The sequence below is a fragment of the Artemia sp. Qi Xiang Cuo genome, chromosome 6 (genome assembly GCF_049724085.1).
Source record: "Artemia sp. Qi Xiang Cuo chromosome 6, ASM4972408v1, whole genome shotgun sequence".
In the NCBI taxonomy this organism is placed as follows: Eukaryota; Metazoa; Arthropoda; class Branchiopoda; order Anostraca; family Artemiidae; genus Artemia; species Artemia sp. Qi Xiang Cuo.
The window spans coordinates 81,887,464-82,000,875 of record NC_142799.1 but is presented as its reverse complement, the minus strand read 5'-3'; the positions used below and the strand labels follow the sequence as shown (position 1 = coordinate 82,000,875).

The 113,412-nt window shown below is 36.4% G+C and overlaps 1 protein-coding gene across 1 annotated transcript; it reads left to right on the top strand.

Annotated features, from left to right (window-relative positions):
- Positions 1-22,163: 22,163 nt before the first annotated feature.
- On the top strand, positions 22,164-81,402 carry LOC148951664 (pancreas transcription factor 1 subunit alpha-like). Its single transcript, XM_089090414.1, has 4 exons — positions 22,164-22,316; positions 32,566-32,816; positions 35,911-36,043; positions 77,504-81,402. Exons 1-4 carry the CDS (start codon positions 22,187-22,189, stop codon positions 77,635-77,637), a joined length of 648 nt encoding a protein of 215 aa, XP_088946540.1. The 5' UTR covers positions 22,164-22,186; the 3' UTR covers positions 77,638-81,402.
- The last annotated feature ends 32,010 nt before the right edge of the window (positions 81,403-113,412 follow it).

The following is a 113,412-nucleotide window of genomic DNA, read 5'->3' as shown; positions in this document are numbered from 1 at the left end:
TACTCACCCACAGTCCAAAGAGACACAAATAGCCGAAAGAGACATACACAGTCCAAAAAGACGCAAACAGCCCAAAGAGACACACATAGCCCAAAGAGACACATACAGACCAAAAAGACTCAAACGCCCCAAAAAGTCACACAGTCCAATGAGACATCCACAGCCTAAATATACATACACATCACAAAGAGACATACAGAGCCCCAAGATACACATACAGCTTAAAGAGACGAACAAGGACAAAAGAAACGCGAACAGCCCAAATAGACACACAAAGCCAAACAAGACACAAACATCCAAAGATACACACACAGACCAAAAAGAGTCCAACTGCACAAAGAGACACACAGCCTAAAGAGGCACACACAGCCCAAAGAGACACACACAGGCAAAAGAGACACACACAGCCCGAAGAGAAACACAAAGCCCAAAGAGACACACACAACCCAAACAGAAACAAAACGCCCATACAGACACATACAGACCAAAAAGATTCAAACAGCCCAAAGAGACACACATTGCCCAAAGAGACACACACGGCCCTAAGAGACACAAAAAGCCAAAAGAAACACACACAGCCCAAAGTGACTCAAACAGCCCAAAGAGACAAAAACACCAAAAAGACTAAAACAGCCCAAAGAGACACACATAGCCCAAAGAGACAAACACAGACCAAAAAGACTCAAACAGCCAAAAGATACACAAACAGACCAAACAGAATAAACCAGCCAAAAGAGACACACAAAGCCCAAAGAAAAAAAAACAGCCCAAAGACACAAAAACAGCACAAAGATACACACCTAGACCAAAAAGACTCAAACAGCCAAAAGATACACAAACAGAAAACAAAGACTCAAACAGCCCAAAGAGACACACAGCCCAAACAGAGACACACAGCCCTAAGAGACACAAACTGCCTAAAGAGACGCACACAACCCAAAGAGACACATAACCAAAAGAGACAAACACACACCAAAAAGACTCAAACAGCCTAAAGAGACACACACATCCCCAAGGAGACTCAAACACCCTAAAGAGACACACACAGCCCGAAGAGAAACACAACCCACAGAGACAAACACAGACCAAAAAAATCTCAAACAGTCTAAAGAGACTAAATTTTTTTAGTCCAACTCATCCACACAGGGTTTTCACTAGCAGCTCGTTCCACAGTACAGCCCTATAAGTACTTTAAGAGATCCTTCTGCCATTTTTATCTCAAGTCAATCACACGGGTTTTTCGCTAGCAGGTCAGCCCATAGTACAGCACTATAAGTACTCTAAGAGATCCTTCTGCCATCACCCCACCACTTATGTATTATACGGAAAACATCAAAGAAGTAAAGCTAGGTCAAGTCATATTTTTTCCGGCATTCCATCATCAGATATGCTGGTTCAATTACACGTGCACTGAACCATCCAATGGTAACTTAGATTGCTATGTTCCATGGCAAGGGTGTATCTTAACTGATAACCCTCAATTCGGAAATCCCTTACCCCTGTTTTGAAAATTTCACTCAAACAATTCCGATTGTAGCGCCCAATTTTTTAATAACCAACTAATGACGAGTTAGACTCCATTCTGCAAATCTCTTACCCCTTTTTTGCAAATGTCAATCAAACAATTCTGATTGTAGCGTCCAATTTTTTAATAGCAAACTACTCTTGAGTTACACTCCAATCCGCAAATCCCTTACCCCTTTTTTGCAAATGTCAATCAAACAATTCTGATTGCAACATTCAATTTTTTAATAACAAACTACTCTCGAGTTAAGGCAATCTTTCAAATAACATACGTGCCCGCTCTATAGCTAAAGATCGTTTTTTAAAATGTCTACTCTTGTGCAATTCTTATCAATAACAAAAAACCAGTTTCTTGTATGGTTCATATCTATTACACTTTTGATAGTGTCAAAGGCGTGGGTTTTCCTGTACGGTTCTCGTATAATTCCATGTGCAATTGATATCAATAGCAATAACCAGTCTGGTAATCTGCCTTGGAAAGATGCCAAGGAACGTAACCTAGGCAAATAGCACAGGAAGGAATATGGCGTCGTAGAAATATAACTTAGATCTCTACTATAGTTATCATATTTTTGACCATGCTGAACAAAATGGCTATCTCAAAATTTTGATTGGGTGACTTTGGAGAAAAAATGAGCATGGGAGAGGGCGTAGTTGCCTCCATTTTTTTGGTCACTTAAAAAGGGCACTAGAACTTTTAATTTCCGTTACAATGAGCCCTCCCACGATATTCTAGGACCACTGGGTCGATACGATCACCCCTGAAAAAAAAAATAAATAAACACGCATCCTTGATCTTTCTTCTGTCAAAAAATACAAAATTCCACATTTTTGTAGATGGGAGCTAGAAACCTCTACAGTATGGTTCTCTGATACGCTGAATATGATGGTGGTTTCATTAAGGTTCTATAACTTTTAGGGGGTCTTTCCCCCCTTTTTTCGAAAATCAGCCAAATTTTCTCAGGCGCGTAACTTTAAATGGATAGGACTAAACTTGATGAAACTTATATATTTGAAATCAGCATTAAAATCTGATTCTTTTGATATATCTATTGGTATCAAAATCCTGTTTTCTAGAGTTTCGGTCACCATTGAGCCGAGTCACTCCCTACTTACAGTTCGTTACCACGAACTGTTTGAAAATAAATTTTTGATAGAAAGATTCCTAATACTCTACTGCAAAGTAATGAAAACTTCGAAGACTGCCCCTTTTCAGGATTTCTCCTGATTTTAAGACAGTTCAGCATCTCTTGGGGGAGTTGAATTTCTAATATGAATTCACAGAATCGTGTCATAGGCTCTCTCTAATAGGCAGGGTATAGACGTTATTTGAATGATCTATCGATATACGCTTGATTTTTACATCTATAGTTTTTAGATAAAATTGACAAGCTATCTCATCGTCAATTTATACCCCTGATTTAATGGTACTGAAATTAAGAAAAAAATGCCTTTTTTGCGGGGGGGGGGACAATATTAATTGAAAATACATTTTGTTATTTTCATTTAAAAACTGAAAGAACGCCCCTTCCCTCAGATTTTGAGAAATCCAACTAGTCCCACCCAATAAATTTTCTCTTTTCTTCTTTCTTCAGCTCAAATCTTAAAAGAATTTTGAAAGTTTGGCGTCGCAATTTTCATAATATTTAAATCGGTGGAATTTTCAAGGACTTAAGAAAAGCAATGTGCCTGACCAGTGCAAGTCATAGGCTAATAATTCCTTGTCAACCCCACACAAAGTGCTTAAGCCGGCTTAAAACCAAACATCAGGATCTCATGGGACCTCAATGGGACTTCAAATAAAATAAGATAGTATTTGGAGGTTTTGTGCAAGTCTGCGTCCATCTTAGTGGTCTTCCAGATGTGGCGATGCTCATCTATGAACAACAGTTCAAAGATGAGAACAGTTCATAGATTCTGTTGAAGCAATTTCAAGCCTGTTCCCTCTGATTCATTATATGTTCATGCTTAATATGGGGAGATGTTTCATAATAAATGAAAATAGGCAGGAAGAGTCTATTCAGCCCAAGAAATGCCACAAGATCTAAAAGAAATGATAAGAAGGTTTAATCGCTGATAAATATGCATTGCCAGTCTGTGTTGTTTAGTTTCACTGTGTTGTTCAACTCCTTTTAATGAAGCTTTACAATCGTTGTTTATATTCAATATTTGTTTTACATTGCCTATGTGCATCTTTAAGGGCTAAAAGACCCCTGTAGGGCACTAGTGCTTCTCAACCTATGAAACCCAAAAATTTTTTTTCATTATTTTTCTAAGTTTCTTGGCTATAGGTGTAGGTGTTTCTCTCTCTCTCTCTCTCTCTCTCTCTCTCTCTCTCTCTCTCTCTCTCTATCTGTCTATCTATATATATCTCTCTATCTCTCTGTCTCTATCCCTCTCTTTCTCTCTCTCTATTTCCCTCTTTTTCTCTATCTCTTTTTCTCTCTCTCTCTATTTCTCTCTCTCTCTCTCTCTCTCTCTCTCTCTCTCTCTCTCTCTCTCTCTCTCTCTCTCTCTCTCTCTCTCTCTCTCTCTCTCTCTCTCTCTCTCTCTCTCTCTCTCTCTTTCCATGCTGTATGTCTGAGTGGGTGTTTGTTTGTCCCCATATCTGTCTTTTTGTGTCTGAATCTGTGTGTTCGTAAGTGTTTTTGTCCCTCTCATTTTCTGTAACTGTGTGTCTGAGCGGGTGTTAGCTTTTTTCCATGTTTGTCTCTGTGTGTTTGTGTTTCTAAATATGTGTGTTTGTAGGTGTTTTTGTCTCTCTCACTTTCTGTGCCTCTGTGTCTGAGCCAGTGTTTGCTTTTTCCTCTGTCTGTCTTTGTGTGTCTGACTCTGTGTGTTTGTAGGTGTTTTTGTCTCTGTCTCTCTGTGCCTGACAGTCTGCAAGGCTGTATGCTTGTACTTCTCTCTCTGTGCCTATGTGTCCGAGAGGGTGTTTGCCTGTCACCATGTCTGTTCTTGTGTGTTTGTATGTCTGAATTTGTGTGTTTGTAGGTATTTTTGTCTCTCTCTCTCTCTTCTTTCTCTCTCTCTCTCTCTCTCTCTCTCTCTCTCTCTCTCTCTCTCTCTCTCTCTCTCTCTCTCTCTCTCTCTCTCTCTCTCTCTCTCTCCCTCTCTGTGCCTGTGTGTCAGAGCGGATGTTTGCCTGTTCCTGTGTCTTTCTTTGTGTGTTTGTGTGTCTAAGCGGTTGTTTGTATGTTTCTCTCTGTCTCCACTTAAAGGTACTTCTGACGAGAAAACCTTCTGATGTACGCCTGGTGGATGCGTTGTTTTTTGTAAGGACAAATGAACTAATGGAAATATGACATAAAATCACTGAAAGCAGATCAGTCTCATTAAGTACAAAACAAAAAAATTATTAATGTTAATAATAATATCATCCAAGTCAGTCCTTGAAATTGATCTGCAAGTCAATAGAATCAGTTACCCTTCCCCCAAACATTTTGGCTAGTGACGCCTCGGATTGGTACCAGACCAAGTCAATGGGAAGCAATTTCTTGTAATTTTTAGTCCCAGCCTGTTATCTCTGTGCAATTCTAGGATAAGGCGACTCTTCTACAGTTGCCACTAATTTCATATCTTAAATTTGTTTTCTTTAGTCTTTATCTTGCCCTGCTATGATAACTCAACTCCCAAAAACACGAAAAAACAATTAAGATAAATAAATGAAAAATCATACTATAGAATAATCACACTATACATTGCGCATGTATCTAGGAATTTACCAGGAGAGGGGGTACTTTTTGGTGTGGGGGGGGCTTAAGTAGGAATCACAACTGTGTTGTAGTACAGCCTCTTTTACTGCTAAAAAGTTAAACTAGATCCGTCAAATCTTGGTTAAACAAGCCCTCCAACGATATTCTAATACTATTGGCACGACGCGATCGCTCCTCTAAAGAATTAAATAAAAAACAAGTTTTTTAATGAAAGTAAGAAGCGACATTAAAATTTTAACAAACAGAAGTTATTCCATATATGAAAGGGCTGTGTCCTCCTCAACGCCCCGCTCTTTACGATACAGTTTTTTGTTACTTTAAAAAGTAGAGTATTGTCAAAGAGTCAAACTTAGCGCAATGAGCGAAGCTCTGAGGAGGGGACAGGCGCTATCATATACGGAATAATTTCTGTTCGCTTTAAGCTTTAATATTACTCCATACCTTCAGTTAAAAAATTGTATTTCTTAATTTAATTTCTGAACGTTGACTCTTGATTTAATTTCTGAACTAATGCGGGTTCAAATTTGGCTCAACGTACATGAAAAATTAAAACGAAATTTGCATATTAATTTTGGCAAAGTCTCCCCCAATAATTATGGCAAAGTTTTGGCAACATTTTGTCTGGAAAGTTCACTGATTCTAGGCTGTATGATATCAGTTACGGGTACAAAAAAATCCTCACTGGCAATACAAACAAAACTAAAAAAAAATAATATTTCTATGAGCTGAAATCATAAATACATGTAATTGTTTTTCTTTTCTGTAAAACTGTAATAATTTTTTCTTAGCCCACTTTCGAATGAAAAGGACTTTTATTTCTGATCCAAAAAATTTACCCCTCCGTATAAAATTCTTCCCACAAATATCCCCCCCACTCCCTAGTAGAAAGACGGTCCTGCAGAAAATTCCCTTTGGAGAATTTATCTTGTGGAAAAACCCCCATGGAGAATTTCTCCCGTGGAAAATCCCCCCCCACCTACGCAAAGATAATCTAGACAATTTCAACCCGGGTAAATATTTCCCCCGGACAATTCCCCTTAATATCTCCATATATAAGACTAAGTCCGTAAACAGAAAGTAAAAACAATTTTGTATAGGAATCCTGGCAAATTCCATCAGTACAAAATTTCCCTTGCTAAAGTTCAATCACCGGCAACTTCCCTCCCCACGGAAAATTATCCCCGTAGAAAATCCCCCTTGCATAAAATTCTCCCCTTCCCCAACAAATGCCTGTATGCTTCCCAATAAGAAATGTTATACGTAAGCAATAGACGAATTTCTACTACTACTACTAACAAGTCACCGCAGCACCAAGCCGCCTGAGGCCGACAAAGCTACGCATGGTCCTCTTCCATCCGAATCTATTCAAAGCCTCCATTTTTACTCCCTCCCAGGAAGTTCCCATTGCCATTGAATATTTCTATATGACATCCTCCCATTCTAGCCCGGACGACCTGCTTTCCCTTAAGCCCTAGACGGTTGGTCGAAAAGGACAGTCTTCGGCAATCTGTCATCTTTCATTTACAGAACGTGCCCTAACCATCTCAACCTTTCTCTCATTATAGCCTTAGAAAGCAGGATTGAACCACACTTTTTGTATACCCTATTATTCGAAATCCGGTCAGTCAGTCCGGTACCTAGAACAATCAGTAGGCAATTTCTCTGGAAAACCTCTAGCAAATCTTCGTCTGCTTTTCGGAGCGTCCGTGCTTCAGAGCCATATTTGACCTTTGTCATCACTGTAACTTCTAATATTCTAATTTTGGTTTGCAGATATATCTTCCTGTTCTTCCAAACTTTTTTTTAACTGCGAAAAAAAACACCCTGAACCTTGGCTATTCTACTTTTAACATCTTCACTGCTCCCACCGTTTTTATTAATATCACTTAATATTACTACCAAAGTAAGTGAATCTGTCCACCTGATCAATTTTTTTGTTTTACAACGTCACCTTTTCATCTTCAATTATTCCTAGCCTTAGTGACTTAGGCTTCTTAACGTTAATTTTCAAACCTATTCTAGTACCCTTAACTCGCAAAACCTCTAAAAGTTTATTCATTTTGCTCACATTTTCATCTAGGATATTTAAATCATCAGCATAATCTAGGTCCAGGAGAGTTTTTTCTCTCCATTTGATTCCGCGGTCTCCCATTTCCTTTCCTGTACTTCTTAACACAAAATTCATCAAATGACCCATATTAAGGGGGATAGGACGCAACCCTGCTTAACTCCTGATTTAATAGGAAACCAGCTGCTAACCTCATTTCCTGCCTTAACCGCAGCAGTGTTATTCTTATATATAGCATTAATCACATTAATGTATTTGTCTGGTAACAGAGGCAACGCGATAGCGTTGCCTATAGTAAAGGCCATACGGCCAAAATGTTTTATTATTTAAAATTTATTATTATTTTTTCCCCGGAGACACTTCATACGGAAGGGGTCGCCGTATTAACTTCAAAGGGGGTTCGATTGGAAATCGAGAGTTGTAGTGCCCTTTTTAAAGAATCAAAAGTGACCAGAGGAAAACTAGCCCCCCACGCCCTTTTTTTCCCGAATGCATCCGATAAAATATTTTGATATAGCCATTTTGTTAAAAGTAGTTCAAAGATAAAAAAGCTCTGGTGTCAAAACAAACCCTCCAGGGCCCGGGGACGCGCGTTGTAAGTTATGCCCAGGGGGCATATATGGTTCTTATGGAAGGGATGCTCGTATAACTTCAATGAGGTTTCTTTTGATTTGAAATTGAAAGTTTTAGTTCAATTTTTAAGAGTCAAAAGCGATCGGAGGGCGTCCCCCCTCCACGCCCTTTTTCCTCAAACCCAGCCGATAAAAACTTTGAGATAGCTATTTTTTTTAAAAAAATAGTTCAAAGACCATGTAACAAAAACTCCAGAGTCGACACAGCCCCCCACGGCCCGAGGGCAGGCGTTGTAAGTTATGCCCTGTGGGAATATATAGTTCTTACGGAAGGGATGCTCGTAAAAACTTCAGAGAGGGTTCATTTGATAGGAAATTAAAAGTTTTAGTTCAGTTTTTAGAGTCAAAAGATATTGGAGGGTAACAAAACCCCTCCCCCCTACGCCCCTTTTCCTCAAATGCATCCGATAAACATTTTGAGACAGAAATTTTGTTAAAAATTGTTCAAAAGTCAGATAACAAAAGCTCAGGTGTCGACACAACCCCCGAGGGCCCGGTGGCAGGCGTTGTAAGTTATGCCCTGGGGATGCTCGTATGAACTTCAGAGAGGACTCATTTGATTGGAAATTGAAAGTTTGGGCTCACTTTTTAGGAGTCAAAAGAGATCCGAAGGCAACTAGCCTCTCCCCCCCCCCCCAACGCCTTCTTTTTCCAAACCCTTCTGATGAAAATTTTTAGATAGACATTTTGTTAAAAGTAGTACAAAGGTCAGATAAGAAAAACCCCGGTTTCAATACAACCCCCGAGGGCCCGGGGGAAGGCGTTCTAAGTTATGCCCTGAAGGCAAGTATGGTTCTTATAAAAGATATACTCGTGTAAACTTCATAGAGGGCTCATTTGATTGGAAATTGAAAGTTCTAGTTCACTTTTAAAGAGTCAAGAGATTGAAAGGCAACTAGCCTCCCCCCCCCACAACCCTTTTTACCCCAAACCCATCCGCTACAAATTTTGAGATAGACATTTTTTTTTTAATGTTAAAAAATTAGACAACAAAAACTCCGGTGTCGACACAACCACCTAGGGCCCGGGGGTAGGCGTTGTAAGTGTTGTCCCGGGGGTGTATATGGTTCTTATGAAAGGGATGCTCGTATTAACTTCAGAAAGGGCTCATTTGATTGAAAATTGAAATTTCTAGTTCTAAACTTCAAAGGGGGCTCATTCGATTGGAAATCGAGAGTTCTAGTGCTCGTTTTAAGAGTCAAAAGTGATTGGAGGGCAACTAGGCCCCCCACGTCCTTTTTCCCAAATGCATCCAATAAAAATTTTGAGATAGCCATTTTGTTAAAAATAATTCAATGATCACATAACAAAAACTCCAATGTCGACACAACCCCCAAGAGCCCGGGGGCAGGCGTTGTAAGTTATGCTCTGGGGGCATATGTGGCTCTTATAGAAGGTATGTTCGTAAAAACTTCAAAGATGGCTCATTTGCTTGTAAATTGAATGTTCTAGTTCACTTTATAAGACTCCAAGGAGATCGTAGGGCACCAACCCCCCACCCTCCTCGCCCTTTTTTCCTCAAACCCATCCGATAAGAACTTTGAGATAGCGATTTTGTTTAAATAGTTCAAAGACCATATAACGAAAACTCTGAGGTCAACACAGCCCCCCAGGGCCCGGGGGCAGGCGTTGTAAGTTATGCCGTGGGGGAATGTGTGGCTCTTATGGAAGGGATGCTCGTAAAAACTTCAAAGATGGCTCATTTGATTGGAACTTGAATGTTCTAGTTCAGTTTTTGAAAATCAAAAGATATTGAAGCGCAACTAGCCCCCCCCCCCTTCACACCCTTTTCCCCCGAACCGATCCACTACATATTTTGAGATAGACATTTTTTACAAAAATGTTCAAAAATTAGATAAAAAAAACACCGGTGTCGACACAACCCCTCAAGCAACCACCTACCCCGAGGGGTAAGTGTTTTAAATGTTGTCCCAGGGGCGTATATGATTCTTATGAAAGAGATGCTTGTATATAATTCAGAGAGGGCTCATTTGATTGGAAACTGAAAGTTCTAGTTCTAAACTTCAAAGGGGGCTCATTGGATTGTAAATCGATAGTTTCAGTGCCCTTTTTAAGATCCAAAAGTGATCTGAGGGCAGATAGTCCACCCACGCCCTTTTTTCCCAAATGCACCTGATGAAAATTTTGAAATAGCCATTTTGTTTAAAATAGTTCAATGATCACATAACAAAAACGAATGAAAACGAATCAAACTGCCCATCATTCAAACCGTCAGAATGTCTTTTACACGCTATTAATAAAAACAAAGTGAACAAGAAAATCCCCACCCCAAAAAAAGAACATTTTCTAAAAATTGGCGTTTTACTCGAAATATTTTCGACACAACCTATAATTTTTATCTCACCAAACGATATATCACTCTTTTTTGAATCAAATCTTGTATTTACATTTTATACATCTAATATTTTTAACCAGAAAAAAACAACAGATGTCTCGTTCTGCGATCGCATATGCGCATTTGGTTTTCATAGCAATAAAAAACCTGAACATCTTACATAAGGGGTTTTAGTTGCATAAAGTAGCGAAAGTTACAACATAAAAGGAAAGGATTTAGGATATTTATCTGACCTAGCTAAAGATAAGGATTCCGGCAACAACGAATTTACGGGGGTGTCAGTTGTCTTGCTTGAGGTACACCATGTTTTCTAGCCGAGTAATCTTGTTTCATTGTTGTATTTTCGTTGTCGGGTTCTCATTCTTGTGTTACAATTGTTTTTCTTCTGACATTCAGTTTGTTCCGTTTCCCGTTTCCCTCCGACCGAGGGTGCCAGGACTTGGCGCTGATGTACATTCCATTTCCAAATTAATCCAGAGTTAATCTCGGATTTTTACTTTTATTGCAATTTTTTGTGATGAATTCAGATTTTTAACGATGATTTATTTTCTACAGGTTGCTCTTCAACGTCTCCTGTAGACTTCGGAAGAACTGTTTGTGTGACTGGTGTATCGAGCGGAAGTTTCAGGAGGATTCCCCGGAAAAGAACCTGACTGATGGTAACTGACAACCCTCTTGGCACTCAATCTAGTGAGCATACCTGGAAGGATAAAATCCCCAGGAAAACACGAACTTGTGACTCTGCTTCCTTACTTTCTTTGTTTGAAAATAGTTATGAGACTCCGATGCCATTCTCGGTGCCGAACCGCTTTGTAGGCTGTGTCCTACGAAACTCCTTGAAGTGGAATTTGAAGAACCAACTCCCAGTTGGAAAGCCTTCAACGCAAGAATCGTTCTTTTCTGGTGTAGAAAAACCACCGTAGGTTACTTACTCTTGCTTCTCTATTCACCAACATCCTATGAAGTCGTAGCCTCTACCTTTAGCATCTGTCAAAAACAGCAGCGAAGCTTGGAAACAAGTACACAGTCATCAGTCAGGATCTAATTGTTTATGAAATAACCTATGGCCTTCGAAAGTCCCAGCTCGAAAAAGTTGTGAAGTGGTTGCCAAAAAAAGGAAAAAAGAAAATCAATCATCTATCATCAAGTCGTAGGGAGCCTCAGCTACGTACTGGTACAAAATCAACAGCCTTAAACTACATTTTGCAACAGTCTGGCTTGTAGTCATGGCCAAAAATTGTTCCACGTACGGTTTTTGAAGATGTCATGAGTGTCATAAGGTGTTATCGACCAGAACAAAATGAGAAGCTAGCCGATTTTGGAATAATAGTTTACGATGGGATTCTTAGGAGCATATCCGAAGCTTGTCAGTTATCCATTTGTTTGATGACAGGTATGACGGTCTATGACAGGTATGACAGGTAGGAGATCCTAGAGGAAATATTTCCAGCCCGTTCACTTTCTCCAGCAAAGTTACAACACTCTGGGATGGGATTCTTAGTAGTCGCTCAGCCAAAGTTCGGCTCTTGAAAGTTCTTTTCGAGGTCTGGGAGTAAAAAATTTCGACCCGTCTGATGGTTCATCTTGCTGAAGGTTTCGAGAGTCGACATAGGGCTGCTACCGTTACACCCCGTGGAAGCTATCTTGATGATGATCTCTTGTCTTGTCATGAGGAAGTAGACACTCGGGTGTTATACCACACAGCAGTTACCGCAAGACGAAGAAGCACACTTGTGATAATACAAGCCAACGATACCGATATCGTCTTACTAGCTGCATACTACTTCCAGTATCTTGCTGGTCTCGGCCTCAAGCAGCTCTGGGTTGAGTGTCCGTCCTACTACATACCTATTCACACGGCAACACAAAAACTAGGAGTAACATTTTACAACGTCTTGCCGCTTGTCCACAGTTAGAGTTGATGTGACATCACAAGCTTTCTGTATGGAATTGGAAAGGTCCACTTTTTTCGAGCTGCGAAGTCTTCAGAAACTTTGTTGGGGCCTTTAGATGATGAAGTTCTAGCCCATGCAGAGAAGTCATCATCTGTGCAAAGTGATTGTTTAGTCAACGTCTGTAAGCAGCTTGTGGTTACAGTGTATGGCAGAAGTGCGACTAACTTCAATAGTCTGAATGACCTTCGAGCACATTTGTACCCAAGATTGGAGGATTTGCGGTGTTTACCACCAATTGATATATCGTTTCTGCTTCATTTGATGAGGTGCATGTTCCAGTCACTGATTTGGATCCAAAGCCACAAGCACGGTATTAATTTACCTCAGGCTACCAATATGGGCTGGAAATTGAAGATCATGAACTGAAGCCAGACCTAGTTTCTGCGATGCCGCATGGGCTAGCATCGCTTTCTTTTTGCAACTGTGACAAGACGAGGTGTGGCTCGCAATGTAAATGCTCCAAAACAGGTTTCTGTGACAGCGCATGCAAGTGTGGAGCTGAACCCCAAAAATGCCTACTTTCCTATGTGAATTAGAACGAGTCCGAAGACGAATATGAAGAAGAAAAAGGGATTTTAGCCACTGTTTCATGTTCAGTTATAAATATTTGATATTTTATTTGTTTTGATATTAAACTGCTAATGCAGTCGTCTAAACCTTAATTTTAGCTGATCATGACAGTTAACGTCTACTACATCAGTGGCCATGAACTCAATCTAACTGATTGGATCATTGACCCCTGCTATGCTGGGATTTAAAGAAAATAGTATCTTAAATCAGCCTTAGTCACCTCTGCACCACACATTCACACGGCTCCGCCACCTTGAGACTCGTGTATGAGCCTACGTAAGCCAGATTGTATCTACGTAAGCCAGATTGTATATGTACTACTACAGAAAAAATAAATAGTTGTTCAAGAATTAAGAATTTTTGGAAAAGAGGCACGTGGTTTGACTCGTAATGACGAGCAGAATTCCAATAAAGCATAAAAAATATACCAAATTCGCGCATGCGATCGCAGAACGAGGCATCTGTTTTTTTTTGTTTTTTTTTTCATGGTTAAAAATATTAGTTGCACACAATGTAAATACATGATTTGATTCAAAAAAGAGCTATCTATCGTTTGGTGAGATAAAAACTATAGGTTTTCTTGAAAATATTTCGAATAAAACGCCACTATTCACAAAGCTTTTTTTTGGGGGGGGGGGGGAGAATTTTCTTGTTCAAACGCTTATATATTCTTGCAGATTCAAGTCTCGACTTTGTTTTTATTAACAACGTGTAAAGGATATTCTGGCGGTTCTAATGATGTGCAGTTTGATTCGTTTTCATTTTTTTTTAACAGCTAAAAAATAAAATAAAAAAAAACCTAGTCATTGTAGGCTAATTTCTGAAAGCTATGACGTTATTTAGAAAAAATAAATATTTGCTCCCGAATTAAGATTTTTCTTAAAAAAGAGGTACATGGTTTGACTTGTAATAACGAGAAATATTCAAATAAAGCATAAAAAGATATACTTATGCAGGCAAAGATTTCAGAAAAACCGAAAAAAAATAAAAGAAAAAGTATATTTAAAAACCTTGTTTTCGAAATTAAATAAGAGTTAACAAAAAAAATAAAGGTTGGGGGAAAACTAAAAATACCAGGGGAAAGTACTCATTCTTAGGATTCAGAATTTGTCAAGTTTATAAAGTTTTCCGTTTATTTTACTGTGTAAAAAAAATGAAGAGTGGTTTGACATCGTTATAGGCCAAATTTGACTTTATAGGCTAAAGTTACCATGTTATACACGTGTGCAAACCTGTGCACCCCAATGTTCATTGTCAGCGCCCCCGATTATCCTATAATCCACCCTCAAACCAACTGCTGCGAATGTGAGCCACCCCTTGAAAGATAACGGTCCCTGGATCACTGACTACAGTAGATTTTAGACTTTTACAGTGAGAGAAAGAGGCGATACCCAATCTCTTGTTTTGCAGTGATTTTTGTTTTTTTCAAGCCTGATTTGCATATTCAATTGAAGTTTCACTCGTTTTAATATTTATTTATTCATTTACATTAGTATCTATTGTATGTTTGTTTGCATAGATTCTTTATTTAATATCTGTTCGCTTTGGGTTTCATTTATACATCAATAACGAAAAAATTTTTTCGTTTTAAGCTTGATTTGCATATCCAATTTAAGCATTACTCGCTTTCTGTTCGTCTTGGGTTTCATTTATTCTTTAATAGTGATTTCTGGTCTTTTTGTGATTGAATTTTAACAGGTATTTCTATCTACTGATTTGTTTTAAAAAATCAAGTTGTGAGACAGAGTCAAACTTTTGCGTAAAGAGCGAGGCGTTGAGGAGGGGACAGCTCCTTTCATATACGGAATAATTTCTGTTCTTTAAAAAAAAAAAAAAATTTATTTCTGAACGTTTTTGAACTAACGCAGCTTTGAATTTGGCTCACTGTACATGAATAATTAAAATGAATTTTGTATGTTAGTTTTACTTTTTTGGCTAAATGGCTATCTCAAAATTTTGTTCTGACGTAACTTACAAATTAAATTACGTAACGAACTTCTATATTCGTGTATTTTTATTACGTATATTAGGGAGTTCGCCCCCTTGTCAATACCTCGCTCTTTATGATAAAGTTCAAATTTTGTTCCAATTCCTTAAGAATGATCCCTTAATCACAAAGGCCGTTAATTAGAATAAAAAGCTCTGAAGAAATTACAAAAAAACATTTAGCGTAAAGAGCGAGGTAATGACTAGAATGCGATTCCAATAACATATATAATAATTTCTGTTCGTTTTAAATTTTAATGTTGCTCCTTACTTTCAGTTGAAAAAATTTTTTCTTTTATTATTTAACTTCTGATTGTTTTTTAAATAATGCTGGGAAATCCGACGCCCCCTTCATAGCAATATCCCTTCCCCAATAAAAACTTCCTCCATGGAAAGATCCTCCCACGTAACCCCTGACCCCCCAACTACCAGACAAACCCCCCCCCCTGAAAACTTCTGTATACTTCCCAATACCAATACTATTTGTAAACATTTGGCAAACTTCATAACTTGCACACCTTCCCCCGGGGGACTGAGGGGGATTAATTCATCCTCAAAAACATAGTTGTTGTATTTTTCGACAACGCTGAACAAAATGGCTATCTCAAAATTTTGATCAGGTGACTTCAGGAGAAAAATGAGCGTTGGAGGGGGCTAAGTTGCCCTCCATTTTTGGGTTGAATTAAAATGGGCACTAGAACTTTTAATTTTCGTTCGAATGAGTCCTCCCGCGTTATTCTAGGACCACTGGTTTGATACCGATCACCCTGGAAAAAAAACAAAAACAAATAAACACGAATTCGTGATCTTTCTTCTGGCAAAAAAATACAGAATTCCATATTTTTTACAGATAGGAGATTGAAACTTCTACAGTAGAGTTTTTCTGATACGCTGAATCTGATGGTGCAATTTTCATTAAAGTTCTATGACTTATAGGGGGTGTTTCCCCCTTTCTTGAAAATAATGCAAGTATTCTCAGGCGCGTAACTTTTCATGGGTAAGACTAAACTTGATGAAACTTATATATTTGAAATCAGCATATGTATCTATTGATATCAAAATTCCGTTTTTTTACAGTTTCGGTTACTATTGAGCCGGGTCGCTCCTTACATAAAGTTCTTTACCACGAACTGTTTGAAACAGTTTTGAAAATCGCTTTAGCTTCCTCTTTATCGTTGCAAGGTACATTCCAAACCACTATATTTTTGTCATTCATTCTATACTCGCAGTGCAGTAACCGATTCTTCAACTGATTATTTTCTTCACGGAGAAACGTTGACTCAGATGTAACAACACTAATCTGTGATTTTACATTTATTATTTTACTCTCAGTAGCCGCAACCCGCAACATGGGTCTGGATTGCCGAAAAGTGTTGCGATTGGCCAGATAGAGCTTCCTCTAGCGGTTTGACCCGGATTTCCAGAGATTTGAACTGGTCCGTGATATCGTCAAGCTTTTTTTCATTGTCTTTCACTATAATTAGGATTTCAGAAAAGCTTCGAGCCAGCGTGGAAATTGACAAAGTCTCTCCGTCCTTAGGTGAAGATGACGAATAATCATTTTAATCCTCTTCAAATGAGACTTCTTTACGGTTTCTTTTATTTCGTCCCATGAATAAGCAGTAAGAAAAAATGGACAGATAAATAAGTCTTACTTCAGCAGGCAACGATTTTTTATCCACGATGTTGCTAACGTGCAGTGCTTTTAGCCGTTTGGCACGGCAAACACCTTTTCCAACGACGGTAGTCCATAGTCTCTGCTTGTAATGACTAAAATCCTTTATCCCAGATTACAAAGACTTCGTCGTCTTCAATGTCGTAATCCTCAATTACTCCAAGTAATTCTCCAGTCCAAAGCAATAATCACATAATAAAAATTTCTCTTTCATTAATTCAAAACTTTAATCACACAAGCTATTTCACTTTTCAGCTATAATTATTTCAGCTTTTCGGCACGGAGCGCCTAAGGTGTTACTCGTTCGGGGAATGAATCATGACTTGATATATATATATATGTTTCTATGTTTCCATATTTCTATATATGTTTCTATGTTTTATATGTTTGTATTATATGAGTGCGACAAGCTTGATAAAGCTTACCGTATTTTGGTATTATTAGATAAATAAATGTTTGACACACGTCTGTATCCCTCGAGTCGAATTTATGGCTGTTGTGATTTTTACTCAAACTGTTTGATCTTCTTAATAGATTTATGCCCAATATCACAACTCGTGTCAATATCTCTCATCCTTTTACAGAAATTTTCTACAGTTTCTGCTTATTAAACCAATTATATGAAAAATATATGAATATAGAAGTTCATTACGTAAGGTAATTCGTAAGTTACGTATATTTATTACTAATAAAAACGTTCGTAAATAAAATCAGACAACTTTCGAGAAAGGCATTTAACCAAAAAAAAGTAAAATCAATATAAAAATTTCATTTTAATTATTCATGTACGGTGAGCCAAAATCAAAACCTGAATTAATTCAAAAACGTTAAAAAATCTAATAAAAAAACAAGTTTTTATAACTGAAAGAAGGAGCGACATTAAAACTTAAACGAACAGAAATTATTCCGTATATGAAAGGGGCTGTCCCCTCCTCAACGCCTCGCTTTTTACAATGTCAAGGAAGTAAGAGGTGCATTGAAACAAAAGTATTCAAGTCCGAAGTCCACTAGTCTTCTCCCAAAATTTTGTATTTTTATTCGCTTATTCTATAAGAATTTCAAGAAGTCGAATTAAACATTATGATCAACTACCTTCGACTTCTTTAATAACATTATAAAACTGACATTTCACGTATGTTCTAGAATTAGAAAAAAATTAATTCATACAAAAAAGGTTATAGGAGTTTTATGTCTAGGTCTACTAATATGTTAGTACCTAGGTGTTCGGACACATGTTTGAATATCTTCTCGGATTCGATGGACCAGATGATTTCTTATTGGGGGGAGCATGTGGGTTCACACCTGGTTTTCCAAGGATTTCCAAGATCCGAGAGATTACGTAATCTCGTAATCTCTCGTAATTTTATACATATTTCATACTATTTGCTTTTTAGGTCAAATTTTTTAAAAAATCTTAAATCTGGTGATACTGCGTTCCATCTCCTAACTGACGGCCATACTCTCCCTGACTACGGGCTTGCCTTAAAACATATACCATGACACCCGATATTTCCCCATATCACTTTCCGTGGCCGCTTGGAGCTTAAGTGCTATTTTGGAATGCAAACATTCCTAGCGAAGCTGTCATAGCACACGCTAATTTGGATTGGAAGTAGTTTAATTGTCCCTCTTCAGCGTATTTGGACAGGTGACCCCTCTAAGCTCAAAACGAACTGAATAGAATAAAAGAAGGAGGGGGGTTAATCCGATCAAAACACACTAGATTTGAGGACACTTGTGGCATTTTTAATGAATGGTGTTTTAGTTGACAATAGAATATCTTATTTTGGAAACAACATGCCTTGTATATATGCGGATATATATGTTCATTTTACATGTAACATGTCTTAGCAGAAATTATGTCACAAATGTTAAATCTTCGCTTACTGTTTTACCTTGAGATATAAAGTAAACTATGCTAAAGTTTAAACAAGGTCTATTTAATAGTAGAGGCACAGAGAAACAGTGAATGCACTTTTAAAAAAAGCTGTGGCTTAAAAATCTGTTTTGTTTTTACAGGCACATAATTTCATACAAAACGACCAATTAGCTATTGCATTCTTGTTACTGGATCAAAACTTGACATGGCAACAGCGGATAACCATAACAAAGGTCAATACGGTGGGGTAATTTGGCTTCACTTTCTAACACGCACTTTAAGAGTTACGTGGTTGACTTAATAAAATGAGCCATAAAAATAAAGCAATTGAATGAGAGTGCACTTTTTAGCACATAAGTATAGGACAGTCAGTGGCGGATCCAGGGGGGCGAGGGGGATCGTGCCCCCGCCCCCCTAACGTAGTCTAAAGTAGTGTAATTTACTTAATTAGCTCAAGTTTGAGGTAATTAAACTTACTCATAAGGCAAGTTTATCGGATCAACCTATTTTGCCCCCCTCCTAAAAACTTTTTGTTCGGATCAACCTATTTTGCCCCCCCCCCTAAAAAAATTCGTGGATCCGCCCCTGAGGACAGTAGCCCTTCTTCTTCGCTTGAGGTTGGACTACCAAGGTGTTTCGATCAGCCTTCATGCTCGAGGCTAAACCAAAACTCAATTGCCCATATACTTAAAACTTGCCTCTCTTCTAAACTAAAAGAGCTCGTAACAACCATATAAAATAAAGTCTGTAGAGTCTGTGATAGAAAACGGCAAAAAAAATAAATTTTAACATTATACAGGTAAAAGATGAATTTTGGTCTTCATTAATCAAATTCTTTTTCTAATAATTTGTCTGATATTGGGCTTCAAGGAGAGAGTTGAAAACTAGAATACTTTACTGGGAAACTACTCAATAAACTTTTTCTCTGGTTTAAGAGCAGATTTAAGTAGTCTATGTATCTGTTTGATACCTATGACGAGTCATTTTTGATGTCCTTCCTGTTTACCACCTGATCACGACTTCCCAGGCGAACTCAAACTCAGAAGCGATTCCTAACTTTGAAAAACTGTTTGACTGTGACATAAGCTTTTAACCTAGACAACTTCCACCTGCTTTACTTCGGAAGAAGTGTAACTTTGTCGAGGGTGACTTCTTTTACCTCTACTGAAGATTCTTCACAGTGTTCAGCTGCCTTAGACTGAAACACTGGCCACTTCTGCTTTGGCCACTTCCTGTAAATTCACTATAGACTTTAAGTTGTTTCTTTTCATTCCCACCGTCTCTTCTAATCTTGGCCAATCAGTATTTTTTACAATCTTACGAGATGTTTAATAATAATACCCTTCTGAGTCTGCTCTTTTTCTATCTGCGGGGCACCGGACAGTCCCAAATCAAAATGACAGCGAAAAATGACAGCGAAAAAATGGCGAATATAAGGTTTTAGTAAGAATAAATCAAAAAGATGATAAACCTCTTTTTTGTGTGTATGAATTTTTGTTTGTAACAGGGTTTAGGTGGTTAATTTATTTTTCTGTTCTTGAGTATTAGATTGGGGAAGTTTATTTAGTGTATTTATTCTGTAGTTTAGAGATTCAAGCCATGAGGATCATAGGCAAATTTCTATTTTGTATTTTTCTTCTCTTTGTCAATAAATATTCGCTCTCTCTCTGTCTCTCTCTTTAAAAAAATATTAATATTGCAGATGTCAATATTCGATAAACTTGGCCCAAATTTGATCAAATGCGAACCGGTTATTTGCCAGTTTAGATTTTGATTTTGGAGAGCAAATAATGATTCAGACAGTGTGTAAGGCTCATTATCACTCCTCATAGAAGAATCGTTAAAAGTTAGAGCAAAGTTTGAAGAAATTTTTTACTTAGTGCCATTCTTTACCAAAAATATATAGCCAATTACCAGAGCATCTATCATCAGTTGCGAAATGGGGAGGGAACGGACACGAAATTTTTACCACTCTCCCTTTTCCTGGATAACCAAACATCTCCTGAATTTAGCCGAAGCTTACTTAGAATCGAAGAAATTGATGCTAAATGTATCCAAGACAGAGATTGTCATCTTTCTTAGTAGGAAGCCCGACTGACACCATGATTCCTCATTTGCTTATGAAGGGGAGTCAATAGTAAAAGTAGCCATCATATATAAGTACTTGGGAATCGTGCATATGGCAAATGCAGCCGGACCGCACACATTAAATTGATGATTTCTAGTGGAAAGGCAGCCGCATGTGTTCTACCCCGACAAAAACGCATAATGGGAATTAAGAATATGAAGATGCATAAGTAACTTTTCATGATGCATAAGTCCTACCTGTTGTCCATTATGGTTGCTAGCTATGGGGGACCGCTATGGTGAGAAAATTGGAGTTTCTTTAGTTTATGTATTTTATTAAATAAAAAACAAGTTTTTTTCAACTAAAAGTAAGGAGCAATTTTAAAACTTGAAACAAACTGAAATTATTACGTATATGAGAGGGTTGCTCCTCCTCAATATTTATATAAATATATATATATATATATATATATATATATATATATATATATATATATATATATATATATATATATATATATATATATATATATATATATATATATATATATATATATATATATATATATATATATATATATATATATATATATATATATATATATATATATATATATATATATATATATATATATATATATATATATATATATATATATATATATATATATATATACATATATATATATTTAAAATATTTGCACAATCGAAACCAAAATCGTTTTTTAGGCCAGAATATACCAGGATGCCAATTTTTGCCATTTTTTACTAACAAAGTTTAGCCATTTTACCATAGTTTGTATAATGAGGAGTCCTTACATTAGGAGCCGACGTATTCGAAATTCTTACATATTCCCCTTCACCTGAATGACTAAAAACAGGGGGGAAAACAGGATATTTTGAAATATTATAACTGAAATTAATGAAAAATCCGAAATAGTTTTGCATTCTTTTTCTTAAAAAGTTCTACATGTGCTCTTGGTTTTTGTTTAGTTTAATAGGATCATAAATAAAAGTTCAAATAGGGATAAATACTTTTAATAGACAGTGATAAATTTCACTAAGAAATACTCGATATTTCGGTCACATATGCAATGACCATCATCAGAGTATTACTGCTGATGGCGATTATTGCGTATGTGACCGAAATATCTAGTATTTTTTGTGAAATCTATCATTGTCTATTAAAAGGATTTATCCCCATTTGAGTTTTTATTTATCATCATGGGAAGGTAGTGTGGTCTTCAAAATTATCTATATTTAGTAGGATCAAAGTCGAGGCACAAAATGCTTTCTATTTATGCATCATGACGCATGCCACTCGGCATGCCAGATGCCAAAAAGAATCTACCACAAGGTATGTGCATTGTCTGTTAAGCTTGTAGGTAAATATTTTTATTCAAATAAAAATATGGTATTATTTTATTCTGTTAGTTTAGTCAAAGCTGTATCTTTAACGTTTAGTTAGATCCTACGGGAGAAACGTTACAAACCTTTTTCCAGCATCAACTTCTAATGTTAGTTTCAACCTTTAATAGCTCCAAAATCGTCTTTCCTTTATTTGATAAGCTGCTTACAGCTAGAATCAATCAAGCCTTTTCCCATGGTTTAAGTTCGGCCAATCCCATCGCTTCCTGCTTCTATTGGTGGTTCTAAGGGCAAGCGTACTAGTAAAAAGAATGATTTTCTAGCACTAATTAAAGCCACGCGGCAGAACGTCGGCCAAAGGTTTGGATACAAGTTTGAACACGTGCTGATATGGAAAGTTTTGACGTTAACGGTGTTAATAGGACTTATTTACATAGCTTCCAATATTCAGCTGATTCAACTTGCAATTATGAACCGACGCAGAGAAATAGATACCACAGTTCACAAGAAACTGATTCAGGTTAGAAATCTCAATTCTTAAAATAAGTTTGCCCGTAGGATTGTCAAGGGGGGGGGTGCAATTTTCCAAAATAGTTTCTAGATGTGGAAGGGTTTGAAAAAAGATTTTTTGTGGAAAAACGTTAATAATTTCCCGATCATTACGCAAATTCTATATTTTTTTTATGATCCGAAATTCTTGAGGGGGGCTGGATACTTAGTTTAAAACCCCCTTGCCCTCTTAAAGACCCGTTATAACAAATATATATATATATATATATATATATATATATATATATATATATATATATATATATATATATATATATATATATATATATATATATATATATATATATATATACTACTAACAACTCACCGCAGCACCAAGCCGCCTGAGGCCAATGCACCTAAGCATGCTCCTCCTCCATCCTAATCTATTCACAGCCTCCCTCTTTACACCCTCCCAGGAAGTCTAGATTTCTTTAAATCTTCCTTTTCGGCATTCTCCCACCTCAGCTGCGTGCGAAATGGGAAACGGAATGGAAACACCCAACGGAAAACGGAAACAACCTGTTTTCCGTTTAGCCCTAGACAGTCGGTCGAAAAGGACAATCTTCGGCAATCTCTCATACTTCACCCTCAGAGGGTGCCCTAGCCATTCGACGTTTCTTTCATAAGCGGGATTGAGCCTCACTTTTCGTACAGTCTACTGTTTGAAATGCGGTCAGCCAGGTGCCCAAAACAATCCGTAGGAAATTTCTGGAAACCGTCTAAAAAATCTCCGTTCCTTTTCGGAGTGCCCATGCTTCAGAACCATATTTGACCACTGTCATCATTGTAGCTTCCAATGTTATATTCTTGGTTCGCCGACTTATCTTAATATTTTCCCAAACTGTAAAAAAAAGACTCTGAGCCTTGGCTATTCTACTTTTAACATCTACACTGCTCCCACCGTCTTGACCAATAATTAAATTTAAAAAAAAACAAGTTTATTTTCAATTGAATGTCAGGAGCAACATTAAAATTTAAAACGAACAGAAGTTATTACATATATGAAGGGGTGTTTCCTCCTCAACACCTCGCACTTTACGCTAAAGTGTTTTAGTACTTAAAAAAAACTTCGTATTGTTCTATTTAAACGACCCTTGTGTTTCATGAGTCATTCTTAAAGAATCGGGACAAAATCCAAAGTTTAGCGTAAAGAGCGAGGTGTTGAGGAGGAGGCAACCCCCTTCATATACATAATAATTATCGTTCGTTTTAACTTTTAATGTTTCTCCTTGCTTTCAAGTGAAAAAAAATTTTTTTTTATTTATTTAATTTCTATTCTATTATTTTTTAAACAATGCCCGGAAATCTGGCCCCATCTCCACGGAGAAACACCCACCCCACGGAAATATCCTATAGACACTTTAATTCCAGTGAAAATCTACCCATGACAATTACCCTTAGCAACTCCACGCGTAAAATTGAGACGGAATAGAGAAAGCAAGACATATAAAAATTCTTGCAAATTCCCCCAGTGTATAATTGCTCCTGACAATTTCACCCCTTGGAAACTTCCCTCCCCATGGAAAATTTTCCCGTGGAAATACCCCCAGAACAAAATTGGGCCCACCCACTCTGAAAATGTATGCATACTTCCCAATAACAAATACTATGGGTAAACAGTTGGCAAATTTGGTAACTTAAAGACCTTTCCCCAGTGGATGTGGAAGGGGGGGGGGGCATTTTATATCCAAATGCATATTTATTGGGCTTTCAACTATGACGAATATAATGAATATCTTAAGATTTTGATCGGACAATTTTGAGAGAAAAGGAGAGGGGGAGGGGGTCTAATTGCCCTCAAATATTTTTGGTCGCTTAAAATGACACTAGAGCTTTTCTTTTCCGTTCGGATGAGCCCTCTCAGAATTTTCTAGGACCACTGGATCGATAAGACCAGCCCTGGAAAAAAAAACAAAAAAAAAAACAAATAAATAAATCTGTGATCTTTCTTCTGGCAAAAAAATACGGAATTCCACATTTTTGCAGATAGGAGCTTGAAACCTTTACAGTAGGATTTTCTGATATGCTGAATCTGATGTTGTGATTTTAATTAAGATTTTATCACGTTTAGGGGGTATTTCTTCCTTTTTCAAAAATAAGGCAAATTTCCGCAGGCTCGTAGCCGTTAATCAGTAAGACTAAACTTATTGAAGCTTATATACTTGAAAGCAGCATATTAAGCCAATTTTTTTTATGTATATATTGATATCAAGATTCCGTTTTTTATAGCTTCGGTTACTATTGAGACGGATCGCTCCTTACTTACAGCTCGTTACCACGAACTGTTTGATACTACCAAGGTAAGTGAAGCTGGTCACTTGATCAGATTTTTCGTTGCCCAGCGTGCCCATTTCCTCTTCACCTATTCCTAGCCATACTTTATATTCACTTAATGAATGCTGATTCAGGATGACTGGAACTTTGACTGCATTACTTCAGAAGGAAAATAAAATAGTACTTTTTTTAATAGATTCCTAAGACACCATTTATAAAGCTGGCTTACGCCAAAGAGGAAGCCACCCCTCTGGAGGTTCCGCTGTTAGAATACTCTATTTTTTAATTAGCTACAATAGTACTGAGGTTTCATCGGGTGGATAAAATCACTTTCTAAAAATAGAATCCTACGAAGCCATTATTCAAGGATTATTCTAGGACCCTAGAACTCTGCAATCTAAGACTCTTTTATTGTTTGATTTTTGAGTTTCCTTGTTTTTATCTCAAGTTAAATTTTATTTTTATTCTCCACTTCGCTGGAGATGGTTAATAGTTATACAGCTCGAACGTTTAATTAGTTTTTATCTACAATTCACTGTTTTTATTTTTAAGCTTTGCCGCGATAATCACTTGGCTAATGTTTTGCTCTCGAGCGTGGTATTTTCAGATATGGCTTTCGTTTTTCTCCTATGTAGGATAACCTTCCTTAGTAGTGTCAGTGTCAGGGGTCCACAATTTTTTACCCCGTCCTCCGAGAACCCAAGCCACCAGATTCAGACCGGGTTGGTCACGCAGAACTCGTTTTCCATAAGAGAAGGGAGATTCACCCATCACTTGCGATCACTTATTCCACTTCTGGAGACCACTTCTTCCTCTCTCAACCCGTCGGACAGCTTTTTAAGGTATCTTTTCTTGTGCCATGGTTGGCGCTTCATATGTCCAGGGGGATTGACCCACCGGGCATGATTTTGGCAGTCAATACTGGCTCCAGTCCATCCAATCTTAGAAATGTATTGCACAAAAAACTTGGCCTCATGTTCGGACAATGGCTGGACGATTGGTAACTACCTGAACGGTGATTGAAGTAAGCGGTAGTAGATCCCTATTTGTGTCTACTTCTCTCAGGAGTAAGGAAGCTTGTCACGACCACCCCAAATACGGCTTTGCTTTTCTGTGAGAAAGCTTTTTTGGAAATCATTATTAAAAAATTTATTTCTTGAAAATTACAAACTAATAGTTTAACTCATCCTGGTATATAAAAATTATTGTTTATCGTTTAGCAAGTTAGCCATAGGCCATATTTATTTTCTAATTAAAGAACCCCAGTAGCTAAATACACGGATGAGATGATAATTGAACAGTTGGTCTATGACAAGGGTACCCAAGGAAACATTCGCGGAGAAGTAATTCAGCAGTTTTTTCAGGGGTCGTTTATCGGTAGTTTTTCAAGTTCAGTGTTCATAAGGGGCATATATAAATATATACCTAACTTAATATATCCCTAATTAGGCATAGAGATTGTTGGACGACATACACAAACAAATTTAAGGTATATTCTTTAATTGGGAACAAATAGTTTGCCCCCTTCCCGCCTGTATTTTATCTTCAAATCATATTTAGTCGTTCAAAACATGTTACATTTTCAGTGAAGTGCAAGTAACAGTCAAGCCTTTAGGGGGTTTCAGAAGGTGGAAGTCCCATTCTTATTTCTAAGAAATTCGAGTTCTAGCTTTATCTGCATTCCTTATTGTCATAACAACTTTGGAATTACAGTTGGCGAGGGTGGCAACCATACTATTGTTCATCTTGATATTTAATTGTTTTTAGCCGATTATTCACGCCATCTTGCACCTGCTTCGGGGGAGTTAATCCACCCAGTAATGCGGTTCTGTCAAGGTTCCGCTTAATGACTGAAAAGATTTTGGAAATTTTACTTTGGAATGCACACCGCAATGTATCATACAAGTGATCTGTCTTAAAATTAAATAAAAAAAACAAGTTTTTTAAACTGAAAGTAAGGAGCGACATTAAAACTTAAAACGAACAGAAATTATTCCGTATATGAAAGGGCTGTCCCATCCTCAACGCCTCGCTCTTTACGCTAGAGCTTTTTATTGTTTTAAAAAATAAAGTTGTGAGACATAGTCAAACTTTTGCGTAAAGAGCGAGGCGCTGAGGAGGGGACAGCCCCTTTCATATACGGAATAATTTCTGTTCGTTTTAAGTTTTAATGTCGCTCCTCACTTTTCAGTTTAAAAAACTTGTTTTTTTTATTTAATTTCTGATCGTTTTTTACTTAATGCAGCTTTTATTTTGGCTCACCGTCATTGAATAATTAAACAAAATTTGCATAAAAATTTTACTTTTCTTTTGCTAAATGGCTGTCTCTAAATTTGGTTCTGACGTAATTTACAAATTAACTTACGTAACCCTAGTCAATACCTTGCTCTTTAAGCTAAAGTTCGCATTTTGTTCCAATTCTTTAAAAATGACCCCTTAATCACAATGGCCGTTAATTAGAATAAATAGCTCTTATGAAAGTACTAAAAAATCTTTGGCTTAAAGAGCGAGGCATTGACTAGAAGGTGAACCCAATCATATAGCTAATATTTTTTATTCGTTTTAAGTTTTGATGTTACTCCTTACTTTCAGTTGAAAAACTTGTTTTTTTTATATTTAATTTCTGATTTTTGTTTTAAATAATGATGGAAAATCCGGCGCCCTCTTCATGGCCATGTCCCTTCCCCCATGAAAACTTCCTTCATGAAAAGATTCTCCCATATAAACCCCAACCCACCCCCAACCCCCACTACCAGAAACAATTCCCCCTGAAAACGTCTGTATACTTCCCAATAACCAATGCTATATGTTAACATTGGGTAAAGTTCATAACTTTCAGCCCTCCTCCTGGGTGCTTCGAGGAATTAAGTCATCCTAAAAGACATAGTTACAATATTTTCAAACCTGCTGAAAAAAATGGCTATCTAAAAATTTTGATCGGAGGACTTCGAGAAAAAAATTAGCGTGGGAGGGGGCCTAGTTGCTCTCCATTTTTTTGGTAACTTAAGAATGCCACTAGAACTTGTAATTTTCATTCTAACGAGCCCTCGCAAGATATTTTAGGACTACTGGGTCGATACGATCACCCCTGGAGAAAAAAACAACAACAAAAAAACAAATAAACATGCATCCGTGATCTTTCTTCTGGCAAAAAATGCAAAATTCCACATTTTTTGTAGATAGGAACTTCAAACCTCTGCAGTAGGGTTCCCTGATACGCTGAATATGATGGAGTGATTTTCATTGAGGTTCTATAACTTTTAGGGGGTCTTTCTCCCTTTTTTCTAAAATAAGGCAAATTTTCTCAGGCGCGTAGCTTTTGATGGGTAAGATTAAACTTGATGAAACTTATACATCTGAAATCAGCATAAACAACTGATTATTTTGATGTATCTATTGGTATCAAAATTCCGTTTTTTAGAGTTTCGGTTACCATTGAGCCGGGTCGCTCCTTACTTACAGTTCGTTACCACGAACTGTTTGATTAAAAAAAATTAAATTTCAGTAAAAGTTCAGCTTTCCTAGGCGGCTCCCAGGACTTTGGACAAATTCTTAGTCAGACTTGATTTCTCTTCCTAAGTTAAAGAGTCGTAGACACATTTTCATAAAAATTTCCCGCCCTTGCAAGTGGAGAAGGAGCGAATAGGAACTTGAAAACGCCAGTGCGTCAGCCTGAGGCTGCTTAGACCCAGTAATGCAGTTCTGTCAAGGTTCCGCTTAATGATTAAAAATTAGTTATTAAATAACCTAAGCAGAAGAATGAAATCTAAAATCTAGATCTAATTAAAAGAATGATTAACATCGAACAAATGAAAAAAAGTAAGAATTTCCATTAAAAGGAATAGAATGTTGTCCATTGATGAGTACAAGGGGAGCGTAAAACAGCGCCCTCCCCTTGGAGACCAAGAATGCAGGGGAAATGCAAAGTTTTGTAATATACCAGGATGGATATGACCCTGTACAGCAAGAAAATTATTGAAAAACTGCTGAATTACTCCGTCACGAAAGTTTCCTTGTGTACCCTTGTCATAGACCAACTGTTCGATTATCATCTCCTCCGAGCATTTAGCTACTGGGGTTCTTTAATTAGAAAACAAATATGGCCTATGGCTAACTTGCTAAAAAATAAACAATAATTTTTATATAGCCAGGACAAGTTAAACATTTTAATTCTATATATACAATTATAATGTCTAATTATAAGTGCATAATTGACGATGATATATATATATATATATATATATATATATATATATATATATATATATATATATATATATATATATATATATATATATATATATATATATATATATATATATATATATATATATATATATATATATATATATATATATATATATATATATATATATATATATATATATATATAAAAAAAAAAAAAAAAAAAAAAAAAAAAAAAAAAAAAAAAAAAAAAAAAAAAAAAAAAAAAAAAAAAAAAAAAAAAAAAAAAAAAAAAAAAAAAAAAAAAAAAAATATATATATATATATATATATATATATATATATATATATATATATATATATATATATATATATATATATATATATATATATATATATATATATAAAAAAAAAAAAAAAAAAAAAAAAAAAAAAAAAAAAAAAAAAAAAAAAAAAATATATAGTATATATATATATATATATATATATATATATATATATATATATATATATATATATATATATATATATGATATATATATATATATATATATATATATATATATATATATATATATATATATATATATATATATATATATATATATATATATATATATATATATATATATATATATATATATATATATATATATATATATATATATATATATATATATATATATATATATATATATATATATATATATATATATTAGTCAAGGCAAACAGAACATATTTTGGGATGGCCGATTTTAAAGCAAAAATTGGAGCATGCTGAAGTAAATGGAACTAGCGAGGAGGAGGGATTATATCGCCGTTTGTACAAGAACTTGAAGAGGATTATGTGGCTACGGGAAGAAAATACCAACTGCAGCAAAATATTAAATTATTTGGGAAGTTCAAATGTCTTTTGTGTCAATGCCAAAGTAAAGAGAAACAGATCATTCTTTTTACTGGTTTAATATTTAAGGAGCGACCCGGCTCAATAGTAACCGAAACTCTAAACAACGTGATTTTGATACCAATAGATACATCAGAAGAATCAGGTTTTAATACTGATTTCAAATATATAAGTTTGATCAAGTTTAGTTCTACCCATCAAAAGTTACACGCCTGAGAAAATTTGGCTGATTTTCGAAGAAAGGCGGAAAGACCCCCTAAAAGCTATAGAACCTTAATGAAAATCACACCATCAGATTAAGCGTATCACAGAACCCCACTGTACAGGTTTCAAGCTCATATCTGCAAAAATGTGGAATTTTGCATTTTTTGCCAGAAGAAAGATCACGGATGCGTGTTTATTTGTTTTTTTGTTTGTTTTTTTTTCCTCAGGGGTGATCGTATCGATCCAGTGGTCCTAGAATTTTGTGGGAGGGCTAATTCGAACGGAAATTAAAAGTCCCCGGGGGGAGGGCTGAAAGTTATGAACTTTACCCAATGTTTACATATAGTATTGGTTATTGGGAAGTATACAGACGTTTTCAAGGGGGATTTTTTCTGGTAGTGGGGGGGGTATGTGGGAGGATCTTTCCATGGAGGAAGTTTTCATGGGGGAAGGGACATTGCTACGAAAGGGGTGCCGGATTTCCCAGCATTATTTAAAAAGCGATCAGAAATTAAATTAAAAAATAACGAGTATTTCAACTGAAAGTAAGGAGCAACATCAAAACTTAAAACGAACAGAAATTATTAAGTATATGATTGAATTCGCCCCTTAGTAAATACCTCGCTATTTAAGCCAAAGATTTTTTCGTACTTTCATAAGAGCCATTTATCCTAATTAACGGCCTTTGTGATTAAGCGGTCATTTTTAAAGAATTGGAACAAAATTTGAACTTTATAGTAAAGAGCGAGGTATTGACTAGAAGGCGAACCCCCTAATATATGTATTAAAAATATATGGATATAGAAGTTCGCTACGTAAGGTAATTCGTAAGTTACGTATATTTATTACTAATAAAAACATTCGTAAATAAAATTAAACAAGTTTCGAGAAAGCCATTTAACCAAATAAAAGTAAAATTAATATGCAAATTTTGTTTTAATTATTCATGTACGGTGAGCCAAAATCAAAACCTCCATTAATTCAAAAACGTTCAAAAATTAAATAAAAAAACATTTTTTTTAACTGAAAGTAAGGAGCAACATTAAAACTTAAAACGAACAGAAATTATTCCATACATGAAAGGGGCTGTCCCCTCCTCAACTCCTCGCTGTTTACACTAAAGTTAGACTCTTTCTAACAACTCTATTTTTTAAAACAATAATAAACTTTAGCGTAAAGAGCGAGGCGTTGAGGAGAGGACAGCTTCTTTTTATATACGGAATAATTTCTGTTCTTTTTAAGTTTTAATCTTGCTCCTTACTTTCAGTTAAAAAAACTTGTTTGTTTTTTTATTTTATGAATAAAATAAACCAATGGTATTAAAGTACACTTTTTAACACAGAAATTCTGAACAGTTATTCCTCTTTTTCTCTCAGGCAAACGTAGAAGACTTAACCTTTGTCCTTTTTTCATTAAAATGTACGACTTGAAATGTGTTACTAATGTCCGAATTTTTATTTATTTTTTACAAATCCAGTTTGTACTTAAATCCCATCTTCACACAATCCATAAGTGATTGTTTTATTTATATCTTAATCAATCAATCATTTATTAATCATTTTAGTAATACTAAACTCTATTACAAACGTAAAGAAAAATTATTTGGCCTGTTGAGGGAAAAATTATTTAGCCTGTTAAGAAGCTTGGCTTGTTGAGGGCCATACAACACAATAATAAAACACTAAAAGTTATCTTAAGTTATGTTATCTTAAATAACATAATTAATCAATTTAATAATCACACTAATAATCACTTTATGTTGGAGGACATCAACGCAGTGGCCACTTAAGGGAATATTGGAGCCTACTCACTGACGCCCTCTGTGCCTTTGGAGGCACTGGAAGAACTAAGGTTTAAGGTTATCATACAAAAAATATTTGCTTAGCTTAAATGTAAGCACCAAAAGTTAAGTACACATAGCTTTATCAGGTGGAATTCTTTGAACCCGAACGTTCCGCCACACTGCAACTTAAAAAAAAAACAAGAATTTATCTAATTTGTTCCGATATGTCCTTCCTCTATAAGATAACCTCTACCGAGTGGCCCTAATTATCCCCCTCACTTTCTTCAAGAATATTAAAAATACCCAGAAATTCTGTATTTTGTTCGTGTTTTTAAGGAGTTGAAGTATTTTAAGGTAAATTGTATCTCGGATTTAACTGAACTTACCACCATTATGCACCATGAGCGAGATGACTTCAGAGAGCTGGTAAAATTTATGTTCTGAAGCATTGGTAAAGATTTCATAATGCACTTCGATAACGGTACGATTTAGGCTATTTTACCCCAAACCAAGCACAAAATCATTTTATAAGTATGGTTAAATCTTTATGGTTAAATTTTTGGCTTGCTTTGGTTTCACAAAATTTCAAAGAAAGCACTCTTCGAGAAGCGATTATTTACGCTATTTGATATTTTTTTTTCTTTTTGTAATTGGATTAGTTTGCCCTTCCATCTGTCTGGTTTGATCTTTTTTTATATTTCTTTCTACTACTTCTCTTTTCTTTTGTTCTTTAATACTTAGAATGCTACCCCAACACGGGAAGTTTTTTCCCCCAACACAGGCAATGGAGCCTCATCGGAATTTTGTAAATGTTTGTGTTTTTGTAAATATTCTGATTTTGTTATATTTTTCCTCTTGATTTTCTAGAATATGAATATCTGGATGATGAAAGCATTTGCTCGTTTGATAGTAGAAAGGATGAAGACTTAACTGACAACTATTCCGATGATAGCCATGAGAGGTCATGGAGAAGAAGAAAAAGAACAGCTGGTCAATTACGTCATCAGCGTCATGCGGCAAATTTAAGAGAAAGACGACGAATGCAGAGCATCAATGACGCTTTTGAAGGGCTAAGAACCCATATTCCTACGTTGCCTTATGAAAAAAGGCTATCTAAGGTGATTTCTTAATATATCTAGTTAATTAAATTATATTAAAATAGAAATAAATTTTGAAAATGAAATAATTGAAAATAAATGAGATAAAATATATTTATTATGTATTTATTACATCATATTATATAATATATAATATATATATATATATATATATATATATATATATATATATATATATATATATATATATATATATATATATATATATATATATGTATATATATACAATACAAAATGTTACGTAACATCATTGATATTTTTTTTTAAATAAAAATAAAAACAATAAAAAGAAGAAATTAAAATTAATAAGAAACAAACTAAAGAAATTGAATTGATAAATTTTGAGTTTATTGTGGGTCCTTATAGCCTAGCCATAATTACCAAATATCTGAGCAGTTTGGGACTGGATTTGAGTCATTCATAAGTTACTTTGATGTACTAAGTTTGTTTTTATTAAAGACCACCGACGGAATTTAGGGGTTAAATCTCCTTATTCAAGCAATTATTTTAAGACTCTTATGACCTAGCGTTTGATATTGTGCACAAGTCAAATTTGTTTGTTCAGAATGAAATTCCAAATAAGTTATTGTTGAGAATGCAAAACAACAAATATTTGTAATTTTTAGATTATATTTTAGTAGGCTCATTTTACTAGCTCAGTAAAGAAACACAAAACGCAAAAAAAAAATGTAGGCTAAAGGTGCAAAAACAATGAGCACTTTTTACCCCAAAAGACGTACCGTAGATAATTTTGAGACTACACTGCCTTTCCATGACGATCAATAAAAGTTTAAATAGGGATAAAATCCTTTTAATAGACAGCGTTTCACAAACAGTGATAGAACTTACAAAAAAGAACAGATATTTCGGTCACATATGTAGTGACCGGTCATCAGTAGTAAAACTGGTCACAGTAGTAAAACTTAGTTTTACTACTGATGACGGTCACTGTATTTGTAACCGAAATATCCTGAATTTTTTTTTAATTTCTATCACTGTTTGTGAAACACTGTCTATTAAAAGGATTTTATACCTATTTGAACTTTTATTTACCCCAAAAGAATCGTCAAAGGATATTTATTGTTTCTCCTTCGTAATCTTTTTTCTTCTGTGAATCTTGTGGACTCATTTTGGAACGTGAAGCATTTGAAGAACACTGTATAAACATATCAAATATATATCCGTATTCAATTTGCCGTTTTATACAAAAACCTATTGATTTCAGTAAGAAGTAGCCTAAGTAGTAAGCAACAGTAAGTAAGAAGCAACAGATTAACACAAAACAGAATAGTAGTCTGTTTATAAGGAGGTCCTGTCTCAAATCCTGAACTTGTTTTTTAAATAATTTTATTACTTTAATAAGGCTTCTTATTCCAATTAGATCGCCCCTGTGTTTCAGGAGTCGCTCATCAGGAATTGGGACAAGAAGCAAAACTTTAAAAGCCCTAAAAATAGCCCTTTCTAATACCATGTGACTGCTCAAACATAACCCTATCACTGCCAACTTAAAAAAAAAGTACGTGACAATCAACATTATCTTCTATTTGATTCCCTATTCGTCTTTCCACGACTGTAAGATGACCACGTGGGAATAAAAAGAAAAACACACACTATTGCCACCCATGCAAAAAAAAAAATCCTATTTTCATTGGCGAGGGGTGAGGGGCTATACTCTTCCAGTAAAAGGTTTCAACCATGGCAATTTAAGGTGCTTTGACTTTCAGAATAACAATTATCATTTCCAAACTAATGTCAGTTGGGAAATGTTTCTCGAGAGTTAGTTCAGCTGAAAACGTGTCCGTAACTTTCGGTTACAAAGAGCCATAGTTTGCCCTCTATAAGTCTGTCGCTACTGCTGTAATCGTGAATTAAAAAAAAAAAGAAACATGATAAAGACATGATAAAGACCCACATTTTCTATAGAAACTGGAAAAGTAAAAAGAGTGATTCCATTCAGAATTTAAATGGAGGTCTATTACTTTTTTGGAAGAGGGACTAAGCAGACGTCCTTGTCGAGTGGTTAGCGCGCTAGACTTGAAATCCTTTGTCCGTCAGGACAGGGGTTCGAGTCCTGGTTCTTTGATTTGGAACGAGGGTCAGTGGCGTGACTCTATAAGGTCAGTCAGAGTTGACCCAGCTCTAAATAGGTACAAGGAGCAATCTGGGAAAAATAAACCTTTAGGGTTTGCAAAGTCGCAGGATAGCTTGCGCCATTCCCCCATTGCACTTCTTGGCTGAAGGGCCATGAAACGGAGGTCAGCACCACCGATAGGCACCTTAAAGCCCAGTGCTGTATTCTTTACCTTTTTTCTTTCCTTTTTTTTACTAAGCAGTATATACTTTGTTTTTGCTAATAATACATGAGCAATGGTTTTAAACGCAAGATGATTGCATTTACAAGAAGGGACTGGGGTGGAAAATTTCAAGATAGGGAACTGAAAACCACAAGCTTGGTTTATGACCTTGAAAAATAGACTAAATATCTCGAAATTTTCACTCATTGATATTTGTGTCCTAAAAGGCCAAAGTTATATTGTTATGACAGAAAATAGATCTTTATGTGAACAGAATTTCCCTCATAAACAAAAAAATAGAATTAGAAATTTTAATTTCCGTTCAGATGAGACCTATCATGATAATCTGCGATATATTGCTCAATCAATCAGACTAGCAAAAGAGGAACAGTGGTGATCTTGAATCTGTTATTTTGACCTCATATTTGAGAGGTTTCTGGCTTTTCTAACTTTAAAAAATTTCTTTCTGGAATTAGAAAATTGGAACTACTGCTGCGACCGTGATACTTTATGCTGTAGATGTATACCTTTTATTACGTGTATGACTATACACGTAACAAAAGGTGGAACCATTGAGGTGACTATAATAGTTATTGCTGCTTCATAGAAAGAATAAATTATGTTTTTGTAAGAAACTGGTACAAAATGGCTGAAAACCACCTAATGGCTACAAATGAAGTGAAGTCAGTCTTGTAGTTATTAATGTCACTAAATTCAATGATACAAGACTTCACAAATCAGCTGTCCTTATAATTGTACCAATGGCGTACATGATATCCTGTACCATTCAAATATTTTAGGTAGATACTCTTCGACTGGCTATTGGCTATATAAACTTCCTTGCGGACCTCTTATCATCTGATCGTCACCCCCAAGATGCCACACATGGTGCGTCTCAAGAGCCTCCAAAGAAAATAATTGTTTCTAACAGAGGTAAGTAGCAACTCACTTTGGGGACTTTGATTAAAAACAAGGAACTGACCAATTATATGTAAAACAGATTGTTTTTTCTCAACTTTGCTTCTTTTTTCGTTCGACTATTTTAGTTTTTTTTGTAATTGAGCTTCCCTCTTGCCAAATGAGTTCCAATCCATATATTTAACTGGGATGGTAACCCTTAGAGGCTATATTTGGAAGAAAATAAAATAAACAGTCTTTGACGCACATATAAATAGTTCTATTGGATTTTCAATTATATTTAAATTTACAAATATTAGAACAATATTTTCAGCTTATGTTCAAGAGTCTCTACTTAGTTCCCTATTTTCAAAGGTGTCGTTCGGGGGGCGGGGGGGTCAGTCTCCCCAATAATGTAGAGAAAAATTTATTATATATCCCCTGCCCCTTCACTATCTGGATATGGACCCCTCTTGCCCCCCCCCAATACACATGTTAGCGATTCACCCCTGCCTATATTGGAAGGTTGAATTTTCACGCTCCTGGATTCAAACAAAAATAAGATAGTCTTAGGAAAGTGCGGTTCATTTTTATCTCAGAGAAACAAATCACCTTTAAGCAGGGCCGAATCTCCAGCATTTTTATTTGGGGGGGGGGGAGAGGGGTCTATATCTGGATAGTCAAAGGGCATGGGATAAATAAAAGTTCAAATAGAGATAAAATCCTTTTAATAGACAGTGATTGATAGAAATTCACAAAAATACTAGATATTTCGGTCACATATACAGTGACCGTCATCAGTAGTAAAACTCAAAGTAGTAAACAGTTTTACTACTGATGACGGTCACTGTATATGTGACCGAAAAATCTAGTGTATTTGTGAAATTTTATCGCTATTTGTGAAAATCACTGCCTATTAAAAGGATTTTATCCTTATTTGAACTTTTATTTATCGTCATGGAAAGGCAGTGTGGTCTCCAAAATTATCTATGGCATGGGATGTATAATATTTTGTTTATCCACATTATTGAGGGGGCAACTACCCCCCCCCCCGTGCTACCCCGAAACGACGCCCCTGCCTTTAAGTTCATTTTTCTCACTTAGTTTCCAGGCCATTATTTTTTCTGGAATGAATGGGGATGCCCATTCGTCTCAAAAGGCTCCGAAATGTGAAATACTAATGACTAGTTTTGTTGTGAAGGTGTTTAAGCGCACTTGTTGCTATGAAATTTCAGGCGTCAATTGAAAATACGAGCAATATTTTGATCGGTTCTTTCCCGAATTTCCTGAAAAACTGAATTAGTTTTCCATTTTATTTTCTGAAAATGATCCTATTGCATAAAAAAACTTTGTTCTGAGTAGCTGAAATATAGTTGCTGAAGAACATTACATTACAGCGCTATGTTGTTTCTGAATATTATCTTTTTTTAATTACAAAGGGCGAAAGTTATTGTAACTGCCTTTCAAATAAGCCCTTCAACAGCTTTTTATGATGTTTCAGTGCCCCGCTAGCGGTGAAGAAAAAAAGGACACATCAGTGCTACCAATGCAAAAAAGTGATTTTCCATGCTGTTAAAGGCCAGGGGGCTGCAATTTTCCTGTTTGCAGGGCCAGATAAAGGGTGATGGGAATGATTGGGCCCAATTCGGCCCCGCGCTTGAAAGGGCCCGCTTTTCCATCAAAGTGAATAATATTTTTGAAATTGTGAAAAATTCTTAACAATTCCCATAAGCGTTGCTTCTAGAGAGAGATCATTTTCCAAGCTAAAACCAATGAAAAATTATCTGATATAGTTTAGCAAGTATGTTGATTGAAAGTGAAGACGCAAGGAAATTAGATTTTCAAACAGCTTTAGAAGAATTTACAGGGCCAAAACTTAAAAATATGTAAATTCATGCATTCATTTTGGTTATGTAAATTTCAAAAGGCAGTTTCAGCAGTTTCATAATGTCTAGGGGATAATAGCGTGAATAACCGTAAGCACAAAATGGAACAAAAAAGGACAAAACAGGAGTAAAACGTAAGCTCAAAATAATCAAATTGGACTATCAATTCAGACAAGATCAAGAGAACAGCCTGAAAAACTTAAATTCACGGGTGGAAAGCGGTAGTGAGAATTACAAGAAACAGCAGGAATCAGAACGTTTCAAAAATGAATGTGAAGAGCAAAGAATTGTGCGGTTGGAAGACAAGTGACAGCGAGAATCAGAACGAGTCAAAAATTAAGGTGAAGAAGAAAGATGTATTACGTTAGAAGAACAAAGCCATCCGTAATACTCAATACCAACAAACTGTGGTGGAAAACCTAGTAAAAACCTACAAAGATGCTATAAACTAACAAGTGTTAACTACAAGTGATTGGGACCGTTCAACGTTGTATATATTCCCTGAAGTGTCTTCAATCCCGCAGAAAATGTAGCCAAAAAAAGTAATCTATTTGGAGGTTCCTGCCTGCTTGGTCGAATTGCATTGGCACCTCCACAGTTTCCAAATGAATTGGTTTGGCCTGATATAGAATATCACTTCCTTTCTAAAAATTTCCACGAACAAATATGAAACTTGAACTCGTGTTTTGCTTTAGCTTCATTCAATGTAAGCAATGATCGAACCATCAATACTCGTAATGTTTTCAGCTTCAAAATAGATGAACAAATTTATCACAAAATCGATTTTTGGGCACATCCATCAGAAACCCCTGAACATGATTTTCAACCAGATTCATTTGGTCAAATGTACTTTTTAGACCCTGATGAATCTGTTAAAGAAGACCTTGCAAATTCTTTAAATTAAGGGATCTCTCGTAACCCAATGAATGTCTTGGAAGAAATATTGTGAAACACAAAAAACAATGCTAAAGTTCACATGAATATACGCGGAGATGAGGATGATTTAAATCAACCTCTAGCTTCACTGGGGCAACAGCCTCTGATGAACGACAAGTGACAATGAGAATCAATATTTAAAAGCTTGCTACGCAGCCGTTTGTCTCCCGGTCCTATATCCAGAAATATATATATATATATATATATATATATATATATATATATATATATATATATATATATATATATATATATATATATATAAATATATATATATATATATATATATATATATATATATATATATATATATATATATATATATATATATATATATATATATTTTATATATTCCGATAAATATCTGAATTCCAATAAATTCATTTTCAAAATAATATTTTACTGTTAAGACTAATTGAAATAATAGTTGCCATACCAGAATAAGCTTCAAATGACAATTTTTATCTCACCAGAGAGTTATTTTTAACGCGTTTTCAAATTTATGGTTACTAACGACCGTGATCCGCTCTTTACTAGGTTGCAGCCATAATTTCAACCATGATTATTATCTGGAAAAAAGCACTGCATCAATCGAACTAAATTAATAACAAGAGCAGCTGAAGTATTGCTAACCTCCTGTAGCTAAACACCATATCACTGATCCTGACATGCAATACATCCAAATGTGTATATGAAACGAATAACCAGATTAATCAATCATTATTATTTCATAAATGAACCCCCGTTTGAATTCAATATTAACAACTTTGATTTTACAAACAATAGATTGTAAATGTCAAATAAAGTAGCAGTAACATATGCATTATCACATTTTAAGTCTGCAGACACGCGAGCATTGATTTGAAATTTATGGGTGACTGTCATGAAATTGAGCAGTGGAAGTGAAAATATGTTCTTTAAGTGGACTTCCTACTCTGTCATGTTGAGCATAAAGGATGTATTTCAAGATGTCCATTTCGGGGAATTACTATTTGCCAAGGCCGTATCCAGAGGGGGAGGGGGGGGGGGTTTAACCTCCCCCCCCCCGAAATGTTTGTTTGACTCGTAAAAACGTAACAAAAAAGGATATAAAAAAATTTTGTATGCGTTTTTTTTAGTAAAACCCCCTCCTAAAAATCCTGGTTACGGCCTTGCCATTTGCTGACTTTTAAATTTTGTTTAAAAGTTTAATTTTGCATTTTAGGGTATTTTATTTGTATTTACTTCCTTCAGAAAATCAGGGTTTTCTTTACTTATATTTTATTTAATGCACAATAATCCTGGCAAAGAAGTTCGTTGAGCCTAAAAAAAAGCATCTCAAGATGCCCATTTTGGGCAATTGGTAGTTATTTATTTTTATTTTGCAGGGGTTTTTATTATTATTTATTTTCATCAGAAATCTGTTGCTTTTTCTTCGCATTCTGTTGTTAAAATTAAATAAAAAAACAAGTTTTTTTCAACTGAAAGTAAGAAGCAACATTAAAACTTAAAACGAACAGAAATTATTACGTATATGAGGGGAGTCGCCCTCTAGTCAATACCTCGCTCTTTACGCTACAACTTTTTTTAGTACTTTCTAAAGAGCCATCTATTCTAATTAACCGGCCTTTGTGAGTCAGGGGTTTTGTGATTCGGACAAAATTCAAACTTTAGCGTAAAGAGCGAGGTATTGACTAGGAGGCGAACTCCCTAATATACGTAATAAGACATACTAATATAGAAATTCGTTACGTAAGTTAATTCGTAAGTTACGTCAGAACAAAATTTCGAGAAAGCCAATTAGCCAAAAAAGGAAAATTAATATGCAAATTTCGCTTTAAGTATTCATGTACGGTGAGCCAAAATCAAAGCTGCATTAATTCAAAAACGTTCAAAAATTAAATTAAAAAAACAAGTCTTTTTAACTGAAAGTAAGGAGCGACAATAAAATTTAAAACGAACAGAAATTATTCCGTACATGAAAGGGGCTTCGCTCTTTACGCTAAAGTTTGACTCAGTCTCACAACTTTATTTATTAAAACAATAAAAACTTTAGATAACTGTTTTGAAAGTACTAAAAAAACTGTATCGTAACGAATGTGCAACTGACTAGGGGGCGACTCTCCTCATATACATGATTACTTTCGCTCATTTTAATTATAATATTTTTCCGTACTGTCGGTTGAAAAAAACTTGTTTTTTATTTAATTTCTATTCGTTTTTTAAATAATGATGGGAAATATGGCGCCCCTTTCGTAGAAAGGTCCCTTCCCCAAGGAGATATCCTCCATGGAAAGATCCTCCCACGTAACCCCTACTCTAACCCTGACCCCCCCCCCCTAGAAAAAAATCCTCCTGAAAACGCCTGTATACTTGCCAATAACCAACACTAAATGTAAACAATGGGCAAAGTTTATAACTTGCAGCCCTTCGCCCTTCCCCCGGGAACAGTGGGGGATTAAGTCATCCTCAAAGACATATTAATTAGATTTTCGACTATGCTGAACAAAATGGCTATCTCAAAATTTTGATTGGGTGACTTCGGGAAAAAAATGAGCGTGGGAGGGCGCCAAGCTGCCCTCCATTTTTTTTGGTCACTTAAAAAGGGCACCAGAACTTTTAATTTCCGTTCGAATGAGCCCTCTCGCGATATTCTAGGACCACTGGGTCGATACATTCACCCCTGGGAAAAAGAAAAAAAAAGAAAGCAAATAAACACGCATCCGTGATCTTTCTTCTGGCAAAAAATGAAAAATTCCACATTTTTGTAGATAGGAGCTTGAAACCTCTACAGTAGGGTTCTCTGAATACGCTGAATATGATGGTGTGATTTTCATTAAGGTTCTATCACTTTTAGGCCGTCTTTTCCCCTTTTTTCAAAAATAAGCCAAATTTTCTCAAACAAGTAACTTTTGATGGGTAAGATTAAACTTGATGAGACTTATATATTTGAAATCACAATTAAAATCTTGATTCTTTTTTAATCAGCACAAAAATCTGATATTTATGATGTATCTATTGGTATCAAAATTCCGTTTTGTAGACTTTCGGTTACTATTGAGCCGGGTCGCTCCTTACTTACAGTTTGTTACCACGAACTGTTTGATACAGAACATTCTGTTGTTAAAATACAGAATAAACGTGGCTAAATGCTCTTGTCTAATTTAGATTGAATAAATCCAGTTGTAATTTTTTTGAAAACAAAACTATTGAAATTTAAGCAATTTATTTTCATTCGGTCATTTAACAATTATTGATTAAGGAACTGTATGGTTTTGAGAATCCGTATTTTCTGTAGGTCTGTGAGAATACGTTATTTTATTAATCTCAAAATAAAAATCATTGGCTTGATGAAAAAAAATAATAATCAGAAACAAATGCTTAATTAGCCAACATTTCTTCGAGTCGATTAAAAAAGGAAAAAAGGCAGATAGTTTCAGGGAACAAACAAGCCTAGTAACCGTTTTTGGACCGTCCTTTGGTCTTTCGGGCAATCCGTTTCTAATAGGTCCTACTTTAATCATTATTTTATATCACTAAGCGTAAACATAAAACGTGTGCCCTTGAATAATTGATTGATTGATTGATTGTGTGTCCTTGAATAGTTCTTCTATTCCAAATAAGGTGGCCACACGGGATTTCATACACATGAAAAAAGTGAAAACGCAAATAAATCAATTGATTTGTTCTAAGGGACTAACAAAATAACTTATTTAATTTACACAGAATTTATTAAATTTGTGCTGAAATTTGATTTGATATTTTTAATACTGAAAAACACCTTTAAGTGGCTCCAGGCTCACCAGGGGCGGATCCAGGTCTTTTTTAGGGGGGGGGGCAAACAGGTTGATCCGATAAACTTGCGTTAGGAGCAAGTTTAAGTACACAATCTTGCGTTAATTAAGTAAATTACACTACTTTAGACTACGTTATGGGGGCACCCCCTCAAACCCCCTGGATCCACCACTGAGGCTCACCAAGGTATTTAAAATGGCCTACGACCTGATAGCTTAAATAGACTAATATAGCCAAAACAGCCTAATAGCTTTATAGCCTAAATAGCTTAAAAAAGCATACAAGCAATAAAAAAAACGCATACGAGCGCAACTTCTATTGCTTCGCATTAATTTTTGAGCTTGCTTTTTATCAACAGCTGGTTCCTTATGGCAAATAAAATAGGGTACCAGCAATATAAAAATACTGGATAAATCGTTAAAAAAACGTTCAAGAGTTATAACCTGTTCGAACAGGCTAGGAGCGTCATTGAATAAGGTTATATTTTTTAGATCAAATTTACATACATTTTCAGATAGGTGAGGAGCAACGGGGTTCAATTTGATTAATTTTGGGGATCCATTAGTCACGCAATGTTTGCTAATCGAACCGAGATTCGTCGTCTGTGTTCTCAAACTCAACAAACTCTATCTGGTTATATCAATTAGATCTATGTTTTATGACTTTTTCGTTTTTCAAGATCCTTTGAAGTTTCTATTGTTTTTGTTTGAGTAGAAAGGCCTTATTGACTCCCACGACTCACCCCTGCTGCCACCTACAACTTTTTTTTACATAATTTATTCAAGGATTATCGATCGAGTCTAATGGGGGTCAAGGTCAATCGATCTGTTGTTGTTTGGCCACGTGTAATGACATGAGGGTGATTTACATAATCGGCGGGGGAATTATTGATTCACGAAAGGGGAATTAAGAAACAAACATGGCTTCTTCGTTGTTTGGCATAGAGTCCATAGGGGAGATGGATTTCTGAAAAATTGATTGCGTAATCAAAGTGTGTCAATGACCTAAATTTTCAAGGTCTATTTGTTTGTTGTTCGTCTAGGTGTAATAACTCCGGGACAAAGGTTGCACATGCGTAATGAATTCTAACGGGAACAATTTTATTGATCTAGGACTCGAGGGGGAATTGAATTTCCGAGAACTTGATTGCATAATTGAAGGGGAAATGGATTTCCGAGAACTAGATTGCGTAATCGAGGGGAAGTGGATTTATGAGGAATTGATTGCGAAATCGAAGGGGAAGTGGATTTCCGAGAAATTGATCCGATAACGGGAAACAGTTAGATCACGTGCTTTCTTCTCAGCCAATCAGCGATTCAGATACATCTTCCTTCTCAACCAATCAGAGGGCTCGTTACATATTAGCAGCGGAGGGAATATGAGGAAACGATTTTTGCTATAGTTTTATTAGTCTGTAAATAGAATTTAAAGGAGTGAGAACAGTTTTGACTTTACTCATTTGGATATATATTTGTGTGTTGATGATGACGAGTGGAATATTTACCCTCATAGAATTTTATAGTGGATTTGATGGCAATAATACAAGAGCACCAAACATTGCGGTGGAAATCACGAAAGGATCACGGCTTTGTCTGGAATGGGATGCAGTATATTCAAGATATGTGATATCCTTGAGCAAATTTAAAATGGAGGTTCAATTATGTTTCGCCGCAAAAGTTGATATAGCACATGTGAATAGACTTCAATGTGCTTTAAGTGCATTGGTGAAACATATCGAAGACAATAAACTCTATCGCTAATTGTACATGCTTAGTATTGTTGTTGTAATTATTCAATAAAATTGTTTCGAAATCGAAAACGTTCCCTTTCTTTTCCGGTTAGGTTAGGCTAGCAAATCAGGGTCAGTCTAGAGTCAGCAGTCAAAGTGAAAGGATTGAAAAATGAATAGATTTGAGAAAGAGAGAATTAGATCAAATCTAGTGTTTATGGAAAAACATTTGATTTTGGATGATGATTTTCTCAAGTTATCTCTTAAACGCAGGATATTCTTTTGTCAGGGAACACTTGACAATATAATGAGGAGTGATTCTCTCCCATTGGACTATTGTATGAACCTTTTAAAATGTGATTCAAATGCTTATAGTCAATTTATTGATATATTAATTGGAACAAAGCAGAATCATATCGTGGATATACTTTTGAAAACATTGCCAATGGATTCAATGTAGATGGCTCCCCCGTTAATCGAAAGAAGTAACGTCACAGAGTTACTTCTCTTCCCCAGTCCTCCACCTTGAATTTATGGAGCGAGGACGCTCAGTTTCGTTTTAGCTGTGAGTGAGGCAAGTGACATTGGAAACCCCAAAAAAAAATGTTCTATATATGCCCATTGTGCTTGTACACTCTTGGCAGTTGGACTCAATGTGAGAATTGTACAATTATTGATGACTATAGTGAAAAGTGTAAATTATGTAATCCATGTAAATTACATAGAGGCTATGCAGTACAAAATAAAGGATGTAATTCATGTCTTGAGGAGGTGTGTGACTCTCACCCTAGAGGGCACCTGTGCTCCAATTGTCACTATGATAAATGTGATCAGTGGGAGAATACTTACCCCGCTATGATTGGAAAGAATCCTAAACGTGATTTTAGTTTATTTCTACGAGATTGGTATCGTCGTGGATTTATATTATTCTGGGAGGAGGAATCTGGTCTACGATTCAACTGTTGGGCTAACCAGACAATTTGGTTTCTACGTCATCGTTGTGACGACACTACCCATTATGACTATAAACCAAGTGATTTTTATTTGGCGGTTACCGAATGTGATTCACCATTTGAAAACACTGTATATGATATTGCTTCAAATAGACCGATTGAAACTCGTGAATTTCATAATATGAATGCAAATAGTATCATTGACTATACAAAGAGATATGACAAGAGTGAAGTTACATTGTACTGCAGAAAATGTGACCCTGACATTGCAGTCAATCAAGATCAATATACAGTGAATCCAAATGATTTACCGGCGTGAGTGGTTCACGACAGTTGCCTACACATCGAAGAAGAAATCTAAATTGAAGATTTAAAGACGTTGTTGTATATACAAGTATTTTATTAATTATCAAATTCACAAATATTTTTTAAGCACTTTACTCCTAGGGCACTGAAATCAATACTGTATAGGTCTGAGAGGATATTTTTCACTAGAAAGTCGTTCAGACGTGGATTTTCACTATAAATGTGGAGAAACTGCTTGTAAGCATAGCTGCGACATCGGAACACAAAATATAGTAGTGCATGGAAGCCACAGCTTTTAGTCGTTAGATCCTGCACCCTCTTCCGATTTTGGATAACAGTTTTCCCACTGCTCTCAATATAGTTGCGGATGTAGGGTGTGTAAAATGTAAAGGGTAGACCAAGAGGATCAAAAAATTCAATCGTCTTCATTGTTTGAAAGATGCACAGCCAATGACCCGTCAGCACAGTCGACGGACTGCTATTAACAATAATCAAGGTATTGTTGACACTTTGAATTTTTCTTAGAAAGTCCGAGGGTAGACAATAGGATTTGTATTGGGACATGTAGGGGTCCATATTAAATACATTGATTATTTGACTGGTGTTCATGGCGCCAAGTCTAGTAGAACACTGCCTTCGGGAGTGATTTCCCAATAGGTTTCATATTGATTTAGTGAGATTAGTGCAATACTCTCAGCCAATGGATCGGCAAATGTACACTCTAAACGTACACTCCCCGTACGTACTATACTCATATCATGTGTACCAGACAAATCCAGTACAATGATACCATGTGTTTTAGCAAACATATCTTCGGTTATACCATTTTCAAATAGTTGAGAGTCGTGATCTAGGGTTTGCATGGTCAACTCGTAAAATGTTCTATAGGAATTTTTGTCAAAAGATAGATTATAGAGTGGGATACCATTTACTTTACACACAAGAGATGAAAGTCCAAACATCTCGAATTTATGTGGACATTCAGTCCACGATCCTGTTGCAATAGCGCTTTTTACAAATATCAAGGTAAGTTTTGACGGAATTTTGCCATCGATAAAGGATGAATCGGTGAAGGTGCGTGATCCCATAGCAATATGACGTTGATTGGTGATTGTATGAGGAATAAGTAGTTTAATATTATTTCCATTGGCTCTCAGTTTTTCCACGGCCAAAGCAACAGAACTCATGACCTGGTGTTTGCGTACATGAAGCATTGCCGAGGTGAGGGAGAGACTTACATCAGGATTGGCAGCAAGTTGTTTTCTCAATATTAAATTGGATGGTGCAAGCGTCAATTTTATATCCACTTTAACATTCGGCGGCATCCAATGGGGTATGTTAAATATTTCATGATATATTTTTCCAACTAGATGTAATTCGCTAGTTGTTGCATTTTTAAGTGCATCTGTACTATCAGTATTAGTAATATACTGATATGTAATAGAGGTGCCTCTCAATTCATTGTTTAACTTGGGTGTTATCAACATCAATTGCATACAACTAGTATAACTTTAGAGATTGTTGCTTGTGCTCACCAGCGTGCCATTGATGTAGACGCTAATTTGAAGAAATAAATTATGTAATATACAATTTTCATACGATATTCCATCATCCCGAATTGGCTCTGCAATATCGGATCTCCGGACTTTCTTTTGCAAATCTACAAATGTCGAAGACAAGTTCATAAGGTAGTTTTCATTGGACTAAATTTGAAAGTGGATATAATCGGAGAGGGGTTGTTGAGGGTAAAATTGTTCATAGTATCCATGCTTGACACTCACATCAACATTTTCAGCATTGAATAGATTCAGTGAGGCGGTGATTGAAGGTTGACAATCCTTATGCGGTAGGTAGGACATTTTAGGAGAAGAAATCTAGTTTCGATCTAACAATTTTCTTCCTGGGACTTCTTCTTCTGTTTACACTATGTGTCGGCTTTTTCCTTCTTTTTTTTTGATAAGAGGGATGATGTCTTTTGTTTCTGGCCGGAGTGGAGACTGATGAGTGATGCAGTGTTTCTAGACCTTTTTAAGCCTTTACAATTTTGTTTTCATCTCTCGCCAACGGCTCACGCACGAGACCTAAGATTTTCCGAAGCACTTGTTTTAAAATCCATGCAAGAGCTCCAATTGTATACTGTAGAGGATGCAAAATCTGTCGCAGCCGGTACAAGATATTTTCTAGCCAGTGGTAGTGAAGAGTGAAAGAGCTTAGCAAAACAACTGCCAAGACCCTAGCCAGACATTGACGAGCGACCTTTGTAACAGTCCATTCCATTGCCCTGTTGTCTTGGGCCAAGAGTATTAACATAGTAGTCAATATCAGGACAAGTGAATACCACTTTTTTATTAGACATCTTGCTATTGAACGATGGGACGAAAATGGCATGTAATCACAGACAAACCTTTTGAAATTTCTATGGGATCACCCAATTCGGTTCTCAGTGTTAACTGACAGAGTTCCAAATAGGAAGTGTTTACGGGAATATACTGAAGATGCTTTATATTGTAGTGGTGAATATGTTCTTGATTGTTTTTTCGTTCAAGAACTCGTAGGAAGGGAACATTTGAATTACCGACCCGAGATGTTTCCATAAATGAGGCGTAGAGAAATATACAAGTGTCCGTGGAGAAGGCAGTCGGGTGGTCAGCAAAAATGAAATTAGTGTTTCCGGCACTTTCACCACTGATTATATTGAGCTTAAAGCCAAGAACATCCTTTAGGTTATCATTGAGAATAACCTTTTCGCTGGAAATGGGTGACAAATCTAGATCTTACCCTCTTCCTTTGAATAGTTGAACTGAAAAGCTCATTTTTTACAAGTAAAAGTTCTTTTATTAATAGAACGACATAGATCATTCTTACAGGTGAGTTCCTCGTAGGGTAACTCAATATATGGATAATCCATCCAATTGATTTTTTGAATTTGTTCTTGATCACTTTAGGATGGTGGTGGCGGCCAATCATAGGGTCTAATTTTTATTTCATATTTACGATCCTTTCTCAGGATATCATATGTATTTTTGAGAATACAGTCGACAAGAGCCACTTCATACTTTCCATTGTCGTCGAATTTGATGGTGGGGGAGAGTTTCGTCCAAAAATCACTTGTTCTATTCAAGTCATTGTAGAGAGGATCGGAAACATTGGACATGAAAGTCACATAGAAATCATTGGGCATTGTCAATGCCTTCAGCACTGATCCAAGAATCAAAATCTGAGATTTATCCTAGGCAGCGAACGAGCAACTGTCTCTTGCCCCTACGAGTACGACTCTTTAATATCTTTTCAATTTGATAAATTTCACTAGTGTTTCTAACTTTTTGCAGTTCATATTCATAAAAACCACCGAGAATCTCATCAACTTTGGTGTCTTGCAGTCGATATATCGTTGGCTCGGTGTCCGGGATTTTGGACACTTTAAAAAGTTCAGTGCTCCATAAATAATTCTCCTTTTCAAAAATATTGGTGGTTCTATTAATTCGAACAGTATCACCAACATTGAATTTCTTCTTTTTCTTCTCATTGCCATTGGAATATTACTTTAGAAAAGCATCAAATGTATTTTCATTGTAGTGAACATCCCAAGGGTTTGAGTTGGACAGAGATCGATGAGGTCAATGGTTGTATATCTGCCTGATTTTATCTAAATCGCGTATAAAAGCTCGTGTATAATTCAGCGTAAAATATCTTGAAATTAATAGACAAATCATTCTTATTAATCGTTAAGCCAGTGCAGCATTTATCGGGCTGTGACTATGATATAGTGTTGTATTATATTTCAATAGAACCTTTGTACATGTGGGTTAACAAGTTCACTGTCATGATCCGATTGAATTTTTCTATACGAATCCTGTTCAAGAATACTTTCAATGGCCCGAGCAACTTCAACATCTCTCTTTGATCGCAGTGGAATGGCATATGCATAGCGACTAAAAGACACTGATTGCCACCAGAATATATTTGTAGGGTGCATTGTGACGCCGTTGAATTTCGTCTAAAGTTAAAAGATCCATTTGCATTATATGCAGAGGGAAAGAGGCTTTAGTTTGTCAATATTGTTTGCTGCGAAGCCTGTGATTCCGATGCAGTGTGTTAACGCGGTTTATTCTCTAGATACTGTTTTGCATTTTTCAATGTGCTGCTAGAGACAGATCTAGAAAGTGTTTTGGGAGAGCTTAAACTTATCGCTTCGCCAATATTTTCATAGACACCTTTCAGAACTTCATCCATTTTGAACGTAAACACGTAGTGTAATGTCCACTCCCCTTTTGCACACTGGAGGATGAATCAATTCGTCTTTGCGTTTGACTGGCAGCCACAGGTGTTGTAAAATCAGTGGTGCTAGTATTTTCAAATATTGAATCTTCTTCTTTTTTGTTAAATGGTGTTGGTGCTGGCGTTGATGAAGGACTATATTCTCTTGGTTTCTTTAGAATTTACTTATTGCCAATAATACTTTATGGAAAGTTTGATGCACTTAGAAATGTGTATAGATTATTTTCAATTGATGGAAGTCATTTAAGATTTGCTACAATATCGCAAATTAAATCAACTATATTATAACTTTTTCCATGAATTATAACCTGTTCCCCTATGCTGTCGACTTGAAATTGTTCACCAGCAGTTTCCAGTATGAGATAAGATAATACTCTTTTACTCTGTTCTCGATAGGTGAGTGGCAATAGGTTTCCAATTTTCGATACAATTAAATTCAATTCTTTCTCCTTTGATTGTGCAGAATCTTGAGGAGATGTTTCCTGTTTAGAGGGATCAGTGGCGACAGCGACGGGTTATACTCTCACGATAAGGTTTATGTTTGTCCACACGTCGCAATGCATCTTGAAGTAAAAGCAGTTTTTTGTCATCAGCAATATTCTCATCATTAATAAATTTGCTTAGATTGTCTTCAAAATGTTCGACGAGCGAGAGAATATGTTTAAATGGTGTGAATTTATAGGGTTTAGCAATTTTCTAGAGAAAACTCTTTACAAGTCCTGCAATTATTGCCAGTAAAAGTGTGAAAAAACTACCGCCTGCTTGAAGGAGCCGTTTTGTTTTAAATTTTTTCCCCTTTTTTTTAAAATCCAACGCACGTACAGTGGAACGATGTTGCTTTGTCTGTTGTCTAACACCTTCTGGCAGTTAAACATTGCCCTCAGTTAAATTTAAACAAAGTTCAGATATTAGATTAATGAAATCGTTGTCAACACCATGTTTGAGTATGGCCTTCCTAAGCAAGGGTTTTGAAGTGCTTAAAACAGAAAATAAATGCCGTTGTTCACGTAGTTTCTTCAGTGTCATAATGGCAACTAATAGCCTGTTTTACTGTTCACTGGAACATATACTGTAATTTCATTGTCGAAATGTCGGTGACTACGCGAAGATCCTCGGGTATGCTCCGATTAAGATCCAGAAAAATGTAACCTTTGGGCTTGCTTGTCACTTGAGTGTATGCGTACAACAGAAATTTTGGTGTGCGGGGGTATATCTGTTTTTTGAGTGTTATGCGCTAGCTAGAATCACCAACGACTCGATAGATAATATAGATAGTGCAATTCAAAGCAAGGGTTCGCATACATTTGCTCTGATGAAACAGATTATGTAGAACCAGAGTAACGGAAATGTGTTCATGGTGAGATCGGACAGTGAACAGTTGTAGCATTTCCTGTGAGAACTGTTCAATGGATTCAGCCAAATCATCAATAATCAGCCACGAGTTCGGTTCAATACTATTGAAAACATCAAGTCCCCGTATGAATTGTATTGGTATGGTTGTGGCAATAGCTTTTATTTTATCATAGGACTCCTGCCAAATACTATAGCAATAGTAGATTTTTTTCAGTTTTTTCAAAAACATTTAATCGCAATTTTGAATTATTTTAGCTAAAAGTGTTGTTTTCCCCGACATTGAGGGACCACACAGAAACAATCTAAAGGGTGTTTTAAATTGATACTTACTGCTGACAACAGTTGGACTATAACTAACTGTAAATCATACATATCCAATGAATAGATAGTAATTTACCTATAGATCAGTTTATTCAAGAACAACAAAAAAACAATATTTCATAGCAGCATTTATTATGGCAATATTAAAACAAATATTTTTTCAACATGAACAATGATAAAAATAACACTCAACAAGAACCTGATAAAATTTCATGGTCAACATGAAAACTCTATTTGTTCAACATGAACAATGATAACACTTTATGTACAATAAAAACACTTTTGTCCATCATCAGCACTTATTGTCTTTAAAAACACTTTTCTGTACAACAGCATCAACAGCACTTACTGTCTTTAAAAACACTTTTCTGTACAATAACAATTTTCTATACAACAACAAAAAACACTTGGAACATGAACTAGCACAGTTGAACATTATAGTGAATTTAAAGGTGGGATGCCCCCCCCGGGTCGCAGGGCCGAAGGCCGACCGGCCGCGGACGGGACCCCCCCCCCCGGGAGCCGGCCGCGGGAAGGGCCCCCCCCCCCCCCGGGAACCGCGATGGAAAAAACTGTACACAATAGTTGTCCGGTCACTGCTGCTGCTACAGGTTAGGTTGGGGTTGGGTTAGTTGAGGTTAGTTAATTTATGAACGGGTTCGGTTAGTTAATTTATGAATGGGTTGGTGAAGGTGGTGGTTAGTTGGTTAGTCAGATTGGGTTAATTTATCCAGACGAAGTTGATTGCGATAGTCTACGCATTCAACTCGGTCTGAAATACGGTAGTGGCCATGAGGCAGGACACTCACGCCATTCTCGAGTACATATACTTTGTCGGATATACACGACATTTCATTTTCTCCACTCTTACAGTATAATTTCTATACTGTAGAGAGTGAATTGCAAGCACTTGTGCTCTTTTCACTAGGCTACTTTCTACACAGTCTCTATACACGCTCATGTTAAAATTGCTATTTACAAAGTGTGTAGGCATCCCTTTACACGAATGTTTTTTTTCCCAACTATGAGTTTTCATGCTATAGAATTTAGGGCCCGGGAACACCCACCGGGAGATCAACTCGCTCCCCGTCTCTGATTTTAACATAAATAGTTGTCTGGGGGCGTGACATGTCACCAACTCGGGGTAGAGGGACGGATTCAAGTTGGTGTAATCCAACCGTAAGCTGATATGTTTCCCCTTTTCTAGATCACCCAATAAATCTTCAGTCCCACTTACTTTTAGCAGCAGAGACTCTGTATCTCCATAGTAAACTTGAACCTTTCCCTCCCGTGGCCATTGCACCTTGAGCACAGTGTAAGAGAACGACAACATGAGCTTTTTGGAAATTTCCAGTACTGAACTGCTGCCTGCTATATTCTTGTTCAGTACCACATTTCGCTTTCGCCTGTGTAGAAGAACCATGCCAGCCTCTATGCTCGTGAACGATGTAAAATTGGGATCGGCAATAATTCGTGCACACTCTAGAGGGTCATTCACAACGTCGCAGCGAGATCTATTAGGAACGCTTTCACACATTTTGCCAAACGCTGAATTTAGAATGAGCTTGTACATTTCCTTCTCCACCTTTGAGTTTGCCCTAGAGCGTTTATCGACAAAAGTGTCGATAAACATTTTTAAATATGGTCGCTAATTGAACTGCAGGACCCTATGTATTTTGGTGATTTTGAAACCATTGTTCACAATCCAGTGCAAAAGCCCATTGTGAACATCGATATTCTCCTTAGTGTCCAAATCAGCAATCAGGTTTTGTTTGGAAGGAGTCCAGGGCATCCCCATATCCTCAACCAATGATAGTTTGTAGGGGCTCAGAGAGTCCCTGCTCACGGGCCGATTGATACAAGGAAGGACAAAATCTTTGACTGAGTCGTGAAGCGCCAGCGGAATGTGACCGTCAATTTCAAAGAACCATCCTTGTGGCCCGTTATCCTCGACGGTGATAATGTCGGGGAATTCACAAGGATTCTCAAGCCATTGAGAGTTCCCACATGGCAAAGAGTAGTGAGACATTGCCCAGGGGTACAATGAGTTCATGTCCAACAACACTGCTTTTGACTCTAAACTGGTGCCTTGTCGACTCGGATCGGCTAATAAGACGCGGTCCCCATGAAAAATATACCCTCCCCTCATTGAACACTCTACAAAACGGTGCTGATTTACGTCGGTGATTAGGCCTATTTCCTCCCTACTAATTTTTAAAATCAAATCCATCACTAAATGGGGTGTGGAAAAATAGTAGCCTATATCTAACCCGAACTCTGAATAGATTTGGTCTGTCTTCTTACAGACTATATCCAACAGAGTTAGAAAGTCACTGGCCAAGTACAGTCTACAATAATCCCACCCATTTTTACAATCCCCCTTAGACCACACCTTCTTGGCAAACTCATACTCCTCGGCTGTGCATTCACTGCTGGTCAGTGAATTGTAAAAAGCTTCAATTGGAGGTAGTTTCACCTCGCCTAAGCGAGCACTAGAGCAGTAATAGTCGAATGCATATACACCTTTACAGGTCAGCGTATCATACATTTCACTGTCTGGAAAGTGCTGATTAAGCAAGGGAAAGCTATCAAAATTGTCACTTTTGTGCACTTAAATCAATTGACTCAATGCCTTGGGAAAAAAAATAAAGGAATCTAAAAACCTGATTTTATTCCAACACCTATGCCCATTATCCGCTACCTACCATTTCAGTCCGAGAAGCAACAACTTCTCGGCAGATTTGGGAATAATGTTATAGGTAAATGAATTTCTTTTTACCCATGGAATGTCTACTCCCCCTCCCTCCCTGTGCATACGTGCCAGTGCCGGTAAAATAAATTTTAAGTCATAATTAGAGTTGTGGATAAAAACAGGGATAAAAAAGTGCTGGCTAACATTTAAATTACACGATTGATGCGCAACCCCCTAAAATTACTACCCCCCGAGGATATTTCCTGCCACAAGTGATTATGATCTCTGACTTTCCCCTCCCACCGCCTCTTTTCCCTGTAGCCCCCTTATCCCCCTCTACAAACTCCCCCTTACAAGACCAACATATTTTTTGATCTTTAATGGCGAGATGATCCTCTGCAGACAGCACCATTGGATAATGGGTATTTCTCAAACGAGAAATAGCACCATTAGCCGTGCCAATTAGTTTAGTCAGTGCCTTGACCATACACTACCCCACATCCAACGTTTCTACTATTTCTAACAACTGCATGATGTTAGAACTGTCTCTTTGCGCGTGAGCATAGGACACTGAAATAGCCTGGTGTTCTTTGATTCGGTTTGGAAATTGGGGGTCGTTCACCTCCACCAACTTAGCTTCACAGTCCAGAGATATTTTGTTCCACTGGAGAAGGGTGTTCTGGAAATTTTTAAAGTGTAAAATTGCCCAATCCCCAGAAACCGTTTCCACTGTCTGATAGCCGTGGCGTCTACAATTCCTCATATGATCCCGTAGTTACATTACGCTACGCAATCGAGACAAGCATTTCGGAAAGTAAAAACATTCCCCCCTCTGCTGCCCCTCCCACCAAACTCTACGGATGTCAGTAATAGGGTTAAAATGGCCAATTGCATTCGGTTCACTAGATGGGGGTGTAAACAACAACCAAACCCAGTGTCTGACCAAATCAATTGCCGGACTTTTTACTGGGAATACCACCCCCTTCTTGTTAGAACGATCCCCATCTTCAAATTCAGTTTCATACCGAACCAAAGCAACGCCGATATTTGAATAGAAATTAGCCCTTTTAAACATGTCAATGGTTCGTAGCGTTACTGGGTATTTTCCTTCTAAGAACGAGAAATCTACAATGGGAAAATCGGACCCTTCCTTCCCATGTACAGCCCAATTGTCTAGATTCATCTTGGTAGCGTCATCTGCTAGAGGCTGAAATGCTGATATGAGGAAAGCATACCTGAAACATTTTTGACCTGTTTCAAAACAGATATTCTGGACACCGCGACAACCTTCTAGATCAGGATTATATTTTAAAATTGTATCCCTTTTATACCTACCAGCCCCACCTCTTAAAATAAAATCTTTCTTAAATTTACAAATATTAAAACTTAAACTTTCAAAAAAAAGAACTAGAGATCCACAACCATTTTCATTAAAGTTCTCGAGACGCGCTATAATTTGACCTACCCAATCCATGAAAGCACCCTCAAAATTTTCTAAATTCGGATAAATTATGCGCATCTCGGAGTGTATATAATGATAATAAACTTCCCTTTTCCCCTCATTTAAATAAAAAACCTTTAAAACAATAGAAACCTTAATTGAATCCCTCCCCCACAATTGAATTTGAGTCTCTAGAAGTGCACGAATTTTATCTACATAGTTTTGCACAATTTCTACGGGATCAAACACAAATTTCCCCCCCATTAGTGTATTAAAAGGGTCTCCAAACGTCGCAGTGTAAACAACTATTGCATTTAAAATTGTATTAGATAATTAAAAGTCTGGAAAAGTTGTACCCCCCTCCCCCTCTGGTAGATTATACCCACCCCCAACTTGTTCAACAATATCTGGGGTATGTTACACATCACTTGTTTTAAGTGGAATCGGTAGGGTATAGGAGGCTGGAGGAGGAGAAGGGTTCCCAGTTAATTCGTTTGTAAGATCCTCCAAAAGCTGCTGGGTATTTTGGCTCAAGTCCCCCTGCCCGAATCTGCTATTATCTAAATTTAAAAAATAATTTAAATACTCATCAATATTATCATGTATTTGCACATTAGATATATCACTCCATGGTGAAATGTTGTTGGAGAGCTCCTCTCCTTCTCCAACCGATGAGGGGGAAGACAAAGAATAAGGGACCAATAGTCGTCCGGACTATAAATGAAAAATAGCTTATTTTCAAAGTGTTCAAATCATCCCCTACTGTTTTTAAAATAATAAGGATTATTATTTACGTATTATTTAAAGTCAGCACTTAGTAGGGCTGTAGCAGTATGCACATACTAGCATTTGCTTAATTCACTACTCTATCGATATTCAACTGAAAGTTCCAAAATATCAAACTTAATATAAGATATTTACAATCTAAAACGTCGCTTTACATAGAAGGTGGCAATTTGATTTTGTTCAAAAAAAAAATAGCTTATTTTCAAAGTGTTCAAATCAGCCCTACGGTTTTTTTTTGTTTTTTATAGTTATTTGTTTTTTTTTCTCGGCGCTTCTCGGGCCCGCAGCGCATCCCGCGGCGCTTCTCGGGCCCGGAGCACATCCCGCGACGTTTCCCGCAGCGGCCTAACCGCTAATGATAGAACAAGACAGGAAAAGTGGTGAAACAGATCTATTTATATGCTTGTGCGGAGCTTTAAGCCAAAGATTAAAACTAGTGATATTCTATTGTGAAAAAAATAGCATTTTGAGTTTCAAAGGCGGTGATTATTAATTGACTAGAAATTACATAAAAATATTCGCTTATGAGATATCGAAGCGATAGCAACAGAGAAAATAGCAAAGATTAGAAAAAAGAGGAGCAGTTTCTTTGCAAAAAAAAAATTACATTAGATATCTCCGAGGGAGGGGGGAGAAAACAATGTTTGGGGGGGGCGAGGGGTTAATATTTTAATATTTCGCTGAGATAAGTTTATATTGGGTTGAAAAATAGTGAAAAAAAAAGACTAAAAAACATTGGAAGAAATAGATATATATATTTATATAATATAGGTATGAAAAAAATGATCATATTTCAACATCCTGGCTGCACTTGGGTGCCGGATGGTCCAGGTAGTGCGTTTTGGAGGGCGGACGGGGTGGCAGCGCTAAGTTCTTGCACAGCTGGGCCAGTAATGGTACGGGGTTGCATAGATGAGCCAGCGAGGTTCACCATCCTTATGGCCCATTTTCTTTTTGGTTTATGCCCAGACTGTATGGGGGCTGGCACTGATGGGGCTGCCTCACCCTCTCTTGCTCTCTTACTGGGTGGCGGCGACGGGCATTCTTCATAATTGGCCTTAAAAAAGGGAAAAAATTTAGTATCGAAATAATTTCCCCCTTTTTACAGAAAGAAAGTTAGTATCCTCATCCACATAATTTTGTCTAGAAAAGCATTTATCACTAAGAAAGGCCCCCTGCGCCAGCATTTTCAGTAAAGCAAAAAGAAAAAATATATGAAACTCAGAAATCAATTGCTATTTTAATTAATTAAAAAAGGCTTATTCATAGACATCCCAACCTAACCTTACTTTTCATGCAAATATTTGTTTTCATTTTACAATAATGGCGATATAATTGAGGCATTTCAAACCCCCCCCCCCCTTTCATCAATGTCCTAAATATATTGTTAGTAATTATTTTTGGAAATAAACCCGTTTCACCAGTTCTCCAGCAAATCTCTTTTTGCTTAAAACCGTTTTAATTTGATAAAGAGGGAAACAAATCCTTTTTATCATTGAAACCTTTTGTTTAAGTCACTAACGTAAAGGATTAACAAGCAGGAAGTGCAATTGTGGGGTGTCAGCTGTTTAAATCATTGCGGAAAAATGTTCTTAAGTCAAGTAAACGGCGATGGTGGCTTAAATGGAAACGGTTTATTAATAGCTATTCCCCTCGATTAAGCAATCAAGTTCTCGGAAATCCATTTCCCCTTTAATTATGCAATCAAGTTCTCGGAAATTCACTTCCCCCTCGAGTCCTAGATCAATAATATTGTTCCCGTTAGAATTCATTGCGCATGTGTAACCTTTGTCCCGGAGTTATTACACCTGGACGAACAACAAACAAATAGACCTTGAAAATTTAGGTCATTGACACACTTTGATTACGCAATCAATTTCTCAGAAATCCATCTCCCCTATGGACTCTATGCCAAACAACAAAGAAGCCATGTTTGTTTCTTAATTCCCCTTTCGTGAATCAATAATTCCCCCGCCGATTATGTAAATCACCCTCATGTCATTACACGTGGCCAAACAACAACAGATCGATTGACCTTGACCCCCATTAGACTCGATCGATAATCCTTGAATAAATTATGTAAAAAAAGTTGTAGGTGGCAGCAGGGGTGAATCGTCGGAGTCAATAAGGCCTTTCTACTTGTTTGTTTGTTTTTTTTTTTTCTAAAATTCGTTATGTCCTTTTGATCGAATCCAAAAAGAGATACACTATTGGGAATGGGTTTAGGGTAATGAGAATTTCGTTACCCCTGAATTTATAATAACAGAAAGTCATCAAACAGTTCGTGGTAACGAACTGTAAGTAAGGAGCGACCCGGCTCAATAATAACCGAAACTCTAAAAAATGGAGTCTTGGTAATAATAGATACATCAAAAGAATTGGATTTTTATGCTGTTTTCAAATATATCAAGTTTAGTTTTACCCATCAAAAGTTACGAAACTGAGAAAATTTACCTTATTTTCGAAAAAAGGGGAAGAAACACCTCCAAAAAAGTTATAGAATCTTAATGAAAATCACGCCATCAGATTCAGCGTATCAGAGAATCCTACTTCATAGGTTTCAAACTCCTATGTGCAAAAATGTGGAATTTTGTATTTTTGCCAGAAGAAACACTGATGCGTGTTTTTTTTTTCAGGGGTGATCGTATCGAACCAATGGTCCTAGAATATCGCGACTGAGCTCATTCAAACGGAAATCAAAAATTCTAGTGCCCTTTTTAAGTGGCCAAACAATGGAGAGCAACTAGGCCCCCTCCCACACTCAATATTTCCCTAAGTCACCCGATCAAAGTTTTGAGATAGCCATTTTGTTCAACACGGTCGATAAATATCATAACTGTATCTTTGAGGACGACTTAATTCTCCACAGTCCCCGGGGGAGAGCCCGCAAGTTATGAACTTTGTCCATTGTTTATATATAGTAGTAGTTATTGGGAAGTATGCAGATGTTTTCAAGGGGGATTTTTTCTGGTAGTGGGGAACTATATCTTTATGGTCAAAGAACTATATATTTGAGCATGACCTAATACCCCATAGTCCCCGGGGGAAGGGCTGCAAGTTGTGAACTTTGCCCATTGTTTACATATAGTATTGGTTACTGGGAAGTATACAGATGTTTCAGGGGGGATTTTTTCTGGTAGGGGGGGTGGATTTGGGGTATAGGGTTACATGGGAGGATCTTTCCGTGGACAAAGTTTTCATGGGAGAAGGGACATTGCTATGAAGGGGCGCCGGATTACCCAGCATTATTTAAAAAACGAATAGAAATAAATAAAAAACAAGTTTTTAAATTGAAAGTAAGGAGCAACATTAAAACTTAAAACGAACAGAAATTATTACGTATATTAGGGGGTTCGCCCCCAAGTCAATACCTCATTCTTTACGCTCAGTTTTTTTTACTACTTTCAAAAGAGCTATTTATCCTAATTAGACGGCCTTTGTGATTAAGGGGTCGTTCTTAAAGAATTGGAACAAAATAAAGAGTGTAAAGAGCGAGGCATTGACTAGGGGGAGAATCCCCTAATATACGTCACAATTTCTGTTCGTTTTAACTTTTGATGTTGCTCCTTACTTTCAGTTGAAAAAACGTGTTTTTTTTAATTCAAATATAAACCATGATGAACTTATCAAAAAGAAAGATTTAGCGAAAGATATTAAGATGTTATTTTATATATAATTTAGCTTAAGTTATTAGGTGATTTTTTGCTTGCACAATCAGGATACACCACGTGATTTACAAATAAATAATCAGTAAACTTTTTCCTCGTAAAAAAACACAAATAAGAACCGGGGGTATACCAAGAGGCGCATTGGATTATGTCTCTAACTTTTAAACTGGTTGTGATATCCAGGTAGAACTCCTTAAACACCCCTTCCCCCCTCTGAAATTTTAGCAGACCTTTCCTCATCCCATATTTTTTTAGTCCCCTACACAAAATTCTTTTGGTAGACTCCTCCCCCTCCAAACAAAATACAGGATGCAACCTTAATTTGTATTTATTTAAAAATATATGTTTGCTGTGGTTCATTACTATCACGTAACAGTCAAACAGTTCGTGGTAACGAACTGTAAGTAAGGAGCGACCCGGGGGTTATATGGGAGGATCTTTCCATGAAGGAAGTTTTCATGGGGGAAGGGACATTGCTATGAAGGGGGCGCCGGATTTCCCAGCATTATTAAAGAAAAAGATCAGAAATTAAATTTAAAAAAAACAGTTTTTCAACTGAAAGTAAGGAGCATCATCAAAACTTAAAACGAACAGAAGTCAATACCTCGCTCTTTAAGCCAAAGATTTCTTAGTACTTTCATAAGAGCTATTTATTCTAATTAACGGCCTTTGTGATTAAGAGTCATTTTTAAAGAATTGGAACAAAATTCGAACTTTAGCTTAGAGAGCAAGGTATTGACTAGGGGGTGAACCACCTAATATAGGCTACGTATTGAAATCTATGAATATAGAAGTACGTTGCGTAAGTTAATTCGTAAGTTACGCATATTTATTGCTAATAAAAACGTTCGTAAATAAGATTAAACAACTTTCGAGAAAGCCATCTAACCAAATAAAAGTAAAATTAATATGCGAATTTTGGTTTAATTATTCATGTACGGTGAGCCAAAATCAAAGTCTGCATTAATTCAAAAACGGTCAAAAATTAAGTATAAAAAAAACAAGTTTTCTTAACTGAAAGTAAGGAACGACGTTAAAACTTAAAACGAACAGAAATTATTCCGTATATGAAAGGGGCTATCCCCTCCTCAACGCCTCGCTCTTTACGCTAAAGCTTGACTTTCTCAAAACTATTATTTTTAAACAATGAAAAACTTTAGCGTAAAGAGCCAGGCGTTGAGGAGGGGACAGCCCCTTTCATATACGGAATAATTTCTGTTCGTTTTAAGTTTTAGCCTCGTTCCTTACTTTCAGTTAAAAACTTGTTTTTTTTTTATTTAATTCGATCCAAGAACTATGACAGCTCTGTCTATCATTTCAGGGAACTTGAAAATGATGCCATGCGTCAAAAGTTATACATTTTGAGAGTTATTGGGAAAGATTTTGAACCAAAAAACACAACTCTTAGTGGTTTTTCGAAATAATATGAAGCGTTTTAGTAGCAACCCTGCTTCAGTAACTAATCAAATAAAAAAAACAATTTTTTTTTTAACTGAAAGTAAGGAACAACATTAAAACTTAAAACGAACAGAAATTATTCCCTATATTAAAGGGGCTGTCCCCTCCTCAACGCCTTGCTCTTTACGCTGAAGTTTGACTCTTTCTCACAAATATTTTTTTTAAACAATAAAAAACTTTAGCGTAAAGAGCAAGGCGTTGAGGAGGAGACAGCCTCTTTCATATAAGGAATAATGTCTCCTCCTCAAAGCCTTGTTCTTTACGCTAAAGTTTTTTATTGTTTAAAAAATAAAGTTGTGAGAAAGAGTCAAACTTTAGCGTAAAGAGCAAGACGTTGAGAAGGGGACATTATTCCGTATATGAAAAGGGCTGTCCCCTCCTAAACGCCTTGCTCTTTACGCTAAAGTTTGACTCTTTCTCACAACTCTATTTTTTAAAACAATAAAAAAATATCAAAATTCCGTTTTTTTATAGTTTCGGTTACTATTGAGCCGGGTCGCTCCTTACTTACAGTTTGTTAATACGAACTGTTTGACAATTGACAAAAATATTGCCAGACTGAGGCTGCTTCGTATCTAACAGCTGAAATTAAAATAGTTTATCAAATGCAAATTACTATTACTTCAAATATTTTACCCGAAAATTCACAAATTTATTTGTGACAGTCACAGTGATACGTTTTGAATAAGGATGTCAATTCCGGAGGGTTAAGGAGACAATATACCAGTGGCGGATCCAGGGGAGGGGCGAGTGGGTCGCGTATCCCCCTAACGTACTCTAAAGTAGTGTAATCTACTTAATTAACCCAAGTTTGCGTTAATTAAACTTGCTCCTAGCGCAATTTCATCGGATCAATCTATTTTGCGCCCCCTCCCTAAAATAATCCTGGATCCGCCCTTGTGATGTGCAGACTGGTTAGTCTGCCCAGGTTCATTCGTAAGTCAATATAGCAACGCTATACAGCATAGTATTTCCTATATAAAAATTAAACAGAACTATTGACAAAATTTTGGCCATTGCAGGGGTTGCTTTAAATTAAACAGCTGAAATTACATTAATAGATCAAACATAAAGAACCATAGCCACAAATTCCCCTTGAGCAGGAAGGAAGCACCGGAACCTTCATATGACAGGTGATAATAACTCTTTCCTGTTTTTAAGAGGGTGCTAAAACACTGCTATTTACTAGAGGTAGATTAGTTCAAATTTAATTAATAGGGTTGATTATGGTACGATAAATGCATTTAACAGGTTTTTTAAGAAGTTTAGGAAGGCTGAGGTTGTATCGAATTTTTTTTTTCTGACTTGCAAAGACCTGCCAGGGTCGTAGAATGGTATATCAGTAAGCATAATCACTATTATTCTACTACTACTAACAACTTGTTATCGTTTAAACCTAGCTGAAGGTAATGTAACTGAGTAGGCTACTTATCTAACTCACTCTATTTTAACTCCCTCCTCCCATGAAATTTGTTTCCTCTATATTAATTCTTACACTTCCTCATTCGAGGGTCAAACACTATCTTACGCTACCTTGAGTGTCCGTTTTATTAAATGGATTATGATTCCAATTCATTCCTGACTTATTCATTCCTGACTATCTGGTTTTGTAGGCAGTGCTGCCTAACTAAAGAACGGTGTGGGCACAATGTATTATTATTAATTTTTGTTTAGACCCGGGCACTTCGCATAGAAGAAGTTGTCGTAGAAAATTTAATAACGGCTCATTAAATTGAAAATAGAAGGGGCTAGTGCCCTTTTTAATAGTGAAAAGTAATTGGAGGGAAACCAACCCCCCTCTCACGCCCATCATTTCCCCAAACATATCCAGTCAAAATTTTGAGATAGCCCTTTTGTTCAATGTAGGTGAAAGGTCCGGAAAGTATGTCTTTGAGGAGGACCCTTTCCCCCCCCTACAACCATCGGGGCAAGGATTGTCAGTTATGCCCTGAGGACATATAAGGGGTTTTTTTTATAGAAAGAGTGGTTGTATAAGCTTTGCAGGCGGCTTATTGGATTGGTAATTAGAAATTTTAGTGCCCTCTTTAAAAGTCAAAGTGCCCACAAATCAGCATCGATAAATAAATGAAACCCAAAACGAACAGTAATTACAATAAATAACCAAGTCAAACTCAAGACGAGCAGAAATTTACATGAGTAGGGCTCAAAACCCCCATGCCTTCCCAAGGCCAGAAGATAATTTGCACTTTACTGAAAAAATATAAATGTTTTTACTTTTATAACTTTAATAAGAGAAATAATATTAACATTTTGATTACTAAATATCAGTGTGTGTATATTAAAATGACAATGCACATTCATTTGTATTTTTTCAGTAAAGTGCAAGTTATGTTCTGGCTTTGGGAAGGCTTAGGGATTTTGAGCCCGACTCATGTTAATATCTGTTCGTTTTCAGTTTGACTCGATTATTTTTTGTAATTTCTGTTCGTTTTGGGTTTCATTTATTTATCGATGCTGTTTTGTGGCAGTTTCAAGCTTGGTAGATTATTTGATTTTATTTTTGCTTATTTTTGGTGTAATCGGGTTCTTTACTTTTCTTTGAAAAACTTATTTTGTGGAAAAAACTTTTTTAATTAATTTCTGTTCGTTTTATATTTACAGTCTTTTCAGGGAAAAAGAAAATGATTCTTTAAAAATTTTCGATTTTTGTTAGAACTTTATAGATTGGACTGCTATTTGTATACTGGAGAAAAATTTTCAGCAATTTTTAACAACATACACCCTTTTAAAAATCCGGACACAAATAGTAGTGTTTAATTTAGTTTCATACCTCCTCTACTTGACCTAAAATAGAAAACTTTATACCATTCGCAAAAAAATCTGTTTACTTTCTTTGATAGCTTGGATTCGCTTACGCTATTTTGATTTGGTTAAATTTTAAGAGCAGAAGTAGCCCCGTTCGCTCTTGGGATACTTCTGAGATGCCTTATTGGAAATTAGCACAAACACAATGCATTTTGATTTAATCTCAAGGCAACATTTAGTTTTTAAACATAATGGGCAAATGGGAGGGTGGGCGTGGGAGGGGGAATAGTTGCCCTTCAATCACTTTTGACTATTTAAATGGGCATTAGCCCTTTCCATTTTCAGTCGAATAAGCCCTTTTCGAAGTTCCTGAGACAACTCCTTCGATACGAAGTGCCCTGGTCTAAACAAAAAAAAAAATAATAATAATACATTGTACCCACATCGATCTTTACTAAAAAAAAAAAAATGTCAAGCCTTCCAATTACTTTCGACTATTAAAAAGGGCACTAGCTCTTTCAATTTCCAATCAAATGAGCCCCTTTTGAGTTTCTACAACAATGTTTTCTATAAACACCGTATATGCCCCCAGGGCACAAATTACAACCCTGGCCTGGGGGCTGTGAGGGGGGTTGTCATCCTCAAAGACCTAATTTCCAGAACTTTCAACTACGTTCAACAAAATGGCTATCTCAAAACTTTGATTGGATGTGTTTGGGGAAATGTTGAGCGTGAGAGGGGTGTTAGTTGCCCTCCAATTACCTCCAATCACAATCACTATTAAAAAAGGCACTAGTCCTTTCAATTTCCAATCGAATGAGCGCTTTTTGAAGTTTCTACTACAACGCGTTCTATAAAAACCTTATGTGCCCCAGGGCATAACTTACAACCCTTGACCTTAGGGCTGTGAGGGGATTGTCATCCTCAAAGACATAATTTCTAGACCTTTCAACTACGTTGAACAAAATGGCTATCTTAAAATTTTGATTGGAAGTGTTTGGGGAAATGGTGGGCGTGAGAGGAGTGTTACTTGCTATCCAATGACTTTTGACTATTAAAAAGGGCACAAGCCCTTCTAATATCCAATCAAATGAGCCCTTTTTGAAGTTTCTACAACATCACTATCTATAAAAACCTTATATACCCCCAGGGCATAACTTACGACCCTTGCCCTGAGGGATCCGAGGGGGTTATCATCCTCAAAGACCTAATTTCTAAAACTTTTAACTATGTCGAACAAAACGGCTATCTAAAAATTTTTATTGGATGTGTTTGGAGAAAAGCTGGGCGTGAGTGGGGGCTTAGTTGCCCTCAAATCACTTTCGAATATTAAAAAGGGCATTAGCCCTTGGAATTTCCAATCGAATGAGCCTTCTTTCAAGTTTTTGCATCAAAGCTTTCAATAAAAACCTTAAATACTCCCCAGGGCATAACTTACAACCCTTACCCTGAGGGCTCTGTGGAGAGTGTCATCCTCTTTGATATAATTTCCGTACCTTTCAACTACATTGAACAAAATGGCTGTTTCAAAATTTTGATTTGATAAATGGTGGGCGTAGAAGGGGTGTTAGTTGCCTTCTAATCACTTTTGACTATTAAAAAGGGCACTAGCCATTTCAATTTCCAATCAAATGAGTCCTTTTTGAAGTTCCTACGACAGCACTTTCTATAAAAAAAACCTATGCGTCCCCAGGGCATAACTTACAACCCTTGCCCTGAGGGGTGTGGCGGGAGGGGGGGTGTCATCCTCAAAGATCTAATTTCCAGAACTTTCAACTACGTTGAACAAAATGGTTATCTCAAAATTTTGATTGGATGTGTTTGGTGAAAAGGTGGGCGTGAGAGGGGGGTGAGTTGCCCTCCAATCACTTTCGACTATTAAAAAGCCCACTAGCCCTTTGAACTTCCAATCGAACGAGCCTTTTTTGAAGTTTCTGTGACAACACTTTCTATAAAAACCTTATATGCCCTCAGGGCATAACTTACAACCCTTGCCTTGAGGGCTGTGGGTGAGTTTCCAACTCAAAACGTAATTTCTATCTGGAAATCAACTACGCTGAACAAAATGGCTATCTCAAAATTTTGATTGGATGTGTTTGGGAAATGGTTGGTGTGGAAGGGGTGTTAGTTGCCTTTCAATCACTTTCGACTATTAAAAAGGGCACAAGCCACTCCAATTTCCAATCGAATGAGCCCTTTTCGAAGTTTCTACGACAACTCCTTCGACACGATGTGCCTTGGTCCTAGACCATAAAACCAGAAAAAAAATAAATAATAGGCCTACATTGTGCTAACATCGTTCTTTAATTTTGCAGCGCTATTGCGCAGCCTATGATAGTCCAAAAATCGTATAACAATGTCTTTAGTGTGGACACAACCCCCCAGAGCCCATGGGAAAGGGTCGTAAGTTATGCCCCGGAGCATTTAAGGTTCTTATGGAAAGAAGGGTCGCATAAACTTTGAATCGGATGGAACTCATTTAATTGAAAGTTGGAAGTTTTAGTGCCCTTTTTAAGAGTCAGAAATGAATGGAGGGCAATCAGCCCCCCCCCAAAAGCCGATCAATCCCAAAACACCTCCGATCGAAATTTTAAGTGATCCATTTCGTTCAATCTTACTGAAAGGTCCAGTGATAATGTCTTTGGGGATGTCAACCTCCCCACAACCCTCAGGACAAGGGTTGTAGGTTAGGCAATTTGTTTGTGGTTTACATATACCATATGCTACTAAAAAAAATGTACATGTGTGACCTTAGACATCTGAAAAGACGAAGGGCATCAACATGAGCATTGCAGAGACTGTTGACGGGGATTTTGATCTAGATTAAGAGACATTATGCGTATATGCGTTGTCAAAAAGGTATAACACAGGAATGACTGAGTATATTAGTTTGGAAAATTCAGGAAATGAGGGATATGATCAAAAAGGCAATGTTTGCAGGCTACAAAAAAAACTGCTACAACTACCACCACTACTACTACCACATTACTCAATTTAAAATATAGTGGGGAAATTTGAACTAAATCAAAAGATGCTATGTGCATGCACACTGTCAAAATAGCGTATCTCAAGAGTTGATTTGGATATTAAGTTGGAACTTTCAGAGAATGCAGAAAGGGGAAGATTGTCTCACCAAACGGCAATCTGTGCACCCTGCTGCCAATACTACTGTTACTGCTACATTTACTACTACTACTACTACTACTACTACTACTACTACTACTGCTACTACAATACTGCTACCAGGGACGAATCCAGAATTTTTTTAGAGGGGGGGGGGGCAAAATAGGTTGATCCAATAAACTTGCGTTAGGAGCAACTTTGATTAACACAAACTTGCGGTAATTAAGAAATTTACACTACTTTAAACTGCGTTAAGGGGGCGCCCCTCTTGGCCCCCCTGGATCCGCCACTGATTGCTACTACTTCTATTGCAACTACATGTAAGGTTAAGAGCATTGAGATGAAAAATTTCAAGAAGTATATGAAGATACAGGTTATAAAAAGGACATATCAGCAATGTCATAGCAATGGCTAATTGTATTAAGCAGAAATCAGAGGCAACGCTGTAGCGTTGCCTATAGTAAAGGCCATACGGCTCCAATGTTTTATTATTTTTTTTATTATTTTTTTCCATAGGTACTTCATACGGAAGGGGTGGTCGTAGAAACTTCAAAAGGGAATCATTCGATTGGAAATCGAGAGTTCTAGTGCCCTTTTTAATAGTCAAAAATTATTGAAGGACAACTAGCCCCCCCCCCACGGCCATCATTCCCCAAAATACATCCAATCAAAATTTTGAGATAGCCATTTTGTTCAGCATAGTTGATTTCCAGATAGAGGAAACATTTTTAAGGAGGACACTCCCCCACAACCCTCAGGGCAAGAGTTTTAAGTTATGCCCTGGGGGCATATAAGGTTTTTATAGAAGGCTTTGTCTTAGAAACTCCAAAACAGGCTCATTCGATTGGAAATTTAAAGGGCTAGTGCTTTTCTTAATAGTTGAAAGTGATTGGAGGGCAACTAGCCCCCCCCCCCATGCCCATCATTTCCCCAAACTCATCCAATCAAAATTTTGAGATAGTCATTTTGTTCAGCATAGTTGATTTCCAGATAAAAAATATATTTTTGAGGAAGACAATCCCCCACAACCCTCAGGGCAAAGGTTTTAAGTTATGCCCTGGGGGTATATAATGTTTTTATAGAAGGCGTTGTCGTAGAGACTTCAAGAAAAGCTCATTCGACTGGAAATTCAAAGGGCTAGTGTCCATTTTAATAGACCAAAGTTATTGGAGGACAACTAGCCCCCCTCGCCCATCATTTCCCTAAACACATGCAATCAAAATTTTGCGATATGCATTTTTTTTAGCGTAGTTGATTTCAAGATAAAAAATAGACACTCTCCCACCTCCCTCAAGGCAAAGTTTTTAAGTTATACACTGGGGGCATATAAGGTTTTTATAGAAGATGTTGTCGTAGAAACTTCAAAAAAGGCTCATCCGCTTGGAAATTCAAAGGGCTAGTGCCCTTTTTAATAGTCGAAAGTGATTTGAGTGCAACTAACCCCCCTCACACGCCCACCTATTCCCCAAAAACATCCAAACAAAATTTTGAGACAGCCCTTTTATTAAACGTAGTTTTAAGTTCTGGAAATTAGGTCTTTGAGGATGACAACTCCCCCACAGCCCTCAGGGCAAGGGTTGTAATTTAAGGATTATCCAGATCCTTCATATTACTTCTTATGGAAGGGATGCTCGTATAAACTTTAGAGAGGGCTCATTTGATTGGAAATTGAAAGTTCTTGTTCACATTTTAAGAGTCAAAAGAGATTGGAAGGCAACTAGCCCCCCCCCCTAACGTAGTATAAAGTAATGTAATGTACTTAACTAACGCAAGATTGCGTTAATTAAACTTGTTCCTAACGCAAGTTTATCGGATCAACCTATTTTGCGCCCCCCTCCCCTAAAAAATCCTGGATCTGCCCCTGGTGTAAGGGCACGATAACTTTTAATTTGTAATTCAATTAACCCCGTTCCAAAGTTTATGTGACCACCTTTTCCACATAAAGTGCCCCTAGAAAATAAATAAGTATTAATTCAATGGAACCCTTATGGCTCTTTACTTAGATAACGCTATAGCATTGCTTCTGACCTAAAAAGTTGAGTAGAAATTTCAGCTTCCATTTTTATGAATATCCGAAATTATCTGAGAGGAATATGTTTGGGGGAGTATATTTCTCGGCTAGGAAATTTCTGCTGGGTTGAATTTACCACGGAGAAATTATCAGCAGGAAAAAAATGTTCTTGGAGGGGGGAGGAATGTCCCAGGGGATAAGTTTTCCAAATGTTAATTATTAAGGGAAGGGACAACACATCACACTCGACGATATTCTAGATTTTACGTATGAAATTAACGGGAAAAAAGAATCAACGAGAATGTCCATGATAGCACTGCATGTACCTTTAGAAAATTGTTTTCGTGGATTTTGGAAAAAGGAATTTTCAAAAGACAAATTATTTTCATTTGTATTACTTTCTCTGTGGCTGCTCAATTATGCTGGTGAGGGTGTAGACTCCCCCCACCAGAAAAGTATAATTCAAAATAACATATATAGAATAATATAACCACATAACACGGAACAATTAATCAACATGGCATATTATGAGTTGAAGCTCACCCAAATCATGAGCCAGGGGCTCGCCATTCCACAATCTATGAAAGCAACCCTGCAATAACTAAAAATATAAAGTATTTTTGAGTATTTTAACGGATTCCACAACTCAAACGGTGCAACATTCTACAGCCCAAAGAGTCTCTAATCTCCTAAATCGGGAACGGAGGAGATAAGTGAAGTTCCGCCCCGTATTGGATGAGTCTCCAACCTCACCCTGCCCTTCTCCTACTGTCTACGCTAAAGTTTTCTTCTTTATGCCGACTATGCTGCCCCCACTTCAAAGACTTTAATAAGGTAAACTTTTGTATGGAAAGAACACATAGTAAATCTATTATAAAATACTTAAAATTACACCCATACTTAAAATAAGGTTAAAATACATACTTTGCGATAAATTCTAAATTATTGTGGCACAAAAAATCCGAAAAATGGTTTAATCAAAACGATCCTGTTCTTTCTGCATCAACAAATGGAATAACCTAGCTACTGTTTTAGAAGCTATTATTTCGATTCATTCATTTTTGCATGAAAAAATCAGGTTTGATTTTTCAGAGGCATGTAATTAAGCTGTCTATAGCAAAGGCCATAAGGCTTCAATGTTTTATTATTATTAATTTTAAAAAACCTTACATAAAAATAAGTTTTCTAAGAAGAGTAAAGAGCCATATTGAACTCAGGACCAGCAGAAATTAATTCCTATTATAAATTACTGTTAAAGAATAAACAAAACCCCGAACGAACAGAAATTAAAATTAACTATCTTACAAACATAAAGATAACCGGTGCAAACATAAATAAATGAATAAATCTTATATAGCTTCAATATTTTTTATTATTTCCCCCCCCCCCAGAGCTGCTTTATATGCAAGGGTTAAAAATACTATTTTGTTAAAAATAGTTGAAAGGTTAAGTAACGAAACTCTGGCGTCGACAAAACCCCCCAGGTCCAAGGAGCAGGAAGGGATTCTCGTATAAACTTCAGAGAGGACTCATTTGAATGGAAATTGGAAGTTCTAGTCCAGCTCTTAAGAGTCAAAATTGATCGAAGGGCAAATACCCCCCACGCCCTTTTCCCCACCCCTTCTTTTGAACTAGTTCTGTTTATACCTGAAGGCCCAATGAGAGTTACAATGTTTTAGTATTAACACACACCTAATAGGCATCTGCTCTTCTCCCTAACAAGGATAGAAACATAGAGTGTAAGGCAGTGGCAGATCCAGGTGAGGGGCATGGGGGGTGCCCCCCCCCCCCTAACGTAGTCTAAAGTAATGTAGTTTAATTAATTAACGCAAGATTGCGTTAATTAAACTTGCTATTTTTTCAATCCATTCATTGTTTTCAATCGCTGTCCACAAGTTATGCAAGCTGTCTATTGTTCATATATAAGGTTTTTATCAAAGAGGTAATCATCATCAATCAATCATCAATCATTTTATTAATACTAAACTGTATTACAAATGTAAAGAAAAATTATTTGGCCCAAGAAGCTTGGCTTGTTGTGGGCCTTAGAACACAATAATAAAGTACTAAAACAACCATAAATATTACTCTAAATCAAACAATATATATGAAATAAAGATTAAAGATAATAAACACTACCATACAGTAAAAAAAATAAATAATAATAATAACGATATATAAGGGAAAAACACAAAAGGAGAAACACTAGGAAAAGAGAAAACAGGGAAAATAAACGAAGGAGAGAGAAATTACAAAACTAGAAATACACGACGAATAACTGCCTTTGCAGACAGAAATAACGAGAATCCGGTGGGATTGAATTCCATAATTGAATGGATTTATAAACAGGAGATCTCTGGGCTGCTGTAGATGAACGTTTGGGCTAAATAAATCTACGAGAAGAACTACGTAAAAAATTAGAGAACCTACCTGAGCCTGTCCGTGAAAAAAATTGCTGTAGAGGCAGTGGAAGCGTACCTAGAAAAGCAGAATGCCCTAAACAAAGATTACTTTTACTCACAATGCGATCCAATGGAGCTATTCCAGTATCATTGTAAAGATCAAAGGAAGGGTAGATCTAAGGGAGAAGAAAAGTAGCCTTCACTGCCCTATTCTGGGCTCTTTGAAGTGAGCAGAGAAGAGACTTATTAGTATTACCCCAGACAGAGCAGCACTAAGAAAGGTAAGGAAAAATAAAAGCGTAACAAAGAGAAAGCATAACATCTGGGGGAAGAAATGAGTTAACCCGGTGCAACATTGAAGACTGGCGGAAGATGAGGGAACGGGTGTGAGTTATATGAGGCTTAAAAGAGAGAAAACAGTCAAGATACACACAAAGAAATTTCACCATAGCAGCTTGCGGTATAACATCATTCCCATAAGTAAGGATGATTGGCTCCCTTACATCTCTCATACGATAAGGGGTCCTGAAGTGTACAATGGCACTCTTTTGGCTGTTGAGAGTCATACCATTTGACAAGCACCAATCTTTTACTTTATCCAGAAGACCTTGAGCTAGGGAAGTGGCAGATGGCAAGTCCACTGCAGCAATGAAAAAGTTATTGTCATCAGCAAAAAGAATAGGGTGCACAAGGGGATGAAGACCATCAACGAGATCATTAATGTAAATTAAAAACAAAAGTGGTCCAAGCACAGAGCCCTGTGAGACAATACAGGCAAAGTAGTGGAAGAATTACCATTAACTGAAAGATGCCGAGATCTTCCCGACAGTTAAGACCTTAACAATTCTAGTGGGACTCCATGTACTCCAAATGAAGATAGTTTAGACAAGAGAACAGAGTGGTCAACCATATCAAAGGCCTTTGAAAAGTAAAAAAATAGACCCAAAACACACAAGCCCTTGTCCAGATTAACACGCACAAACTCTGTTGCATCTGAGAGTGCATACGAGGCAGAGAAAGTGGGACGAAAACCATACTGATGGTTAGTTATGAGAGAATTTCCTGCAGTCGTGTTAGTACTAAAAACAAATGAAGAGAGTCTACAATACAGTACTCTTTCAACAACCTTAGGGATGACAGGAAGAAGATAAATGGGTCTATAATTTGGAATTAGAGATGAATCACCTTTCTTATGCAAAGGTAAAACATCAGCAACTTTAAATAAATGAGGGAAAACACCAAAAGAAAAAGAGAGGTAAGTTATGTGTGAGTAGGGGTTGGAGACAAACTGACCAATTTTTTTAAGAACATTATTGCTCAAACCAAAACCATCAACTGAACGGCTACTTGGAAGCTGGGAGATAATACTATAAATCTCAATATCACTGCATGGGGAAAGGAAAAATGACTTTTCCTTTCCCCAGAAGGAAAATATAGTAGAGTAAGTAGGGAAAACTACTTACTCTATTCTTGGGTTGAATGGGAACTGAAGGAACAGTGGTGAAATACGAATTGAAGGCGTTTGCTGAAGAATTTTTATCCACAATAGATCCATCAGCATTCCTGTAATGACATGGGGGGGACTGTTTGAGTTTCTTCCAAGAAATAGCTTCATTAACTACAGTCCAAACCTTTCGCAAGTTTCCCTTTACACTCATCAATTCGACGCGAAATCTAGAGTTTTTTGGCTGGACGTACTGAAGTCGTAAGTACATTTTTATAATGTTTATACTTCAAAAGATCATCCTGTGTTTTACTTTTACATGCAACCTTGAACAGAGATGCTTCATATGTGTAGCATTATCAGACCTATGGACATCCATGGGCATTTGGGTGTAGAATTCCTTGGTCTCTTCCTAAGAGGAAAATGCTTATCCAACAGAGCTCCCATACGACACACAAATAAACTTGTTGCACATTCAACATCATTAGCTTCAAGAACACTAGACCAATCATTACTCTGAAGACAAAGAGTTAAATAAGAAATTTCTTTATCTGTAAAAGTTCTAAAAGAAGATTCACCTTGCTTATCCACAGCAATCTCAGTTTTAGGCACAAATAGTGATAGATAAATAGGGAAGTGATCAGAAAGGTCAGTAAAAACAAGACCAGAAGCAAACTTCAAATTAGGAGAATGAGAAATGAAAATATTATCTATTAAAGTAGCAGAATTTCTAGTAGGATCAACACGATAAGGAGAAAAAATTGAAAGAAGTAGCCCAGAAGAAGAAAGCACATCAAAGAGATGGTCACATCCGTCACTTGATCCAACATTTAACATATTACAATTAAAATCTTCCAAAACACAAATACGTTTTTTAGAGAAAGACCCCGCACAAGAAAGCTGATCAAGCAAATCACAGAACAGATGTGTTGGAAAAGGAGGGGCTTATAAAACAAACAAACAGTATCACATGCAAACTGGCTTTTCAGATCAATGACAAGAGAATAAACAGTCCTACTATTGAACACTACTGAAGTAAACAAGGATTCAAGGTCATACCGTCTACTAAATTTAATATCAGATTTTATAAATAAAGAAATGCCCCCTGAGCACTTTGTTACCATTCTAGGGACATGGATAGCAATATAACCGTACATATCATAAGCTGTTAAATTTTCACTATCAGATAACCATGTTTCAGTTAAACCAATTACATCAAAAGGGCAAGAATTATCAGACCAAAAATATGATTTCAGACTATCCCACTTATTTCGTACCCCACGTACATTCAAACAAAATACATTAAAGCAACTATTTGAAGAGAGAGAAGGCATGATTTTATCACAAAAATCAATAGTAGTGTGATAATTGCAACTAGAATTAACCATAGATCCAAGAAGAGGGTCAAGTGTGTGGGCCTCTTGTTTTCCAGCGCTACTTGGTTGCTCAAAGATAACTGATTTAAGAATAGAAGAATTCAAAAGAAAAGAAAAATCAGCCAGATTTACCACACATAACAAATACACACAATATCTTCACAAATGAACAAGATATCAAACAAACAGGCTGAAATAGCAGAGGGTAAATTGAAACTAAAAAGGTGAAACTTGTAGGCAACAAAGAAAAGAAAGAAGAGGAAAAAAAGCCTGCAAGACAAGAACGACCAGAAATTACTAATAAAGAATAAATGAAATCCCACAAGAACAGAAATGAAATAAGAAATCATAGCAAAAAGGTAAAACAATTAATAACACAAATGGATAAATAGATCTTAAAGCGAGTAATGCTTAGATTGAGTGTGAGTATCAGACTTAAAATGAACAATAGTAGTTTCATACTGAAGTATAAATGAAACTTAAAACGAACAGAAATTAAATAAACAAACAATGCGAACAAACATACAATATATATTAGTGTAAATGAATAAATAAATCTTAAAATAAGTGAAACTTAAATTGAATATGCAAATCAAGTTTGAATCGAATAAAAATAACTACAAACAAGAGTTTGGGTATCGCCTCACTGGAAAAGTCTAAAACCTACTACGTCATTGGCGCTTTACTGAAAACGAATTGTATTACAAATGTTTTCTTTTGTACTTAATATTGAAGATAAATATTAAAATTACATTAAAATTTTGAACTGATGAGCTTAATATCAATAATTAATATCAATAATTAATATCATTATACATAAAATATTCAGTTTAATTTATTAGTTCTTTCCAAGATTGGTCAAGTCAAATATAAGTTCACTACAAGCAAAATTTGGATACTGCCCCGTTCTTTAACCGTAAAAACCTAAAGCCTTCTGCGTCATTGGCGCTTCACTGAGAACGAATTACTCGTATATTACAAATTTATTCTTTTCCAGTTCTTACAGCATTGAAAATGAAAATAAAAATTACAGTAAAAATAAAATTTTGAACTGATGGATCTTTCAATAATTATATCATTATATATCTAATATTCAATTTGATTTTGTTTATACTTTCCAAGACTGTTCAAGACTCGTATAGTTTTCAGTAAGGTACCATTGACGCAGTAGGTTTTAGGCTTCTGCAGTGAGGCGATACCCAAACTCTTGTTTGGGTATCGCCTTTCATTATAGCCCTATCCTTTATTTCATTATAGCCCTATCCTCTATATTTCATTATAGCCCTATCCATTATATCCCCTAACCTTTCTTTCATTATAGCTTTAGAGAGCGGTATTGAACCACATTTTTCGTATAGCCTATTGTTTGAAATACGGTCAGTCAGCCGGGTTAGCATCTCTTAAATCGAATTGGCTTGAGAGATTTGGTCAATCCAGCAAGTAAAAATAAAATTGATATAGACCTTTTCAGCCTGTAGCACATCCTTTAGGTTCTATCTATTGCTGAGTAATCCGAGTCTATTTCGGATGTAGCCATAAAACTTTTGGTATGTATGATTTTAATATAATTATTCTTTTCTTTTGAAACCAAAAATGTCCAAATTCCACTAAAAAGACATGATTTGAAAAATATTTTGTGAAAACTGTTACGTAATGTCAATTATGGAATAGGAGGTGAAAGTACCTGTAAAAAATGAATAATTCCGATTTAAAAAAAAATAAGAATTGACATTTCTATTTCAAGGTTGAGATTCAAATTTATTTTTCCTAGTGCTGAGACACTATCTAACCCTTATAGCTATATTTTTCATTTTAATTCATACTAAAATTTCCTGTTGTCAGAGTTTTAGTAATTTTTTGCGTGGGAATTATTTAAAATATGATGGGGATGATGTCAGAGCGCAATCATTGTATGAGTAGAGTGAGTGTTACCTTTACAGTAGTATCTCATACAAGTGCCCTCTTCTGTGAGGTGGATGACTCTCTAATTTTCCATAAGCGTCAGCTATTTATGTTAACGCCATCTATTTCGTGAAATATGAAGACAGTACTATAAAACTTTATTGCTTAGAAGCCCAGATTAACTGTCAAATAAAGAGAAATATTTACAAGAAAAAAGCACTTTTCAGCCACACATGGGAAGCTTTACAGCCATGAAGTGGCGAAATAAGAAAAACGAAAGAGCGAATCAAATGATATCAGCTGCCGAAACATAACACTCTATTCAACAAGCAGCATGTACGAGTCTTTCACAGCTTAAGGTACAAACGGCCAAGTTCCCCATCTAGGACGGTGGGAAAGTAAACTTACTTTGCTGAAACGAAGAAGTCAACTCAACAAGAAAACACAGAATCCTTTTGATATTTAGATCACAGATGGCTAGGCTTTTCGGCTGTGAAGTGGCTATAAAAATACTTTAGCTAAAAAAAAAGTATACCTTAAATTTTACATGCTACGCTTAAGAAAATAGTCAAACTTTTCTAAAGACTATGCTTTTCTAGCAGAAAATATTAAGTTGGATTAGAAAATGTTTGATTAGAGAATTTTCTCTTAGAAGTGCAAATATAAAGATTTTTTTTTCCGTAGTTTGTATTGAATGTAAAATAATATATAACCTATATGATTTTTACACCTCTGTCAAAGTCATTTTGCCTCTTTCCCGTGCATTTGTATTTATTTATCTTACCTTATTTTTATCTAATATTACTGTTTACTCTCACTTGTTTAGTTTTAATTTTGTTTTTCTTTTATTGTAAACTATTAATAGTACACTTTTCGATTTCGTCTATTTAGATCCTTTCGAAAATTATTCTGTACATTCCATATCATGGACGATTGAGAAAGAAGCTGGAGTTGCTGGACCAGGAACAATGATTACAAAACTTTGGACCCCCGAAGACCCTAGGACGACAAAACAAAAGTATTGATCTCAAGAACCTTTTTATTGTTGGAACTAAGTGTATTTTTTCGTTTTTTTTTTATTCTTGGATCTCTAGTCCGTGCCTCATACAATCATTTTCATCAGCTTCAAAATCCAGAAGTTTAGGCATTAAGGCTATTTATAACTTATATCCAGGATCACATGTCTCCTCAAATTCATGGGATCTTCAAAATTCTTATTATGCTCAATTCTTGATGGTACATTACATTAGTCAAACAAACTTTTAATTTTTTAATGTTCTTAGACTAGGGATGCCAAAAATACAGCTTGAGGGTCACAAGTTACTTCTGAGCATTCAACTAAATAGAAAAATGGAGGTTACTTCCCCACACCTCCATGATAAAGCCCTGCTTTAATTTTATTGGTATATATCTGGGACTTATTTTTGTAGGCCAAATACATTATTTCTTATTTCAGGAGGTAAAAAGAACTCCACTTTTGAAAAGCCTTTTTTAGCTTAAAACCTTCCCGGAGAAGTTTCAGAAAAGTAAAAGGAACCAAAAGTTTTGAGTAACACTTTAAACTCCAGAGGTCCCACAGTTTCTTTGGGATTCAACTATAAACACCTAAAGACATTCTTCCGTTGTATCTAAAATAAAATAAGTATAAATTTTGGATTAACAAAACTATTTCAACATGAAGCGTCGTCTAAACTGTATTTTCTTCATATTTTGTGGTGCTAGGTAATTTTGGGACCTCGTATACCAAAAATCCTCTATACTTAATAACTAGTGAATCTTCAAAAACTTCGTTTGAAGATATGTAGTTCAAGCGGTAGATTTTTCAAAAAAAATATGTAGCTCGAAAAAGGGTATTTCAAGTAACCTTTTTTGTACCCGTAGGTTGGTCTTTGCAATTTATTACAGGATCATGATTTTCAGATTTTGATGCCTATTACTAAAAATAAAATATATGTGACTATTGAGTTTTAGGTAGTTCTGTAGTTTGCTAATGGTCAGCTGCTGAGGGGCTAGAACCATGTATATGAATCTGAAATTATAGATAAAAGAATTTAAATTATAATTGAATGGTTAATGTATGATTTTTGAGTAGCCAAAAGGGTATTAAAAAGAATTTAGTAGTTTATTTGTGTGTTATTAAAGAAAGATTAGAATGGCGTGCCTAAAAATATTGTAATGGAACAGCTTTCTACTCCTCCTAGGTTTTTTATGGGGTTGAGGGAAGGTTGGGAGGATGGAGGATGATGTATAGTTGATTGAGAACAAGGTTTTATGAAAAATATTTGTGTATTATTAATATATTTCCACGGTGAAAGGGGTGCCCTTTTGCGGAAGGGCACCCTGCAAAACTGGGAATGGTATATTCTTGTGGTTTTGAAACTTATAGTAGTATACCTTGTCTTCATCAATTATGTTTGGCTACCCAAATTAAAAAATAAAAGATGTTTTTAAATTAGTGTAGGTGAGATTAAAGTTTTAAATTAAGCGAAAAATTTATTATGTCCCCGAGAGGAAAGGAGGTGGGATTAAAAATATATATAAGAAAAAAGAAGAAGAAAAAAAGAATCCTGAATGGGGTAGGTACCACATTTTGTCGAGCCCAGGTATTCTTTATGGTTATCCCCAACATTGCATAGGATAGATATCATTAATCGATATTGGAAAAAAGAGCACCTTTAGACCGGCCCCAGATTTATGGAACGGTGAAAATTGCGGAGTAAAAATTATTTAAAAGAAAACAGCAGTGCTAGGGTGCATACGGAAAAAAAGAGGTGTCGTTAGGCTCTTCTCATTGGATAGCAGCATTGTAGTTTTTCAGTTTGATCTCGTATATTTTTTTAAAGCATGACAAAAATGGCTTTAGCAATTAAAAAGTCTTTATGCGATAATTTTATATACATTCGAATATATTTATTTTTTTCCATGTTATTAATTGTCTTATATTTTGTTTTCTGAAGATAGTTTTATATTTCGAAGGCCAAAGGAAACCTTCTATAAACGAGAAAAAAAAACAACAAAACAACTGTCCAGTGATTACATGCTATCAGTGAGAAGAGCAATGCAATAACTTCTTTGAGTGTACCCACTTTTTTCTTTACCAAAATTATGGGAGGGTGATTAGATATTATCTGGTTATAAGAGAGGAGACTCAAAATTGTTTGAAAAAAAATCGTCAGTGCCATCTAATGTTGTCAAGTAATCTCCTGAAGCTAATTATAAGAAAAAATAATTAGATTGTTTGTATCTAATCTTTACCTTAAATCCTTGATATATCAATGTAGACTAATCATATTGTATGTAAAGTAAGCAGAATAGACAATTTCACATTTTGGGAAGGTAGTAAATATACAATTTCTTAGCTACTTATTCGATAGACTATGTTAAAGTTGTAATTCAAAAGTGGGATATTTTTGTAATTTTTAAAACAAGAAGAAAAGGGAACATAAGCCTAGCCTCCCTCCTCCCCCAGGATAAAATCTTGAGTGGGAGAGGATAATTTATCCTCCCCTAGGATAAATTACATATTTTGTAGTCCAGACAAAAAAGTATTAGAAAACAAAAGACTGATGAATGTCAGAAGCTTTCCAAATTCAAAGAAATTAACGCTTAGATATATTATACAATTTTCAAAATTAAGATCTTGCTCATTTTTAGCTTGCTTTGGATTTTACTACTGTTGGGCTCGGTGAAGGGGTGCTAACTGCAGCCGTTTCTATTGCACCCGGTATGTAGCTTAAAAATTCCTCTTCTATTTAATTTCCAATAAATATGACGTTACAGCCAAACGCCTTTTAATATATATACATACCAAGGCCCTACCCAAGATTTTTTTTCGGAGGGGATTTTACTCAAAGATTTTTTTTCGGGGGGACGAGGGGTTTACACACAAAAAAAACCCTCAAAAAACGCATATAAAATTTGTTTATATCCATTTTTGTTACTTTTTTACGAGTCAAACAAACATTTCGGGGGGGGGGTTCAAACCCTCCTAACCCCCCGCTGGGTACGGCCTTGATATATACTGATTGGGTTTCAAAAGAAGCTGGATCCCTATGTTGAAATACAACCGCCCCTGTTGAACCCATTCCAAAAGTAAATGGCTCGCTTAAAATTTAATTTAAAATACAAATAACAGAACTACATTTTTGTTACTTAATTTCAGTTTAGATAATATCAAAGTGGCATCGTTTGACAATTTTAATTTTGTTATTAGTTCATTTGGCTATTTTAACTGTTTATTTGTGTCTTTTGTGTTGTTTTGTTTAATTTTATTATAATTATTAGTTATTTGTTTTAATCTAATTTTATGCATATTTTCAGCATTTTTGAACAATACATACCTGTAGCCCTTGTGAATCTATTTCAAAAGATTCAGGATGGGCACTACACTATTGATCTGGGTTCTATAATATCAACCTTGAATACCAAAACTAAACTTTTAAGCCTTTTTTCTTCTCTCCCAAAAGTTCAACTTGAGCAATTTACAAAATCAAAACCGTTTACCTTAAAAGACCAGTATCATTTATTAATCAGATCAATCTATCAATGCCATCTATCCTGTATCATCTGACGTCATATATAAATTCTACACTATGATCCTACAGTATGCCTTTACTTTTTGAGTCCCTTCCCTCACCTATGTTTTTTGTACAATATCATCCTTGTAAAGATAGCATCAGATTATGTCCAATTCAACCTTGTTTAGGCTAGTCAGTTACTTCTAGTCATACAAGTCTCAGTTTTTATAAATGTTATTTATTTGTATTTGTAAATAAACAAATTTACTTGTTTGGTTGAATATCACTGTAGGTAGGCCGTAGTTCAGTAACTAGTAATCCAAGACAATCTTTATCTCTCTTCAATAAGCCAAGTATGCACCTTTACACAACAAACGATGCTTTTATTGACTTGAAGAGTCTCATCCCTTGCAATTTCATGCAACGCATAATAATGTATTGCTTTAATGTGTTTGAACGATTTCACTCATGAAGGGATGCATAGGAGGGAAATTTTAAAACATTTTTAACCAATTGGTAAGTTAATTAAGTTCAAATCGCTGAGCTACCAAGCACCGTTATTTTTATCAATTTTACAGTTATAGAATTTCAAAATAACAAAACAACATAATATACGGTATAGAAGTTTGCACCCATTCAAACAATCTATAGCTATAAAAAAAATACCAATTGAGAATTTCATCCTATATGAATAAATGAATTTTGTGAAAAATAAAATAACGTTAGGGAAATATGTCCACCCCGGGTAGCAACCAATTACGCATAAACCAAAACTCATCTATCCTGGTATCTGTTATCTTTACGTTTCATGGAGCTATTAATTTTAAATTCAAATCAAATCAAAATCTCCTTTATTTTAAAACGTTTACTCGGTCAGGCCGATTCTTTTTTTTTTCGTCAAGACAATAGTAAATAATTCAAAAAGTCTACATATACAAAATGCAATTTTCACATTCAGCGACACGGTCAAAACAAATACAATTTTCACAACACTTACACGGTCGACAAAATTAAAAAGACAAAAATTAAAATAACATACATCTATATATAAAATTAGGCATCTAAGTTATAAAGCTGAATAAGCCCAGCCACAAAACTTTTTTCATATCTTGCATAGGTTGTAAATACTGGTTGTATTTTTGGTATAGGTTCAACAACATACCTTTGCAGCCTTTGTCTACAAGAGAGAAAATCCGGAGGAAGTATATCACGGAGGTTGGGATTCTTCAAGATGCCCTTTTCCAATTTGAGACTAATTTGTTGCCTTCTTTTTTCAAGGGTAACAAGTTTAAATTCTTGGAGAAGCAATATAGCGGACTTTAGGAGATTTAGACGCCACGAGCAGGGCACGGTACTGAACTCACTCCAATGTCTCCGACTGGTCATGAGTAAGGGAGAAATGCCATACTCGACAACAATATTCTAAGATAGGTCTAATGAAAGAAAGATAGAACCTCAGAAGATGCTCGACAGGAACACCATAACGAGATAGCAACTTCATAGCAGACATAACATATTTCCACGTTTGACTCTACTTCCTACTCATTTGTCCCACTTCATATCTGATGAAATATGGACGCATAGGAGCTTAATTACGGTCACCATCAGCTGTTGGTGTAGTGGAGGATAATAGGTGGTTCAGTTCTTAAGAAATAAATGGAAAGTACAACGGATTTGTCCATATTCCCTACCATGTCGATACTGGCATCCTGGTTCTTAATGTCCTCAATGATACCATAAGCATTGTTTTTTGGAGTTCTTGTGGCAAATTTCATTTAATGATAGATCATCGACGTACTTTCATCTTTCTGGATAGGACTCTGTCAGCTCGTTGACTATGACAAGAAACCAAAGAAGATGAAGGATTGTTCCTTGTGGCATTTAACAGTAGATTTCAACCTCGATTCAGTAAGCGCTCATATATTTAGTGCTTTGCTTTCGATCCGAAAGAAAGCTGGTAACGATTCGAACTAAAGCAGGGGTGATACTATACCTTGTAAGTAACTTTTTGATAAGTTTACTGCAGCTGATCAGGTCAAAAGCTTTATTTCAGATCTATTGCTATGAGGTTTGTCCAGTAGCCGGGGTTGTCTAGGCTCTTGAGGATTTTGTCCAGGAGACTTACCCAATAGTGAGCTGTTGAGGTCTTGGGAAGACTACCAAATTGCTTTGGATCCACCATGCTGATGATATTTTTCCTTTAGCCAGGACGAGGGGAATTGATCGTAGATTTTGCTAAATAGCGATGTAAGAGTAATAGGCCGAACTCCAGTGAAGTCATTAGGTACGTCTTTTTTGGTATTGATCTCGGATATCCTTTCCTCCATAAAGGCGGGCAGTTGCCAGATATAATGGTGTGGATGAATAAATTTGAATGTGTTCGTCAGGGAATGCTTTTATGATTTGGTTATCAATTGGCGTTACGCTTGTTCGTTTTAGCATTCTAAGTTATTTGGTCACCATTTTGGCTGTTATTGTTGGGAAGTCTTGATAGTTTGGAGGTGGCTGTGGTATCTCATTTGGGTGCAGGGGAGGTAGGGTTCATACAATACTAGCCAGGTGGGCGTTAAGTTGGTTTGCCAATTTGGTATTATCTGTATCATCCAAATCGAAATCTACGCACTTAGTTTCTTTTCCTACAAATTTTTCAACTTCTTTATACCACTGTTGGGGTTTGGATTGGAACAAATCTTTAACATTGAAACAAAACTTGAGCAATTGGAACAATTGAAACAAAAAAGATGGAAACAAAACTTTACCTTGATAGTAGTCTTTTGCCGCCTGGCGTGTTAGTTCGCGAATTTTGTTCTTCAAAAGAATAACTTGTTGGCGTTTCTCTTCTTTGAGCAATCTTGGTTTCTCAATTATCAATATTTTAACCTACTTTGAAATGTACGGACGGTTGGCAGAGAAGGACTTGGTTTTGCTGCTACATTGCGTGCCAAAAATCGGTAGGTGATAGTAAATTGATCGAAAACAAATTTTTATATATTACACATATTATAATAAAAAATACAAATATTTCGTTGCTCACCCAACACCCGATCAGTCAGTTTTCCTAACATCGGTACAAAAACACTAAATTGTACTATATTTTGTAAAACGTACCAAATTTTGTGTGATTTAACTACACTGTATCAGCAGAGGTGAAGTGTACCAAAATAGTACAATTGTACCACAATTGATGACACTGGGCATCAGATTTCGGAAAGTCACAAGCAAACCCTGTACAATAGATACAGTGTTTTCACTATGTCAGACGTTTCTGACCAAATCAAATTTTTTCAGGAAAAAAAAATTTGGTGCCAGGATATTAGGAAATTGGTCGGATGCCTAGACAGAATTACCCCGGATATTATGTTCGTAACATCATTGCTATATTTATTTATTTATTTTATTTATTTATTTGAAAACCCGACATACTTAAGCAACAAGACAGAGCAGTAAGAGAAAATAAAATAATAAAGACAGCAATTAGACACTTCACAAAATACAAGACAAGCAAATATACGAAATAAACCAGAATAACAAGAAATATACTTCTAAGCGAACGAGTATAAACACAAATATTTACTATCTAATTTGCCCATTATTTTACCACTTCAAGATATGGCTCCAGTCGCGTAACAACTTAATCGTTGAAATTCACAATAATTATTAATACGGCAATACATGAATCAATTACACTATAGCAAATAAATGCAAACGATTTTCGGATCCAAGGTGGGATCCGAAGGTGTTAAGTTAAGAAACGATACCAGCACCATTTAATTTATATAATATATGTGCAAAAAAGAAAAAAAATTTCAACATAGTGCGACCTACTATATATGCTGCAGAACAGTAACGTTAAACAATCATACAAAAATTAAATTATTATTATTATTAAAAACTATTGAAAAATCCGTCGTAATTAAACAAAACACGACGGACCATAGGAAAAACACAATACATCACTGCTTAAGAATGTGGGACCAATCATTTAAATTCCCATCAATTTTTCGATTATGTTTCGCTATCCGTCTAGCGACGGCAACCTCTGGGTCAACAACCTTGAATTTCGCAGTAGTGAGCGAATTTCTATACCACGGAGGCAGATGAAGCAGACACTTGGCAAAACAAAAGAACATGGATCGGACTTTACTCTTGTCAGTTTTAGTTAGGAATTTCCAGAAGGGTGCGGTGTAGAGAATATGGAGAAGGGTAACAGCAATCTATAGACTTGTTAGAAGATGTCGCTTTAATCGAAGTTTACAAAATACAATGAAAGCGTAAGCTGCTGAGATTCTACGTCTGATTTATTCAAGAAGAGGTTTTTGGGTGAGTCGGATAGAAGAAGCAATGGGCAGGCCTAAGTACATAAGGTAATCTATAGGTTGAACAGAGCTAGATCAAAGCGTGATGGAAGGGGCAGAGGAATTTGTTTTCCAGTTAAACAGGAAAATACCTGATTTTGAGGAGTTGAATTCAAGCCCAATTTTCTGACATTCCGCTTCAAGGATTCCAAAGATCTGGGTGACGCGCTGAAGAATTCGACTACGGCTTAGGATGTCGTCAGCATAGCATACCAAGGAAAGGTTTACAGAAGACAAAATCAGTGAAGGTGGGCAGAAATCTTGTGCTTCCAGAACATAGTTAATAAAAAGGTCGGAAGAGGTGACAGCTTCTTGACGGGCCCATTTCTTGACTGAGATAAGTTGTCTACGCGGAATCGGGGGTATCCCTTTATCTGGGGGTAGTTAACGTATAAGTTAAAAGGTAGTTATGTTAAAAGTTCATGCTGGGTGTGCAGTACTAAGACATTACGTCTTTGAAAAATCAACACTTTTCAGTCTTGTCACACTGTCAGTATGAACATGCGTTCATCGATTGGACGAAAATTTGTTTATAGCTAAGTTCGGGTGAGAATTTAACAAAACTTTGAAAGGCATATGCTGTACATATGTACAATGACTTAATTTTAAGAGGATATTTCCGAAAACGTTCAAGGAACCGATGAATTAGCAGCTGGTTTTGTATTAAATGGAAAAGTTAAGCAGGATCATGTTCTATCCCACTTTATATGAATCATTTAGATGGACTTTGTCTCAAGGAGCACTGGAAAAGCAATGGGAGAACACGGAGCCAAATGGGAAGGGAAAATTTTATTAGACTTCGATTTTGCTGATGCTTTAAGTGTCCTAAATGAAAGTGTAACCAAATGTTAGAGATTTTGCGACCTCATGGTGCTAGAATGTGTTTCAAAATTAATGTTGAGAAGTCTAAATCGCTAAGACTGGGAATAAGTGAGGGTGAAGAGGTGATGTTGGGTATCGAAAAGATTGACCAGGTGAACAGCTTCACTTACCTCGGCATCATTATTAAAAAAAGACGGTGGGAGCAGTGGAGATGTTAAAAGTAGAATAGCCAAGGCTCAGGGTATTTTTTTACAGTTAAGAAATGTTTGGAAAAATAGTAAGATAAGTCTTCAAACCAAGATTAGAATATTGGAAGCAACAGTGATGACAGTGGTCAAATATGGTTCTGAAGCATGGGCACTCCGTAAATCGTATGAAGATTTGCTGGATATTTTCCAGAGAAGTTGCCTACGGATTCTTCAGAGTATCCGGATCACTGACCGTATTTCAAACAGTAGGCTGCACAAGAAGTGCGATTCAATCCTGCTTTATAGGGCTATAATGAGAGAAAGGTTGAGATGGCTTAGGTACGTTCTGCGGATGAAGGATGACAGATTGCCGAAGATTGTCCGTTTCGGACAACTGTCAAGAGCTTCCTGGGACGGTGTAAAGAAGGAGGCTTTGAACGGACTTGGATGGGGGAGGAGCATGCGTAGCTGTATTGGCCCCAGGCAAATTGATGCTGCAGTGAGCTCTTAGCAGTAATAATAGTAGTAGCAACAGATGAATTGTGAGAATATCTAGACATTTTGGAGAGAAAATCGGTTAGACAGTGACGCCAATTCACGAAAATATAGGGAAGGGGAATGTATTCTTCTTTTTTTGTGGGGGGGGGGGGTAGGGTAAATGAAATAAAGTATAGTAGTTAAACACATCTAAAGGGAGCATGCTAATACTGTATAATAGTATCGTTAGATTTATTATTGTATTTTCTTCCAAAATAGAATCTCTTTGCTAATCCTATATCCTAGGACTATAACTGGATCATAAGGTGTTTGTGTGAGGAGAAGGGGTGGGGATGCATTGCAAGGAAGTTGATTACGATATTTGTTTACAGTAAACAATTTAATGATACTACTTTTATTAACATGCTTCCTTTAGACGGGCCAACCACCACAAATTACCCAGGTAATTTGTTTTAATGTTTTCAATGAGACATACTAAAAAAAAGAGATGTTTTAGTAAAAATATAAAGAAAGACTTTCTTAAAATTTAGGAGGGGCAAGTACCACTTCCTCTTTGGTTCCACAGGGTGTAGGTATAAGATTTAGGCATTGGTAATGGTCAGACCATAACGTGCCACCTTGGGCAAATTTACAGTGTTTCATATTATTTTGTTGTTTGCTGGTTTGGTGGGTATCCATTTTCTTCAGGTAAATAATAAGTTAAAAGCTTTATTTAAGGGTCCTCAAAGGGCTTACAATAGAATTTGCAAAAGAAGTGACTAGTAAGATTTATTTTGAGAGAGTAAAGAAAAATGCACACTATAAAATATACTCAATTTGTTAGGATAATTGATAGGATAATCTAAATATTTAGACAGAATTGGACCTGAAGCCTCTTCCGTTATAGGGAAACTGATTCATAAAAATGAAGGGGGAAGGGCAAGGATAATTTTTGATTTTCAAAATGAAGATCCGAAAAAAGCTCTTTCCAAAGTCTTTGGAGGGTATTTGCCCCCAATCTGCACTCCTGTTCTGTTTCTCCTGCCTGGCTGTTGGCCCAATGTCTACAGCGTTTAACGACTTGACTATAATGAAATCTTGTTAGAAACAAAGGTGAAGTTAAATATTACCAAGAGGGAAAAAAATCTTGGAAAATGTATAGGAGAGCAAATCTTCTGAAAGAAACATTGAAATAAAAAAAAATAGCAAAACTTCATTCCCAAATATAAAATGAAAATCTGTTTGATAGAAACATGCTGCATGTTGTACATTAAGAATTCCATGGTTTTAGTAGTCTCTTTCAAACGCTTTGTGGCAACGAAATGTGATTAAGGAACGATGTGGCTCAATAGTAACCAAAACTCTAAGAAACAGAGTGTTGATAGCTATAGATACATCAAAAGAATCGAATTCAAAATACATAAAACTCATCAAGTTTAATGCTTTACATCGAAAATTACAAATTTTCGAAAAATTTGAAAAAATTTTCTGAAAAATTTTCTAGTTCTTGAACAAGCGGGAAAACACCCAAACAACCTCAATTCATCCTAATAAAAATAACAACATCAGATATTAGTGAACCCTTCTGTAGAGGTTTCAAGCCCCTATATGCAATATATGGAATTTTGCAATTTTTTTTCCAGAAGAAAAATCATGGATGCGCGTTTAATTGTTTTTTCTTTTTTCAGGGGTGATCGTATAAAACCAGTGATCCTTGAAGATCGAAAGACGGCTCATTTTATAGAAAACGGAAAGTTAAATGACCAAAATGTTTGAGAGTAGCTAGTCAACTTCCCACGCCCCTTTTAGAGTCGACCGATCAAAATTTCGTATTGGTTACATGTAGTATTGATTATTGGGAAGTATGCAGACATTTTTCGGGGGATTTTTCTAGCAGTAGGAGGGGGTACGTGGGAAAATCTTTCAATGGAGAAATTTTGTGTGGGGGAAGGAAATTTTCTGTTTAGGGGGAGCCAGTCTTACCGGGATAATTTAAAAAATTATCAGAAACTAAATTTAAAAAAACAAGTATTTTCAACTGAAAGTAAGGAGTAGCACTAAAACTTAAAATGAACAGGAATTATTACGTATAAGAGTGGGATTGCGTCTTTCTCACTCTTTACAATATAGTTTTTTTCAGAACTTTTAAAAAGCTTATTGTTCTAACCAAACGGCCCTTGTGTTTCAGGAGTCACTATTAAATAATTGGAAGGGAAAGTCAAACTTTAGCGAGAAGGGCGAGGAATTGAGGAGGGGGCAACCCCTCTCATATGCGTAATAATTTCAGTTCGTTTTAATGTTGATCCTTACTTTCAGTTGATAAAACTTGTTTTGTTTTTTTATTTAGTTATGACTAATACTGGGGCTTCACTACTAGAATTTGTCTCTTAAATGATACATTTTTACCGGATGGTCGTACCATTCAAATATAATTTAACAGTAAACAAAATCTAAGCGACACCAGGGTTGCCAACCGGAAAAATTTTATGTCCAAGGGACATATTCCTATGAGCCGGGACTTAATTTTAAAATTTCAGGACATAAAAGGGACACATTTGGCGAATTTATGACATAAAACTAAATATCTCACTACTAGACATATTTTTTTGTAAAAAATGTGACTTTTCACCAACGTAGCACTAAAACTACTTATCTAGTACTAAATTTACTTATTTAATTACTTTCAAATAACTTTTAAATTTTATACTGTATTTGTCAGAGTTACTTGTTCTTTACCGAAGACAATTATTTGCAAATTCTCTTGAAATTCTTAGCAAGTGTGTATTTTTTCGACTATTCTTTCATTTCCAAATGATTTTATTTCTCCTTGTTTTTACGCTACAGTCAAGATAATAGTCAAGCAGGTCTTTTCCGGCTTCCGATATTAAGGCAAAAATATCGAGCTAATCATCAATTAATGCCAATTACAAATTTGGAATTAAAACAAAGCTAAGCACCCAGGATGAATTTCGTCAGTTTAAAAGTGTTTAAGGAAAGAGAGTACTTATCTGTTATAGCAACAACACTCAAGAAGTGAGGGTTAATACTAATAAAGTGTACCTAAGTAAGATAAAATAAAATATTTTAGTAACAAAATTAATAAAACTACAACAGAGAATTATGGAAATCAGGTCCCCCAGAACGCCTTACATTAATAATTTCTAATCTAACCTAACCAAAATACTAACCGGGTTCTGTATGACCAACAATTGAGATAAGTGCCGGAAAAAATGATATCGTCAAAATGTGTTTTTCTTCTGACCAAGGCACTTCGTATCAGGGCCCGACCAATGTGTCAGCTGTCCAATATTATCAGGCCGATATGGGTGTGATTTTTCGGATATCGAAAAAAAGGTAACAGTTATCAGCCGATTTTTTTTCTTATACGCAACTTATCCAGAAGATATTACCGGATTTCCTAAGGTAATTTTTCTTTTCCAGTCCATGGGGGCAGAACAAGCTAAATCTAACCGTGGTGGAGAGAGCAGCAGAAATGAGTCGAATGAAGTCAATGTAAATTTTTTGTTAATACACATCTGGTTCAGCAATGGTTAAAAATATATGATTAGTTCAAGAACGTACAACTTCTGCTAAAACAACTAAAAAGAATATAATAAATCATGCATTTTTGTTTAATAAATGTTCACTTGCTTGGGTGAAAGATCCAAGACCCGTCAGACGAAACCATGTAAGCCATGGTGAAACCACAATATCCAGTCACGGACACAGCTAAGGGATGATAGGGTTTCTTAAGGTTGAGCTTCTTAAGGTGGACGGGGGAGCTTCGTCGGGGGGGGGGAGAGTTCCAAGGTATTGGCGCTTCGTGCTGATACCTTCGAAATTTAGCTTATGTCTCCGCATTTGTCGGCATTCTGGGCGGTCTTCTCGATAGATTCTTTAAATTCTTCCACAAAACTTAAAATTCTGCACACCAGTATCTAGTGTGCCCAGCATGGATTTATTAGTAAGAGACCATATTCAATGAATGCAAAGTAAAGTTTTCTCATTAATATTTTAATAATGAAAGTACAAATTCCCGCTATTGAAATTCGGGTTTTGAATTATCAATTTCACTAAATATCTTGAACTTCTTTCAATCATATTTTTAAGTATTTGTGTTAGAGTAATTAAACTGCCTTAAAATATAGTTAGATTCCAGACTAGAACTTTGTTTTAAATTATTTTAACTTGTTATTTAACTTGTTTTAATTATTTTCTCAAAACTTTAGATGATATTTTTCCAGAGAGGAGTTTATTGGCAAATTATATCTGCATGTTATCAGTACGATACCGATATATCGGTACCGGTTTCAGACCACAAAAACCCATATCGGTCGGGTCCTACATCGTGCATAAGGAGTTGTCATATAAACTTTGAAAGTAGCTCATTTGATTGAAAATTGAAAGTTATAGTTCCCTTTTTAGGAGTCAAAACTGAATGGAGGGCAGCCAGCCCCCTCCCATTCCCATCATTTTCCCCAACATATACAATCAAAGTTTGGAGATATTCATTTTGTTCAGCATAGTTAAAAGGTCCAGCAATTGTGTCTTTGTGGGTGAAACACCCCTTTCAAAGCCCGGGGGACAAGGGTTAAAAGTAGTGGGGCCATAATACATTTAAATGGCCCTATAGCAGGTTAACATCGGATTATAAATGGTCCCATAGCAGATTCCCATAAGATTTTAAATGTTCCCTTTAGGGTGTACAAGTGAAGCTTCTATTCCATCGCACCTGTGCAATACGGTCAGCTGGCAAGATTCTCATGAGAGCCCCACTATCCATTTGTAATATGGATGACGCAACTTTATATAAACTTGCGTCAGGACCCATGGGGAACCCCCGCTTATAACCGCTTGTAACAATTTGGGTCCTACGTAAGGACGGCGCACTTCTTACGTAATGACACTGCACAGATCAATGTCACATAATACTTTTTTGGGATTTTTTTTCGCCCAAAACGTTTAAAGCGTTTTTTCTTTCTTTTAATTTAACGGCGGCACACACTTTATGCAAGGTCAGCACACACGTTGCGTAATGACGGTGAACTTCTTATGCAATGACAGCGCGCACATCACTGTAACATATTACTTCTTCGGCATTTTATTTTTCCCCGAAGCGTTCAGGGTTTTTTATTATTTTTTTTCATTTTTCTTTCTTTTTTCTTTAGTTAAATTTGAAAGATCAATTTCCATCCAATGGGACAATACCTCGTGAATCAGAACCAACAAGCTATTTCAACAATTATGCATCAAGAACAACATTCTAAAAATAATCTATTACAAACAAGGAGATTTCCAATTTTCTAAGCATGCTAGAACGATGTATTTACTGCCAAAATTTGCCACGCAGTCGGAAAACTATTGCTCTTAATGTATTTTTAGCTATAAAGGAAAAAGGGGTTTTAAAATTGTACTAATACTTAGGCATTAGAGGTGCATCCTATACGACATATCTAAAGGATTAAGCTTATTGTAAATGAAAGTTTTATTATTTCAAACAAATTTACAACAACATTAAAACAATGAAAAAGCAGTTAAAAAACACAACAAACAAAAAACTAAAACGTGAAAAAGGCTTATAAATTACAAATCTAGTTAAAAAAAACTTTAAAACAGGACTCTGAAGTTGGAGTTTTACGGCTGCCCCCCCCCCCCCCGCTTAGCAATCATTTCCAGAGGGCAAGGTTGATATTAGATGCAAATTTTTAGGCACTTTTGAGGTATTTCCGAGAGCTATTAACGAAAATGCCTCGTTTCTTTGAGCCAAGACTATGAATATTACACACCATCGTAATAATATACGGCTGCCCCCACCTCCCTAACAAACACTTTCAGAGAGCGGAGTCAAAATTAGAGCTAAATTTAAACCATATTCAGAGCTTCTAACGAAAAGACAGCGTTTCTTTGAAAGAAAGTTAGATTTTCAGGCCCCCCCTCCCCTCCACGGTAACAATTCTTTAACTTCTCCACCTTAACTCTTAAGCTGTAGAACATGATAGTCCAAGCAATTCAAACCACAGCGAAATTATTTGACTACCACCTTTGACCTCACATCATCACCTCCAAGATATTTTTCAGACATTTCTTGTTAAAAATTATGCTTCAATCCGGTAATTCACGTTCTTGAGTACCAAACTTATCATAATAACCTCCAAAACACTCCACACCATCGTGGCATTACATACCTTCCCTCCATTCTCCACTTGTCACCACCCCTCATCACCCCCTTAAGACACTTTCAACCTGTTCCCACAGAGCATAAGCTCATGAATCTAAATAAAACATTTTTTTTACTTGAATAGGTGAACACGGCATTTCATTGCTAGACTGTGATACCCCCAACAATTCACGCCACAATACTACACTATTATTGCTCTCTGGAACCCTCTGACACCTCATTATTATTCCTAAACCATTTGTCAGACATTTCTTGTTAAAAATTATGCTTTCAATCCATTGATTCGAGTTTTTCTTAAGCCTGGACTTTCATAATAACCTCAGAAGGACACCCCACCACTGCAAAATTACAAGCCCACTACCATCCCATTCCCCCTACCATCCACGTGGCATTGAACAACGGAACTTGGAATTTAATTACCAGAACATGATACTCCAAGAATTCACAACGCAGTACCACACTCTCACTGCTCTGCAGCACCTTGCAACACTCGTCATCATCATTTTAAGTGTCTTCTAGTGTTAGAACACCTTCAATGGATATATTTTCAATTGCTATATTTTCCAATGATTTCCAGCCCTATGCCACACTAATACTACTCTTTGGAACCCTCTGACATCTCATTATTACTGCTAAGACATTTTTCAGACATTTCTTATTAAAAATGATGCTTTCAACCCATTGATTCGAGTTTTTCGCTAGCCTGGACTTTCATAATAAACTCCAAAACACTCCACACCACCAGGATATTGCATGCCTACCCCCTAAAATCCACGTGGCATTGAACAGCGGAACTCGGCATTTCACTACCAGAACGTGATACTCCAAGCAATTAAAACTAAAGTGCCAAATTCTTATTGCTTTATGGAACCTTGTGAAAACAATCATCAATATTTAATGCATCATTTAACGTTCGAACACCCTTAATAGGTTTATTTCCTAATGCTATTACTTTCCAGGGATTTCCAGGCCCTCTGCCACACTATTAATACTCTGCCGCACCCTCTGAAGTATCATCATTATTCCTAAGACATTTTACAAACATTTCTTGTTAAAATTTATGCTTTCAATCCATTGATTCGAGTATTTTGCGAGCCTGGACTTTCATAAAAACCTACAAAAGACACCCTGCCACTGTGTGAAATTACACTCCTGCCCCCCCTCCGTACCAGCCACGTGGCCTGGAACACTGGAACTCGACATTTCACTACCTGAACGTGATATTGCATGCAATTCACACCACTGGGATAGATGCTTCCAATTCAATCAGGGCTCCTAGCCAGCAATTCCAACGGACCCCCCATAACATAACCACCAGAAGACCCTAGAAAGCAATTCAACCAAAGAACCGCACTGTTACTGCTCTGCGGCACCCTCTGAGACCCTATTCATCATTCCTAAGACATTTCAAGATATTTCCTCTCTGAAAAAAAACACACTAAATCTATTGGCTCATGTTTTCACAACCCAAACCTCCCCTGATACACCGCATCAATTCCCAGCCAGTATGACCATATTACTCCTCCTCTGGCACCAGATACCATCCTACCATCATTCCTAAGACATTTCAAGATATTTTATTAATAGGGTGATATCTCCGATCCCCCCCCCGGTTAGAACGCTTCCTCCTCCAATTCTTTTGGCTTCCTACTCGGTACAACCGACTCCAGCTCCATCTATAACCACTGTGACCCCAACTCCTAATCTGGCTCCACTTGAGTCAGTTCCGGATCCTTAGCTTCTACCCTGTGATTCCACAATTCCGATTCAGTCAATTCCACTCCAAGCTCCGCCAAATCTAAGATTTTGTATGTGGCTGCCTCAGTGGTAATCTATGGCTGATCGTCGAAATTTGTTAGTTTATTATAAGTTTTCGATCAGTATCCTTTGTAAACTGGTAGGATAAACATCTAGATAATATTTTAAAAAGTGAGAATGAAATATTCCAAGAAAACTTGTGTACATGATAAAGTTATTGTCAAATTGAATGCTGACAGTGAGAAATATTTGAATTATGAAACAAGTGCTAATGGTGATCTTATTGGAAATGTATGAGTGAATTGTCATGACACTAAGGAGTTAAATTCCCTTGGAATACCGAAGAAATTCAACGCTACTGAAGATGTATATAGTAGAATAAAATTTCCAGAGATAATAGTGCTTAAAGAGAATGCTAGTCTAAAACTTTTAGTTGACGATGAAGGCTAACTTCTTGCTACTGTTTCTGGTAACATATTACCCGTTGATAGATCTTATCACCATCTTTCTGGTATTAACATTCAAAAGAAGACAAGAAGAAGACGGACATACCCCAGCATTATATCATAAGCCATATCTTATCCAAGTGTCAAAACTGCGACCGATGCAAAAATAATATTGTAACAGGCAATGAAACCGTAAGTAAAATAAAAAAAAGCACTAGCTAACATTATCAGTATGGAGATTAAAGAGGATTTGATAAAGAACAAACCCCATGCAAACTTCACTAACACCATCATTAGAAAAGGTGAAGATGAAGTGTGTTGAGAAATCGTGTGTACATAATAAAGATATCGTAGCATTGAATGCTGAGAAAGAGAAATGTTTGAATTATAAAATAAGTATTAAAGACGATCTTATTGAAAATTTATGTGTGCGCTGTCATGACTCTAAGGAGTTAAATTCCTTTGAAGTACCCAAAAATTTCTACCATCAAAGTGCTGGATATGCGAGAGTAACAATCCACAAGATGATAGTGCTCAAAGAGAATGCTAGTCTAAAACTTTTAGTTGACGACGAAGGCCCACTTCTTGTTACCGTTGCTGGTAACATATTAACCGTTGATAGATCATATCACAACCTTTCTGGCGTTACCATTCAAAACAAGACAAGAAGAAGAAGACAGGCATACCACTCTAACAGTTTCATAAGTAATATCATATCCAAGTGTCAAAACTACGACCTATGCAAAAATAATTTCATAATAGACAATGAAACCCTAGGTAAAATAATAATGGCTTTGAAAGACAATATCACCAAGGAATATAAAGATGAATTGATGAAAAACAAAGCATCAGCAAACGTTACTGCTACCATCATGGGTTTACCAACAGATGCAGTCCATGAAGCCGGTATTATCGACAATGAAATTATGACGAGGCCGTTAAAAACTGTGTATACCCCAAAATGCGAATTTGTGACATCTGAATAGAAAACATGATGAAGTATTTATGAGTAGATTTAAGGTGTTCATTTCTTATGTTGATATTCAACACGCAATTAATTCAATGCAAATATTTTATTGTATAACCTTGTTTTGCTTCCACTATTTTTAGGGTATGTTATCAACTCCGGGAAATTCAGAAGAGAGCTTGAACTTTTCTTCACTTCTTTGGAAAAAATCATAATTAAAACGGGACTTTTCTATTCTTCAGAAAAAAACAGAATTGAACTATAACTTTCCGTATCTTCTAGGGAAAAATTCAGAACAGAGCTTGACCTTTTTTTTCATCTTTGAAAAAATTCACAATTGATCTGGAACTTTTTTCTCTTCTTTAAGAAATTCAAAACTGAAGCGTAATTTTTCTCTTTTTTGGAAACAATTCAGAATCAAAGTTGAACATTTTTCTCTTTTTTGGAAAAAAATTCAGAATCGAAGTTTTTCATTTCACTTCCATGGAAAAATTCAGAAGAGAACTTGAACTTTTCTTCTCTTCTTTGAGAAAATACCAAACTTCAGTAGAACTTTTTTCTTCTTTGGTGAAAACTCAGAACTAAGGTGTATCTTTTTTTCTCTCCTTCGAAAAAATTGAGAATCGGAGTGTAACAGTTTTTTCTCTTCTTTGGAAGAAATTCAGAATCAAAACTTAACATTTTGTCTCTTCTATGGAAAAATTCAGACAAGAACTTCAGCTTTTTTTTTCTTCTTTGAAAAAATTCAGAACCAAAGTGGACCTTTTTAACTTCTTTGATGAATCTCAGAACAGGAGTAAATATTTGGAAAAATTCAGGATCGAAGTATAACTTTTTTTATCTTCAACGGAGAAATTCAGAACAGTGCTCGAAATTTTCTTCACTTCTTTGTGAAAACTCGGAATTAAAATGGAACTCTCTCTCATCTTTGGGAAAAATTCAGAATCGAAATAGAAGTTTTTCTATCTTCTACGGAAAAAATTAAGAACAGAACTTGAAATTATTTCTCTTCTTTTAGAAAATTCAGAACTGAAGTGAGACTTTTTCTCTTCTTTGTGAAAATTCAGAATTGAACTGGAACTTTTTCTATTTACTGAACAAGTTCAGAATCGAAGTGTAACTTTTCTCTTCCGTGAGAAAATTCCAAAGAGAACTTATATTTTTCTTCTCTTCTTTGAGAAAATTCAGAATTAAAATATGGTAAACAGTTGTTTAAAGCCCTCGAGTGCTAGCATATACTAGTCGAAATGACCCTCAGATGTGTGTGAAAAACGGTATTGTAGTGCCACTCTAGTCCCGAGATTGAATGCTTTTATCCTTTAGATCTATTAAACTGGAGGAAATAATGAAAAATATGAAAAAAATAAATATATAGGCTAGATTAGGTTACGTTCGGTTAGGTGACACGTCATCTAACCTAACTTAACCTAACGTAGCCTTTATTTTTATTTTTTTTTCATATTTTTCAGTATTTCCTCGGTTTTAATAGATCCAGGGCATGAAAACATTCAAAGTTGAGACTAGAGTGGCACCGTAATACCGTCCTTCACACAAATTCGTATAAAAATTAAAACTCAAAACGACCAGAAATCTGTTCTAATGTTTTAACCCCCCCCCCCCGTAAAATTCCACCTCCCAGAAAATATCACCCCGTGGAAAATACACTCCCCCCCCCCGTTGAAAATATAAAAGAAACTTTTTAAAACGCATCGAAAATGTGAAATTAATGTCTACTCCCTAATGACTACTGGGAATATTTATGCTCTACGCTGTTATTCTGTTAGTAAAGAGGAACATTAACCCCTAAAATGAGCAAAACTTATTACGTATAGGCAGAAGACTGCCCTTTGCTCTTCCCAGCCTCCACCTCGTGGTAGCAGAAGATTCGGAGGGTGCTCATTAGATCAGATATTGAGAGTTCTAGTCCTTTTTTATAAGTCAAAAGTGATTGGAGACCACCCAGCTGTGGGGGGGGACGGATATTTCCCGGAGGGGGGGTATTTTTCGGCGGGGGTTTTCTGCGGGGTTATTTTTTAAAATAAAACATAAAATCGTGAAGAAGGTATTTTTTACGTGGGTGGGAGGGATGTCTGGGGGGTATTTTCCACAGGTGTATTTTCCAGGGGTTGTTTCCTGGAAGTGGTAATTTGCGGGGGGAGGTAAACGCCGGTCACCCCAGAATTCACATGAGGCGCAATAGCACTGCTGAAGTAGAGAGCGATGTGGACACTACTTTTTGCTTTTTTTGTTTTTTTTTACCAATACACTTTGCATAAAACGAGCTGTCTTAAATACTTCAAAATGATATCATTCAATTGGAAACTGAAAGTTCAAGTGTCCCATTCAGATTAAAAAGTAAAGAGAGGGCAACCCAGCTTTTTTTGCGTTCTGGAATGTCATTTGACTCCTGGATTGTACTTTATGACATACGCAAGAAGTACGCTGACCGCCAAAGAGCTACCAAACGAAGTGGAAATGCTTACCCTGCCGCCAACCATGCCTCTCAAGAGAAACTCTCGTTGGAAGATAAGCCTTACGCTCCCACATGTAGATGTTTAATGTTTACGCTGTTTTTAGGATTTTTGAACTTTTACACTCAATCATTTTGTATGGATGTATTAAATTAATTTTATCTCGTTTTCAGTATATTTAATTTTAACTGGCCACTTATATAAGGCTAAGTTAGGTTAGGTGACGCGGTAACCAAATTTAACCTAACCTAGCCTGTATTTTAATTTTTTTTCATATTTTTCATTATTTCCTCAGGTTTAATAGATCCAGGGCATGAAAATATTCAAAATAGAGACTAGAGTGGTACTGCAATATCGTTTTTCACATACACCGGTGGGCCATTTCGAATAAGGATATGCTAGCAATTGAGGGCTTTAAACAATTATTTACCATATTTTAGTTCAGAATTTTCTCAAAGAAGAGAAGACAAGTTCAAGTTCTCTTTTGAGTTTTCTCAAGGAAGAGGAAAGCTATACTGCGATTCCAAATTTGTCCAATAAATAGAAAAAGTTTCCAGGTCAATTCTGGATTTTTACAAGATGGAAAAGCTATAAATGATTATGAATTTTTTCCAAAAAAAAGAAAGTTCCACCTTAATTCCGAGTTTTCTCTAAGAAGTGAAGAAAAGTTCAAGCTCTGTTATGAATTTTTCTGTTGAAGGTAGAAAATGCTATACTTCGATTCTGAATTTTTCCAAAGATATACTCCTGTTCTGAAAATCATCAAAGAAGTTCAAACATTCCACTTTGGTTCTGAATATTTTCAAAGAAGAAAAAAGTTCAAGTTCTCTTCTGAATTTTTCCAAAGAAGAGAAAAAATGTTAAGGTTCAATTCTGAATTTTTTCCAGAGAAGAGAAAAATGTGGTAAACTCCGATCATTAATTTTCCGAGGGAAAACAAAAGTTACACCTCAGTTCTGAGTTTTCCTCAAAGAAGAAAAAAGTTCTACTTAAGTTCGGTATTTTCTCAAAGAGAGAAGAAAAGTTCAAGTTCTGTTCTGATCTTTTTCCATGGAAGAGAAATGATAAACTTCAGTTCTGAATTTTCTTTCCAAAGAAGAGAAAAATGTTCAACTTTGATTATGAATTTTTTCCAAAGAAGAGAAAAAGTTACACTTCAGTTTTGAATTTGTCAAAGAAGAGAAAAAAATTTAAATTCTGATTCTGGATTTTTTCCAGGGAACAGAAAAAGTTATACTTCGATTCTGAGTTTTCTCAGAGAAGAGTGAGAAAGTCCAACTTTAATTCGGAATTTTTCCAAAGAAGAGAAAAAAATTTCTAGATCAATTCTGAATTTTCTCAAATAAGAGAAAAATGTTCCAAATCAATTCTGAATTTTCTCAAAGAGGATAAAAACTTCCACTTCGGTTCTGAGTTTTTCAAAGAAGTTTAAATAGTTCCACTTCTGTTCTGAATTTTCCCTAGAAGTTACGGAAAGTTATAGTTCGATTCTAATTCTGATTTTTTCCCAAAAAAGTGAAGAAAACTTTAAGTTATCTTTTGAATTTCCCGGAGTTAATAATGTACCCTGAACATAGTGAAAACAAGACAAAATAATACAATAAAATGTTTTTATTGAAATAATTGCGTGTTGAAAATCATCATAAGAAATGAACACCTTAAATCTACTCATAAAACAACTCGGCATGTTTTCTCTTCAGATGCCACAAATTCCCTTTTTGGGGTATACACAGCTTTTAACGGCCTCGTCATATATTTCATTGTCGATAATACCGGCCTAATGGACTACATCTGTTAGAAAACCCATGATGGTAGCAGTAACGTTTGCTGATGCTTTGTTTTTCATCAATTCATCTTTATATTCCTTGGTGATATTGTCTTTCAAAGCCATTTTATTTTACCTGCGGTTTCATTGTCTATTATGACATTAATTTTGCATAGGTCGCAGTTTTAACACTTGGATAAGATGTGACTTCTGATACTGTTACAGTGGTATGCGTGTCTTTTCCAACCTTTCTTCTTTTGAATGCTAGTGCCAGAAATATTGTGATATGATCTATCAACGGGTAATGTGTTACCAGCAAAGGTAGCAAGAGGTTGTCCTTCGTCGTCAACTAAAAGTTTTCGACTAGCATTCTCTTTTAGCACTATCATCTAAGGGAATGTTACTCTCGCATATCCAGCACTTTTATGGTAGAAACGACTGGGTATTCCAAAGGAATTTAGTGTCATGACAACGCACACATACATTTCCAACAAGACCGTCATTAGCACTTATTTAATAATTCAAATGTTTCTCTTTCTCAGCATTTAATGCAACGATAACTCCATTATGTGCAAATGCTTTCTCGAAATACTTCATCTTCACCTTTTCCATGATGGTGTTAGTGAAGTTTGCATGGGGTATGTTTTTAATCAAATCCTTTTTAATCTCCATGCTGATAATGTTTGCTAGTGCTTTTTTTTACCACTGAAGCCGCCATAAACAAAATTTTGGAATTGGTGGAACTTGGAGTGGAATTGATTGAATCGAAGACCCAACCAGAGCCTGATTTGGAGTTGGGGTTGGAGGGGGCATAGATCAAGCTAGAGTCGGTTGTACCGGGTTGGAAACTAGAAAAATTCGAGGTCGAAGCGTTGTAACCAGGGGGAGCAAAAGTGGGGTTATCACCCTATTAAAAAATACCTTGAAATGTCTTAGGAATGATGTTAGGGGGTAGCTATTGCCAAAGGGGGCAATTGTGTCATACAGGCTGGGAATTAATGCGGTGTATCAGGGGAGGGTTGGGTTGTAAAAACGTGAACCAATGGGTTATTTGCGTTAGTTTCAGAGAGGAAATATCTTGAAATGTCTTAGGAATGATGAATGTCGTGTCAGAGGGTGCCGCGGAGCAGTAATAGCGCAGCCCTCTAGTTGAATTGCTTGCTAGGGTCTTCTGGTGGTTAGGGTGGGGGTCCGTTGGAATTGCAGGCTAGGGGTCCTGATTGAATTGGAAGCTCAGATCCTGGTTGCATGAATTGCATGGAGTATCATGTTCTTGTAGTGAAATGTTGAATTCCGCTGCTCAATGCCACTTCGATGGAAGAGGTCAGGTGTGTAATGTTGCGGTGTCGGAGTGTCCTTTGTAAGTTATTATGAAAGTCCAGTCTTGCGAAAAACTCGAATCAATAAATTGAAAGCATAATTTTTAACAAGGAATGTCTGAAAAAATATCTTAGGAATAATGATAAGATGTCAGAGGGTGCCACAGAGCAGTAATAGTGTGGCACAGAGCCTGGAAATTCCTGGAAAATAATAGGAATAGAAATTATATTCATTGAGGGTGTTCAAACGCTAGAACACGCTTAAAATGTTGATGACGGGTGTCGCTAGTTGTCGCAAAGCATTGGGAATTTGAAACTGTGCCGTAAATTTCTTGGAATATCACGTTCTGGTAGTGAAATGCCGAGTTCCACTGTTCAATGCCACGGGGATGGTAGGGGGCGTATGCGTGCAATGTCGTAATGATATGGAGAGTTTTGGAGGTTATTTGGAAAGTCCAGGCCAGTGAAAAACTCGAATCAATGCATTGAAAGCATAAATTTTAACAAGAAATGTCTGAAAATTTCTTAAAGATAATAATGAGATGTCAGAGGTTGCCGCAGAGTAGTAATAGTGTGGCATAGGACTAGGTATCGTTGGAAAATATAGCAATTAAAGATATTTCCATTGAAGGTGTTCAAACGCAAGAAGATGCTTAAAAGGATGATGACGAGGGTTGCAAGGTACCGCAAAGCAGTAATAGTGTGGTACTGTGGTGTGAATTGCTTGGAGTACCACGTTCTGGTAATGACATGCCAAGTTTCCTTATTCAATGTCACGTGGATGGTAAGGGGGGCAGACGTGTAATGTCACGGTGAAGGGGTGTCTTTCTGAGGTTATTATGGAAGTCCAGGCTAGCAAAAAACTCGAATAATCGATTGAAAGCATAATTTTTAACAAGAAATGTCTGAAAAATGTCTTAGGAAAAATAAGGAGATTTCAGAAGCTGACAGAGAGCAGTATTAGTGTAGCTTTGTGCCGTTAATTGCTTTGAGTATCACACTCTAGAATTGAAATGCCGAGTTCCGCTGTACAAGTAAAAACAGTGTTTAATTTGGATTAATGAGCTTATTTTCTGCACGAAAAGGTTGAAAATGTCCTAGGTGGGTCATGAGGGGTGGTGGAACGTTGATGATGGAGGGACAGGTGTGTAATGCCACGGTTGTGTGGATTGTTTTGGAGATTATTATGATAAGCTGGGCATGCAAAAACTTGAATCACCGGATTAAAGAAAAATTTTTACAAGAAATGTCTGAAAAATGTCTTGGAGGTGATGATTTGATGTCAGGGGGGCCAGTCAAATAAGGTCACGTCGGTGTGAATTGTTTGGAGTATCTTGTTCTACAGCTTAAAAGTTAAGGTTTCTTTTTCAATTAGAAGCTCTTAATATGATTTAAATTTACCTCTAATATCAACTCCACCCTCTGGAAATGATTGAAAGGGGGCTAGCCGTATATTGTCACGATGGTGTGAAATATTCATAGTCTTGGCACAAAGAAACGGGGTATTCACGTCAATAACTCTTGGAAATATCTCTATAGTGCCTAAAAATTTGCTTCTAATAGCAACCTTGTCCTCTGGAAATTATTGCTAGGCAGGGGGGGGGGCAGCCGTAATATTCTAACTTCAGAGTCCTGTTTTTAAGTTTTTTTTAACTAGATTTGTAATTTATAAGCCTTTTTTTCACGTTTTATTGTTTAGTTTGTTGTGTTTTTTAACTGCTTTTTCATTGTTTTAATATTGTTGTAAATTTTTTTTAAATAATAAAACTTTTGTTTACAATATGCTTAATCCTTTAGATATGTTGTTCAGGATGCGTCTCTAATACCTAGGTGTTTGTACAATTTATGCATCCATCTCTCCTTTATCGCTAAAAATACATTAAGAGCAATAGTTTTCAGACTGCGTGCCAAATTTTGGCAGTAAATACACCGTTCTAGCAAGCTCGAAAAATTGGAAATCTCGTTGCTTGTAATAGAATATTTTAAGATTGTACTTCTCGATACAGAATTTTTGAAATAGCTTGTTGGTTCTGATGCTCGAGGTACTGTCCCATTGGATGGAAATTGATCTTTCGAGTCCGAGCGAGGACAATGAACTAAAGAAAAAGAAATAAAAATAAAAAAAAGCCCTCAACGTTTCAGGGAAAAATAAAATGCCAAAGATGTATTATGTGACAGTGATGTGCGTGCTGTCATTACATAAAACGTGTGCCTTCATTACGCAGCGTGAGCTGACCTTACATAAAGTATGCACCGCCATTAAGTTAAAAGAAAGAAAAAACGTTTTGAACATTTCGGGAAAAAAAACTAAAAAGGGATTATGTGACAGTGATGTGTGTACTGGTATTACGTAAGACATGTGCCGTCTTTACATAAGACCCAGGTGCGTGCTGACTTCACATAAGGTGTGTGCTGTCGTTAAGTTACAAGCGGGGTTCCCCATGGGTCCTGACGCAAGACTACATAAATTGCGTCATCCATATTACACCTGGATAGGGGGGCTCAAGGGAATCTTGCCAGCTGACCACATTGCACAGGTGCGAGGGACTAGGTGCTTTACTTGTAGACCCCTAATGGAACCATTTAAAATCATATGGGAATTTGTTATGGGACTATTTAAATCACATTTTAATCTGCTATGTGACCATTTAAATGTATTATCGTCCCACTACTGTTAAGAGATATATTAGTCGCAAATTAGGAATATATTGAAATTTTTAATGCCATTTTAAAGATCAAAATGATCGGAGAGAAACTAGTCCCGTCCCCACCTCGTCTTTTCCCCAAATGTATCTGATAGAAATTTTGAGAAAGTTATTTTTTTCAAAACAAATTCCAAAGATCGTGCAACAAGGCCTTTGTGATTGACAGAACCACCTAGAGCCTGAGGGTGACGGAGAGAACTATTCCCCCAGAGTATATAAGGTTTTTATTTTAATGGAAGGGATGGTTATGTAAACTTATAAAGATGCCCATTGGATTGGAAATCAAAAATTCCAGTTCCCTTTTAAGAGCCAAAAGTGACTGGAGGGCAAGCCCTCCCATTTCCTCCACGGTTCTGTTTTCCCAAAATAAATCTTATTGAAATTGTGAGGTAGCAATTGTGTTCAAAATAGTCCAAGGAACATATAAGAATGCTGTAATAAATTCAGCAGATAAAAATTCCTATAATAATTAAAACTCAAAACGACGAGAAATCAGTTCTAGGATTTTACCCCCCCCCCCTCAACTGTACAATTCCTGCCTCCCAGAAAATATCACCCCGTGGAAAATACCCCCCCACCCCTCATTGAAAATACAAATGAAACTTGTAAAAAGGCATCAAAAATGTGAAATTAATATCTACTCCCTTATGACTTCTGGGAATATTTATGGTCTACGCTGTTATTCTTTTAGTAAAGAGGAACATTAATCCCCAAAATGAGCAAAACTTACTCCGTATAGGCAGAGGACTGCTCTTTGCTCTTCCCAAACTCCATGTGGTGGTAGCAGAGATTCGGAAGCTGCTCATTAGATCAGAAATTGATAGTTCTAGTCCTTTTTTATAAGTCAAAAGTGATTGGAGACCAACCAGCCACCGGGGTGGATTGATATTTTCTAGGGGGTTATTTTCCAAAGGACGTTTTCTGCGGGGGTATATTTTGCGTGGGTGGGGGGGGGGGTTGGGGGTATTTTTAGGGGGTATTCAGGATGGACATATTATAGACATAAGTTGGCTAAAAGTGACCCATTTTTTGATGCTAAGGGGCATATTCATGGACCAAAAAGTGGGCAACCCTGATTGGCATGCGCTTGCCTTGCCAGGAAAAGTGTTATGCCCGTGCCACGTTATAGTCACAGTTGTCGATAAAATCAAAATTATGCGCGACCACAGCGCCAATTATGTTCACCGTTCTAATTTCTCGAGTTGAATATTGTTCAACTTTCAAACATAAATTTCTTGACAGACCAATCAGAGTAAACGTTTAAGGCATAATTTTCAAAACTAGAAAAGATGAAAACATAGAATAGCAGTTTTTCTATCTTGGAGAGGAATCCGACAAAAGTTAAGAAGACTTACTATTAGTAAAGAACAGTTGGACACAAATTACTGTTGGTGCCAACTCTTTAAACTAATTTCTTGCAATTTTAATTTTTTGCTTTTTAAATACAAGTGTAACGCTAAAATAATGAAAAATGCCATGTCATTCATGAAATTTAGCTTTCTTTGTAGATAGGTGTGACTATGATGTGGCACGGGGATTAGATTCTTTACAGTATCGACAGGATTATATTTCGACAGGGTTGCCACCACTGGTAATTTATCACCAAATTTGGTGATTTTTTTCGTTTAGTTATTTTTTAGTGATCTGATGATTTTTCGGTGATTTTAACTAAAACTTGGTGATTTTATCATAAGATTTGGTGATTTTACTTTGTTTGCGTTCCAGCTTCTGAATACAGTGAGGCAAATTCTGATGAAAATGCTATTCAACAGACTTGATATTTGATTGTCAGTGGACAATGAATTTATTGCATATCAAAATAGCCAATCAGGGAGATAACCATAAAGTGTACAACCTATATTAATAAAGAAGAAAATTTAAAGAAAATATAATAAAGAGCAGTCGCAGGATGTACGACACATGGCTCGATTTAAAGTTTGTTACATATGCAGAAAATATATTATATTATTTCTATTGAAACTCAGAGAGGAAAGAAAATAACAAAATGAAAAATAAAATAAAAAAAGGTGAAAAAACGAGGATTTTGTCAGCCAGTGTCGAACCATGAAGAAGAAGAAATAAGCAAATATTTTGACAAGGACCTCCGCAGTAGAAAGGGGGGTGCCAGTCGTAACGGGACTCCTTATATGGGCATAGAGTCCCTAGGGAGAACACCTGTGCTGTCAGTCAGACGGGGCACCAATTATGGGCATGGAATCCCCAGGGAGAATGATTGCGTAATCGAAATGGGTCAATGACCTCAATTCCCCTTTCGTGAATCAACAATCCCTCTTAGAAACAACAAACTAATTCCCCTATCTTGACAAATCAATCAAGCATGACATCATCTGTCAGACATTAAAAAACTTCGCCCAGAAACAATTCTCCTGGATGAAAACCAAAGACATTAATAAACTTCGCCCCGGAAACAATTCTGGTCGAACTCCAAAGATATTAATAAACTTCGCTCCGGAAACAATTCTCCAAGAAATTCCGGCGAATGTTTTGATCTTAGAGATGAAGAGATTAACGCGGGAAAGGGTTTCCAAGTAATTTCAAATGTGACAGCGCAGGGATGCCAAAAACAGAAGGAACACGCAGAAATTACGTTTAGGGGTTATTTGGGCGAAAGTGTTTTAGACATTTTAGGGAATTATTTCAGCGAAACAGTTAGAGACATTTTAAAAGATGATTTTAGAAGAGGTTTAAGAAGAGGATTTGAGAGTGAAACTCTGTGGTCGTTATAATACACAAGTTCCATTTGAACAGTGTCGTGAGGTTCCTACCCCAACCACAAAGGGCTCAGATCCCCCTACCCCAACCCCAAAGGGCTCCGATCCCCCTACCCCAACCCCGAAGGAAGCCCCCCGTCCCCCAACGTCCCCCGGGCGCCCAAACGGTCCCCCCCCCCCCCCAAAGCCCCTGAGCCCCCAATTTTTAATACTTTTTTAATGCTTTATTATATATTTTCAGAACAAGTTATTTTCTTAATGTCCATCCTAAACCCATTTTACAAGTTGAAATGGGCGAAACCGTTTTAGACATTTTAGGGAATTATTTCGGCGAAACAGTTAGAGACATTTTAAAAGATGATTTTAGAAGATGTTTTAGAAGAGGATTTGAGGGTGAAACTCTGTGGTCATTATAATACACAAATTCCATTTGAACAGTGTCGTGAGGACCTTACCCCAACCACAAAGGGCTCAGATCCCCCTACCCCAACCACAAAGGGCTAAGATCCCCTTACCCCAAACCCAAAGGGCACCGATCCCCCTACCCCCACCCGGAACGAAGCCCCCGGTCCCCCAAGGTCCTCCGGGCTCCCAAAGGGTCCCCCGCCAGCCCAAAGGCCCCTGAGCCCCAATTTTTTAATACTTTTTTAAGGCTTTATTACATCTTTTCAGAACAAGTCATTTTCTTAATGTCCATCCTAAACCCATTTTACAAGTTGAAATGGGTGAAACCGTTTTAGACATTTTAGGGAATTATTTCGGCGAAACAGTTAGAGACATTTTAAAAGATGATTTTAGAAGATGTTTTAGAAGAGGATTTGAGGGTGAAACTCTGTGGTCGTTATAATACACAAGTTCCATTTGAACAGTGTCGTGAGGACCCTACCCCAACCACAAAGGGCTTAGATCCCCCTACCCCAACCACAAAGGGCTCAGATCCCCCTACCCCAACCACAAAGAGCTCAGATTCCCCAACCCCAACCTCAAATGAATCCGATCTCCCTACCCCAACCCCGAAGGAAGCCCCCCGTCCCCAAAGGTCCCCCGGGCTCCCAAAGGGTCCCCCGCCAACCCAAAGGCCCCAGAGCCCCCATTTTTTAATACTTTTTTAAGGCGTTATTATATCTTTTCAGAACAAGTTATTTTCTTAATGTCCATCCTAAACCCATTTTACAAGTTGAAATGGGCGAATCCGTTTTAGACATTTTTGGGAATTATTTCGGCGAAACAGTTAGAGACATTTTAAAAGATGATTTTAGAAGATGTTTTAGAAGAGGATTTGAGAGTGAAACTCTGTGGTCGTTATAATACACAAGTTCCATTTGAACAGTGTCGTGAGGTCCCTACCCTAACCACAAAGGGCTCAGATCCCCCTACCCCAAACCCAAAGGGCTCCGATCCCCCTACCCCAACCCCGAAGGAAGCCCCCGGTCCCCAAAGGTCCTCCGGGCTCCCAAAGGGTCCCCCACCGCCCCAAAGGCCCCGGAGCCCCAATTTTTTAATACTTTTTTAAGGCTTTATTATATATTTTAAGAACAAGTTATTTTCTTAATGTCCATCCTAAACCCATTTTACAAGTTGAAATAGGCGAAACCGTTTTAGACATTTTAGGGAATTATTTCGGCGAAACAGTTAGAGACATTTTAAAAGATGATTTTAGAAGATGTTTTAGAAGAGGATTTGAGGGTGAAACTCTGTGGTCGTTATAATACACAAGTTCCATTTGAACAGTGTCGTGAGGACCCTACCCCAACCACAAAGGGCTCAGATCCCCCTACCCCAACCACAAAGGGCTCAGATCCCCCTACCCCATACTCAAATGGCTCCGATCCCCCTACCCCAACCCCAAAGGAAGCCCCCGGTCCCCAAAGGTCCCCCGGGCTCCCTAAGGGTCCACCGCCATCCCAAAGGCCCCTGAGCCCCAATTTTTTAATACTTTTTTAAGGCTTTATTATATATTTTAAGAACAAGTCATTTTGTTAATGTCCATCCTAAACCCATTTTACAAGTTGAAATGGGCGAAACCATTTTAGACATTTTAGGGAATTATTTCGGCGAAACAGTTAGAGGCATTTTAAAAGATGATTTTAGAAGATGTTTTAGAAGAGGATTTGAGGGTGAAACTCTGTGGTCGTTATAATACACAAGTTCCATTTGAACAGTGTCGTGAGGACCCTACCACAACCACAAAGGGCTCAGATCCCCCTACCCCAACCACAAAGGGCTCAGATCCCCTTACCCCAACCCCAAAAGGCTCCGATCCCCCTACCCCAACCCCAAAGAAAGCCCCCGGGCCCCAAAGGTCCCCCAGGCTCCCAAAGGGTCCCCCACCGCCCCAAAGGCCCCTGAGCCCCAATTTTTTAATACTTTTTTAAGGCTTTATTATATCTTTTCAGAACAAGTTATTTTCTTAATGTCCATCCTAAACCCATTTTACAAGTTGAAATGGGCGAAACCGTTTTAGACATTTTTGGGAATTATTTCGGCGAAACAGTTAGAGACATTTTAAAAGATGATTTTAGAAGATGTTTTAGAAGAGGATTTGAGGGTGAAACTCTGTTGTCGTTATAATACGCAAGTTCCATTTGAACAGTGTCGTGAGGACCCTACCCCAACCACAAAGGGCTCAGATCCCCCTACCCCAACCCCAAAGGAAGCCACCGGTCCCCAAAGGTCCCCCAGGCTCCCATAGGGTCCACCGCCGTCCCAAAGGCCCCTGAACCCCCATTTTTTAATACTTTTTACGGCTTTATTACATCTTTTCAGAACAAGTTATTTTCTTAATGTCCATTCTAAACCCAATTTACAAGTTGAAATGGGCGAATCTGTTTTAGACATTTTAGGAAATTATTTCGGCGAAACAGTTAGAGACATTTTAAAAGATGATTTTAGAAGATGTTTTAGAAGAGGATTTGAGGGTGAGACTTTGTGGTCGTTATATTACACAAGTTCCATTTGAACAGTGTCGTGAGGTCCCTACGCCAACCACAAAGGACTCAGATCCCCCTACCCCAACCCCAAAGGGCTCCGATCCCCCTACCCCAACCCCAAAGGAAGCACCCGGTCCCCAAAAGTCCTCCGGGCTCCCAAAGGGTCCCCTGCCGTCCCAAAGGCCCCTGAGCCCCCATTTTTTAATATTTTTTAATTTGTGCATTTTGGGACACCAAAGGGCCCCCCCCCCCAAATTTTCACTCCCCCTCACAACATTAGTAATTTGTCATGGTTTACCATGTTACAGTTACATTCTCTTGATTTTTCAAAGCTCATTTTGAATTTCTTTCGTTGAAATGCAAGAATTGGAATATTTCAGTAGTTTTTCGTCATGGTTTACCTTGTCACATTTACATTTTCTTGATTTGTCGAATATTTGATTTGTCGAAGAGTTGGAATATTTCAGTAGTGTTTTGTTGTGCTTTACCTTGACACAGTTACATTTTCATGATTTTTGTTAGGTTAGGTTAGGTTAGGTTAGGCTAGATCAAATTAGGTTAGGTTAGGTTAAGTTAGGTTAGGTTAGCCTACGTACGCGCGCTTACGTAGGCTAACCTAACCTAACTTAACCTAACCTAACCTAACTTGATCAAGCTTAACCTAACCTAACCTAACAAAAATCAAGAAAATGTAACTGTGTCAACAAAAAACTACTGAAATATTCAAACTCTTGCATTTCAACGAAAGAAAACCAAAATGAACTTTGAAAAATCTAGAGAATGTAACTGTGACAAGGTAAACCACAACAAAACACTACTGAAATATTCCAACTCTTGCATTTCAATGAAAGAAAACCAAAATGAACTTTGAAAAATCTAGACAATGTAACTGTGACAAGGTAAACCATGACAAAACACTACTGAAATATTCCAACTCATGCATTTCAATGAAAAAAATTCAAAATGAACTTTGAAAAATCAAGAGAATGTAACTGTGACAAGGTAAACCAACCATGGCAAAACACTACTGAAATATTCCAACTCTTGCATTTCAATGAAAGAAATTCAAAATGGACTTTGAAAAATCAAGAGAATGTAACTGTGACTAGGTAAACCACGACAAAACACTATTGAAATATTCCAACTGTTGCATTTCATCGAAAGAAAACCAAAATGAACTTTGAAAAATTAAGAGAATGTAACTGTGACAAGGTAAACTACAACAAAACACTACTGAAATATTCCAACTCTTGCATTTCAACGAAAGAAAACCAAAATGAACTTTTAAAATCAAGAGAATGTAACTGTGACAAGGTAAACCACGACAAGACACTACTGAAATATTCCAACTCTTGCATTTCAACGAAAGAAATTCAAAATTAACTTTGAAAAATCAAGAGAATGTAACTGTGATAAGGTAAACCACATCAAAACATTACTGAAACATTCCAACTCATGCATTTAAACGAAAGAAATTCAAAATGAACTTTGAAAAATTAAGAGAATGTAACTATGATTAGGTAAACCACGACAAAACACTATTGAAATATTCCAACTCATGCATTTCATTGAAAGAAATCCAAAATGAACTTTGAAAAATTAAGAGAATGTAAGTGTGACGAAAGAAATTCCAAAATGAACTTTGAAAAACTAAGAGCATGTAAGTGTGACAAGGTAAACCACAACAAAACACTACTGAAATATTCCAACTCTTGCATTTCAACGAAAGAAAACCAAAATGAACTTTGAAAAATCAAGAGAGTATAATTGTTACAAAGTAAACCACATCAAATCACTACTGAAATATTCCAACTCTTGCATTTCAATGAAAGAAATTCAAAATGAACTTTGAAAAATAAAGAGAATGTAACTGTGACAAGGTAAACCATGGCAAAACACTACTGAAACATTCCAACTCTTGCATTTCAATGAAAGAAATTCAAAATGGACTTTGAAAAATCAAGAGAATGTAACTGTGACTAGGTAAACCACGACAAGACACTATTGAAATATTCCAACTTTTGCATTTCATCGAAAGAAAACCAAAATGAACTTTGAAAAATTAAGAAAATTTAAGTTTGACTAGTTTAATCACAATGACAAACAAGTGAAATATTCCATCTCTTGCATTTCAATGAAAGAGATTCCAAAATGGACTATGAAAAATCAAGAAATTGTAACTGTAATTTTTTAAACCACAACAAAACACTAATGAAATATTCCAACTCATGCGTTTCAACGAAAGAAATTCAAAATGAAATTTGAAAAATTAAGAGAATGTAACTATGATTAGGTAAACCACGACAAAACACTATTGAAATATTCCAAATCATGCATTTCATCGAAAGAAATAAAAAATGAAATTTGAAAAATTATGAGAATGTAAGTGTGACAAGGTAAACCACGACAAAATACTATTGAAATATTCCAACTCTTACATTTCAACGAAAGAAAACCAAAATGAACTTTGAAAAATTAAGAGAATGTAACTGTGACAAGGTAAACCACGACAAAACACTACTGAAATATTCCATCTTTTGCATTTCAACGAAAGAAAACCAAAATGAACTTTGAAAAATCTAAGAGAATGTAACTGTGACTAGGTAAACCACAACAAAACACTACTGAAATATTCCAACTTTTGCATTTCAACGAAAGAAATTCAAAAATGAACTTTTAAAAATCAAGGGAATGTAACTGTGACAATGTAAAACACAAAAAAACACTTCTGAAATATTCCAACTCTTGCATTTCTATGAAATAAATCCAAAAGAGCTATGAAAAACCAATAGAATGTAAGTGTGAGAATGCAAACCACAACAAAACCCTACCGAAATATTCCGACTCTTGCATTTCAGTAAAAGAAGCTCAAAATAAACTTTGAAAAATCAAGAGAATTTAACTGCGACAAGGTAAACCACGACAAAACACTACGCTCCAAAGAGGCACACTACGACCCCTAAGAGACACAAACTTCCAAAAGAAAGACACATAGACCAAACTTACTCAAACAGCCAAAAGATACACACATATACAAAATAAACACAAACAACCCAACGAGACAAAAGTCAAAAGAGACAAACACGCCCCAAAAAGACTCAAACAGCCCAAAAAGACACGAACAGATCAAAAAGACTCAAACAGGTCAAAGAGACACACAAACAGCCCAA

Bases quoted from the DNA above. Each gene is read 5' to 3' on its own strand.
- LOC148951664 (XM_089090414.1), top strand. From the start codon at position 22,187: ATGGAAAGTTTTGACGTTAACGGTGTTAATAGGACTTATTTACATAGC. The intron at 22,317-32,565 runs GTTAGAAATCTC...TTGATTTTCTAG, and splicing joins TTCACAAGAAACTGATTCAG to AATATGAATATCTGGATGAT. The intron at 36,044-77,503 runs GTAAGTAGCAAC...TCGTCTATTTAG, and splicing joins AATAATTGTTTCTAACAGAG to ATCCTTTCGAAAATTATTCT.